At 45.3% G+C, this 103,520-nt stretch overlaps 1 protein-coding gene and 1 pseudogene across 2 annotated transcripts; both read right to left on the bottom strand.

Annotated features, from left to right (window-relative positions):
* Positions 1–969: 969 nt before the first annotated feature.
* GLRA1 (glycine receptor alpha 1) lies at positions 970–83,906 on the bottom strand. Of its 2 annotated transcripts, none has more exons than XM_047073533.1 (9): positions 83,851–83,906; positions 50,255–50,382; positions 44,112–44,179; positions 23,523–23,746; positions 20,715–20,797; positions 18,695–18,832; positions 16,112–16,326; positions 7,942–8,088; positions 970–1,284 (listed from the first exon to the last, which is right to left on the bottom strand). In XM_047073533.1, the coding sequence occupies exons 1-9, from the start codon at positions 83,904–83,906 to the stop codon at positions 970–972; spliced, it is 1,374 nt and encodes a 457-aa protein (XP_046929489.1). The 2 variants fall into 2 exon arrangements, with proteins under 2 accessions (XP_046929489.1, XP_046929499.1); XM_047073543.1 differs by having other exon boundaries at positions 970–1,260.
* An 8,228-nt stretch (positions 83,907–92,134) lies between these two features.
* LOC124507179 (bcl-2 homologous antagonist/killer-like) lies at positions 92,135–92,770 on the bottom strand (annotated as a pseudogene).
* Positions 92,771–103,520: the final 10,750 nt, after the last annotated feature.

The raw sequence follows: 103,520 nt of genomic DNA, 5'->3' as shown, positions 1-103,520 counted from the left end.
TCTGCATATTATTTCTTGAGATTATTACTTTTTTTTTTGTCACCATAAAAAAGATTGCATATTGGCAATATAATGAGAAACCATGGCAGCCATTTCTGGGTGGCAGTGGAGGGTAAGTGGGGTGGGCGTTGAAGCACAGAAGCGAGAGGGGCTCAGAGAGGGGCGGGTGTGGTCCTTAGCCTTGAGACGTGAGGATTGAGGTGCAGTTCTCTTATCAATCCTTGGGCCTCTGAAAATGCCCCATCTCCTTAGTCATTCCCTCTCTTCTCTCCACTTTGCCCCATTTCCACTGCCCATGCCCAGGCTGCACAACCCTCTTGAAGCAGAGGTGGATTGCCTTTTTGGCATGTGTCCACCCAGGCCAGTGTGAAAACAGGCATGGCATTTGGAAGGCCATGGTATAGGACACACACCAGAGCAAAAGCTTATTTGTGACTGTTTCCACTCTGGGAAAAATTGTCCATCACTTCTGTGACTTGAAAAACTTAAGCAGTTACTAGGCTGATAGGTTAAGAAACAAATCCTTTGTTCTTGTGATTTTGCATTAATATTAAGCATGAATATATATCATATATTACATGGCTTTCCTTCTGCTCTGGGGCAGACTGCACTCTCCTTCCAAATAGGAAAACTGCACAGCCCATGGACTCAAGTTTTTGAAAGCTGTTTTTCCTCACTCCCTAACCCCCACCCACCCCTCCCCTTCCTCCCGACCCCTCTGCTCCTGTGTTAGAAAAGCCCCTCCCTCCCCCCCCCCACCAGCCCACCCGAGGTTAAATAGATAGTGCCACATTCTAAGATTCATGCATCACTGCATTTTGCTATTGCACATTTTTCAGAGAAAGAGGGAGTTGTGTATGTGTGCCCCCTCCCTCTCTTCCCCTTCTCTTCCTTAGGCTCTCAGATTCCTGTGCTATTTCCATTCTGCCCTCTCCCAGCCTCCCCCACTCCCGCCCCATCCCAGACCCGTCACTGGTTGTGGACGTCCTCCCTGCGGACAATCTTGTAGATGATCCAGTAGAACATGTTGAAGATGAGGAAGGCCATGGGGAAGCCAATGCGGGATATTTTGTCAATCTTCTTAGCCCTCTGGATGAAGAGTTTTCGCATCTCCTCTGGGGACTTAGACGGTGCAGGAGGGGGGTTGGTGGTATTGTTGTTATTGGCGCCTTTGACTGAGATGCCATCCTTGGCCTGCAGACAGGCTGGGCCCATCCCATAAGCAGAGAAGTTGAAGCGGCCTTCTCCGGCCTCATCCTCCTGGAACAGATTCAGCATGGGGCTCTACTTAAAATAAGACAGGGGCTGGGCACCCTCCCTGCAAGGCACTCCCCTGGGGGCCTGGCCTCGCCCATCTGGTTCTCCCTGCCTCTTGGACTCTACCATTCCAGGTTTCTGAAGGCTTTCAGGCTGGCTGGGGAGTAATGCCTTATAGAGGGGCGCCGCTTGCTTGCTGAAACAGATACAAACCAGGGGATAGGAATGTGGCATAGAGTCTGGACACCTGTGTTCAAGTCTTGGCTCTGTCACTTGCTGGTTGTGTGACCTGAGGCAAGTCACTTCTTTATTTGAGTCTCGGGTTTTTTTATTTCATATTTTCCTATAAGTGGGGGAGAAGATTCACCCCGCTACATCAAAAGGTTCTTTTGACCATCAGAGATTACAGATGAGCAGATACTCTGAATGCTGTTTGGTTAGAAATCGAGGAGACAATTTGGAGAGATCCCCTGCTTTGCCTCTGTTGCCTCCTTGCCCTCTTTACCCACCCCATCCCCCAGGTGATGTTTCCTCGAGTGGGTTGTGGGGGAGGGGGCGAATGGCCCAGGAGACAGCAAGAGCCTTACTTCCTTTTCACAAGCCGGGGAAGCCGCAGCTCCTTTCTGCCTCCATGTTCCCATATCCCTGGCAGTTGTGACCTCAGACATACCTCCGGGTTCAGTTATTGTTCAAAGCCCTTCATCAATTGGCTCCAACTTACCTTACAGGTTTTGCCCCTCCCCTTACCTTCTGCTTTGCACACCTGCCAGTTGGGTTGCCCTTTGCCAGCCATCCCTTGTGCATTTCTCCCTCCCTGCCTTATGCTCACCACCAACATGCCTGCTGCCCTTATTCTTCTAATTTCTCCCTTTCCCAGCTCATGGGGATCTTTTCCTGATCTGACTCATGGAGACACTGTTGTCCGCTTGCATCATGTCTGGCTTCGTTATCTTCCCGTGTGAGCTCTGTGGTGGCACTGAGAGTCTCAGCGGAGCTGTTGATTCAGCGTGTGGCTCTGGGGAATTTTTACCAGCTCACGTTGCCCTCCTAGGTAGTGAGGGCTTCTAGAGAAGAAAGTCTGTCTTCTGTTTGTTCCTGTGCAGGACAGGGCTGGCAGACAGCAGGAAACACAGCATAAGAACCCCTGTCTGGCTCAGCTCTTGCCAAGCTCGCGTGGGCCACCAGACAAGCTTGTTGCGATGACTTCCAGCCCGGTCTTCCTACCGCCTCCAGTCTGGCCCTCCCAAGCCACCTGAGTTGTCATAACACAGATCTGATTGGTCATCTTTCGCTTGAGCTGTTTTTTAAAAATATTTATTTCTGATAGAGGGAGAGTGCGAGCCGGGGAGGGCAGAGAGAGAGGAAGACACAGAAGCTGAAGCAGGCTTCAGGCTCCGAGCTGTCCACACAGAGCCTGGTGTGGGGCTGGAACTCACAAACCATGAGATCTTGACCTGAGCCAAAGTCAGACGCTTACTCAACCGACTGAGCCACCCAGGCATCCCTCGCTTGAACTTTTTAATGGGCTGCCACTGGCTTCAGGATGATTAAAATCCTTGCATGGTAAACAAGGCTGTAGATGACCCGATCCCTGCCTGCCTCTCCAGCGTCATCTCATCTTGCACCATCCTCCATCTGGCATTCTGTACACCAGTGACCCTGAAATGTTTACATATATTCAAAAGGGTCATGTTCCTTCTTTTTAACTCTGGGGCTGTGCTCAAGTTGTTCTCTCTTCCTTGGAACATACTCTTACCCCCACCTCTGCTCCTGACTCCTCTTCCACTGAACTAATGTCTGGCTCAGAAGCCTTCCCTGAGGTCAAGGATAAACTAGGTGTCCCTGCTGTGTGCTCCATAGCTCCCTGTACATCCCTCTCTATTTAAAAAAATTTTTTTTTAATGTTTATTTACTTTTGATAGAGACGGAGTGTGAGGAGGGGAGGGGCAGAGGGAGGAAGACAGGATCTGAAGCAGGCTCCAGGCTCTGAGTTGTCAGCACAGAGCCTGACGCAGAGCTCGAACTCACAAACCGTGAGATCACGACCTGAGTTGAAGTTGCATGCTTAACCAGCTGAGCCACCCAGGCGCCCCATCCCTCTCTATTTTTTTAAAGCTCTTGATTAATGTCTGTCCTCCCGTTAGACTCTAAGCTCCATGAAGGCAGTCTTATTCATGTTCATTGTACCTGCAACACTGAACATATGAAGAGTTCCTGAACATAAGCTCAAAACTCAGCAAATATTTGTTGAATAAGTAAATGTTTACCAGTATAGCTTCACTACTCCTAGCTTCCCTTTTTTTAAAAAAATTTTTTTAACATTTATTTATTTTTGAGAGACAGAGAGAGCGCAAGCAGGGGAGGGGAAGAGAGAGAGGGAGACACAGAATCCGAAGCAGGCTCCAGGCTCTGAACTGTCAGCATAGAGCCTGATGTGGGGCTCAGAACCACAAACTGTGAGATCATGACCTGAGCCGAAGTCAGATGCTTAACCGCCTGAGCCACCCAGGTGCTCCCCCGCCCTTTTTTAAATGGGATTTTATTCCTAGCACTTAGGAGGATTTGAGACATGAAAAATGCTCAAGAAATCTTTGGCAAATGGATGAATCTGGTCCAACACCCTCACTGCGGAAATGGGGAAAGAACATGTATAGTGCCTAGCAAATAGATCTCAATAAATTTTTGTCTGTGAGTAGGGCGACTGACTATAGGGTGTTTGTGGCAGGGCCAAGGAAAGGAGTTGGGGGAGCTGGCCAAATTACTGGACCCAGTGCCTGGAAGGGATACCCAACTCTATTGCTTATCAGTGTAAATCTGCCCTTGCCGCAGGATAGGGTGCTTGAAAGTGTTTTCTCACTGGGCTCTAGTTATGCAGGGGAAGCACCAAATTAATTTTATATACAGCTTTGGGCAAATTATTCTCTGCCTTCCTCATCAATTAAACATAGGAGTGGAAGGGGTGGAGGTGTGGCCTGGAGGCCCCATCTAGTTAGATGATCATCAATTTCACATTGTAGCCCGGAGAAAGGAAATTCCCTGGGAATGACTGGAGAAAGGCTTGCTATTCCTGTTCTCCCCAGCAGATGGCAGGAAATGACAGCTTGGGGATGGAGCAGGGGAAATCCAGCAGGTGTGATCTAGAACCCAGGGAGGTTGGGAGTGTGTCTGCCCAGCCGGGCTCGCAGGTTTCCTAATAATCTGACTAATGAGGCCGGCCAGGGAATTTGAGGACCAGATGCTTTGTGCCCAACAAATGAGGTAACATGGGAGGATGGTGGGAGTTGAGGAGCCCGGCCAAGATCACAGGCTCTGAGAAACTCAGGCATGGAGCTAGTTCCTTTTCACTCACCATCTGGGGCTGAAAACCCCCTCTGCAAATATCCGGATGAAGGGAGGTTTCTGCAGCCCAGGCTCGTACATTGCCAACGTACAAGCCACATCCAGAGGGGATTACTCCAGAGGAAGCGCTGCTCTATGGTGAGCCCAGTTCTGCATCCTTGTAGTTTCTGACATTTGAGTCAATTTCAGAGCCCTTAGGAACAAGGTCACACTGATTCAACCACACACAGGGGCCACGCAGGAGAAATGTAAGGGAAGAAATGAACCAGAGCTGAAAAAAATCTCCGGTCAGAAGGGACCGTGGCAAAGTGGAGAATGTGTTCCCTACCTAACGGCAGTTCCTGTGCCCCAGTATGAGGTGGGATGGGACTGCAGTGGGATCAGAGGCTGTGACTTTTTGACTGAAGATAGAAGTGTGATTTTTAAATGCTGGCCCCTTATTCTAGACTTTTAAGACACTGCTAGTGAAATTAGGGACAGTTGCATGTTGAATTTGATCTCTGGCTACTGGTTTTTGACCTCTGCCTTTGGGTAAGTCTTAGTTCTTATTTGTCATCTAATAAATACAGGGCTATTTTATCCACTTCGGGATGGAAACCATTGATGAATACTGTGTGTGGTCAGTATTTTTGAGAAAAGCCATGGGACCTTCAGCACCTACCCTGCTTTTGCCACCAGTGCCTCTGTGATCCTAGTGATGATCACTTTGCCCCTCCTCACTGTTGTCATTCGCATGGGAAGAGTGGACAAGATGCCCTCTAAGGCTCTTCTAGCACTAACAAGCTGTGAGAGAATGAGGAAGGAACTGAGCAGGGTTATCTGATCAAATCTGATTGTGGCTTTATTTACACTTCCCCCGACCCAAGAGAAAGTTTTGTTTTCCTCTAGTGTGTACAACTGGTAAGGATTTGGTGAGAGCAGAGGCAGCCTTTGGAGGTCCTCCAGGCCTGTCATGCTACATATCTGCAGGGGGCTCCATTTACATTTTAGTCTATGCGCATAGTGCCACCTGGGGTTGTGCCATGCATAGTCTAGTGGCCTGGAGCTAGTCAAATATTTCAGACATAGTCTCCCCAAATAAGTGTCTCTTCAACAAATGTATTAACCCTCTTTTAGCAGAGGAAAATGTGAAAAGCAGTTAGCCAGTGGGAAAAAAAGGAAAAATAATAAATTGCAAAGATAGTTGTGTTTGGCCAGTTCTTGCTTAGATTAGTGTAATAGTCAGGGGCTCAGTATCCAATGAGCAGTAAGGACTAAGACTAGAGGTCTTTTTTTTTTTTTTTTAATTTTTTTTTTCAACGTTTATTTATTTTTGGGACAGAGAGAGACAGAGCATGAACGGGGGAGGGGCAGAGAGAGAGGGAGACACAGAATCGGAAACAGGCTCCAGGCTCTGAGCCATCAGCCCAGAGCCCGACGCGGGGCTCGAACTCACGGACCGCGAGATCGTGACCTGGCTGAAGTCGGACACTTAACCGACTGCGCCACCCAGGCGCCCCAAGACTAGAGGTCTTTAAAGAAATCCTATTGGGGTGCCTCAGTGGCTCAGTTGGTTAAGTGTCTGACTCTTGATTTTGGCCCAGGTCAGAATCTCACAGTCTGTGGGTTTGAGCCCTGCATTGGGCTCTGTGCTGATTGTATGGAGCCTGCTTGGGATTTTGTTCCCTCTCTCTCTCTGCCCCTTCCCTGCTCAGGCTCACTTTCTTTCTCAATATAAATAAACTTTAAAAAAAAAAAGAAAGAAAGAAATCCTGTCTGGCTTACTGCACGTAAGATAGTTTTCTCTTCTAATGTGGAGTTAAAAGGGTGGTTATACCTTAACTCCCACGGACATCTTCTGTCTTGAAACGTCTACCTCCTGCCTGTGGTAACCTGCTAGAAGTTAATTGAATCAGATTGCTGACGTTCAAGAAACGTACTGATGGAAACCTGTGCATGTGTAATCATTATTCCCTGGCATTTGTGTGGCAGGAACAAAAACTTAAAGCTGCTTTGCAATCTGATTTAATCCTGACCACAGTCCCCAATTGTGCCAATTTGGTCCATTTTACAGATGGAGAAAACGGGCCCAGAAAAAGGCTAGCTTGAAGTCACGTACCAAACAGTGATAAAGAAACAGAGTCCTCTGCCACAGCACATTGTAGCTGAATAGACAGCTATTCGAAGTGGGTCAGTCTGAAACTTGGAGGGCCTTGGTGTGCGGCAGGTTTGTGGTGTGGCCTGACAGCTCATAGTGTTCGCCCTAATCTGTTGCTGGAAACACTTCTTGGTAGGCTCTCTGACTGGAAAGGCTCTTCTTGGTTCTTTAGTTTATCCATTTGTCCATTTGTTCAGTCCATACTGAGGCAGGACTTCAGAGAAAAGTGCCCCGTGGCCTAGGGGCCCATGTAGGATATAATCTGTGCTGCCATACTCGACTGTTGCATGAGAACTTCAATACAGGACCTTGACTTTGACTCAGGTTTCAGGGAAGATGCCTCGGCTGAGAGCTGGAAAGCGAGCGCTTGGTTAACATTAAGCAAAGTGCGCTGGGAGGGCATTTCCGGAGAGAACAAGTCCCATGTAAATACTTGAGCAACTAGGGAAAAACTAGGGTGGTTGGTGCTCAGAGAAAAAAGGCAAAAGAAGTGTAAAGATGAGGCTGGAGAGAAAAGTAGGTTTTCTGATCTCCATGGGAAACTTCTTTTGGAAAAGTAGTTCTAGACCAAGGTATGCAGCCAGTTTGCTCCCAGAGACTGCACACTCCCCAATGGCCTTTGCTGGTTTTGGGACACAGTCTCTGAGCTGGCAGAGGCTGGTGACTTTGCAGAGATGGCCTGCCAAGTATTTCTTTATTCAAGCTGTCATAAAGTGAGAGAACCCACTTTGGGGGAGCATTTTGCTTGATGCCCCTTTCTTGGAAGTAGGAAGCAAAGGCCTGGCACCTGGACATTCTACTCAAAGATCTTAACCTTTTGTGGTGCAATTCCATCTGAAACCAAACCCCTGGAAATAATGCAGCCTTGAAGAAGGCACCAATAATCATCTTTTAGCCTGCCAAGCTTCAAGGTCACAGCTAGTTATTATCGTAACTCCATCAGTGTTCCATCAGTTCTGTCTTCAGGTGTAACCTGATAATTTCTATCCTGTTATTACGATTAGAAGAATAACTTGCCCACAGACTCAATCAAGGCATTGTTTATGGGAGGGGAAGTTAGGGCTTCCAGGAGCTTAATCCCTATTTTGTGTCTGCCTTACCCCCTGAGAAGGATGGTCCAGCGAAACAACTATCATGAGACAAGGCTGCCTGAAACTCTTGTGTTTATCACCAGCTGTCCCTCCTTAGGCAGTGATCCAAAGGCCTACCTTGTGATGTCTTCGCTTCCTCCTGAATCGGAGCAGCTCTTTGTGCTGCCGAGACACAAAGTTGACAGCGGCATACTCAAGCAGGGCTGAGAACACGAAGAGCAGGCACACCGCCATCCAAATGTCAATGGCTTTCACATAGGACACCTGGAGTGGGGGTGGGAATGAACACAGGAGGATGAGGGCAGAGGAGAATGAAATATCTCAGTATTTCTGCTTCTCAGTAACTCTGCCATTACCCACTGCTATCCCCTTCCTCAGCTGGGGTATTAGGAAGGTGCAGAGGAAAAGAGAAGAAAAATGCATCAGGAAGACGGCATGAAACATTGGAGAAAATAAAATATGGTACCTAGACGAGTACTAGAGAGAGGAGAGAGGAGGATGGTGTATTGAGCATCATCACTGAGCGAAACGGAATGTTGTGTTTAGCTAAGGGTGATAGGAACAGAACGGTGTACCTAACATTAAAAGTAAACAGAGGATGTTAGCAAAAGCGACAGGGTAAGATCTTCAAAAACACTCTCCTCTATAAAAGCAACAAGGACAACAGCAAAAATGGTCAGAATCAACTTTCTCAGAAGCCCTCTTAACCAAAGGCTAACAGCAGTCTTGAAAGCATTTACTTAAAAAGTCAGCTGAATGCCAGCAAGAGCATCAAACTTGGTGGCATTAAAAAAAAAAAAGAAAACAGCTTCATTGAGATATTACACACTTACAGTGTGTATTTCAATCGTTTTTAATACATTCCAGATATGTGCAACCATCATCACGGTCACTTTTGGAATATTTTCAGCACCTCTAAAAGAAACCTAATACCTTTTAGCCATCATTCTTTTCCCTATTCCTCCAAGTCCTCTCCCCCCAGTCCTAAGCAACCATTAATCTACTTTTTGTTTCTACAGATTTCCCCCTTCCGGACGTTTCATATAAATGGAATCATACACCATGTGGTCTTTTATGACTAGCTCCTTTTACTTAGCATAATGTTTTCAAGATTCATCCATGTTGTAGCATATTTCATTCTTTTTTATGGCCAAATAATATCTCCTTGTATGGATATACTACGTTTTGCTGATCCAGTCATCAGTTGATGGACATTAGGGTTGTGTCTACCTTTTGGCTATTATGAATAATGCTGCTATGAACATCTATGTACAAGTTTTTGTGTGGACATGTGTATTTATTTCTCTTGGGGCTTTGTGGTGTTTCAACTTGCCATGTTCACATCCTCCTATTCCCAGCTCTGTGCTAGACTTGAAAACCAACAGCCTGCAAGCACAGTGAAAACCAGTATCCAGGCAATCAGTGGCCAGTGCAGAACAGAGTTAGAGCTTCTTTAAAGCTTCATTCCCAGAGAACTGTCATTATTTGACCTGTCTTGTGGTTCACTGAAAGACCTCACTCACTATGCAGTCTTTTATTTGAGCTGACTTGGAACTGGCCCTGTGTGAACGGCCTTTTCCCTGGGGGCATTTGTTGAAAAGAGTCAGTGGCAATTGTTGAACATCACATCCTCCTGAGGTAGTAGGTAACAGTTCAGGCAAACAATAGGTTGATCAAAAAGCTTAAAAGGAAAATCTGGGAATGCGATGTCCACGGGAGCTTTAGAAAAAGCTCTGACATATACATGGGAATCTGTGTGCATGCACAGGCCTGTGTGGGTACTCAGGGAAGACCTGACTGGGAAGGCCCCTTAGCTCTCAACTCTGGCTAACCTTGACACACTGAGCCAGCTGCAAGTGAAGGGTAAGGCAAAACTGTAAACTGCCTGGCTGAGTGATGAAGGTGTGTTCGAATATATATGTACAGCCCCTAGGAAAAGGCCAGGAGATTTATAGGTTCCAGGCATTTAAGGAAATTTCTGTCCAATTTTAGGTAATGGCCAAGCTAACTGAGCAGAGACTTCAGTGGCCCCACACAACAAAGAATACAGATGTTACAGAATTGGTTCACAAAAGTTACTAAACAAACAGCAAAAACAACAAATCCTGAGGAGGGAGCGCAATCTGATTTCCAGAGATGCCACATCACATTATGTTAAGTGTGTAATTTTCAACCCTAAATTATAAGATACGCAAAGAAATAAAGGCTAGCCTTGCAGTGGACTAGATGTTTGTGTCCTGTCTCCCTGTCATAGGTTGAAATCCTAATTCTAATGTGATGGTATTTGGAGGTGGGGCCTTTGGGAAGTAATTAGATCATAAGAATGGAGCCCTCATAAAGGGATTAGTGACTTTTTCAAAAGAGGCCAGATAGCTAGCTCTCTTTCCACCATGTGAGGATATAATAATAAGCTGGCAGTTTGCAACTGGACGAAGGTCCTCACCAGAGCCCTGCCATGCTGGCACCTGACTTCCAGGCTCCAGAACTGAGAGAAACACATTTCTGTTATTTATAAGCCACCCAGTCTCTGGTACTTTGTTACAGCAGCCTGAATTGACTAAGACAGGTCCATCCATAGGAAAAAAAAAAAAAGGCGGTCAAAAGAAGCTGCCCCTGGGGAAGCCCAAATGTTGGACTTAATCAAAGCTTTAAATCAGTTATTTTCAGCATGTTCTAAGAGCTAAAGGAAACCTTTAGCTTAAACCTTTAGTATAAACGACTAAAGAAAAGCGTGAGAACAAAATCTCACCACATAGAACATGAGATAGAAATGATAAAAAGAACAAAATAGGAATTCTGGAGTTGAAAATTAAATAGCTGAACTGAGGAGTTCACTAGAGAGGATAAATAGCATATTTGAGCAGACAGAAGAAAGATTCCATGAGCTTGAGGTTGTCTTGTCTGAGGGACAGAATGAAGAAGAATGAAAAGAGACTCAGAGATCTGTGAGGAACCATTAAGTATACTAACATGTGTCTAATGAGTGTGCCTGAAGGAGAGGAGAGAAAGAAGCAGAAAGAATATTTGAAGTAATGGCCAAAAATTCCCCAAATTTGAAGAAAAACACTAATGTACACGTCTAAGAAGTTCATGAACTTCAAGCAAAATAAACTCAAAGGGATCCACGCCTGCACACTTCACAATCAAACTGTCAGAAGACAAAGAATCTTGAAAGCCACAAGAGAGACGCAACTCATCATGTACAAGAGATCCTCAATAAGAATAACAGCTGATTCCTCGTTAGATTGATTATATACTTTTAAGTTGGGGGAAGCAGCTCGAGATTATTAAAGCATGGGGACAAGACCTGTGGGCAGAAAGAGCTGCACTGTGATTCTGAGGAACGAGATGTCTCTTTAGAAACTAAGCAGTCTAGAAGGCAGTGGAATGACCTAAGTCAATGAGAAGACATCTGTTGTTTATAGACTGGAAGACTTGATATCGTTAAGATGGCAATACTCTCCAAATTCATGTCCAGACTCAGTGCATTTTCAGTCTCACTTCCTTTTTTATTGTTGTTGCAGAAATTGACAAAACTGAGCTTAAAATTCATATTCAGATTCCAATGGAAAGGCAAGGGACCCGGAATAGCCAAACCAATCTTTAAGAAGGACCAAGGTGGGGGACTCACACTTCCCAATTTTAAAACTAATCACAAAGCAACAGTAATCAACTGTGTGGTACTGGCATAAGGATACATACACAGATCAACGGAACAGAACTGAGAGTCCGGAAATAAACCAATAAATACGTTTATGGTCAATGGATTTTTTGACAAGGATGTAAATTCAACGGAGGGAAAAATATAGTCTTCCCAACAAATGGTGCTGTAAAAACTGGGTATCCACATGAAAAAGAGTGATATCCCTCCCCTACACCATATGAAAAAATCAAAACGGACTAAAACCTAAATTTAGGGTTAAACTATAAAACTCTTAGAAAAAACCATAGATAGAAATCTTTGTGACTTTGGATTAGGCATTAGTTTCTTAAATATGATAGCAAAGGCCAACCAACAAAAGAAAAAATAGATACATTTTACTTCATCAAAATTAAAACCTTTAGTGTATAATGGACCCTACCAATCAAGTGAAAAGATAACCCCCAAATTAGGAGAAGATATTTGCAAATCACATATACGATAAGGGATTAAAATCCACAATGCGCAAAGAACTGCTACAGCTCAACAACAAAAAGAAATACCTCTATTATAAACTGGGCACAAGATTTGAATAGACATTTTTCCTAAGATCTAGAATAGGCCAATAAGCACATTAAAAGATGCTCAACATTGTTATTAGGAAAACACAAACCAAAACTACAGTGAGATACAGCCTCACATCCACTAAGATGTCTGTAATCCAAAAGACAGATGATAATAAGCATTGGTGAGGAAGTGGAGAAATTGGAACCCTAGGGAGATTATCACATGGTGTAGCCACTTTGGAAAATAGTTTGGCAGTTCCTAAGAAAGTTAAGCATATAGTTGCCACATGACCCAACAATTCTACTCCTAGATATACACCCTGTGAGGGTTGAAAATATTTGTCCACACAAAACTTGTACGTGAGGTTCATAGTAGCATTATTTAAAATAGCCAAAAGGTGGAAATAACCCAAACATCCTTCAGCCGATGAATAGATAAGCAAAATATGATAGACCCATACAAGGGAAATATTATTCAGCCACCAAAGAGAAAGAAGTACTGGTAGAATGTACAACACAGGTGGATCTTGAAAACATTATGCTAAGTGAAAGTGCACGTTTTACCTTATTCCATTTATATGAAACGTCTAGAAGAAGCAAATTCACAGAAGTAAAAAGTGGAGTAGTGTTTGCCAGAGGCTGGTCAGAGGGCGGAATGAAGAATGACTGTTGATGAACATAGGGGTTTCTTTTTGGGGTGATGAAAACATCCTAGAATTAGTGGTGAGGATGTGCACCTTTGTGAACATATAGTCACTGAATTTTATGCTTTAAAAAAAGTGAATGGAGGAATAATGTGAAGTTGAGTATTACTATAATAGCAAATGGAGTCAAATACTGAGTCTGGTGTTTACAGTGAGTGGAACAGAATGTTGAGTCTAGCGTAAATTATAAGTGAAAGACAATGTGGCATCGACTATGAATAGACAGTGGAGCAGGATGTTGAGTCTAACATAAGGAAAAGAAAGCAGATATATCTGCTGTTACAGTTGCACAGAGCACAGTGTGTTGTCAAGTGGTAATAGGAAATGGAATTTGGTCTCAAGCATCTATGGTGAATCGAGCAGAATGCAAAGTTTGGTGTTAATAGCGCAAAGTGCAGATTAGGGAGCTTTGTGTAAGAGTGAAGAGAGGGGACAGTGGTGTCTACTGTGGATGGCAAATGAGGCAGAATGTCTTCTCTCACGTTGAGAGTTAGTAGAACAGTAGAACAGTTTGGTCATAGAACCAAACAACAGTAGGGAGAATGTTCTAGATTAAAAGAGAAACCACGAACAACATGAATCTTTATTGGATCCGTGATTGGATCCCTCGCCATATTTACTGATGATGCTTTTTGGCAACTGGGGAAATTTAGATAAAGTTTCTGTATTAGATGACACTACGGAATTATTTCTAATTCAATAATTATTGATATAAAATTGGTAAATATATATAATTTATATGAATATAATTATTATTGAATTAATGCTAATTTTTTCAGATGTGACAAGTATCACGATCCTTATTCCTTACTTAGAGATAGCTTATCATGATGTGTGTAATCATCAAATGACTCAGCAAAGATTTGTCTACTTACTTACCTACCCACCTACCTACCTACCCACCTACCTACCTACCTACCAACCTACCTACCTACCCACCCACCTACCTACCCACCCACCCACCTACCTACCTACCCACCTACCTACCTACCCACCTACCTACCCACCCACCCACCTACCTACCCACCCACCCACCTACCTACCCACCCACCTACCTACCTACCTACCTACCTACCCACCTACCTACCCACCTACCTACCCACCCACCTACCTACCCACCCACCCACCTACCTACCCACCCACCTACCTACCTACCCACCTACCTACCCACCCACCTACCTACCCACCCACCCACCTACCACCTACCTACCTACCCACCTACCTACCTACCCACCTACCTACCCACCCACCCACCTACCTACCCACCCACCTACCTACCTACCCACCCACCTACCTACCTACCCACCTACCTACCTACCTACCCACCTACCTGTGTATAGAGAGAGCTAAAGTAAATGTGGCAAGATGATAACAGTTGGAATCCAGGTGAAGGGTATTCAAGCGCTCATTGTATGGTCTTCCAACCTTTCTATATCAAAACAGAATGCTAAGTGAGGCCTTAATCGGAAATGGTGCAGTGTTGCATTTAGCATAAGGCTGAAGGGAGCCAAACATGGAGTCTGGCATTAACGGTGGAGCTGAATGTTTTGTCTGCTGTTGAGTGATAAAGGCAGAACGCGGCACAAACGATAGTAGTGAACGGAGTAGAATGCAGTGTCTAGGCATTAAAAGAGAGTAAAGCAGAATGAGGCATCAAGCATTCATAGCGAAGGCAACAGAATGTTGTACCTCACGAATGGGTGACTGGAGGAGTATGTGGTGTCTGGCGTTAATTGTAAATGAAGCAGAACATTATGTCTAGTGTTAAAAGTGAATTAAGCAGAATGTGAGGTCTGGTGTTAGCAGTGAAAGGAACAGAATGTTGCATTTATTGTAAGGGTGATTGGAGGAGAATTAGTGTGTGGTGTCGGTAATGAATGAAGTGGAATGCCGCGTCTGGTGTTAGAAGAATGGAGCAGAATGTTGTGTCTAGTACAGAGTGAATGGAGCAGAACGTGTATCCGGCTTTAATGGTGAATGGAGTGAAATGCTGTGTCTAGTGGTAATAGTGAACGGAGCAGACTGTGGCTCAAGCGTGAACAGTGAAAGTGACGGGATGTGTTGTTGCACATTAGAAATGTAAGAAATAGGGGCAGAAAAGTGTTAACGTATGAGTTTTAAGATGACGCTGCTATCCTTTGAAAGACGTGCTTGTAAGATTGGCCCTTGGTTGACATCTGGGAACTTGGATTTGGGGAATGTTCCCATGTCCCCTAACTGATCAGGGGGCCTTGCTGTGCAGAGAATGCCTGTACAGACGATATGGTTTATGCTGAACATTTACTTTCCTCCTGGGAGTCTGGAATTTTCGTATGTGCTAGGCAGAGCATGTGACGAGCACCCAAGAAAAAACACTGATACAGAATCTTAAAAGAATCTCAAAGCAATTTCTCTGCCTCTCTGGGCAGAAACATCTCACACGCGTGACTGCTTTTGTATTGTTGGGGTAAGAATGTACTCCGTGTGGTCCCTCTCATGGGAGGGAGAAAACAAGGAAGCTTGCACATGGATTCCTCCAGACTCTGCCTGTGTCTTTTCCCTTTATCACCTAGCTTATGTCCTTAATACGTCACTGTAAGAAATCTCAGTTGTGAGTACAGTGCTATGCTGAGTCCTGTGAGTCGTATCAAATCTCTGAATGTAGGGATGGTCTTGGAGACACCCAACACCAAGTATCTACTGTTACTGGTGAAAGAAGCGGGGTGTTGCATTTAGCACTAAAAGTGAATGGAGGAGGAAGTGGAGTTGAGCGTTAATAGTAAGTGAAGCAGGACGTGTGTGCAATGTTGGCAGGGAATGGAGCAAACTGTGTTGTCTGGTAACTGTATACAACATAATGCACATCTGGAGGAGAGGTCTGCTGGATCAGAATGCTGGATCCTAGTTGGGCTTCAACCCCTGATTCATGTCTGTGGAGATGGACCATGGAGTGACCTGTGGAGTGACCTACCATTACCTTTCCCTCATTTTAATACTAAAATCTCCACCCAAGGGGGAGCACAAGCCTCATTCACATAATATACCTATTGGCATGTTTCCTTAAGGCACATGCGCAACCTTACGCCCGCCTCTACATACAATGATGAGGCTCCCCTTTCTATATGCATCCTGACCCTAAATAAAAGGAACCCATTCACCCTCACTCAGGGACTCATGGCTTTGGAAGTTATTCCCCATGATCTCCGTATTTGCTGCAAATAAGTTTACTGTGTGCAACAACTCCAAAACACAAACAAAAACACCCCCAGAGTGCTGGATCCTGCCAAGTGTAGTAGATACATAGTGACTAATTCCTTGCGCTCTCTTTATCTCAGGCAAGGTGGGGAGATGAGAGTCCTTTGTCCAGGTGTTCTGTGCTCTTGGGCAGTAGGACTTACCTTGGGCAGGGATGCTCGGGAGCCAGAGCTCTGGGTGGTCATGGTGAGCACAGTGGTGATGCCCAGGCCCACACGGGCTGGCGCGGCATCCATGTTGATCCAGAAGGATATCCATGAAAGGATGACGATGAGCAGGCTGGGAATGTACATCTGGATCAGGTAGTAGCCCATCTGTCGCTCCAGGTGGAACCGGGCCTCAATGCAGGTGAATTTCCCTGCGAGAAATTATAGTGAGAAGGCAAAGTCGCCTGGTGGGTTGGAACAAGGCTTTGAGGTCAAAACAACCAAGGCTTTGAGATCAAAACAACCAAGGCTTTGAGGTCAAAACAACCAAGGCTTTGAGGTCAGCTGGGGCCTGGTTCAGGCTCACACTAGCTGTGTCCTCAGACAAGTGTCCTCAGACAAGACAAGTGAATCGCTCTGTGTCTCAGTTTCCTTATCTATGGTAAAGTAGGGATGGTGATGATGATGATGATGATGGTGGTGGTGGTCATGATGGTACCTACCTCATTTGGTTACTGTGACGATGCCTATAAAGAACTTAGTACGGTCCTCACATCATTAATGCTCAGGAATGTCAGTTGCCATCATCCTCATCAGCCTTATTGTGTTGCTAAGAGTGGGCCTAAGTAGACCATTCTTTTTTTTTTATTAATATTTATTTATTTATTTTGAAAGAGAGAGGGTGGGGGGAGGAGCAGAGGGAAAGGGAGAGGAAGAATCTCAAGCAGGCTCTATGCTAACAGTGTGGCTGACAACATGGGGCTCAATCTCACTCACCCGTGAGATCATAACCTGAACCCAAATCAAGAGTTGGACGCTCAACCGACTGAGCCACCCAGGTGGCCCCTCTTACTTCCTCTTATAAAACCTTTCTTTCCTTCCTTCTCTCCTCAGACCAGAAAGTCTCCTTTACCTACAGGGAAAAGTTCAAAGTTTTTAGTCCACTCTTCACAGACATGCTCTGGCCTGCTTTTCCATCCTTCCCTTCTTTCTTCACCCTAATCATGACCCCCTCTATTCTATCCCTTGCCTTGAGCATGTCCTGCACTTTGCCACTTCTGAGCTTTGGCTCCTGCTAATGCCTCTGTCTGGAATGCCCAGACTCCTTCCCACAACCAGACAAAGCAAGCACCTTGCTCCTCTGTGATGCTTTGAATGTGGTCTGCCCTAGGCTCAACACCCCCCCCCCAACCCCTAGATTCCTTCAGTTCAGTTCTGTTCACATGGTCATCAGGGCCTTTAGGGCACAATACAGTGAGTGTATAGGCACATCGTTCTCTCTCTGTTCTCTGCACTGGACTGTGGGTAGCTGGTCTCCTCCCTACCTGTGCATCCCTGGAACTGAGACAGAGCCAGTCCCATGGGGGTGTTCTCAGCTCCAGTCCACTGCAGCACAGTTACTAGGTGATTTCCTAGAGCTCCCTGGACTGTCTGCTCCATGGGGCAGGGCCTTATCAGCCTTTCTCGCTTGTAACCACAGGGCTTAGCACAAGCACAGAACTCTGCTCTCACTTCAATAGGAATAGTCAAGAACAAATGAGGTAGTGAATGAGAAAGTGCTGTGTAAACGGTGATGGGCTGTGGTATGTGAGAGTCAGTGTGGTTATGTGACTCATGGGAAGTCACTGTTCTCATGGCTGCTAATGGGAGTACCATTACCTCTCTAAGGCTCAGCGCGCCCAGGGATCAAGAGAGTATCTTTCGAGGTTCTGAGACACCTCGGAGGTTACACGGGAAGGGGCAGCTGTCCCAGACAGCCCAGAGCTCATGCCACCGGCCCTTGCTCTGGGCCTTCTCCTTGCACCAGAGCACATAGTGATTTCTCTCAACACCCCTGCTTCACCTCCTCTTCTCTCTGGCATCTGTCATCAGCCTATTTCATGCCTCTACTCTCCTCAGCTGGGCTCACACAGCAGCCTCCTACCCAGCCCTCCAGCTGGCATATTGACTGTCTTTCTTCCACTGTGCCTCCATGAAGCTCCTTCCCAGCCTGAGGCAGGGCAGGGAAGGCCAGTCCTGGTTTGACTCCAGTTCATTCCTGTGTCTGATCTTCCAACGAAGGCTGTGCTGTGCCTGGGAAACAGAGACCTGAGCAAAACAGTGGTGGTTTCTTCACCCTCTTGCAGCTCACAATCTAGGGGACGCTTTCCAACCGCACTTATTTATAACCCCAGTGCCACCTCTCAGCTCCCTCCTGCTGAAGTCTGTGTACTTGTGCTCTGTCAGAAATGACAGCTCCCCTGTGACAGACTCTGCTAGATGTCCTCCTAATATCAGCTCTGCCCTTCTGCCTTAGGAGTAGGATTCATTTTGACTGGGCATGCTGCTACCTGGGATGGAGACCATATCTCCCAGACTCCCTTGCAATGAAGTGTGACCTAAGCTTCAGTGACTTGCCCCAGGACATCCAGGAAGAAAGGGTCAGAGCCACTTTTCTGGTTTCAAAGCCTATTCTCTTAACCATGAGGTAATTAACACAAAGCTATGTCCATCAAGAACGCCTCTTGATTGAATGAATGTTTGAAATGACCTCTGGCCCTGATTGGGGGTGGGACCTGAGGAGGACATCCTTGCACCTACCTGTGTTGTAATGCTTCGTGCAATATCTCAAGTCCTTCTCTTCTTTCAGGATAAACTGTGGTAGAGTTAGTCCGTCTGCCACCTGCACAGCTCCCTGCTCCTGCCACTCGAAGATCAGGTCATTCATGGTATAGCCAACTGGGATGGGGGTTCAGAAGAAGGAGCAGTCACCACCCAGAAGCATTTATTTGAAGCATGTCAGAGTTGGTTTGGGTTAGAGACAAAGAGGCATTGGGCACTAGATGGAACTCATGAGACCATGTTGTCTTGCTGCCACTCTCTCCCAGCCCACTTGCAACAAAAGAGGTTAAAACTGGTTTAATTATTTCCAGCCCCTGCCCTTCTACCGTGCTTCTTACCCCTCCCACCATCTGACACTGGCTTGTCCTTTTGTCCCCAATACTTACCCCATGGTCATATTCAGCTCACATCTGCTACTTTGCCTGCACACCATCCTTGCAAGCTCCCTCTTTTCCTCTGGGGAATGATTCTATAGAATACTGTTGTAGGACTATCAGTTGGGGGCCAAGGTGTGAGTTAACGACTCAACTATATCAATCAGGTCCTCTATGGCAGGACTTTGATTCTATCTATCATCTATCTATCTATCTATCTATCTATCTATCTATCTATCTAACATTTATTGTCAAAATGGTTTCCACACAACACCCGGTGCTCATCCCAACAGGTGCCCTCCTCAATGCCCATCACCCACTTTCCCCTCTCCCCCACCCCCCACCAACCCTCAGCTTGTTCTCAGAATTTAAGAGTCTCTTATGGTTTTCCTCCTTCTCTCTCTGTAACTTTTTTCCCCCCTTCCCCTCCCCCCTGGTATTCTGTTAAGTTTCTCAGGATCCACGTATGAGTGGAGAGACGTATCTGTCTTTCTCTGCCTGACTTATTTCACTTAGCATAATACCCTCCAGTTCCATCCACGTTGCTACAAATGGCCAGATTTCATTCTTTCTCATTGCCACGTAGTACTCCATTGTATATATAAACCACATCTTCTTTATCCATTCGTCAGTTGATGGACATTTATGCTCTTTCCATAATTTGGCTATTGTTGAAAGTACTGCTATAAACATTGGGGTACAAGTGTCCCTATGCATCAGCACTCCTGTATCCCTTGGGTAAATTCCTAGCAGTACTATTGCTGGGTCATAGGGTAGATCTATTTTTAATTTTTTGAGGAACCTCCACACTGTTTTCCAGAGTGGCTGCACCAGTTTGCATTCCCAACAACAGTACAAGAGGGTTCCCGTTTCTCCACATCCTCTCCAACATTTATAGTCTCCTGAGTTGATTCTGGAGGCAAGTGACAAAAGGTTCAGAGTGGGCTGGTGCCAATTCCGCTCAGAGGTGGTGCTCCAAGGGGCTGCCCCATTGGTTCCCGCTGCCTAAATCCTCTGCCCTGGTTCCTGTGCTTTCAGCTTCTCTTTCAAGTCCATGAGGACCCCCTATGTCCTTCCATTTCTTTCCATCTTTTAAATTGGATTGGTTTCTGTCTGCAATCAAAGAAGGCAGCTACCTCCTCTGGTAGGTTCACTTGTGACCTCCTACATAAAACCTTCCCTAGCACCCCTTCTCTTTCCCAACCAGAAGGAAGCACTCTTCTGCCATGAGGCCACAGCATTTGTACTTCTCACAACATGCTTACCGCTTGCCGCCCTGTGTTAGAGTTACTTGTGCATCTAGTTGTCTATCTTCCTGTGAGTTCAAGGACTATGGCTTGTTCAAACTCTTCCTGCTGCACTCCTGGAGAGCATGTCCGCAAGGGACATGGAACAGAATCTTGGGAAAATACTGCTGGCTTCAAAGTTGGGCCTCAGCCAGACAATGGAAGGGGGGTTGTATTTCTAATGCATTTTCTAAAGCAAAGCCCCTCATCTGGTATTTTGGGCTAGTGCAGTAATCCCCTGGGGTCCAGCAGTTAGGAGTAGCTGTATGGGAAGTTCTGCTCGTCCCCTAGGTAAAGGGGAGTCTGTTTTTTTCTAAAACCCTCAGGCAAGGGACTCACAGCTTTCCAGTTGCATGATACACGTCTGGACGTCCATGGGGAAATTCTTTAAGTCCATGGGGCAGGCCAGTGTCAGGGTGATTCTGGGAAGAGAAAAGAATTGGATGATGGTAGACCCACAGACCAGGGAAGCTGTGCCTCTGTGCTAGTGATTACCAGAAAATCAGTTAACTTGGACAAGTCAAGGAGGGCAGGGAACTGGTGTGTATTGAAATAATACATGTCTATTTCTATATTCCAGCTATGGAGTGGAGGCTCAGAGAGATACAGTAGGTTGCCTAAAGTCACACAGTCAGTGGAATTCGTGGGTTTCTTTGGAGACTATCTGGCTTCTAGACATCTGCCTGTAGCAAGCTGCCTGAAGGCCTGGAGGCCAGGGGCTGTCTTCTGCAGAGTCTGGATTTTAAGTTGAGTAGCCCCAGGCCTCAGGTTTCCCAGGTGCACCTGTCAGGTGCTTCAAGTGGTTCTTTGCTGCCTCCCTTCATACACTGGACTTATCAAAAGCCATTTCAAAGAGGCCCTTCTGGGTGTCCAAACAGAGCTGGCTCACACCTGTGGGCTCACGCTGGAGTCAGTTGGGAAGTGGTGGGTGCCCCCAGGCTTGTGGGATAGCCGTTTATTTTGGGTTGTTAGACCCTTGAAGAGGCTCAGCCTTAGACCCAGAGGGAGTCCCCCTAACAGAGCTGAAGTCTGCAGCTCAGGTTAGGTTGCAAGGCTTCAGCTTAAAAGGCTGTGCCAACATCTGAGCACCTGCTGCAGAGAATGGAGAAGAAAGGCTCTCGGAGCCCCAAAGAGCCTTAGATCATCAGGCCAACTCCCTCATTTGACAGGTGAGAAAACTGAGGTACAGAGAAGAATTGGTAGGGACTCATGCAAGGTCACACAGCAAGTGATGGCTCAAAGGCAGGATTCAAAACTTTGTCTCCTGGCCACTGGATTCTGAGCTCATGTGTTTGCTTTCCAACACTGCCAGCCTGAAAGGCACCTCACTGGCGGTGGTCTAGTGACACTTAGCTGCTGGCATCTTAGCTGCAGACGGTGAGCGCATGGCCCTGTGTCCACTTCCTCCCTCCAGCTCACTTCCAACTGGTCTGGATTTGGGTCCCATTTAAGCACAAGGTAAGAAGCAAGAGGGGGGAAAGGAAGGTGAGAAGGAAGGGAAGAATGGGGTGGGAGAGGGAAGGGGAAGGTGAAGAGAAAGTGAACACAGTTGAATTTCTGCAGATAAAAGCTCCAAAGTGGGGCAGCTGTCACACTAGGTTAATTTCCTGAAGTTGAATGACCTTGGGAACATCACTTTTTGCTGATTTGTCCTTCTGTCATGCTGCATGGGGCTTAGCTTTGTAAAGATACAAAACTAGCCTGGCAGCAGCAAAATCCAAGCAGGGTAACCTCTCCTGCCCCAGCCAGTCAGGGCACTTGGTGGCTCTCATGAGCCCATCACCCTTCCATCTGGATGTGCACTGGCAGGACAGGCTCCGGGGTGAGGAAGGCCACATCGGCCTCTGGCTCTACCCAGCCATCCCCTCCTTAGTGCCTCCTTTCCCTGATGAGGTTCTTAAGTACCCCCCTCCTACCTGTCCTGCTCTCAGGAGACACCCCGAGTCCAGTCACATCTGAGGGTTAGGATGTGTATGCAGACTCCCCTATAGTCCTGGACATTTAAAGCTCATCTGCTAATGGAAACAGGAAGATTTCTTCCGCCAAAGAACTGGAGGGGGGGGGTCATTTAGGGCCAGGGTCCCTTTTAAGCTCTTTGAAATAAAAACATATTCATTCATTCATCAAATGAGTACCTATCGAATGCCCTACACTGTTCCAGGTCCTGAGCAGGCATCAGATCCATGCTAACAGATGAGAATCTAGGCTGACTGTGGGAAATTTGGCAAATGACTTAAACTTTAAGATCGTCACCTGTCTAATCTGCAAAGTGGGCATAATAAAAAAATACTTCATGGGATTGATAGGATTACAAATAATTTATGTAAAATACCCAGCTTAATAAATAAATTCTCAGTGGATGCCAGGTATGTAAGAATCTAAAGTGGACATTGGTCATTTTCTCCATGGCTCGAGGGAAGAAGTTGGGAATGAGGTGGGGAGAGTTGGCAGGAGACTCTGAAAGCTTGCCCCTAAACAGCATCTGCAGGATACCTCCTAGCTGGGAAGGGGGTCCTAGCTTCCTAGACCCAGTGCAAAGTATGGAAGATAGAAAGGGTTTGGGGCAGCCCTGGCTCGTATCTGTGAGTAGCACCATCTACCTTTCGTTGGCTGTTGAAGTGGCTATGACTTTTCAGGCTTTGTGCCTTTGCTCCTGCTATTTTTTTTTTTTTTTAATTCTGATAAGAACATTTAATGTGAGATCCAACCTCTTAACAAATGTTTATGTGTATAATACAGCATTGTTACCTGTAGGCATAATGTTGAATGGCATCTCTCTAGAACTTCTTCATTTTGAGTAACTGAACAGCCCTGCCACTGAGCACTGCCTTTGAATACTCTTTTCCATTTTTGTTTTATTGAAATTGTGGGTGAGCTTAGGGGGCCTAACCTTAACCCCCCTCCCGCTCTTTAGGATGCTTCCTCGGTTCCCCTGGTTATAATGAACCACTCACTCCTAGGATTTCTCAAGGTATTGGATTCTCAGTCGCTGAGTGTCATTTACAGAGCTGGCTCTGTGTATTGTGCAAAGGAGCTGGGTTGCCAGGGCCTGTTCACGCCTGGTTGGTTCACTTCTTAGTATCTGCTCCCAGAAGGACAAGGTGTGTTCTGAGGAGGAGGGTGGGGGCGAACCTGTGTGGAACTCACCTGATGCTATAGAGGACATTTCCGTTCCGGGAGATCCTCAGCAGTTTGTTGTCTGTGGTAATCTCGTGGAAGTGGGCCCCCTTCTCGTTGGCGAAGAACAGGTCGGGTTTCCATATGGAATCCAACATGGATGGGTCCAGGTCCAGAGAGTCATCCGGGTACTCATTGTAGGCCAGCCGGGGGTCGTTCCACTGCTGCCGCAGGAAGATGTTGACCCTATAGTCCTAGAGCCAGGAGAGGAGGAGGTAGAGTCAGGGTCAGGCCCTGGGATGTCAACTCTCAGAGGACCCCTGGTGCTTTTGTTCAGCATGCCCCAAAGTCCCTTCTGGAGAGTTATGAGTGTGGTTGTGCCTAATGTGGGGTGAGATGTAAAGTCTGTGCATCAGGAAAAAGTCAGGGGAGTCATTCCTAGAAATCCTCTTAAATTAAGTACATTTAGTTCTGAACTGAGTTATTTAAATGTTTTCTTTTGAAAAATTAAAAAAAAATAATAAAGTTCCAACTGGGGCACCTGGGTGGCTCAGTAGGTTATGCATCTGACTCTTGATCTCAGTTCAGGTTTTGATTTCAGGGTTGTGAGTTCAGACCCCACCCTGGGCTCCCCGCTGGGCGTGGAGCCTACTTAAAAAATAAAAACAAACAAACAAAAAATAAAGCACCGACTGATGTAATAAACACCTGTTTTCATCCTGTTGACATTTTGCCCTGTTTGCTTCATTTTTTTAGGTGAGATTAATAGTCCATCACTGATAAGGTTGAAGTCTCCCTTTTATTATCGATGCCATCAGGGCAGTAATTCCCATGCACACTGAGGTTTGAGAGTCACTGCTCTAGATGGATTGAAGGAGCAAAAGGAAAGGCTAAAAGCTGATGTCTGAGCATTCACACTATTCTGTCTAAAGAGAGCAATTGATTCCCAAGCAGCGAAGAAAGGATGGGTGAATTCAATGGTCGTAGGCTTCACATCTCTCTGTTTCAATACCAGCCTTCGGCAACCTTCTATCATATATGTTGCTTTATTTCTTTGGGGAGAATTTTCTAAAAAAAAAAAATTTTTTTTAAATGTAAGGTCTACACCCAATGTGGGGCTTGAACTCACGATCCTGAGATCAAGAGTTGCATGCTCTTCCAACTGACCCAGCCACCCCTGGGGAGAATGCATAGATGTTGTGGAGTTATACCTTACTGGGTTCTCAACTCAGTGCTTGGTTAAGGGCTTCTCTGATGTGACTGTAGTGGAGTTATGTGGCTGAAAAAGTCACGATCAAACCCAAGAGGGAAATGTTGGACTAAACCAAATGCAATGGATTTTTTATTGTAGGACTTCTCAGAGACCTTAATACGCTGACTATTTGTACGTATCTCCAAGAAGGGAATAGAATATGCATTATTTCCCTGATTTATTTTGGCTATAGAGCTCTTGTGTTTGTACATGATGCTTGTCTTCTATAGAACCTACGAGAAGTACGGTCCTAGTCGAAACTCTCTCCCCCACCCTCCACCTTTGTTTTTTTTTTTTTTTTTCCAGATGGACAAAATGAAGTCCAGAGTTAAGACCGACCTGGTATCACTCTGAAAAAGCAGGTCAGAGTTGATTCTGGAACACAAGAGTCCTCACTCCTAGCAGAGGATTTGGTCACTTGGTTCTAGAGGAGCCGAAAGAGTCCATTTAGTTTCCATTCACAGCCTGAGAAGCAGTTAGTGGGGTGGTGGGTCTCTGTGCCAGGAAAGTGGGTAATGAAGTTAAGAAATATTTTCACGAAGAAACGTTTTCAGTTTTGTTAGGGAGGCATTGTAAATCTGTGATCTATGAATATTATGTCACTGCAAGTAGAATTTGGGACATATTTGTGCTTTCCGGGAAGAAGAACATGGGTCTCTATGTTGGATTCTCAAAAGGGCCTATAGTTCCTTAAAAGATTAATGACCTCAGTTCAAGTCCAACTCTGAATGCTCTCCTTCACCAATAGTCTCCACACAGGAGCACCTGCTGCTTTCCCTGAAGGTGCTGGATAAATGAGATCATGCTACATTTTCTTTTCCTAATCACTCTGGGTCTGTCATCAGCAGGGATGGACTAAAACAATCCTCCTCCCCACCCTCACCCTCACCCCTGCCAGCATCCCCCACAGCACATGCCTCATTCTGTTCTCCTTCAGAAATATCCATAGCTTCATAAAATGTTCCAAGGTATTATATAGGATTGTTCTATAATTTCATTGAGGCCTCTCCCTCCAGCCCGATAGAAAATGACATTTGGTCTCATGATCTCATGTCTTATAAGTCCCGTGGTGGAGGGAGAACTCTAGGCCAGACCTGGATGTTGATACTTTGTTTTTCCTGCTGACAGTAATGGACGGCTCCCAATCTGGCCCCATCTGATTGGGGAATTAGAACTAGCCTCTCTTTCTCTCTTGGATTTTACGTGAAGTGCGCACGCGCATGTGTTTTCGTGCATGTGTTTGTGTGTGCAACGGGGCACTGGACAAGTCGTGTCAGAGTAAACGAGACTATGAGTGGTTGGGCAGGAAGAGCCTTCGGTCCCCAAACCCCAGCTGCACTTTTGATGTTCTTGCCAGTGATACGTCACGCCTGTTGACGTGACCGCAAGGAAGAAAACAAAGTGGCATTTCTTAAAATGGTCTGTTAGGCACCAGGTGCTGTTCTAGGTACTGTCACACACACTTAATCCTCACGAAACCCCTGCACACCAGACATTCAAGTTCCTTTAGTGAGGGGAAAGAAACTGAGGCTTGTAAAGGTTATGAAACCCAAGGCCCAGAGCTAGTAAGTGGCAGAGCTGGGCTCTGAATGCGTCAGCCCAGCCCTTTGTTATGTCCCACAGGTGTGACTAGCCAGTTCTGTGCCAGAGATACTGCTCTGTCATCCTCACTGCCTCGGTAAATTCTGCCTGCTCAGCTTAGGTGCTGTCTCCTGCAGGAGTCTCGATGCCTCCAGACTTCCACGATCTCTTCCTTTTCTGATCTCCTTGGCAAGACGGAATCACCAGGAACATTTAATTTAGCACTGGGTGCACCTTATCTTCTCAACTTGTTCGGCAGCAAGTTGAGAGGATGAGTCTGACCTTATATTTCTCCTGCACCATCCCACCTACCCACGCAGTCAGTGCACCTACGAGCTACCCAATACCCAGAAGGAGGAGGAAGCAAAGCCAGAAAAAGTTAGAGTAGGAAGAGCTTTCCTCATTTTATAGTGGAGAGACTGAGACCCGGAGAGGGAAGGCATTTTTCTAAGGTCACGTAGCGGTTCAGTAAAGGACCTATTGGCTTCTCTAGGCCTCAGTGTTAACACGAGTTAGGATAGGGGAGCCTGGGTGGCTCAGTCAGTTAAGCGTCTGACTCTTGGTTTTGGCTCAGGTCACGATCTCATGGTTTCATGGGTTCAGGTCCCGCGTCGGGCTCTGCGCTGACAGTGCCTGCATCACCTTCTTAGGATTCTCTCTCCCTCTCTCTCTGCCCCTCCCCCCACTTGCACTGTCAATGTCTCTCTAAAAAAAAAAAAAGTTGGGATAGATGGTCTCTAAGAACCCTTCCAAATCGAACAGCTAATTGTTACTAGTTTTATTTTATTTTTATTTTTCCATTTAACTGAGCCTCTATTAAGGACCAGGCACAGTTCTAGGCACTGGAGAATCTACCAAGAACAAGAAAGACAGACATATTCTTGCAGTCCCAGAGCCTAAGTGTAATGTTTACACCACACGGAGACAAGGGCTGCGATGGGGATGAAATACAGGGTGCCACGGAGATGTAGAAGACAGGCCCTCCAGCCAGATTTAGGGCTGGTGGTCAGGGAAGGCTCCAGAAGAAGCGATATTTAAGGTGAGGCCAAATAAGATTGAGCCAGAAAGGAAAAGCACTTTGGGCAGTAGGAGCCGCATACTGGGAGGTCTTGAGGCAAAGGAAGGATGTGGCACTTTAGGGGTGCCTGGGTGGCTCCGTCGGTTAAGCGTCCAACTTTGGCTCAGGTCATGATCTCGCAGTTCGTGAGTTTGAGCCCCGCATCGGGCTCTGTGCTAACAAATCAGAGCCTGGAGCCTGCTTTGGATTCTGTGTCTCCCTCTCTCTCTGCCCCTTCCTCACTCATGGTCTGTCTCTGTCTCAAAAATAAATAAACATTAAAAAAAAAAAAAAAGGAAGGGCATGGTCCTTTGGAAAAAACAGCAAGTAGATGTTTTAAGGGGAAGGTGCTTGCAGGGCCTTGCAAACTCTCCTGAGGGATTTGGACTTCATCCCGAGAGTCATGCGGAGCCTTTGAAAAATTTTAAGTAGGGGAGGGCATTATGACATTTGCATGTTATTACTGATATTTAAAAAGATATGTTAGGGGCGCCTGGGTGGCGCAGTCAGTTAAGCATCCGACTTCAGCCAGGTCACGATCTCGCAGTCTGTGAGTTCGAGCCCCACGTCGGGCTCTGGGCTGATGGCTCAGAGCCTGGAGCCTGTTTCCGATTCTGTGTCTCCCTCTCTCTCTGCCCCTCCCCTGTTCATGCTCTGTCTCTCTCTGTCCCCAAAATAAATAAACGTTGAAAAAAAAATTAAAAAAAAAGATATGTTAGTTTTTCTTATAAGAAAAGTAAATGCATGTTGATCGTAAAAAAGATAAAGGTACATCACTTAAAAGTAGGAAAAGAAAACAAGAGCGGTGGGGCCTCATTAGGAAATGACCAGTGCAAAGGGAAAGCGGGAGACCTGGAGAATGTATCTGGTGTCCACAAGCAGCATGACTCCTCCCAGCAGCCCCCTGCTCCTCCCTTCAGAGGCTGCTACCCAAACAAGCTGTTGCCATCGATTTTCTCCTCCTTAGTTGGTAAACAGCAGTGGGAAATGCAGTTCAGAAGAGATCAATGTAATTGGTGTAATAGGCTGAAAGCTAGATGCTGTTTTGCTTACTTAGCCCTGCAATCACACTGGTCAGCGTTCGACATGCTCGGGGTCTCCGTTCAGGGTCAGGGGCCAGAGGAGCAACACTTGAATTCTCCACCCTAGAGCCTCAGGTTCCACCTCCGGTAGTTGGCTTCCAGGTCTCGAGCTCTCAAGGCTGGCCCATCTAGGTCTGGGGTGGGAGGGATTTCCTGAGCTCTCGCTCCGTAGTCTCTAGGATCAATTCACCCATCCTGCCTCCGAGAGTCGCTGATGGTCTGTTTTCTGGTAATGGGGCAGCTACCTTGCTTATAAGACCAAGGTAGAGCATTCATTCCTTCATTCACTCATTCTACCACTCAACAAACATCTATTGAGGGCTTCCTGTGTGCCACTGCAGTGGGATCTGCCCCCCACTGCCATCCCCGCTGTGTCCAACTTCACGCTCCAATTTTTCCCACTAAACTCTCCTAAACTCAGCACTGTGGTCAATTAGGAAGCATGAAGTGTCTTAATAGGAAGGGGCCTGGATGAATGTGGTGGTGAGAAGGGAATGTGGTAGACAGGATGTGCTCCCGTTGCAATCAGAGCCAAGAGATAGTGTCCAAGGCATGGACAAAGGCCAGATTCTCATACCTTCCTAGGTCTCCGTATCCAGCTCTCAAAGAGGTGTCTTCTGTCTAAACTCAATTCTACTCTATAAATATTTGTTAGGCTTAGAGGAAGAACAGTGGGGATGGAGGCATAAGGTCTTGGTTTCTACCCTCAGAGAGTTCAAATTATCTGGCGGGTGATGCAAGATATGGACACAAAAACTACCACACAACACTGGCAGTGACAAAGGTCAAAGAGGTTCTAAAAAATTGCTATTAGATATTGCTCTCGAGTCTTTGAGATGACTTCCAGCCAGCTTGGGTGAATCAGGAAAAGCTTTCAGAGGGAAGGTGACTTTGGAAATAGCCCCTTTCAGTCTGTTCCAGCCCACCGATGTTAGCACCTCCAGGTCTGGTGTTGTTCTGAGATGGGAACAATATCTAGTTTCAGCTGGAAAGGAGGCCACTGATGTGTGAGGAAGAAGTCCAGGGGTGGGGAGTCAGGCTTAGAGCAGGACAGGGCTTGAGGACTAGGGTGTGGCCTCAGTGTATTTAGATTAGGATATATATATATATATATATATATATATATATATATATATAGTTGCAGGTCAAAGGAATCTCGTGTAGAAGGAATAGCAGAGGTGTGTAGGTAGGGGCATTCAAACCATTCAGCTTAGCTTAACCACTAGCCATATAAGTAATAAAAGGTCCCCCTTACTGAGGACCTACTATGTTCCAGGTGTTGTGCTAAGCATGCCATGCATTTCGGCTCTTTTTATCTTTTTTTTTTTTTTAATGTTTATTTAGGGTCACCTGGGAGGCTCAGTCGGTTAAGCATCCAACTTTGGCTCAGGTCATGATCTCATGGTTCATGAGTTTGAACCCTGCGTCGGAGTCTGTGGTGACAGCTCGGAGCCTGGGGCCTGCCTCAGATTCTGTGTCTTCCTCTCTCTCTGCCCCTCCCCTGCTCACACTCTTTCTCTCTTAAAAATAAACATGAAACATTTTTAAAAAAATATTTATGTATTTTTTGAGAGAGAGAGAGAACGTGTGATCAGGAGAGGGGCGGAGAGAGAATCTCAAACAGGATCTGTGCTGTTAGTGTAGAGCCCAATATGGGGCCCCATCCCATGAACTGTGAGATCATGACCTGAGCCAAAATCAAGAGTTGGATGCTTAGCCATCTAAGCCACCCAGATACCCCTCAGCTCGTTTTATCTTTAAAAGAACCCTATAGCACATATATAGCCAACCTAAGTTATAGGTGAAGGAGAGGCAGAGAGGTTAAGTAATTTGTTCAAATTTACACAGTAATCAGGAGGATTGGAATCTGAGTAGAGGGTGCTTAGCCTTGCTATATGAGCTGCCTCTTCCTCTCCCACCCCAGGAGGGAGCTGCCCTCCCCAGCCCTCTGAAAAGCACCGTGGAACCAGAGTCATAGACGAGGTCTCCAAATGTGAGATGAGTCAGCCCCAGCTCTTCACAGTAAGGACCTGGCTCATTGGCACATGTAGAGTTTACCAAATCCCGACTGAGTGCCAGGAACTGTGCTAAGAGCTTTAGTGAGCCCTCTCACCAAATTCTCACAGTGACACCATTTTATAGATAAACTGAGGCCGGGGGCTATCTCGTGCTTCATCTAAAGTTAGTGACAGGGCTGAAGCTTGAATCCATGACTGGCTGACTCCAAAGTCTGCTTTTAAGTAGTATGCTGCACTGGCTTCTTTTATTGATGATGCGTGATTTGGGGTTGCTGCTTTTTAGTTTTCAGGGCACCCTTATGTTAATTTTGTTCTGTGAAGTTTGGCATGAAGAGAAGATTCTTCTCCACCTTGGACAGATGTGGTATCTAAAGCCCTAAAATCTTGAGTTCTCACCACTAGTTACTGGTAGATCCAGGATTGATAATACTGATATGTAGGCTTGAGACTTGACCACGTGTAAGGAATGATGCCAAGAGCATGATGTGTGTTATTTTATCTTCATGGTAATCTTGCGATGTAGGTTCTATTATCGTTCCCATGTTATGGTTAGTTACATCAAGGCACACAGAGGTTAAAGTACTGTTCCTACATCACACAGCTAGCAAGTGCTAAAGTTGACATTTGGACCTAAGATGTTCATGCCAAGCAATTAACTCCTAGACTACACTGCCCAGGATCTCCTAGAATTGCCCCAAGTGACAGTTTCATGACACTTTAATGCCACCTGATACTATCTCTGGCTGTGGTTATGCAGCTGTGGGTTTGTAGATACCCATAATTATCAGGACGTATTAAAAGGGGCAAGAAACAAAAAGCTTCTGCCCCAGGTCCCGCAGTCCACCTGTGCTCCTACTTCATTGCTGATCTGACCCTTGAATTTGACCCATTGTCTGTGCCACACTCAAGTCCAGTGCTGGCAGAATCCCCAGATCCTGTCCCATTGTCTTCTTGGTTCCAGATGCCTGCTCTGTGCCTCGAACCTCTTCCAAGTCACCACCCTGCTTGGTGCATTCTGATTTGGATCTCACGCAATCAGAGATACATTTGTTGTAAAGAACTGTAGGTGGGTTGGACCAGTGGAACTGAGCATCTTTGTTTATCTTTAGGGGATCACTAAAACACAGCATGAGTTTAATAATTACATAAAAATGCTAATAGCAGCTGCTTTTATTGGGATTCTGGCATTTGCTAGAACATTATATGCATTGTATCTCTAAGCCTTTCATCAACCTAGCACACTGGGTATTACACTCATTTTACAGGGAAGGAGACTGAAATTCAGAAATTATTTGATAATAATTCTATTATTCAGTAGAGGTCAAGAGTCTTGCCCAAACTCCTATAGCTAGTAGGTGCTAGAGCATGGACACGAACCCAGGACTATCTGGCTCTCAATTTCACATTATTTTGACAATTACATATGGACTCTCTATTTCCTTTTTTTTTTTTTAAACCAAGTTCCTACGTGGGTAGGTGAAAGAAATATGGTAGATGTAGTATACTGGGACCCCACTAAGCCCATGTGACTGGTTGGCTCATACATGCCTTTATAGTCAATTATCAGGTGGAGAACTTTGGTTTGGGATATTAAACAGTGAGGTGGATTCATAACTGGTTGTCAAGGAGTGCAAATTGAAGGGCGGATGTTACCCTGGAAAAAGGCAAGAGGACAGTGTTGTCAGTACAGGGCACAGTAGTGAGACATGCCATTAGCCCATTTGGAAAAATGGAAAACCGGTTGCTCTGTGTGGGTTAAACTACAGCAGAGAAGAATATGCAGTAGAAGAGCTTGGCAAGGCCCAGAATCAATCACAAAGTCCCACATGTAATCCCAATGATTTAGAACAGGCCTGTGCTTGTAATTTAATAACTGGAACCCTAATTTACTGTATCGTGTCTCATTTAGAGAACTATTTTATAAACATATGGGAGACATTCACTCAGTAGTATGAGAAAAGGGTATTTGAGGAACAAGAATTTGGCAATTGGTAATCTAGCATCATTGGGATGGGGGAACATCAACATTTTCATTCCTGGAAAGAGGGTTTCTGAATGGTAAGGCAGGGATGGTTTCTTAGACCTCTCTCTGGCACGGACAAAATTTCCCTCAGGACTGTCGGTCTTCTTCCTTCTTTTTTGTCCAGTTCGACGTATGTCAAATGCAACTTTTGATTGGCTTCCCTGGTATTCAGAGAATAGCAAGGGAGTGCTTTCACGGAGGACAAGAGCATTCCTATTATTCAAATGGAGAGCCCCACTGTAAATTAAATAACTTGGCAGTCTTATTTACCCACTTTAGTCTTTTCTGGGTTTGACTGTCATGAGTCAGCCTTCCTGAATCTGATCTGATGGAGAGCCAACTCTGAGCTGTCATAAATTCACGATTGCGATGCCTGCCTCAGTGGGGTGCTGGGAGAGAAGCATTCAGGAGAGGATACCAAAGCTGCCTGAAGCCCCATTTCCTGCCTGTAACAGACTCTAATGGCATTTCTGAGTGTTCTATCCTTGGCCTTCTTTAAGCATTCAGTTTACCAAGGCTTTGTGGAGTGTTGAGCCGTATCTAATTGGATGACATTTAATAGACTTTCTCTTGGATCCCCCAAACCCAAGAGTATAAAAAACGACCGAGCATTAGCTGTGTAGAAAGACTGAAAGTGTAATGGAAAAAAGCAACAACAGAAAAGATTTCATCCCAAATAGCAACAAACCACACAAAATATCTAGGAATAAACCTAACAAGAAATGTGTGACTTGTAGACAATAAAAAAAAAAGTAAAAACCACCACCACCACCACCAACCACAACAACAACAATTCTAAAACTTTACTGAAAAGGCATAAAGGAATACCTAGATAAACGGAGGGATGTACCGTGTTTACATAATATTGTAAAGATGTCAATTCTTACCAAATTAATCTATAAACTCAATGCAATCTCAATAAAAACTTGAGGCCATTTTTATAGCCTCAACAAGTGGGTTCTAAAGTTTATATGGAAGAGAAAATGGACTGGAAACATTAGGAAAACCTATAGAAGAAGAACAACAGAGAACTTTTCTAGCAGAGGTAGAAATAAAATGTTAAGCCTTAGTAATTAAAATAGTGTGGTATTGGTGCAGAAACGGACAAAAGGAGCAATGGAATAATAAACTGAGACTAGAAACAGACCTAGGCATGATGATAGAAAAATTACTATCTAATCAGAGAAATATAGAGTTAAACCACCACCAAATACTATGCAGAAAACCAAACCCTAACTGTATTAAGGAGGTATATGTAAAAAAAGAAATCTAGACTATTATTGAAAATGCCCAGTATGCAAAAAAAAAAAATATGCAAAGATACTCAAATTCACTAGGAATCTGGAATGAAAATTAAAACTGACAATGAGGTACCATTTTAAAAATCCCGTCTGGTAAAATGAAAAGGCTTGATAATATCGTGGGTTGGCAAGGTTTAGGGAAATGAACACTGTTACGGGGACAGTAAATTGGGAGCTGTTTTGTAAGTGAGCTGGACAATAATGTCTGTTGAAATAACAAGAAAGGTGCATGTCCTTTGATAAAGGCATTCCACTTCTGGAATATATCCTGAGGAAACACACAGAGTTGTAGACACGACTATCCTTTGGGGTGTTGTTTGTATTAGTGAAAAGCTACATAAACGCAAAGGATCCATCAGGAAAAGAGTGGATCGATACCATGAAATGATGGCATGGGATTGTTTAGGCAGGCCATAAAGGTTGGACACAGATTAAAATTATTTGTCATATCTTTTTTAAAATATTTATTTTTGAGAAAGAGAGCGCAAGCAGGGGAGGAGCAGAGCAGGGTGGGGGCGGGGGGTGGGGGATGGACAGATGATCCCAAACAGGCTCCGTGCTCACAGCAGTGAGCCCAGTTTAGGGCTACAACTCACAAAGTGTGAGATCATGACCAGAGCCGAAACTGGACGCTAAACTGACTGAGCCACACAGGTGCCCTATTTGTTGTATCTTGAATATAGTAATAATAAGCCACTTCTTATATTCCACGTTGGTGGTGTGCAGAGAGTTAAGAATGAGTTAGACCCATATGTAGTGATGGGAGAGATTCCAAGGGTTGGTGGAAATGACAAGAGCACAGTCCTATTTAAATGAAGGTCGCGTTGATGTGCATATATGTATGTGTATAGTAGGACGTACACTAACTTGCTCGTCTGTAGTGGTTAACACAGGCTAGGACAGTGGGACTCAGGGGCATTCCTGTTTTCTTCCTCTGTCTTTTCTTTTTTATTGGACTTACTACAAAAGCTTGTTTTCATCTGTTACTCATGTACGTAAAAAGATGTTCCAGTGTTTTCTTGTCTGTAGCATAGTGTGAGTGAACACTGTGACATGATTGCTTAAACTGAAATGTCTCTTTTTTTTAGAGAGAGAGAGAGGATGTGAGTGGGGGAGGGACAGAGGGAGAGAAAGAGAGAGCGAGAGAGAGAGAATCTTAAGCAGGCTCCATGCTCAGTGTGGAGTCCAATGCAGGGCTTGACCCCCCAACCTGAGATCATGACCTGAGCCGAAATCAAGAGTCGGACGCTCAGCTGACTGAGTCACCCAGCACCCCCAAACTGAAACGTCTTTGAAGTGGCATGCATAGAAGTGATTTTAGGGTTCTGAGGAGGTTGCCTGAGGCCGCCTTGGGAAGGCACGGATTGAGGGAAAAACCAAAGGACTAAGATTCCTGGCCTCTGCTCCACTTCATCCAGAACAGGCCTTTTTGTAAAAAAAAAAAAATCAGTTTGTCAAAGTGCTACATAAGATTTAGCCTAAAATGAACTGTGGTGGTAGGGCTGCTATTAAAAACAATGCTTTGAAGCCTACTAACCCAGAACTGGGATAGTGATGGCTCCACTTTGGTCTGCTCTGAGCAGTCCTGGGGGGCCGGGGTTCATTTCTTGACCTTTCATTTCAAGATGGAAGGCAATGGCACTGGATGTACTCTGAGAGAGCACCATGGATGGTAAAGGGACTGGGCACCATGGGGAATTGTTGAAGAAGCCAGGTGTGGGCAAGGGGCAAGAGGACTGACCTCAGTTATTTGAAGGGCTGTCAGGTGAATAGATTGATTCTCTGTGGCCCTAGAATCATAATGAAAGCCATGGGTAAATGGAGATTTCAGAGTTGTCCAAAGGTGGGATTGGCTGTCTTGGGAGACAGGGAGCTCCCTGTCTCTAGAGGTATCCAAGCAGAAACTACTTGGCCACAGTGTTTGTGGCTGAGATTCTTACAACAGACGGCGGTTCAGCCAGAGAACCTCCAAGGTTAATTCTTCCCACCAATATTGATTGGGCTCCTATGGTTCAGGCAGTGTGTTGGGCACTGGAAATATGGAGATGATTGAGAGAGATAAGCCCCCCAACACAAGAGCAAACAAGACAATAAACAGTGAATTTTCACATCTGAGACATCGCCTCAAGGATACTGGAACCTAGTGATGTGATAGTGACTGGAGAGGGGAACATTTTTAGATAGGGAGTCAGGGAAGAGCTCTCTGAAGAGCTATCTGAGCCGAGGCCTGCAGGGTGAGATGGAGTCATTCACACAGAGATCTCTGGGGACAGAGGGAGCAGAACAGAGTAAGAGAAGCTGCTGTGGGGTTTGAAGCAGGAGGATGCTGTGATCTGATTTAGGGCTTAAAAAAATTCCTCTAGCCACTGTGGGAAGCAGTGTAGGAAGTGAGGAAGGGAGGCATGGGGGCCAGTTAGGAGGTAGTTTTAGCCAAGTAGGAAAGAGACGATGCCAAGTTTAACTGGAGTTGACAGCAGCAGAGTTGGAGAAAAGTATATGGATTTAGTTTTATCTTCTATGATTCAAAGCATGTACTTCATTCAATCAGTTGACCCCAGAAGTAGGTTGGCCTTGTGAAATACTGCTGCCCAAACAATGGAGTCACATTTAGGGTTGGGCTAAGGGGCATTTCATCTCCTTAAGTGGTAGCTGTTTTCGTGTGTCTTGAGGCCTCATTTGCAAATATCCGAAGGGATGGATGGCCAAGGTCTTGCTGTGATAAAAGTTCTGATAGAATCACACAAATCCTACTGATTAACCACACCACAGTGCAGGAGACCCATGGCCCATCATCTCCTTGGCTCCACCACCTTTCCTCCTGCCCAGTGCTGAGCAGGTGAACATGGCCAAGATCAGGACTCCAGAAGTCAGGCAGCCCGGGGATAGTAACTAGCAAGGGTATTTATTGGTTGGAAAAGCTTGGGTGAATTAAGCCCCTCTGAGCTTTAGTTTCCTCATCTATAAAATGGGATGGTTGGATTACACGAACTAATCCCCATAAGTTGCCAACCGCAGATGCCTGGTTTTCAGTAAAGCAGTCAATACGTGAGAGTCACTGCCACCTCACCTCTTCATTGGAAGAACTGCCTTCCTACTGTCTTTGTTCCACTTTGTCTTCTGATTTCTTCATGCCCCTGATATCACATTCCCGAATTTCACACACCCTCCCCTTCCCCATCCATCATCGCCAAAACCATCGGACGCTGTTGTCTTTTCTTACTTGACTTGCCCCCTCTTTTAGCACTGCTGGATACATGAGTTTTTTTAACCTCTCCCCCCACCTCCCAACTTTTGGGTCATTCCATGACATCATTCTCTGCTGGAAGGTGTTAACAGAGAGAGTACCACGATCAGATTTCCTCTTTAGAAAAACTGCTCAGAATCACACAGTGGCATTTTCACAGCACCCCGCACATAAGACGTGTGAGTAAGTGAGGGCTAATATTGCTATCGGTGGTCATTATTTGCTATGTCCCATAGCATCCTGTGCAAACCTCTGTGATCTCACTCATCACATTGTGTTGTTAACTTTGGTTTTGTTGTTCACTGTCTCCATAGAGAAAGCAGAGACCTATGGGGTCGGGGGGTGGAGATTATACTTTTCTTCAGGCAGGGCCACATGACTTCCTTTGGATAGTGAGATATGAGCGGAAGTGGTCTGTGTCACTTCTGGGAGGAAAGCATCGACTTGCCGGTGTTCAAGCCTTCGGTGCCTTTTTCCTTTGCGTGGCAAATGTGAAATCACACATTGATGTGGAAATGCAACGCTCGGCCACCACAGGGAGGGCAGTTGTCTTAGAGAGTCCCCCACATCTGCTTTATACTGATTTATACTTAAGTATGTGCTCATATATTCACAAATATCCATAGCAGACTTTAGATGAGTGATAAATCAATCTTTGTTGTTTGAAGACATTGAGATTTGGGGGATTGTTTGTTGTTGCAGGAAAGCCTAGCCTAATATGAGTAAAACAGAACTCTATTCCTAGAGCTTAATGCCATGTTCAGCATGTATAGGATGTGGTTAATAACAGAGGTGGAAAGAATAAATGAATAAAATAGGGAACAGAAGAAATAAACCTAAGAAGGTGTTTCCTTAGGCTTATGTATTGGAGTCCTTGGTTGATTGGTTCAATAGTTAACTCCTTTAGGGGTGCCTGGGTGGCTCAGTCGGTTAGACGTCTGACTCTTGGTTTCAGCTCAAGTCATGATCGCACGGTTTGTGGGATCGAGCCCCGCGACTGGCTCTGCACTGACAGCTTTGAGCCTGCTTGGGATTCCCTCCCTTCCTCTTTCTCTGCCCTTCACCTGCTTTCTCTCTCTCTCTCTCTCAAAATAAATAAGTAAATTTAAAAAAATAGTTAATAATCCTTTGTATTTCTGTAGCATTCATAGAAGGCTTTCATACCTATTACTCATGTGTTCCTACACACCGTTCTTAAAGCCAGATACCTAGAGGGGACTGAGTCTGAGTGGCATTAAATGGTGGCAGAGCTAGAACTCAACTCCTGGTCTCTTGATTTCTGGTTCAGGACTCTGTCCATTGCTCCTTAATATCTACAAAGGAGGCCAAACTTGTAGACTAGAGTTGGATAGACTTTCACCAGTCACTGGGGGTCATGGACACAGTGTGCCTGTCTCTATGCCAGGCCAGCCCAAGACTTGGCAAGAGAGCCTGGAGCACATGTCCTAATAATGGAAACACTGGGATTCGTGCCCAGACGGTGTCAATACACATACACACAGACACACATACTCATACACACACACACACACACACACACACACACACACACACACACGCATACACTCTTCTCTCTCTCACGTTTGTTTACATATATTCTACATGAATTCCAGCTATCCGTGTGTCCCCACATATACACACTCACACGTGTATCTGCGCATGTATGTGTGTGGACATACTCACATACCGATACACATTTAAATTTTCTTTCACTTATTCACATGTAATTGTACATACACATATTCATGTGTACATACATACACACATAAATGTGCTCACTCAGATGCTGATTTGTACTTAAATATGTGCTCATATATTCACAGATATCCATATATAATTGCATAACTGAAGATAATATACCTCATGTGCATTCCCTCTTAAGTACTTTTACATATATGTGTGCACACAGATATGTGCACATCCACACTTATTTACATGTACATTTATCACCACAGAAACAGACTTATGTTCGTATCTGTGCTTGGTCATACACATTTCTCTTTGATGTTCCCTGTTTCATTTTCTGTAAGCTAGCATACACATTTACACATGCCTCTTTGTACATCTTCACAAATGCACAATCCCACAATATACACATGTGTGTAAATACTACACGGACACATAGATGCTGCAGTATAGGGACTTACATGTGTCCAGACAAGCTGGATGGATCCCTCTGGGTTCTAGTTCCAGATCTTTCTCTCATGGCCTGTCAAAGGGGCTGTTTAGTTCAGGACCCCTCTCCCTCTTCTCTCTTTCCCATTCCTGTTCCAATCTCTACCTTTGTTTTCTGTGTAGACTCAATGAAACTGCCTGGAAAGGTCAGATGAAGGGCTGGCAGCTTCAGCCCTCCCCTCGTCGGGAATGGATAGAGACCCCTGTTGCTTTCCTGGCTGCCTCTCTCTGCTCTCAGGTCTGCTAGCTCCAGTGAATAAAGCCAGGCCCTGGGAGGCAGACAGTCGGGCCTGGGGACTCCAGCTGTTTATAGAGCTGCTATGCACTCCCGCTGCTCTTGGAGAACAAACACAGGCTGGAAAGTTTCTGGCATGGGGACTATGCTCATATTACCATGGTCCCAGGAAGCACAGTCAGCTCTGTGTGCTTTTGGTGAGGCAGAGTGCTGGGCTGGAAGTCTGGGGGCTTGGGCCTGTCTATTCAGTGAAGTTCCCTTTCATCTCTGATTTCCTTATGATGAAAGGAAACAAGCAAGGGCTGGGTAATTCCAAACATCCAGGGATTAAATATTTATATTTGGCTCAGGAGAAGACAGCCTTTGGGGTGAGACAGATCTCAGTTCAAATTCCACCTCTGCCACTGATCTGCTGTGTGACTTTATGCAAGTGACTTAATGTTTCTGAGCCTTTACTTATCTGTAAACTGGGGATTACGTTTCCTGCCTCACAGAGGCTTTTGTGAGGTCTGAATGAGATGATATTGGCAAAAGTGCTCTGCACACTGCCTGGCACATAGTAGCATTTAGACATGGTTGTTGCTCTTGTTATTGTGTTAATATGGGTCCAGTCTTGCTCTGCAAACACATTTTGAGTGACAAGGAGAGAGGCTTGAATGGGAAAGTGGTCCAAAGGGTTTGGTTGGTGGGAGCTACATTAGAAAGAAGCTGCGAGGGAGGGGAGGCCTTGGCTACTGCAAACAGCATTAGACCTGGGTTTATGTCCCACCTGCTCCATGCTGTGTGACCTTGCTCAAGTGATGTCCTCACTCTAGCCATCAGATCCCCTCTCTGTAAAATGAAGGCCTGTCTTAGACAATTTCTTAAGGTTTTTTTCTAGTTCTGAGGTATTATGTTTTGTTTTTCCTAATTCATCTGCAAAGTAAATTAAACACATACAGATAATTAAGGACCCAGTGGGGGGAAAAATCACAGTATTGTGGAATGTACAAGCTGAAAATGGTAACTCCTCTTTTGGATTAACTTTAATTACTAAGGAGTAAACTCTGTCCCTTGTGGAACACTCCCAAGGAGGCACATCATTGCCAGTTTCTCGTTCTTTGTCTAGAGATTATGTATCTCCACCCCAGGGGACCATGGCCCCCTGGGCCTCCCTTGTTGGTTATCTCGATTTTCATTATTGACTATTCCCTCCTGAGGCATACTGAGCCTGGCACCATAAGAGGCTGGATTTCTTTATTTTATTTTATTTTATTTTATTTTATTTTATTTTATTTTATTTTATTTTACTATTTTTTTAAATATGAAATTTCTTGTCAAATTGGTTTCCATGCAACCACCTAAGTGTTGTCAAACATAGAAATCCCACCTCTTTTAATTTGGCACTTTCAACAATAGCCGACTTAAAAGAGGTTGGATTTCGACGTTTGACGACACTTAGGTGGTTGCATAAGCGTGCTGTGTGGGTCTGTGGTCCCTCCATTTCCTATGTCTTGGCCCTTTGATGTTGTGGTGGTTCGATGCACAACAGACACCTTCTCTGGCTTTCGAGAACTGGATCTTAATCCCTGCCTGGGAGCTCACTGGTTCTGTGATGTGATGCCTCCAAATCTGTTTCCTTAGCTGCAAACTGGGGGACATAGTGTCCACCATGTCTACTGTATAGAGAGTGGTTGCAGGACCAAGGTTTTAGTGAAGGAATCTGACAAGAGAGAGTGAGTGTGAAATGTGTTGAAAATTACGAGGAGTGTTTAAGAGTAATGGCAGACATTCATTGTGTGTACTTTGTGTCAAGCACTGTGCTTAGCATTTTCTATGCTTTGTCTCTTAGTCCTCATAACACATCGCAAGGCGGATGGTACCCCACTCTACAGATGGGAAGGCTGACTCAGGCTACTCTGCCTGAGGTCACAGAGCTGAACCTCAGGTTTGGTCTGGTCATGGAGGGCTGTGTCCTAATTGTTACACTGTCTCTGTACAGAGCAAATTGCAGCAGGAGTGAAGTCTGGAAAGGTGGACAGGAGACATGGGGGAGGGGGAAACTGAGGCTCAAGATTGTATAGCTAATCAGTGATAGCTTTGGGGTCTCCATTATCATCACCATCACCATCAGCATTATCATGGGAAACATGAAAACCACTTACAAAAACGCTTTACTGTGCTTAACACTCTTTTGCACATAATTTCCACCCATGATGTCTCAAGGAAGTCAGTATGTTAGTCACCACTGGGATTTTACAGATGGGGAAACTGAAGCTTAAAGACATGAAACAAATCAGCTCCTCACATATAGTGAGTGAGCCTGGGTCTATGTGGCACCAGAGTCTGGCTTTTAACCACCACACAAAATAAAGGCAGACTGCTCTTCCATTAGGAATCTGTGTCAAGATCTGTGGCCATCATATAGAAACAAGTTGGGGTGGGGGTAGAGAGCAGATATGTATACCTGTCCTCAAATAACCAAGTTCTTTACATAGCTAGGTGGCCCCTGACTTGATCTGATAACTATTTACTATTCCAGAAGAAGAGCAGAAGTGTCAATACTCACCACACAAAGACTGAATAATGCAAGTGTCAATGAGCTTCTGATTTGGGAGGGACAAGAAGAAAAGCAGGGGGGCTCCTTAGCCGCTCTTAAGACACCCATTCAAAGTGTGGGAAAACCTGGCTTTTTGACCTGGATACCCAGTGAAGAGCAGCTGGATTTGTTCCTAGTCAACAGGTGGGATCATCTCCATTTGGAGGTAAGACGCCTATTAATTTTAAGGAGTTTGATCATTCATCCTTTGGATGTGGGCAGGGTCTCCGTGATCCTATGAAGACAGGCCTCTTTACAAAAGGACAGATTTTGGACCATTTGCCCCATGATCTATAGAGCTCAGTGATTTTTGCCAGTCTGGGACTGAAAGATTAGATCTAATCTCTCTAAATGTTTAGGACTGAATCACCGTGTCAATCAACCGACAATATATTTGAGTTGGTTTATTTATTTTGAAAAGTTATTGAGTACCCGTTATTAAATCACTGTGCCAGCTGCTGAGGTTACCACAGGAAACGAGACAAGCTTCCAGCCCAGAATAACTTGCGTTACAGGGAGAACAGGGACGAATAAGCAGACTCTTAATGGTGGTACGCGTGAATGGTAAGGGCTAGTATGGGGACTGTCAAACGTGTCACGAGAATGGGTGGGAAGAACTCACTGTAGCCTTGGGTCAAGCACACATGTGAACTTGCACATGTACACCCGGGTTAAGAATGTGAAGTCTGCCTCTGCAGGTGATTCAAGTATAGACTTAAAGGAGAATAGCAGTCAGCAAGGGAAGGGGGCTTAATGCTGAAGCCGGGGGGGGGGGGGGGGGAGCCACAGGGGAGGTGTGGAAGCAGGGCAGTGGTGTGGTCTAATCTGTGGTCTTAGAAGGGCCAGTGTGTGAGAAAGAAGGAAGGGCGTGGGGCAGGATGGGAGTTAAAACTCTTTTGCAGTAATGTGAGCAAGCCCCATGGAAGCCTGAATGAGACTAGGGGGATGGGGATGTCCAGAAATGGGTGGCTGAGAGGATTTCCTGGCAGTAACATCTGTCTCTAGGACTTGGTGATTGGCTGGCTGCTCTCAGTCTGCTCCTAAAGAGAGGACTCTTCAGGCTGCTTTAATTCTTTTCTCATGAGTTAGATCACTCCTTTCAAAACAAGTACAATTGATTTTTTTCCCCAAGGATTGAGAAAAAATTTTTTAAAGCATCACTGCATTTATTTATAATCACAAATGTAATGTTTGCTCCTTGCAGAAATTCGGAAAGTAGGGAAATACTGAAAGAAGAAAATTGAAAATTATCCATAAATCTGCAATCCAGGGATGATTGCTCTTAACATTTTTGTATTTTCCCCTCTAGTCTTTTTTTTCCAGTATAGCTGGTTTATTTCATTTTGTTTTATTTTATTTTTGTTTATTTATTTAGTTTGAGAGAGAGAGAGAGAGCGAGAGCGCACATGTGCTAGAGTGTGCACAAGGAGGAGGGGCAGAGAGAGAGGGGGAGAGAGAGAATCCCAAGCCGGGATTCCCTCCGCAGCTGTCAATGTGGAGCCTGATGTGGGGCTCGAACCTATGAACAGTGAGATTATGAACTTAGCAGAAATCAAGAGCTGGACACTTAACACCACTGAACCACCCAGGCACCCCCATTATAGTTGACTTATTCTAAACTTGTTACCATGTGGATTTTGAAAGACACACAAAAACAGAGAGAGGAGTAGAATCAACCCAGTATACCCACTGCAGCTTCTATAAGCTGTCTTCTGCTATTGTACAGTTGAGCTGTAAACTTATAAGCAGCTCTTTGTATTTTCTTTTCATCTAAAACTTCAGCCTGTTGCTATAATGTTCCTGTGATCCTGGGTGTTTGGCATGTTCTAGCCTTGCCGGCTCTTTGACCATTTTCAGATGCATGTCTTCACCCAAAACATTGAATAGGACAGTAAAAATGTCCAAGTCTGATATACACTAGAGATCTGAAAAAAAAAAACAAAAAAACAAAGAAACCCCAAACCCCACCAGATTCCCCGCCTCCTCGGGGAAGCGCAATGCAGAGGGTGCCATATTTCTGGAAGAGATACACACCCCAGCGGGAAATAGCAGCCTGTATTCTGACTCACTCACCATGGTTGTCTCAGCAATGGAGCCGAAGCTGTTGATGAAAATGTTGCAGCTCACATTCACCGGGGGACCTGCCAATCAAGAGAGATTGCTGCTTAGCTCCATGGTCAGGAAGAAACCCACAGGATAGGACCCATTGTTGGGACACTGACTCCAGGGATGGATCCCTCTTGGTGGTGGAGACCCTTGCTTGCCCTCCACCCCACCCCTGAGCAGCTGGGACTCCCAGCTACATTGCTATGCCAGATTCCCTGGTCCCCAAGTGAGCACCAGGTACAGAACACCAGAGGCTGAGCTCAGATGTACTTTCATTAACACAGGATGATTCATCATCCTGCCATATGGTTGAAATCCCTTCCCCAAACCCCATCGGCTGTCTTCTAATTTGTGGCTGAAATGCATTTACGGCTACAACATTTGGAGGCCATCTTGGGAATCGCCAGGAACAGCAAGTTCCTCGCCTTGAACTTATGAACCAAGAATGATTGCCTGAAAGGGCGTTGATGGGAATTACCAGCTGAGGAATCCGGAGGGAACCTCCAGGGAAGTCCATAAGCCTTTGTTAAATACTTGCTAGGCAAGCTTTTGAATTCTACTGAAAAGGATAGGACACAAATGGCGAGATATTTGCTCTTTGGGATCTCATTGTTAGGGGACCTCTGTCCAGTTGAAGCCCAATCTCTTCATTTTATAGTATTAGTTGTAGCAGTTACCATTTACTGAGCATTACAGGGTTCGCTGCTGTGTTAAGAGTGTTACTGATATTGTCTCATTACATCCTCTTGACAACTCCATAAGAAGACACGGTTATTACCTCCATTTTGCAGATGAGGAAACAGAGGCTTAGAGAGGTTATTTGTTCATGACCACACAGCTAGTAAATGGTGGAGCCAGGGTTTGAGTTCAGATTTATCTAATTCCAAAGCTGGTGGCTCGCTATACTTGGAGGAAAGAGGTTTGAGGAAAGGAAGGGGCATGCTTAAGGTTACAGAGTGGCAGAATCCAGGATTTTAAGCGCTGGGCTTCCACATGAGCTGACAAGGGGACCAGTATAAAATAACCAGAGAGGAATGTGAGACTACGGGTTAAGATTGCCATAAGCAATAGGGGTCTAGGTATGAGAGAGGTGCTGGGGAGCAAGTCATTAGGAAAGACTTCAGGAAGGTGATAAACCTTGAGCTGACCTTGAAAATGGTAATACTTGGATGAGAACTCATAATCCTTCACGTGAAGATTGCAATGTGCAATCTGTGAATTTTTTTCAGGTCTGCTTTCTTTTTGATCCCCATGAGGTTCTGTGGGAGCCGGAAAAAATTTATCGTCCCTGCTGTGGAGCAGAGAGTTTTAATAAACTTCCTTGGGTTTATTTAGCCAGCAAGTGGTGGAGCCAGGGGTCAAATCCAAGTTTTCTGATTGTGGAAAGAAGGAAGCAGACAATCCTTGTGTCCTCTGTTACCCCCTCCCTTCTGTCCCTCTTTAAAAAGTAGCCCAAACATTTTGCCTAAACTCAGCCAAAGTTTCCTTCTTTTCAGAAATCTCGGTGTGTAGGAAGGGACTCAGTCTTGTGGTGGGAATCCAGGTTTTCCCTCCAAGGGAGTGCCAGTCTGCCTGGGTTTTCGATAAAGCTCCAATACGCACTGGCTACTTTATTTAGGCATGCCTTTTCCTGTTTCTGGGTAACAATTTCCCCCTCAGTCTGGGACAGTAGCTCTTGACCTGGGTAGACACTCTGAGCTCCTTTGGTTTGGAATTCCTTTAAGGAAGCTCTCCATTTGAATTACAAGGTTACAGGATTTCAGGCCCGGAAGGTTTCTTAAAGGTCACCTAATCAATTCCTTCCCAGCCTGCTGTCTGCAGTAGAATCACCTGGGGAACTGGTTAAACTGCAGATTCCTCAGCCCGACCCCAGACCCAGTGAACCCAAATCCCTGGAGATTAGCCCAGACACTCTTGTTTAACAAGCTAACTTGGGTGATTCCCATGTACAGCCAAGGTTAGGAACCATTGCTATGGTGGCACCAGCTACCCATTCAAGGCTGAGCACTTAAACACTTCCAGTACTGGGGAACTCATTTTGTCTTGAGCAGCCCTTTCCATAGTTGGGTACTTCTGTCTGCTAAAAAATTTCCCTTATGCTGAGAGGAAGCCTGCCTCCTTGTCACTACCACTTCAACGAAGACCCATTAATTTTTTTTTTTTTTTTTTTTTTTTTTTGGTCCTCATTTAGACTCAGACCGGGCTTTTCTTTTCATTCAGTCTCATACCATTAAGATGCCCCCAAAAGTTACTGCCCATGCCTTGAAATGACACACCCAGAGCCCCCACCCAGGCCCTGCAAGTGTGTGGTGCTGTGACTCCCATACAAATTAGTTCCTGATTTATGTGTGTGAGAGGGTACCAGCCAAAGGGACCCCATGGGGGAGGTGCGGTTCACTGATTTAAATCTGAAATTAAATTATCCTTGAGAAAATTACAATCTGGCTGCCTTTGGCAGCAGGATAATGTATATATTTCATTAAATATTAAAGTTTAATTTTGCTTTTGTGTATGTGTTTGTATTAGGCTGTGCCCCTGATCCTGGGAGCCATTATCCTACACAGAGTCTTAGAGAAGATACAGAACATCAGAGCTGGAAGGGCCTAGGTCCTACTGGATCATTTTACAGATGCAGGAACAGAGAGGCCCAGACATGTCAAGTGATTTTCCCTGGGTCACGCTATCGGTCGGTAGTGGGAGGACTGGACTCCGATCTTAGTGCTCTGTACTTCCATATAACGCTTTGCATTGCCACGGTGTTCTGCAGACTCAGCCTGCTGTTCCCAGCCACCCCTGCCTTCAGGAGATTCAGGAGCGGGCAAAATTTCTGGTGCTTGAAGGAAACTGCTGAATGATTAATCACTCTGTGCAGTTTTCAAACAATGCAGGCCTCTTCCTCTTGTGTTAGGGTCACAGGGGCCTTATCTACATGGCCTTTTCAGGAGCTCTGCGGTTTGTATGGGGCTGTGGGGAATCTTCTTTGTGCCTGAGTGGGAGTGTGAAGGGACCATGGGGCTCGGGGGCAGGGGACACTTCATGCCAATGTTTCAGCTCTCACCACAAGGGAGAGCAGAGAAACCTTGCCTCCTAGTTCTTGGGAAGGGTAGGTGGGGAGAGGGGTGTTCTCTCTCCTCCCCCAACTTGGAGGAGACTGAAGGGGGGGAGAGACACTGCAGGTTTGGAAAAAGTCTAAGACATTTTCTAGTCCTGTAGATTTGGGGCCCAGATATTCAAAGTAAGGTTCTCAGACTGGGGAGGAGAAGGGCCCTGCTTGATTCAATAATTTTTTTTTTTTTTTTTTTTTTTTTTAAATTTTTTTTCAACGTTTTTTATTTATTTTGGGACAGAGAGAGACAGAGCATGAACAGGGGAGGGGCAGAGAGAGAGAGACACAGAATCGGAAACAGGCTCCAGGCTCCGAGCCATCAGCCCAGAGCCTGACGCGGGGCTCGAACTCACGGACTGCGAGATCATGACCTGGCTGAAGTCGGACGCTCAACCGACTGCGCCACCCAGGCGCCCCTATATAATTTTTTTTTTTAATATAATCTATTGTCAAATTGGTTTCCATACAACACCCAGTGCTCTTCCCAACAGTGCCCTCCTCAATGCCCATCACCCACTTTCCCCTCCCCCCCCATCACCCCTCAGTTTGTTCTCAGCTGATTCAATAGTTTTATAGTCTGGGTTAAATTTTACTCCTTAAAAATGTCCATCGATAGGGGCGCCTGGGTGGCTCAGTCGGTTAAGTGGCCGACTTCGGCTCAGGTCATGATCTCGTGGCCCGTGAGTTCGAGCCTGGTGTCGGGCTCTGTGCTGACAGCTCAGAGCCTGGAGCCTGTTTCAGGTTCTGTGTCTCCCTCTCTCTGACCCTCCCCCGTTCATGCTCTGTCTCTCTCTGTCTCAAAAATAAATAAATGTTAAAAAAAATTTAAAAAAAATTAAAAAAAATGTCCATTGATAGGCAAATAAGTAAATAAATGAGTGAATACACAAATAAATTGCTAGCATTAGACAAAGAATTGAGTAAACGTAGCTGAGTTGAAGTCTTGACAGCATCCCTTGGGATGCTCTAAGCCTTAGCAGATATTTTGTTTCATTCATTCATTTTTGAAAGGTTTATCGAGGGCCATCTACGTGCCACGTACAGTGCTATGCATAGAGGAAAGCTAACACCTGTACTCTGGATGCATACACGTCCAACACACGCTTTCCTCCTTAGGAGAGCTAGCCCAGGGCACTCAGGATGGAGTTCCAAGAGAGCCCACCAGGGGGCACGCTGGGCTGGAATTCCCGAACACCACCAGCGGCGACGGAGGCAACCTGGTGGTCAGGTCTGTAATGTATTCGGTTTGGCTAATGGTGTTCCTAAAAGATGTGATTTAGCTGCCAACTTGGACGATTTGACAGCAAACTCCAGCCTCAAGTCTTCTCTTGGAAGGCCCGCTGCCCAGGGCCTGCATTCCTACCTGGCAGCTACTGTTAGGACCTGAGAAATGGCTGCTCTTAGGTGAACTTGTGCTTACTGGTTTTCTTTCCTTCTCCCCATCCTGCTTTACTCATGTGCCATACCTGACCCCCCTGGGCGTTTGAAATTGTGACCCTGGTGAAGGGCTTGGGCCCAGACCCTGTGGCCATGACCTTGGTCCTGACTTACCTGTCCCTGAGGGAGGCAAGGTCATGCTAAATGATGCTGGAAGGTATGGCCTCAGAGAATGTGCCAGGGGAGCCTCACGGTAAACAGGAGTGGGAGGTGGGCCCCAAATAACCGACCCCACTTGCAGAGCACTGTGAGAAGGGTACTTGGAGAATGGCGAGTGAAGTGAGCAAATATTAGGAAGCTGTTATCAGCTGTCACATCCCTTGTTTGGTCTTGCACTTGAGCCAAAAGGAACAGTGCGGAAGGGCATTTGGAATCAAGAATTGATTAGGAGGCTGGCAGTTGGTCCTCGAAATAAGATTTCAGCAGGGGTACCGGGAGGAAGGCGGGTGTGCACAGGGAGCCCCTTAAGGACCACACCTGCGGAACTCTGTTCAGTAGTTTGAGATGGCCACAACTTCCCAGGGCATCCATGGACGAAGGGAGCTGGTTTCCTCTTGTAACAGACGTTAAGATCTCAGAGGACTCTGAGAGTTAAAAGAAGCTTTCCAGATCAGTTTGGTGAGGATTTGTAAATTGCACCCCCATCCCCCAGCGTATCTGGCTTGCAAACATGTTTTGTTTGAATTCACATGTTTTAGGAATCAGGACATTTTGCATAAATCTTGATTTCTGGCTCTTCTTAGACTACTGGATGATCTGGCGACATGGGGCCCTCCCTCATTCCTGCAGGTAATTATGGGCTGGGCCTGGGGCTGGGGAGAGGCCACCCGCTTCAGAGAGGCCTGCACCTCTATTTCTCCAGAATCGCTACAACTCCCTTTGGCCTTACTCTTGGCTCACCTCACTCATTTAAGTAACCTGCCCAGTCCCTGTGGGCATTTGAAATCATGACTCTGAGTTAGACTAGAACGTCTCAAAATTATATAGCAATCCCTGGGAACTTTCAGCAGATGCATTTTAGCTGGAAGTTTCTTCTCTGAAACAAATACAACCAGAGCTGCCTGCGGGGGGAAGCAAGGGTGGGCTTGCTCGCTATGCCCTCTGCTCCTTTTTGGGGCACATGGTGGGAAAAGCCTGAGGGCTCCGTGGAACGTAGTTAATAAAAACCACAGTTCCAGCCAACTCTATCACCGCAGAGATGAGGAAACTGAGGCCCAGGGACAGGAAGAGGCTTATCCAAGTTCAGAGTGTAAGTCTGTGCCTGAAACAAAACGTGAACCCATTTCTCCGCGTTTGTCCATTGTCCATCTTAACCAGAGGGAGCAAACAGGTTTTCACGCACATACTGACTCCTGGAAACCAGGGTACTGTCGAGCTGGATTCTCTGCAGCTTTGTTCGGTCCTGGTGGGGAGAAGACAGAACTGACTAACGATGTCTGCCTCTGGGAGAGGAAAGAGTCGTGGGATTCATACCATGTGTTTACCATCTGCTTATAATACCATGCTGCTTGCTTCTGTAATCTAGGAAAGCAGACCCCTGAGGATCTGGACGGAAAGTTTTCTCTACCTTTGAAGTTGGGCCTGATCCTGGCATCGTATCCAGAGGTTCTCCCCATGAGCTTATCCAGGAAATCCGAGGGTGACATAGGCTTGGGCGCGGAGCGGGCAGCGTCAGCCTCCTTCGAAGCAGCAAGGCTAAGAAGGGAGAGAGAAAAGCAGCGGGTTAATGATGGCCCTGTGATCCTATCCCTGCCTTGCCCAGACCCGAGAACCACCAGAGTGTTCTCAGCCTGGGAAATAGGCAGTGTGGGTCCTTAAAGAGGAAAGATCAGCTTCTGTGGTTTACTCGGCCAGATATCTACCAATGTGGGATCCTGGCAGACAGCTGGGTGTCTGATTGCTGCTGAGAAGCTGCCTTGTCTTCAGGCTGAGGTTTTGAGCAGTCATGGCTGCCGGGCCTCCCTGGGGAGGAGACTGAAGGGTTAACTTCCCACCAGGTCCAGCTCTGTATTTTAGGCCCCTGCATTCTTCTAGGTGTCCCTGGGGAATAGCACCACCAGACAGAATCTCAGAGACCTAATAGTCCAGCCTTTCAGAGTCAGAATCACTAATTAAAAAATAATGTTGCCCAAGTCAAATGCATTTGGGAACAGAAATATAATCAGGCATCTGTACCTGGAGTCTTCTCAAGCTTAGAAGCCTATCCGTATGGGACTACCATCTCATGAAACATACACCTTAGAAAATGCTCGGTTGGGAGAATTGAGGCACAGTTACTGGAAGAGACGGACGTAGGTCTCAGAGTAAGTCAGTCTGCCTTGGTGTCTCAAGACTGGGGGATTTAAAATCAGACTGTGGGATGCTGCACAGTGTTTCTGTCCCCACCCCACCCCCATTCCTATGCGACAAAGTGGTTTCAGGTTCTCATTCAAGCCATAGCATGAACTACTGACGTCTGACAACAGTGGCTGCTGTCCCCCTGCCACACGCTCAAAGGTGTACAGATTTCTAGAAAAGTCAAGATTGGAAGCTGAAGGGTTAAAGAACAATCACTTGGGTTGCTTTGGGCAACTGAGCTTTCCTAGTCTTGAAATTACACCAGGAGAGAGCTGGGAGCAAACGCAGCCCTATCGTGTAGTGCTGGGGAGCAGGTACGTTGAGGAGGTGAAGGCATAGATGAGCGTGCGCACGCACGTGTGTGTGTGTGTGTGTGTGTCGTGTAAGATGGGAGCTTCTGTCACCCAGCCAAGTACGACATTGCGTTCCCCAAGGATCTGCACTCAACCTCTCTCGTTCTTCGCCTTGGCTTGTTTCTGATATCACAGTTGTAACGGTTTAAGTGATCACCTCTAATGGATGATTCTCACATCTGTGTCTCCACCTGGCTGCTCCCGGAAGCCCCCTTTCCTCATTTGCAAACACCCGCAGGGCTCGTCTACCTAGCTGTCCTGCCTGTGCAGCAAATTCATCTCCCAACCTCAATGCCACGGCTTCCTCTCTGAACTTGCTCCTCCAGACCACTGCTCCCCGGACGGCACAGGTCCAGAAGCTTCAGGTCCCCATTCTCCAGGTCCAGAATCTTCAGAGCCATCATATCTCCTTGTGCCCTTTTCTCTCACATCCCCTCCCTTATCAGGTTCTGGACCATGTTACCTTGTAATATAGTTACTTGTGTTTGTCTTTGAAGACGGGGAATCATGGTGTTTTCATTTATCGTTTATTTGTTCTTTTAATCCCCTACTGTGTCTACCATGGTGTCTCAAGCGTAATTGGTACCTAGGAATTGTACAGTGAATGAATGAATGAATAATATGCTACTTTAATTAATCAAATATTCTGGCTAATAGGGTATTCATAAATATTCATATATGGATTAACAACTTTAAAATCATTAGACTATTATCTCCAGCGATGAAGAATACTGAAAACAATCTGGTATTCCTTTGCAGGTTCAGAGGGTATTTCTGGATTATTTAGACACTCCTATTTAGTAGATCCCCTCATCCATATACTGAAGAACTAGTTTTGATTGACAGGGTGAGGGACAAATGCATTTTACTGGTTTTGTGTGCATGGATGTTTGTGAGTTGGTGTGATGTGGGCAGGTTTCTGGATGTGATGTGTACAAGTGGGGAGATGTGCATGGACGTGTGCGGGGGTTCGGGTGTGATGGAGGTGTCTGTGTATGCACAGTGGATTGTGTTACATGGATATGTGTGTGCAACCAGATGAACACTGACGTTCATGTGACAGTGTGTTAAGCATGGAGTTCGTCTGTGTGGATGTGGGGTATGGGGTGTGAATGGGTCGAATGCTTTAGCGGATGTATAGATGTGGCATGTGTAGTGCATGTATGTGTTTCTGAAATGTGAGAGATAGTACAGAATAGTGCAAGAAAAGAGGAAAGAACGGACGACTGGAATTTATTCTGTCTCATTTATAAGCTGTGTGGCCTTGAGGAAGTTACTGAACCTCTCGGAACCTCAGTCAGTTGCCTCAGGTCACGTTAGTTTTACACAAGGAGTAACTGAGAAGGCACAGCTCAAAAACACCTAGGACAGTTCTTGGAACATAGTGGGCACTCAATATATTGGCTTGCTCTTGCCTTGCTCTATGTGTGTGTGTGTGTGTGTGTGTGTGTGTGTGTTTGAAGCAGTTCAGAGTCAGTCTGGGAGCTTCTTCTGGTCTCAGTGCCGCTTTCAGCCGCACCACAGGCCCCGCGTGGCTGGGAAGTCCTGCCAGATGCCTTCCGTGGCCCTCGGTCAGTACCACAGTCCCAGCCTTTTCTCCGTTCAACACCAGACTCCTGGATGCTCTGTGGCTGTGGTGTGAGCAAAGGGGACCACAGGCGCGCAACTGGTGATTTATGACTTTTCTGCTGCTATAATTCACTTCTAGAACCTCTCTAGGAGTGGTGGTTATGAAGCTTTCATAAGCTCCTGTTCTCTCTCCTGCCCCTCCTCTCAGATAATAAGATTTGGGAACACAGTACTCCCTCCCAGCAGCTACTAGAGCGCCAGCCCCCTCTTGGCCCTTAGGCCTCTTTCATAATCCTGAATCCTATTATGCCATAGAGTGAGAGAATGAATTCGCCCCAAATTATCCCCTACCATTTGCTGGTAGCAAAATGTGCCATTTAATACCCGAATCCTCCCCAAGCTGAAGAGTCTTCTGGTTCTCCTAGCTCCCACGTCTGCCGTACAGCATTTCAGTCTGGCTACCTGGCAGGTGACTCACTAAGAGCCCTGGCATGCGGACCTGAACTTGAGGGCGTGGAGACTCCGAGAGGTTAAGTAACTGGCCCCGGGTCACACAGCACTTTAATGAGAGAAGGGTTTAGAACTCAGATTTTTTTTAAGGGTCGCTTCATCTGAAGTCTACAGTGTATGGGAAAGGCTTATAAATTGGGAGGAGTGCCACGGGTGATGGCTGCCATTACTCCTATTTGTTTTTGAAGCTTGTTACATTCTGTGACATGCAGAAACTTCAAAACACGAGTCTGACTTCCAGCCATTCTGATACCCACAACCGAGGTTGCCACACTGAAAAACGGAGGAGAAACAGTCGTGGATTACCACCATACCATCTGTTTTGTCAAGTGAGTCGCAGCGGAATTCTTTGAAATTTTGAGATTTGTGAGTCCCAGCTTGACCATGTATCATGTACCAGTGGGTTCTTTTGGGTATCAAAAATATGGTTTTTTTTTTTTTTTTTTTTTGCCTTGTTTCTATACTACCTCTGCTAGTCAGTTACAATGTTTCCTTAAATTGCCTCGCTTCTTTCAAACTTACTCTTTTTAAAAACAGAACTTTATATAGTCACGGCTTACAGATGAAAAAGCAGTATTGTTTGCCATAATAGACGCAACCACCACGGTGAGAACAGTGAAGACAAAACCAAAAGAGAAGTCTAAAATTCTAGCTGCATGCTGTGGCTTACGAACATTCGGAGCCCGAGCTTGCCCCAAGCCTCAGGGAGGACCAGTGAATGTTGGGAAAAGGTTGGAGACGTGTTAACACCTGATTGAGACTTTCTTCTCGAGATAATGAGAAGAACTGAAAGAAAAATTTCTCAACAATAATTCACCCGTATTATGTGTGAACCACCCTCAAGCACCGCCCCCTTTACTTACCGCCCTAGACCCAAATATCCCTAATTCTTTTTCAAATTCAAAGTCTCCATTTGAATGTCAAAATAGCCATGGCCCTCCACTTGATAATCAATGGACATTTCGGTCTATATTTAGAAAGCACATTTTGCACAGAATTAGTTCAAGGGCCCCCTATAGTAAATCCACACATCAAGAAGCCCTTGGTGCACCTTTAGAACCACTACCCCTGGTGAACTTGAACCTTTGCTTATAGACTGAGCTACTGAACAGAGAAGCTGGGAATGAATCTGAGAAATGAAACATTTGATTGTTAGGATTTGCTGACCCTATAAGAGTATTTGGAAATGATGCAAATTGTTCCAGGGATTTACTGCAATGTAATGCAGTGAATCAGACTCAGTTTAGACAGATTTGATTAATAGTAATTTCAGAAAGACAGTGAGGTCTTCTGGGACCAAGTGTTCTGCCCCTCTCTGAGAAGGCTTTATGGCAAAAGCCACACCGACTGGAAAGAGCATTAAACTATCACCTTTTAGCCAGGGGATTCGTCATACTGGGAGACTGTGGTACTTAAAGGACCTCAGTTTTGACTCCTAATGAAATGGACCATGGAAAGATCCAGGAGTAGGCGTCCAAGCTGGGGGTCAGGGGGAATGGAGGCAGAGTGACCCGGTGAAGTGGGGGCTCTGTGACCTTCAGGGTGTCACTTCCCTTTGAGGCTTTCAGTTTCCCAAACTATAAAATAAGGGGGTTAGAATAATCTCTAAGAGTCCTTCTGGCCCTAGTGCATCATTTTATTAGTCTGTCATATTCCCTCCCCCCCCCCCTTTTATACACATCTGGTCTTGGGATCTGCATTTGTCTGGAATCTTTTGGGGGAGCGTGAGTGTGTTTGTGTCTTTGTTCTTCCCAATCCAGTCTCAAGATTTTTCTCCAGTGGAACGATTCATTTTTCAGGGATTTGTTGGAAGAAAGGCCAGATCAATGTTCAGGTTCTCCTCCTCCTGTTGCAACATCAATTGGACATAGGGAATCCATAGGGAGCTGTCAATCTGAATTTCAAATGAGCTGGGGTTGGCAGCCATACTGGGGAGAAACAACTTCAATTTCACCCTGTGAGGCACCACAGCACCAAGAACCATTCTGGGTTAGCAGAGGGAGCCCCCTCGACAGATTCCGTCTCCTTGGTTCAACACGCACAGAGGAGTCGGTCGGGAAGTCACGGGTGGGATAAGGGGAGGAAGGACAAGACGAGGGGCAGAGGACAGCCAAGGGAGAGGTGCTCAGGGCTGGAGGAGAAGTTGCAGGTGCAGCCTGGGAGGGGAGGGGAGTGAAATGGGGAGAGGAGAACGTGCAAGTAAAGGTGTCTGAAGTTCGGCCAGCGCTAGGAGCGAGGGGTTCAGTGAACACAGGGGACAGGCATGCAACCTCACTTAATGCAAGGCGAGGGCTTTCCGAGAGGCTTTGTGGGGAAAGCGGTTTTTACAGTAGAACTTGAAGGCTGGGTGTAGAGTTGGCCTAGAAGAAATATGAGAGGAAGAGTGTTTTGAGTAGAAGGAACAGCATGTATCCAGTCTAGAGGTGAGAGAGGACTTGGAGAACTGAAAGACATTTAGTGTGTGTGAGGGAGGAAATGAGGGGGAGGGAGAGAGAAAGGGAGGGAAGGAGGGAGAGGGAGGGAGAGAGAGAGAGAGAGAACAATGATAAGAGGTGAGGAGGTTGGGAATAGTAGGGATTGGACACCCTCATCTGTGTGCTTACAGGTGGGTTTAAAAGTTTAGGGAAGATTACCATCCCTTAATCCCTTTATAGTAGAAATAATCCATTCTGATTTCTCAGCTGGTTATACTGAACTGCAGCCTGGCCAAGCTTGGGAAACGGGCCCTCCAAAAACATCTCTGAATGAGGGGTGTCCGACTTGGCTTCCAGGCAACTTGTCCTCTGACTTGGGTCAGAGTTCTATCTCCTTTTCTTTGGCAGGGAGGTGATCCAATGAGCTGCTGTTTATTCTGTGCAGAAAGCACCCGGTCAACTAGTCAAAAGTTGTTGGAAAGTCTGCTCTGTATTTCCAAGGGCATTTACTTACTACAGGGTTTTGAAGGTCACTGTGGAACAGAGGAAAACAGTAAGGTGAGAGCTGGGGAGCATGGGTATAGTCGTAGTTCCGTCTCTAACCACGTGGTCTTGGGCTAATTCTTTGTCTTACATGGCCCTCAGTTTCTTCATCTGTGAAATGGCAGTTTCGCATTAGATGAGGCACAACGAACAGTTGTATGTTGAGTACCCACTCCATCCAACTGGTGGTGGCTGCTCAGAGAACAGCTCTGGGGCTTGACCCAGCAGGGAAGGTAGCAGGATGGGTCATCTGTCTGCCAAGGGACTAGACTGTGGAGTGCTAGGTTGTCTTAGTTTCGCAGGCCCGCTTGCTCTGAAATCCTCCGACCCTTCTGATTAATTGAGCACCCACCATATGCGTAAGGTACTATGGAGGGGTGCAGGTGAACATGTCACTGCCTACAGAAAAAGCACTCCACGTGGGCAGAGTTTGTGTCTGTCTCATTCAGTGCTTGGCATGTGGTAGCAATCAATAATCATTTGTTGATGACTGGCCTTTGCCCTTTTGTTGTTCATTGTTGAGCAGATGGAATAGATTAAGCACATAAACAATTATCGAAGGTGGCCACCCAGCGTAGGTGGCATAATCGGACTGCTGTGGTGGTTCGGAGAAGGAAGGCAGTATTTTGGGGGAGGTGGGGACATGAATCAGAGAATTTTTCTGGGTTTTATGAATTTTAGCCTCTGCACCTTTAGAAAGCTCCAACATTTGCCATTGCCCATGTTGCGCCTGTGGAGGGAAGCCTTCTTCCACCGGTGGGCCCTCCTCGGGATAGGAATGGGGAGAGGTGGTGCGGTTGGCTCTGTGTCCTAGGCTCCTGGGAAGAAATGGGGCTGGCACTTTCTGTCCTTATGGACTGGTCCAGTTTCGTGTCCCTGCCTCTGACATCCGGGAACTTGGGGGTCATTGCACAGCGTGGGTCCTGTCGGTCACCCTCAGCTTTCCTGGCTTGCATCCTTAGGCCAACATCTGGCTTCTCATGGCCAGCTGTGCAATTCCAATTTTATTTGATTGCAGTAAGGGGCTTAGGCTGGCCAGAGAGTGCCTGACATTTTATTACTCTCACTTCATGATCTGCTAAGCACCCCTGGGAACAGAATGTCAGAGTTGGCATGCTCTGAGCCCAGTTCTCCCCAGAGTCTGATGCACAAGACATCCTTCCCCCTTCCTGTCCTACCTCTCACAGCTATACCTGCTTCCTAGGGAAAAAAACCAAAAACGAAACCCCTTATCTGGGTGAGAAAGCACATGTATTTGAATATGATTCTCTTGTGCAGTAAGATAAAATCTTGGATCCTTGGAGCTGGAAGGAACATTGAGATTCCATCTGGCTCTTCCCCTGCCCCTAGGGAAGTCGGAATCTCTAGGGATCTTTCATACTCCTTATCGTTGCTTCTGGTCTGTTCCTCTGCATAACCTTCCGTCCACTAACTCTTCTGCTCTATTTTGTGTATCTCCATAATGCAGGCAGCAGCAGGGTCAGGGAAGGAGGCACCTAGCGAGACTGAAGGAGGCACTCACTGTCAGGGCTTTGCCAACCGTGCCCGTGTAGGGGCCCGAGACAGAGCACCTTTTTAACTTTTGTGTCTCAGGAGTCTCACTTGCCTCACCCTAGTCTTTCCTGGTCCCGCTACGGTACAGCATCAGAGAACATCAAACCCGGTCCATCTCGGGTAGGGTTTCCTGTAGGTAATTGAATACATTTACCTGGAGAGGGAGTCTAGACTTCTGACAGCCTCTCATTTGATTTCTAAAAAGCTTTGTTTTTATTTTTCTTGTCTGGTGGCAAGAAACGATACTGCATGTTTTATCTCATTTTATCCTGCCAACAGCCTGAGAGGTAAGATGTCTGTCCCATTTTACAGAAGAGACAATTAAGGCTAAACGGCGTGGTGATCCAGCTGCAGCGCACCTTGCTGCATTTGCCTAACTTACGTCAGTGTTTTCCTTCCTCTTGCCTCTCTTCTCCTGACTCCCTGTGTCTGTTTTAAGGCTGGAATCACAGCAGCCCTTGGTGCTTTCCGGGTCAAGCTCAACCTTCCGCTCTCTGGCCTTCCTCGTCCTCGGGATAGGGGCAATCAAGGTGTTATGTAGGCAAGACCTTGAAGGAATGTTTTTTTTCCCCCCGCGTTTCTATCCAGGCTCTTAATAAGTATGATTTCCATGAGCACAGAGCCTGGCATGTGGTCAGGGCCCAGTAGATATTTGTTAAATGGGGGGACCAGCAGCTGGCTTTCCAGGGGGAGCAGAATTTAGCTGTGCAGGTACTGGGCCTCCGTGATGTGACTTGAGTGGTGTAAAAAAGTCCCAAATTCTGGCCCCAAAACCTTTAGTCAGTCCCTAGGGAAAATACTGATGTCTTCTGGGAAAATCCAAGGCAGGAAAATAGGGGAAGAAGCCACTCTTTTTCTTTTGGGAGCATCCCTCCCACGGGGTTGACTCGGACCAAGGGCCTAGGTCAAACCTACATTCATGCATAAACCTCACATTTCTGCCCACTTAGGTCCCTGATCACAATTCTACAGCTACCATCTCACTTTGCCCTGACTGTTCCTATATGTGTCACTTGGGGAAATTTTCCTAGCCTCTGACCACCAGTGCCATTCTGCTGTCTGGTTCCACGGTGAAAGAATACTTGACTTAAGCCTGTGCGCATCAAGTAGCACCCCCAATCCCCCTGCCCCAACCTGTCCCCCCGAGATGAGTTGCAGTGTGAGGAATCCAGGGGGATTCCTCAGAGACGTGGATGCTGGAGAACAGGCCTATGGGGGTTGCTGTGCCAGAGTCAAAGCTCTTAGCAGGCCCTGCATAATCAGCATGCGTCCCACGAGCTGGACAGGAGAGCAAATAGCTCTCATTACCTTCGAGGCAGCTTTCTTTTTAATCAGATGAATCTCACGGGAAAAGTCTGTCTTTGCAGAGAATGGAGTTCAGGGCAAAGACATGTAAGAGCTCCCATTCACTCCGTGCTTATTATGTGCCGGGTACTTTACGTGTGTTGCTGTATTTAACTTCCCAACAGTCCTATGAAGATGACGTCATTACAGATGAGGAAGCTTGAATTTCAGAAACTTAGGCAAGGTTGGATGGGTTATGAGGGACAAGGCCACCAGTCAACTGGCCTGTAAGGCCCGTGGTATTAACTATTATACTCTGTTGACTCTTCTAAGTGATAGCGATTGCAAAGTCCCTCTGAGGACCTGCTCTGGTTCGTGATTTCGTGATGAAATGTTTGCATGACTCTCGGAACTACCAGTGGGAATTCCTGGAACTCTGAGAATTGGAAAAGTGTGGGTTGAGAACAGCGTGATGATCGCTGTCACACAAATAATGCTTTCTGTTTACGTGGCACTTCCAAATCCATCACTGAGTTGGCTCCCTGCACCATTCCTGCCACAGCATCTCTGAGCGCAGGTGACAACATTGAGGCTCCACTGAAAGAGGAAGAGACCTGCTCTGGGTCTCGGGTGGCAGAGCTGTAACATGACCGGCATCTCCAGATGTGCTTGGGGGCTTCTTGACTATGTGGCCATTCCCAAAAGACAGGAAGGGGACGGGCAAACCCTTCCTGACCATTAAATTCTCTCTCTCTCGGAATGTTTCTGGCATTAACATTTTCGTTTTATTTATGTTTTTCATTTCAGTTCACTCCTTTTTAAACTTCTTTTACTTAAAATTTTTTTAATGTTTATTTGTTTTTGAGAGAGAGAGAGAGAGAGAGAGAGAGAGAGAGAGAGAGAGAATATCTGAAGCAGGCTCCAGGCTCCGAGCTGTCAGCACAGAGCCTGATGTGGGGCTCGAACCCACCAGCTGGGAGATCATGACCTCAGTCAAAGTCAGCTGCTCAACTGACTGAGTCACCCAGACACCCCAAGGCAGATTGTATTTTAAAAATGAATGAACTGAGGTGCCTGGGTGGCTTAGTCGGCTGAGCGTTTGACTTCGGCTCAGGTCATGATCTCACAGTTTGTGAGTTGGAGCCCCACGTTGGGGTCTGTGCTGACAGCTGGGAGCCTGGAGCCTGCTTCGGTTTCTGTTGTCTCCCTCTCTCTCTGTCGGTCCCCCGCTCATGCTTTGTCTCTCTCTCAAAAATAAATACACATAAAAAAAATACAATCTGCCTTTACCAACTTCAGGTGTTGTGTGAATGGCCAAAGGTCCCAGTGCTTCTACAGAAGCTGTGAAAATAAGTTCTTTCCCTTCTCAGGTCAGTCAGCCTTCTTCATTCACCAGGCATTTTGAGGTAATCATCATCTCATTTGAGATAGTATTAATTTATTACTTCATTTATTTTATTTATCCCAAATGATTTATGCAGTGCCTACTGTAAGTCAGAGATTATACTGGGTGATGAAGCAAAATAGAAATAATCTAATAATAAGAGCTGGCCTGTGTTGAGCAGTTATAAAGTGCCAGGCATTACACCAAGAGCTTTGCTTTTGATATTTAGTCCTTAATATAATCCTGTGGGTAGGGGGTCATGACTCCCATTTTACTGGTGAGGAAACTGAGTTTCACAGAGGTTAAGTAACTTCTATAGGTACTTCTGACCTGACATATTTCTCTCTTAACTGTATAGATAGTGAATATGCCATAGCCCTTGCTTTGCATGAACTCCCAAACTAAAAGAGGAAAGCCTACGTGAAGACACGTGCTTGAATATCCGGGGCTATTAGAAACAGCTTATCACTTTTCCCTCCCAAGTCCGTATTAGTTCAAACCTACAGTGGAAAGTAGGTTTGATGAAGCCACAGGAAATGCATCCACAAAAGGGGAGCTATTTATCCCAGACTCAACAGAGGTTTTCATGAGTGGAGGGAGTTTGAAGGTGTGTGGCCCTCAAGCATCTGGGAGACTGATTTCAAAGAAGGATGTTGAGAAAATAAACAACCCTCACTGGGCTCTCAGGGAGAATGACCTCAAATTGTAGAAAGAGCAGCTTGGATTCAAATCTGAAGCTGCCTTTTAATGGACTGAGTGACTGGTTTGAATAAAGAGAGCACTTAAGTGTGAGTTGAGAGGGTTTAGTTGAAGTGGGTATTTGTATGTAAATACAGAGTTTTACAGGAAGCTCCAGGGTTCTGAGACTGCTCTAAATAGCCCTTGTTCATTCCCCACTCCCCCTCCCCCAATCCTCTAAGACAGACAGCTGCAGCTATGCTCAGTGGGGTGGATCATCTTTATCTCACTCAGCAGGTTCCAAAATCTTGGGGAAGAAGAAGGCAAAAGAGTCATAGAATTATGAGATCTGGTCATCTTGGGCATTAAAAAAAAGACATTTATTGAGCACCTGCTATAAGTTAATGACTGCATCTTGCGGCTCTGCAAAGTCAGTAGGGATGATCATCTCCAACTTAGAGAAGAGGAAACAGACTCAGAGGTTAGCTAAGAATAATAACAATCGCCACCAATGCTTGAACACTTTCTAGGTGCCACGCACAGAGCCAAGAACTTTTCCATACGTGCTTTCTAATTCATCCAGCAACTCTATGAAGTAGGTACTGGTTTCTCCTCCATTTCTCAAATGAGGAAACAGAGGCTTGGCGAGACTAAATAACCTAATCAAGGTGCCTTGATGGCAGAACTGATGCATGACTCTAACTGAGGTGGGATTTGGGCATAAGTTTTGGAGCAGCTGTTCACATGTGCTAAAACAGCTCACTTCACTGGAATATGCACTGTGTTAAGTTCCTGTTCCATTTAGTATAAGCTTCTGTAAGAAATATTCACTGAGGAGAAGTCAGGACAAGATGTGTCCGTGAAGCCTGTGGTGCCCGATGAGACATAAGGAAGGTAGATGGATGATGAGGGAAGGACAAGGTGTCCTTTCTGGTTTTAAGATGAAGGAGGTTTAATGGCAGAAGGAACGTGAGGGTCGCTGCTGAGTCTTTCTTTTCCTTCTGGGGTTTCTTTCCATTCTACCCTGCAGGATCTTGCAGCAGGGTCACCTCTTTGTAGCTCATTGGGGGACCCCACAGGGGGCCCAATTCCATTGCTTCCTGCTTCTTGCTGTGTGTCTCAGAGGCAAAGAGAAACAGCTCAGGGAAATGGGGTAAGCTGTGGATGTTGAGTCAGAAATCCTGGGTTTGACTTGTGCCTGTTCCTTTCTTGTGTGATCTTGGGCAAGCCCTTTATCATATTTAAGCATCATATTTAAGCATCAGTTTACTCATCCACAGAGTATAGTCACCTTCTGTGCTAAGTTGTATATTTACTATTTGAATGCACATTGAAGAAAGCACGAGGTACTCCACAAATAGAAACTCACTTCTGGACTGAAACAGGGGCAGGCTCCATGGACTGTGCCATCAATTTCAGGCTCTGCCATTTACTGGATGAGTGGCCTTGGACAAGTAACTTATCCTGTGTTTGTGTCTGCATCTGTAAAATGGGGGTAATAGTAGTTGTTGCTCATGGGGGATGTAAAGAATACATAATTCTTTAGCAATGCTTATTTTAGTGCCTGGCACACTGTGAATGTCCAATGCAATTTGTATTGATTCAGAGAGAATTGGTTGATCTAGCCTCTATCATGAGGGATAAACAGATGAACTTCTGGAGGCTTCTTTGTGCTTTGCACTTGAATGTTCAAGGACCACCCACGGTCACACCTAAAGGAACACTCCCCGGGGGATCCTTCTACTATGCTGTTAGTAATTTATCTGTCAAGTGGTAAATTAATAGCATTACTCTGGCATTTCAATCAATGGGATTAAGATGATCTGATGGTGGCGGAGTAGTAATTGGTGCTGCTTGGATGGAAAGTGCCCAGTGGCCAAAACTGTTCTTTACAAGCTGGCTGGCTGCCCTCAGGCCAGATTCTTTCAACCATTTAAAAAAACAACATTTTTCTCTGATGGTTAAAACAACAAATGCACATTGGGAAAATACAATGAAGTTCAAGGAAAAAACAAAACAAAACCAAACCCATCTGGAAATTCCATTATCTAGATACCTACTATTAACACATTAGTACATTTCTTCTGGGTTTTCTCTTTTCCTCTACAGATTATAATTGGTTTCGTTTCCTGCCTTTTTTTTTTTTTTTACTGAAGATTCTAAATGAAAATTTTCTCTTGTTATTAAACCTCTAGAAACATTATTATTAATGACTGCCTATGTGGGTGTGTTAGCATTCATGTAGCTGTCCTTCTGTTGATGGGCATTCATATTATTCTCACTTCTTAGCTGTTATAAATTATGCTGTGAAAGCCTCCCTTGGTCACAAACCTCTGTTCATGTCCCACAAGCAAAAGTGCTGAGTCAAAGAGTATGACCATTTCTAAGGCAGAGAGAGTACACCAGTGTAAAGGGACTTCCCTTCTCCTCCAACCCCAGGACCAGCAGGTTCCTCATTGAAAACTCTTCACAAGGTGGAGTCTGGTAAAGGGTCAAGGGCAGAAGGAATTGGTCGGGCAGTGAAGGTTAAAAGAGGAGAGATGACTGCTTCTACCTTTTTCTTTTTTCTCCATATACTCATACTGCCCAAGAAGCCATAGACATTGGAGCGTATTAGAGGGGAGAAGAGAGACCATTGTGATAGTATAGTTCAGAAGTCCCATGTTGCAGGTGTAGTATGTCTTTTTTTTTTAAAGTTATTTAAATTGCCCTGGCCTATGTCTTCTGCCTGTATCATATCCAATTTTTTTTTTTATCCCTGAAACTACTTATATATAATAAACATCCCCTAAATGCTTGGTATGAGAGGTAGTATAGCATGGTAGATTGCAATGCTATCTGCCACATAGCTGTGTGATCTTGGGCAAGTCACTTAACCTCTTCACAACGGTTTCTTTCTCCCTCTTTTTTTTTTATTTAAAAAAAATTTTTTTAACGTTTATTTATTTTTTTGAGACAGAGAGAGACAGAGCATGAACGGGGGAGGGTCAGAGAGAGGGAGACACAGAATCTGAAACAGGCTCCAGGCTCTGAGCTGTCAGCACAGAGCCCAACGCGGGGCTCGAACTCACGGACCGCGAGATCGTGACCTGAGCTGAAGTCGGATGCTTAACTGACTGAGCCACCCAGGCGCCCCTCTCCCTCTTTTTTTAGTCACTTTTTTTAAATGTTTATTTATTATTTTTGAGAGACACAGAGAGACAGAGTAAAACAGGGGAGGAGCAGAGAGAGAGGGAGACACAGAATCCAAAGCAGGCTCCAGGCTCTGAGCTGTCAGCACAGAGCCCGACACGGGGCTCGATCCCATGAACCGTGAGATCATGACCTGAGCTGAAGTCAGACGCTTAATCGATTGAGCCACACAGGTGCCCCCAAAACTATTTCTTTATCAGAAAAAGGAGGGTAATAATGTGTTCCTAGGATTGTTGGGGTTAAAAGAGAAAATGTGTGTCAAATGCTGATGTGGTGCCAGACACATAGAAACCACTTCGAGTGCTATTATTACAAATAAAAATTGAAGTTTTTGTTTGTGAGAGTCAAACATTCTTCACTAAACTTTTATGCCAGTCTAGGTTACACCTAATCATTCTGAAGAACTTCAGAAAAATATGAAGACTAAAAGAGGCAGGTATGGCAGGAAACATGGGATGTGGGTTGTGCTTCAAATCTTGGCTAATTTATTATATTCCATTGTAGGCCCTGCATTTTAAGAGGGACATTAACAGGTTGGAGCAGGTCCAGAAAGGAACAACACGGCTGGTAAACAAACTTGAAATTGACCTGTAAGGAATAATTAAAGACTCTGTGGGTGTTTGGCTCAGAGAAGATTTAGGCAGAGAGATCATTTTTTACAAATCTCTGTTGGGTTGTCATGGGGAAGAGGGACTCGGTAAAATAATGTTCTTGAATATTTACTGTTTGTCTGGCACTGAGGTAAGCCCTTTGCAAGCATTATTTATTTTTTCTTCTCCCAAACTCTAGGCGAGGTACCTATTTGTGTTCCTATGGCACAGATGAAGAGACCGGGGCCCAGAAGGCAGAAGTGACTTGGTTGAAAGTCACGTGGCTGGGAGGTGGTAGGTAGGAACAGAACCAGATTTTTCTGATTCCATAGCTGAGGCACCTTTTACAGCCCACTGACTTGTTCCAGGTGGCCAGAGAAGATGGATGGGCCTTTCAGAGAGGGAGGTGGCTGCCCGACACGTGTGAGGAAAGGCTGTTTTGATCAGCTGGTCAAACAATGCCCAATAATGGAAGATGCAACACAAGTAGGTGGTTTCTTGTTGCCGGAGGTGTTCCTGGATAGGCTGAACTTTGAGCAATGTGTGAGGATGAGCCAGCTGAGGAGGGGCCTAGAATTGTGACTTCACTACTTACTTTATGACCTTGAAAGTCGTGTAACATTCCGGAGCCTTAGTTTCTTCCCCTGTAAACTAGGAATATTCCATGCTAATGTTGGGAATGTTGGGAAGCATAAAAAATTCAGATAAGTTGCTTAGCCAAATACCTGGAATACACAAGTTGCTCATTGTATGTCAAGCCAACAATGATCTATGGTCTTTGTCTTTGCACCTGTGGTTCTCATTTATGTAGTGACACTGTCTATTCACTTCTTCACTGGGGTCAGTTCCAGATTTGGAGATGTCACCAGCAGAGTGGGTATTCTACCTTACTTCTACAGAAGCAGTTACTGCCAGCTCTGTCCTCTCAGGCAAATGACAGGTTGGACTTTGAAGCATGCTTCCTTTTTTTTGAATAAACAAAAGGAAGAATGTTTAGACTGAAATGCTAAGCAGCAGGCTAGATATTGTTGAGAGAGAGATTAGAGCCATTTCACCTACTGACCAATTATCAGACGGGTTTGGTGAGCCCACTGGGTGCCCAGAACTGTGCCCTGTGGATTAAGGGTACATTTAATCAACCAGAGGCACTGTCTTTGTCTTCAAGAGCCTCAAGGCCTGGGATGGTTCAGACAAGTATGAAAACTAGAGAATAGGACCAAGTGTCATTCTGTGCTAAATTCTTTGGCATGGGGCTATTAGGGAAGAGATGCTTAGAAGCAGGAGGTTAGACAAGATGACCTTGGAAGATCTCTTGCTGGCCTGGGATATCCTCTGGAGGTTCCCAGGATCACATCCTTGCAGGCACAAGGTGATAATGTTGCAGCTGTAGCTCCCTTGGGCACATCCTCTAGTCTTTTCCCCAGGACATGCCCTAGAGCCTGGGAATATGCTAATCATCATTGTCCATTGTCAGGCCCACACGGGGAGGGGCTGTCCTCCTTCCTAGACGTCCAGAACCAGGCAGGCCCCTCCCGCCTCCCAGGGCTGCTTCAGACCCCCCACCACCATCAGTCATGGCCCCCACCAGGGGGAGGCATGGAGCTGACTGCCTGAGGATAAAGATTTTATTGCTATAATTCTTGATACAAGAGTCTTTCTTCTCCTCTTTCAACAAGAAAGCAGACTCCATCTGCTTTGGGAAGTACCTTCTCTCCTTTCTCCTGTTTCCTTCCCCTTTCATCATTTCTCCTTAGCATTTGCTTTTTCCCACCTACCTTTCTCTCCCCTTCTGGCCTTCTGCCTTCTTCCTTTTCCTTCATGTGTTTCTGAACCTAGACTGTTGGCGCTGAGAGAGATCTTAAAAGTCAGCTAGTCCAGTCCTCTTGTCCATTTTACAAATGAGACTACTGTGGACCAGAAAGGGAGGGAGACTTACACAGGGAGTTCTTGGCCGAACCCGGAGGAGACCTGAGTTAGCGCTCTTCCCTCTTGATTACTTTGTTTGTCTCTCCTTTTCTTCACCCCCTCATTTTGACACCCCTCCCCTCCCCACGTTTTATGTCTTGAGCCATATTATTTCTTATTCTCTTTTGTCTCTTCATGAGACAAATGGTGATGGATGGAAAGGAAATCAGGACTTTCGGTGGCAGAACTGAGGGGAAATGTGTTGTCAAGTTCTCCCCACCCTCTTTCCTCATGGGAAGGGCTATGACTTGGGATGAGTCTCTCAGTTTTCTTCCTCTACTCTCTCCACCCTCCCCCTACACCTCTCTGGAGAGGTTTGTGCAATGTCTTCCCGCCTATGAAGACTTTGAAATGGATTGGGCTCAAGGTATCCTAGATTGGTAAAAATCACCGCTTTAGTGTACTCGTCCACAAAACGGGGATGGTAACAGTACCTACCTAATAGAGTTGCTTTAAAGATTAAATGGTTGATGCATCTGGAGCTTTTAGAAAAGTTCTTGGCATATAGTAGATTCTAAATTCATGTTATCAGATAATATTATAAACATTATTTAGAGGAATTTCTGTTCATAAGGCAAAGGGTGGGAGCACAGATGTTTTAACATGAGAAGGGAATAGAAAACTGTAGTTTAAATAGGTCCTTGTTGGGGCGCCTGGGTGGCGCAGTCGGTTAAGCGTCCGACTTCAGCCAGGTCACGATCTTGCGGTCCGTGAGTTCGAGCCCCGCGTCCGGCTCTGGGCTGATGGCTCGGAGCCTGGAGCCTGTTTCCGATTCTGTGTCTCCCTCTCTCTCTGCCCCTCCCCCGTTCATGCTCTGTCTCTCTCTGTCCCAAAAATAAATAAAAACGTTGGAAAAAAAAATTTTTAAAAAATAAATAGGTCCTTGTTGGTGACCCCGTCCCTGCAATGCATGAGCTGTCTGCTGAGTGTGCCTACTTACTACCCAAACGTGCCATCTTTCCTTCAACTATTTAAATTCAAATAGCAGCCCATGTCCATGACTCACACTGAGAAGCCGTTTGAGACTTAGGCTTTGTTCAGAACTGACTGGGTTTCACAAGTCCTTCTGGCATTTTCCATTCAATCCAAGGGCAGTGTTTAAGATGGAATGGTGGAGAACAGCATTCTTGAAACCCAAATGGCTTGCATAGCATATGACCAATTTTGCCCAATTCACATGCTGTTATTTTATTTTTATTTTTTAATGTTTATTTATTTTTGAAAGAGAGAGAGAGAGAGAGCCTGAGCAGGGGAGAGCAGAGAGAGAGAGAGAGAGGAAGATACAGAATCTGAAGCAGGTTCCAGGCTCTGAGCCATCAGCACAGAGCCCGATGTGGGGCTTGAACCTACAAACTGCAAGATCATGAGCTGAAGTCAGATGCTTAACCGACTGAGCCACCCAGGTGCTCCAACAAAATAACCCAGGTACCCCATCAAAATAAATAAATAAACTTTTTAAAAAGGTAAATTAAATAATAGCATGTGAAGGGGCACCTGAGTGGCTCAGTTGGTTAAGTGTCCAACTTCAGCTCAGGTCATGATCTCACAGTTCGTGGGTTCAAGCCCCATGTCGGGCTCTGTCCTGACACTTCAGAGCCTGGAGCCTGCTTTGGATTCTGTGTCTCCCTCTCTCTCTGCTCCTTACCCCCTCTCTTAAATAAACATTAAAAAAAATTTATTTATTTATTTTGAGAGAAAGAGAGAGAGTGTGAGTAGGGAGGGGCAGAGAGACATGGAGAGAGAGAGAGTCCCAAGCAGGCTCTGTGCTAACAGCCCAATGCGGGTCTGGAACTCACAAACAGTGAGATCATGACATGAGCCAAAATCAAGAGTCAGATGCTAAACCAACTGAGCCACCCAGGCGCCCCTAATTTACCTTTGAGTTTTTAGTAATATAAACTACTAATATTATAATGAAATTGGCAAATTCTAGTACTTAGTAAAATAAAATTCATGATTAGTGAAATAAAAGAAAATTATCCTGTACCACTGAAATTTGTCATGCACACTACCAGTGGAACAGTCTTTAGGTGTAAGGGAAAATTGTCATAGTGAAAAGAGACTTAGAGTCCTTGGTCCTTGTCTGGGCTGGGCATCAATTCACTGTTGACTTTAGACAGATCCTTTTCCCTGTGGCCTCTTTTCCTCCCTGGGAATTGAAGGGATTGGGTCAGATAATTCTTTCCATCTCTAACTTTTTTTTTTTTTAAGGCCATGAGGATTTTATGAAATTACAAAAAGAACTGGTTAGGGCTTCAATCACGCCGATGAAAATATATTCCATCTATCACTGGTTCTAAAAACCCAAGTCTATAATGTAACTCTGGCCTTCCATTTTCCAATGACATCTTACTTCTAGAACAGTGACTTCAGTAGGAAAACCTACTTCTGTTTGCTCAGAAAATTCTTCCAAACACACCAAACAGACTCAGCCTCTAGGTTCATTTTTATTCAGAGAAAACCAATCAACTGGGCACTGGTTCAGACCACTGCAAAAGTCTTTTTTCCCTACCTGGTACATGTGTCTTTTATTTAGGTTGGCTCTAAGTTTGATTGTGTTCCCATTCTCTCTGATATCTCTTTATAGAAAATCTATTTTTTCAGCCTTCAAAAGTAATACATTATTGTGAAACATTCAAGCATTACCAAAATATTTAATGTAGGAAAGAAAAGCCCCCCATAGTCTCATTCTCAAGAGATAATAACAACTATGAACAGTTTCGGGTCCATTTCTCTAGACTTCTTTTTCCCATATGAGAACAATAAAACATTAAAAAAATAAAAATGGGATCTTATCGTAAACACCATTTTGCTACTCTCTCTGCACTTCTCCCCCCGCCCCCCATTTCATCTTTTGTCCCGGATATTTTTGACTTCCCTGCATGGAATGAGGTCACCTGCCTTTGGCACTTACTGGCTGAGACTTTGGATGAATCACTGCTCCTCTCAGGGTTTCAGTTTCCTTATCAGTAAAAGGAAATGGACTTTTCCCATCTGCCCATCTCCCTAGGATGTAAATCTTAAGGGAGGTGATGTGTGCAAGTGTAGGCAGCCTGGGGTGGATTCCAATGGACTATTCTCTGTCCCATCATCTGACTAACTGGGTTTGTAGCACTGCCCATGATCTGAAAGTCTGTGGTTTCCCAAGCTGTTTGTTTGTTGACCCTTCTAGATGTTAGGCTGCATGAGAGTAAGGACTATGTCTGTTCTGTTCATCACTGTGTCTATCCCCAGGACTTAGAACAATCACTGACTTATAGCAGGAATTCAAGAAATATTTTTTGGATAATGAGAAAATTGTCTACTCTCAGCTGGGCTTCCAGTTGACAAAAGGCCCACTGGGAGAGAACAAAGAATTGCAGGACTGGACTGAGCCTGGTTAACAGTGGACAGCTGGCCCATCCAGTGCCCTTGATCTCCACATCCTCCAGCCTGCCTGTTCGGCAAGCCTTTCCTCTCTGCCTGCAACAGTCTCTCTTGGCACTCATTGCCACCTGGTGGATTAGTCATTCTTTGTGGCCCAGTTTAAGTGTCCTGGCTCCTTTGACTTTTTGCTGTCTTCCCACTTCCAGGCAGAGTTACACTCTTCTTTATGCTCCCACAATGCTTTGCACCTCTCCCCTTGTAATATAGTAATCATGGTTTCCTGCTTCGCACGATTTCTGTGTGTCACACGCCAACACTCTCCATGCCTTCTCCCATTTAATCCTTCAGGTGATTTTTCAGTGTGGGGGGGTGGATACTAATCATTGCCATTTTACAGATGATGAAAACTGAGGCTCAGGAGTCCTAAAAACAATCTTTCTCCAGGACATACAGGAATCAAGTAATATAACTAGGGTTCTAGAATATATCTGACTGATTCCCAAGAGTTTTTAACTGCTGGGTGTTCTATGAGCCAACTTAATTTAAGAATTATGCAGGGGCACCTGGGTGGCTCAGTCAGTTAAGCATCCGACTTCGGCTCAGGTCATGATCTCACAGTTCGTGAGTTCAAGCCCTGTGTCGGGCTCTGTGCTGACAGCTCAGAGCCTGGAGCCTGCTTCACATTCTGTGTCTCCCTCTCTCTCTGCCCCTTTCCTGCTCATGCTCTGTCTCTCTCTGTCTCAAAAATAAATAAACATTAAAAAAAATAAAAATAAAACTTAAAAAAAATTTAAGAATTATGCTGGAAAGACCCATAGTCTTTACCTAGCGCAGTCTTACTTGAGGCAGCATGGGGTTACCCCTTTTATTGAAACATGTCACCCTCCTTTTCAGGAAGTGTAGCTTTCTATATTCCAAGGCCTATTCAACGAATTCCTCCAAGCCCCTTTGCTCTGGATATGATGCAGTCCTTTCTTGGCTCCTGTCAAGAATTGTTCTTTTCTACTAAGTGTTTTAGGTCACATCAAGAAAACTATCTCTACTGAAGTTCATGCTTTTGGCACAACTAAAAACTGTTTTAGAAAGTTTGCCTTGTCCTGTGGAAGGAGCCTCTCTGCAGACCTCGGTCATGGTGGGAAGCAACTTTAGCTGTGATGCCTCAGGTGTTTTGCGGGGCCTGGAGTTAGAACCTGCTCAGCCAGACAGCGAGGATAAAACTGAGAAGCTCACCGCAATGGTTACTGAGCCAGGGCTGAGCTGTGTCCAGCTCCCTCTCACTGTGACTCATTTCTTAGAGGAAAAAGGGATCACGGTGAGACACAGCAGTGCTTCGGGGTTGGCTGGTTGGAAGCCTTCCGGTCCTGGGCTTCTGTAGAACCAACAGGAAGATGATGGGAGCAGGCACGTGGGGACAAAGTAATTCAACTTAACAAGCACCGAACGCCTAATATATATGAACCGCTGGGATGATGCTGTCTATGAGGAAGAGGGAGAACAAGGTGAAAATTCTGGGAAGCACCAGGGGATGGGTTCTTTTTCTTCTTGCTGCCCTTTCCACACGTACCACAAAATTCATTCAGTTCCTAGCCTTTGAAGGGCTCACAGTCCAGTAGGGAAGTCAGAAGGGCACCCAAATGTATGTAAGGGCACTTTGAGTAAACCGAGCGCCAAGGATAATGCCTACTTCTCCAAGAGGATTTAGGAAGGAGGGTCTACACCCATTTAGGGGGCTGGTGGCAGTCCAGGGGCTGCCTCACAGAGGCAGTGGGGCTAGAGGTGGATCTTGAGGCACGGACAAGATCTTAGGGAAGTGGAAAAGGGATTGTCCTTTGTTAAAGGCTTAAGTTCTGCACGGAAAAAGTGCTTGAAAGGTAACTTCATTTATCTGTTGGTGAAGTTGTTCTCTTCAGTTTTTTAATTTTAGTTTATTTATTTATTTTGAGAGATAGAGCAAGAGAGAGCGAGAGAACATGAGCAGGGGAAGGGCAGAGAGAGAGAGAGAGAGAGAGAGAGAGAGAGAGAGAGAGAGGGAATCCCAAGCAGGCTTCACACTGTCCGTGCAGACCCGGATGCAGGGTTCGAACACACCATGGGGCTCGAACCATGTGATCATGGACCTGACCTGAAACCAAGAGTCAGACACTCAACTGTGTCTTCAGTTTTTAAGATGAGGAACAGTTTTAGATGAGAAAGGTTGGGTAAATTGCCAAGATCATACAGCAAGGAAGTGCCAGATGCAGGATTCAAAATCAAATTAGCTTGAATCTGGGGCTGGCCGGTGTGCCTTTCAGGGCTGAAATGAGGGGCGGGGAGTTTCTCGATTTATGGAGGGATAGGGAAGAGTGTGAGAATAGTACAGGGATGAGAAGAGTGGGCATATTACAGAGACCGGTGAGAAGTTCTGTTTGGGCTGGAATTTGGTCTGTGGGAAGGCAAGAAGCTGGAAGTGGAGGTAGGGGCTGTGTTGTGACAAGCTGAGAGCCATATCCTGCCCAAACCTGGCATTCTCGGCAAAGGGCAGCGCAAATGCAAAAAGGAATGAGACGCATCTGTGTGCACACTGACAACATATTGCTGGGTGAAAAAAGGTAAGTTGCAGAACATGGTGTTTAGTATAATCCCATTTTTGTAGAACAGAAACGCTCACTAGTGGAACATGGCAGTTGAAGGCTCTCTGAAGCCAGACTGCTTGGATTTCAATCTTGCACTGCTGTTTCCAAGCTGGGTAACCCTAGGAAAATTATTTAACCTCTCTGTTTCCTCCTCTGTAACCTCATCTATAAAATGGGATGAATAATGCCTTACAGGATTGTTCTGAAGCTTCCATGGGTTAATACATATTCAGCTTTTAGAAAGATGTCAGGCACAAAGCGAGCACTCATGGTTTGGTCATTATGTTATTAAAATCATCTGGAAGGATGAATAGCAAACTGTTGAGTAATTTACCCTGGGGGGTAAGATTTCAGTGTATTTTGGTTTTAAACATATTTCCCCATGTGATTTAAATATTTTATGGCAAACATGGAATGCTTATAATGTAAACAAACCAGCAAGTTTATTTCAAGGTTGATATTTGGAGACTTTGTTTTTATTGTGTTTTTTTCTGCTATTAGCAGCAGGCCTGCTAGGGATACATTTGGAGAAGTCTCTGGTGTCACTCAGAGAGCTGTTGAAAACAGGTGTCTGAGGCAACAGTTTTGGGCTTCCCACAGGCCAGGTCTGGAGTGCAGCTCATGATAGGAGAGCTGGCCCCGTCCTTTCCTCCTGGCCCCGTTCTGCTCCCACCACCCACCACCCTCCTCTGGCCCTGGGTGCGGTTTCCCCTGCCTAGGGATATTCTTTTTTTTTTTTTTTAAGTTTATTTATTTTTGAGATAGAGACAGAGCACGAGTGGAGGAGGGGCAGAAAGAGGGAGACACAGAATCTGAAGCAGGATCCAGGCTCTAATCATCAGCACAGAGCCCAATGTGGGGCTCGAACTCACAAACTGTGAGATCATGACCTGAGCTGAAGTCGGAAGCTTAACCGACTGAGCAACCCAGCCCCTCCCCTCCCAGGGATATTCTGAGAAGCCCATCATTGGGTGTGCTTTGGAAAGGCAAATTTGGAGCCTGTGGTGAGGGCTAGAGCTCGGGCTGTATCTCCAACCTCCTTCAGGGAAGGTAAAAGGAAACCGGTGTTCTTGGTCTTGTGTGTTTGTGGGTTAGGATGTGAGGCTTTGCTCTGATGTGAGTACTAAGGGCCAGCAATTAACAATTAAAAAAAACAAAAGGGCCAGGATTGGTGCTGGCTTTCTCCTTTTCCTCCCCACCAGGTCAGAAATTCTCTCGCAGAACCCTCGATAGCTCTTTTATCTGAGCGCTTTTTGTCACGAGGCAGGTGCAGGTGCATAAAGAAGAAAAGGCTGCAGCAACCTGTCTGCCCTTAGAGCCCCAACCATGACCCTCTGGAACGCGGGTGGGAGTTAGTGCCATTCCCCTCCCGTGTGAAGGGTGGAGATTGAAAACTCAGCTACTTATGGATGTATGTTAACTTTATTATGATCTAGAAAGAGATGGGCCCTCGGAAAGAGATGAGCCCCTGATCATCTAGAGAGGGAAATTAATCTCTTTTCTACCTCTGTCTTTCTCATCCAGTTCAGTCCCCTCTCTCCCCCTCCCGGTTCATTCTGGGAGTAACAGTGTCAGTGCAGTGGTTAAAAGAGTGTTTTATGGAGTCAGCCTGGTTTTGAATCTTGATTTTGCCTCTTGCTAGTGGTCTTAACTTGGGCAAATTACATAACTTCTTTATGCCTCAGTTTTGTCACCTATAAATGGGAATATACTAGTACTTCTGTCTAAGGGTTTTTGTGGGCTTACGAGACGAGGCATGTGATGTTGCTAGCACAGTACCTGGCGTTTGATAAATGTTCAATAAATAGTAACAACTATTATTAGTGCATTGTTACGGCCCAGGCTGAGAGGGAGCAGCACAAGAGAGCGAGGAGGGAAGATTCAGGAAGAAAGGAATGGCAGACTGCAGTATCTATTAGCATAAAAGATGCACATGTTCTGTGCCCCAGCCGTTCCATTTCTTGTTCTTGTTATCTGCCTGGAAAAATGTCACATGTGTTCACAAAGATGTAGGTACACTGTGATTATTGCAGCACTGAAGGCAGTGGAAAACTTAGAAAAAAAAAAGTACAAATGCCCATCAGTGGGGGGGATGGCTGGAAAACAATGGAATACACACAACATGAAATGGTTGCAATAGTTAAAAGAATGAGGTGAGCTGTGTGCCTCAACAGGTAAAGCTTCCCAAGACCTGTGGAGATGCGAACGAAATGAATTGCAGACTTATGTAGGCAATATAATTCCCTGAAATGATAGTCTACACGTATATATTTCAATAGTGATACCCACATGTGTGTATGTATACGTCTACGCATGCACACCCATATATGAATAAAAATGATCAAGTACAATACCCCTTAAGGAAACATAAAGCTGGGAGGGACCTGGAGATCATATCAAAGGGGGAGTTTTAAGCTTAAGTCTAGTATTAGATTTTTTTGAAAAGAGAATATATGCCTATATTGTACAATTAAAAATGATCAGGAACAGAGAAAGGGAAATCCGTATCTGGCTCAGAATCAGAAGAATATGACTGTCGAACTAAAGGCCTGATGGGAAATTCCCAGCTCTCCTCTCAGGAGCTTCCTGCCACCCTCCCACTGCAGCCCACTGGCAGAGGGTGAGGGCTGTTAGCCTGATAAACGCCCCGGCTCCCCAGGGCTGTGGCTTAGGAATATATATATATATATATATATATATATATATATATATAGCATATATATATATTGCATATATATATATAGCATATATATATATTGCATATATATATATTGCATATGTATATATATATTGCATATATATATATATATATTGCATATATATATGGCGGTGTGGTGAGCTAGGAGAAAGGAGATCTATATTTGAACCCTGGATTTACCCTGAGAGTAACAGCAGGGTGTTCGGCAAGTCACTTCTCCAAACCTCAGTTTTCTTAACTCTAAAATGGGGATAGTAACCGCTGTCTCGTATCTGTTTTTTAAGGTGATTGGGAAACTCCCATGGGATCGTGAACGTGAAACGCTCCTTAAACTGCGAAGTGCTCTTGTAAGAGAGGGCTGCACCTCTGCCCGGCAGCCAGGGTTGCAGCGGACTTGCCTCATTCCTCTGGAGCCGGGCAGTGTGGCAGAACTGAGCACACCGCCATCAACACGCAGCTCGCAAAGGCCGAAGATCATAGCAGTCACTTTATTTGATGTATACGATCATAATGTGCTTTGCGGAAAGGTTAATAGGTCAAAGGGGGTAGAGAAGAAGGAAGGACGTGGTCCCGAGGTCAGACAGATGGTAGAATGGGGCAATGGTGTCTGAACATCTGGGAGTCCTAAACAATACTCTAGTTACGTTGGGTCATCGTTGGAGAAAGAAACCACAGATTTCCTCCCTCTCATCACCTTGATCTACTTCCTCTATCAGTCCCGAGAGACTCTCAGTGCTACGTCCTAGGCCGCCCACCCCCCACCCCCGGTGCCCGGATTTAAAGCCCATTCTTCAGGTGCCCCTTCTCTTTATTCAGCATCACATGGCTAGAGTGCCCGGCTGCGTAAATGGGCGCTTTTGGTGTGCTAGGACTTCAGGGCCCAGGCCACCCACCAGTTAGGGAATGGGGATAGCTGTCTGAGGTTTGTGTCTGTGAGGGAGGACAGCGTGTGAGAGTGCCAAAGGAAGGAAAGTGCAGTGGCAGCGTCGAGGGCACACAGCCCTTAGAGATGACATGCAGGGAAGTAAGTTTGGGGGACGAACATAATCCCACAGGACCTTGGGAGCTCTGCCATTCACTCTGTAGCCTTAAGGAAGTTATTTATCCTCTCTTCATCTGCAAAATAAAAGGGTTGATCTATGTCAGGGGTTCCTAGCCAGGATCATTTAGAACCTTGCTACTCAAACTGTTGGTCCATGGAAACATCAGCATCACCTGGGGGTTCTTAGAAATGCAGACTCTCACCACCCCTAGCCCAGACCTTCTGAGCCTGAATCAGCATCTAACTGAGATTCTCAGGTGATTCATACACACACTAAAGTTTGAGACTCTTGGTAACATTATAGGTTTCTGGGTCCCCCGCCTGAAGGATCCTGTTTCAGTAGTCTGGTACGATGGTAGGAAACTCTACGTTTGACAAGCCGCTCACTGCTAGATTGGAGAGCTGTTGAATTCTAGAATTGCCTTAAGTTTCCATGATTCTGTTGGTACTTAAGACTCGCTGAAGGGAAAGTGTGATTTTCTGGGGGTGAATGGGAGGGAAATTGAGGACGGACCTTGCCAGGAAGGGAGTAGAGGCTTATACTCTAGATGCCTGTGGGTCGCCCAGTACACGAAGCAAGAGAGAACGCTGCCCATTTCACGGCTGGGATTAATGACTGTCAGCAGCTCCCTGTTAAGACGGTAAACTCATTTAGCAACGGACACTGAAAAACAGCCGAATCCAAAGGCGGAGAGTGGTAATCTAATTGCACTGAATTAGCCTCGGGAGACTCGGACAATATCAACTTCAGAAAACCACAAAGTGATCCTTTATAAGGAGTTTCAAAGGCTTTGGGGCCTCAGCACCCCTCATAAGAAAGAGCTTGCATTACAAAGCATAGGCACTGTGCGTATAAGTCCGTCTCCTCAGCATCTCAGGGCATTGTTCCCTTCTAACGTGCTTTCTGAATGCATTTGCTAGCTGGCCCTATGGGGGGGCAGTTGTGTGTTGGGCTTACCAGAGGGTTGGTTCAGAAGGGACAGCGGGAGTTCGGGGCCGAGAGGCCTTCAGCCATACAGGCCATCGGTCCTGTGAACACGAGCCGTGCCTGTGGACTTGTCTGTAGACCAGTGCATTTTCTAGGGGTCTTTTTTGGCTCCGACATTTTCTTAGTCTGAGGTCCTTCTCATTTCTTAAAACCAGCCTCTTACATAACCAGGTGGTTTCTTTTAATCATCCTTTGTTGCATCGTGTGTGTGTATTCATTGCCCAATTTATTCGTCACCAGTCCATTTTAAAGAAGGAAAAGTTATGAGTGAATGTGTGTTTAGGGTGTACGCAGAGAGCTTACAAAGATCGGAGGGTAATTTGGGGATCAGGAAAAGAGGGAATATAAATATCGTAAAGATTTGCCCTGACCTGCATTCATTTACTTTTTTTGCAGTAAATTACAAATCTCAATCCTCAAAAGCAGCTTGGATTTCTTCTACATCTCTCATGGGAGGTGGGTTTCTCTGCCTTCATTCCTCCGGTGACAGGGACCCTTGCTACCACTGAGGCAGCCCATTGCACCACTTGACAAATCTGCCAGAAAGTTCCAAATTACATTGAGCTAGAATTTGTGTGTGTGTACAGTAAAATAATTACCCATTAATTTGCTCCAGTTCTTCTCTTGGAGCTATATAGAATAAATCAAATTTAATGTTTCCCAAATGGGGTCCCTGGATACCTATGGGGTTCATGAAATAGTAATGAGGATTCGGAATCCATTTTAAACATTTCAGAGACTCTAACAAATTGCATATTTACTTCTGACAAAGCTCTATGGACTAACTAAAAGGCATCACGTGTCTTTGCTTTTGTTTTTTTTCTTAGGTCAACTCAGTGTGGCGACACTGTCCATACCATGATGTTTAGTATTTCTGAACATTATCAAAGGCAGTTATGGATGCCTTCGATTAATAAAAATGGGGAAAATAAGTTAATGGTGTATAGGATTTGGTTAGCAAAATTTTAAAAGCGTAGACTTTATGGGCGAGGAAAAAAACCGAAAAAGAATCCCTGATAAAAGTATAGAAACTTTTGGTCTCTTTTCATGCTCCTCTTCAGATCTATGGGGACAGTAATCAAACACCATGTTTTCTCATCGTCCAAAGCACTTCCTGGGGGAGAGAGACATATCCATGCGATTTGTTAAGAATCGTATCTAGAATGTGATAACCCTCCAGAGTGAAGTTGCTTAATGAGGTCCTCAGTTCTTTCAGACTTTTGAGTCTGCATATAATGCAATGTCACTACTTCATATAACAATTGAAATATGAGGCAATATTTTTAACCAAAAACATTCTATCATGGAGATTGGAGGAGGACAATTCTTAACTGGCACAGTTAAAAATGATTTTAGAGAGATTGATGTGTTGATTCCCTTCATCTTACAGCTGGGGAAACTGAGGGCCAGAAAGGTCATGGAACCCTGTCAAGGTCAGGCCACTAGCTAAATTCTGGATCCCAGGTCTCCTGCCCTTTGGGCCAAGTCCGCTTTGCCTAAAGCAGCAGAAAACCTGCAGAATAGCGTCAAGATGGCCAGGCGGGAGACAGTGCCATCCGTCTTAAAAATCATTCTGGCTTCTGCCAGCTGATGAAGGAAATAAAGTTAATGACGCCCACATAAATGCGATGCTGTCGCAGGACGCGTACACAGGCTGTCGGGAGAGGAGCTCTGCGGGCCCTCTGAAGAAGGAAAGAGGTTTTTAATGTAGCTTTAAAGGGAGCAGTGTCTCCTCTTTCTGCAAGGACAGGGACTGTGGCATCTGTTACCTCCGTGTCCCCCATAGAGTGCAGAGTTTGGGACTGGACACATAAATACATGATAAATAAATGCCTAGTGAAGAAATGAAGGCAGCGTCAGTGTTGAAGCAAGTTCATTCTGAGCCTTTGTGGGTGTGGGCCTCTGTCTTTCACAAAGACCTTATCCCAGGCTGGAGGCAACATAGGGGTGTTGGAATCAGTCATTTGAGTTGATTTGTAAGCAAACTGAGTCCCCATGATGCAGAGTCTTATGAAAGCCATGCTGCAGGATGGGAGCAGAGCTCACTTTAGAACAGGGGGCTTTCAAATCCTAGCCTAACTGCTTTCTCCACTGCACCACATTTGCAACCTCTTTCGGAGTTAAGTTGGTCTCAGGGATAAATTCCCTAAATATCCCCTGATAGGTCATCACCAGTTTTGCAAATACACAGAAGTTATGCGCCAATTCATAACTCTATTTACCAGCCTAGGGGCCGTATCTAAGCTATCCTTTGGGAATAAAAGATGTGATGTTTTCTTTTCTCTTACTCAAGGTTCCTAAGCCCCCAGAAGAGGGTAGACTGACAGTTTGATTGGGCCTGGTGCAAGCTTGCCCAAGGAACTTCTTTCCTCGGTAAAAAAGTCCTTGGCCCATTTCAGAAGCTCTTAAATGCTTTCTGCAGTGCCCAAAATGCAGCGGGTAAGATTTGAGGGAAAATACAGCTATGCTACTGGGAGGAAGAGATCCAGAGGGGGCATCTCAAAAGAAAACTCATTTACCTTCCAACTGGGTGGGTTTCCAGGACCCAGATATGAAACAATCTATCTGCCATGTTTCTCTTGACCCTTGTGTGAATAGAAACATCTTTCCTTCAAGATTTTAGTGACCTTTCTTAACAAACGAGTGTCATATTCAGCACAAAGCCCTGTGCAAGGAAACATGGCAAAACCATCCATGGGTTAGACTTGGTTTATCTCCTCTCCCTTTATTCCCTTTGCAAGCATGAGCTAGGTCCCTTTTTGCTTCATTGGGGTGATTTGTGTGGTTCATGGGGGGCATGTTCTCAAGGAAACTAGACTTTTCTCCCCATTGTAATTAGGACATCGGAACAGCAGATTAAGAATTTGGTCATTCAATACCAGTGGTTCTCAAGTGCATACAATTTTTGCACTCCCTACCCCAGGATTTTTGGCAGGGTCTGGAGCCATTTTTGATAGTCATGACTGGGGGGAGGGGATGTCACCGAGGCCACGGTACTGCTGAACATCTTACAATGCACAGGACAGCCCTCCTAATAAAGATTATCCAGTTCAAAATGTCAGTAGTGCCGAGACTGAGAAACACAGTTACATGCTATGAATTACCCAGAAGATAAAAAATGTTGGGGGTCTTCCTGGGCCTTTCCAGCCATAAGCTAGAAGGTAAGCGTTCTGTGAATCAAAGCAAGTTCCCTTTGGCTTGCAAAGGAGGTTGAAAGGAATGTGCTTCTACCATTAAAAAACCCCCCAAAAACCATATCTTTTTCTATTATTTTTGGCCAGTCTGGCTATAAAGCCCCATCTCCAACTGCAAACAAAGAGACAAAATTTAGGTTATCGAATCCTAGGATGTCACTCATGGTTTTAGAACCATAGGCTTTTAAAATACCAAAGGAGGAACTTCAGCCAAATCACCTCATTTTACTTATGGGGTCACAGTTGATGAGCACTGCAATGCTGTTTGTGTCCCGGTACCCTATGTCTCTCTCCCCGTCAGCTCTTTTGAAGGCCTCAATGCGTTCTCTGTGTTGGCACCATATGAGGTTTCTGCCTCACTTCGACTGCTGTTTTGTTTTACTGTTTACTGTCATTATGGCCATTTCGCTGGTGATGTACTAATGCAGCAGCACTTCTGTTATTGATGGCCTTTCCTTTTCTAGCCCCCAGATTTCCCCCAACAAGGTGAGCAGCTGGCATCATTTAATCTAAGTAGTACCTGGGTGCCTGAGATGATTGGATTGGCTCATTCCAACACGGTGCCTGTCCCTTGGGGGAGAAAGGGTTATTCACATGGAACCTGCTAGGCTGCCAGTCTCCATTTACCCCCACATACAATTCTATTGAGTCCCCAGATTTTAATGCTTCTGTATTTTCACCTAAAATTTAAAAAATGAGAGAGTTAGAAATGAAAGTGCCAATGACACAAGGATAATACTTTCCCTCCTTTTGACCTTTTTTTTCCAATCTCTCTGAAAAATTGCTGAGGGTATTTCCTGAGTTCAATTCCTAGCTTCATTATTTTATGTTTCAGAACAGTTCTGAAACAACATTGACTCCTCAGATGATGTAGTCATTCCTATATTTTGAAAGTGCAGTGGTACCAATCCCTTCCCAGCTCTCCAGAGTCATGACTTTTCTTTCCTTATAAACACAGAATCCCATACACATTGTAGCTCAGATATGCCTTGACACATGTAGGGGAAGGAGATGTAGAGTGATGTTTCCTGATGGGCTACCACCAGTTTACTTAAAGAATTAGCACAGTGGATTCATCACCTTCTCGAAATGATTACAATGCAAACCTTTTAGACCGTGTCTCCCTTTTGTGAAAGACAATGTCGGGGAGAAGAAAATCAAACGTACTGTTCATCAATAAAAAAGGAGTCGGGTGTGTGTGTGTGGTGGCGGGGTGGGGGGAGGTGATGTGCTTGGTCCTATTAATTTGCTCTTTAATCTTTCTGGTTCAGTTCTGTCTCGGTAAGCCAAACAGAGAATCAATTTGCATACAAATGTTACCAAGTACCCCACCTCCGCGGCATTTTACAGTTCTATATGTATGTAGGGGAGAAAGGATTTGATATTAAGAGGATACTTCCTGCCCCTTCCTCCATAAAGTAGCTACATTTCACAGGGCCCTGGATTGTTGCACTTTTTCATTCTATCTGACTCCCTGACTATTTGCATTCTGAGCTGTGGGCAGGACTATGGCCTATCAAAATATTATTTGAACTAGAGATTAGAAGCTTTGGCGTTGGGTATCTCAGGGAAGGAGGGGGTCTTTTCTCCATCTCAAGAGAAAGACATGAAGAGAGGTTCACATATAGACCCTTATAATCCGGGGTTGGGGGAGGAGTCATTCATTTAATAAACCAACCGACAGGTTAGTCAAACCAACAATTCATATGCAGAATTCTCCACAATGTTAAAAGGAAAAGCAATAATTAGTTGCTGGTTTATGATGGGAGAGAATAATATTTGGTGGTTACTTATTTTTAAAAATAACCTAGAGTGGGCTTTTCAAATGGCTGTTAATACAGTGCCATGGTAAAACATGAGAGGCAGGTATCTAAAATGAGGAAGATTAATGATCCCTGCGGGTCATGGAGGAAGAATAATTTTTTTCAATTCATGTAAATGGAATTTATCATAACCATCTCTGACGATGGCTGATTCACCCACTTACAAAAGAACTATCTATTTCAATGCTTCCTGAAGAGGGTGATTTTTCACTTTTCACTTGTACTAACATAGAATGCTAAGCCTGTAGGCAGAAAATTTTAACCTGAAGAGATAACAGATGAGGGAACTCAGCTACAGATTCAGGGACGGACATAAATTAAACAAAACAAACAAGAATTGTCCATCAGTTCAGGATCTGCAGCTAACAAAGTAAGAGTTCGGAAAGGTGAGTGGGTGAGAGGAGGGAGTCAAAGTTTCTAAAGGGAAATCTTTCCCAGAATCTGTTCCTAAGTAGATCCACTCTGCACCCAAGTTCAGGGCTTTACAACCTGAGGTCATAACACTATTGTTTCCAAGCACTAAGCCTCAGCCTACTCCCCCCACCCCCGCCCCACGCAGAAAAAGAAAACAACAACAAAAAAGGAGAGAAAATGAAATGTTCTGTGTCCAGTGAGCTCGAGTGCAACCTTCCCCGTCACCGCTAGTTGTCACTTGGCTCCCAGACGGGAGAGCTGAGGTTTTCGGCACTGCGGTTAGAGAGAATGCAGTCCTAATTAAACTGAGTAACTCCAAAAGCTTCCCCTTAAAGTCCTCAGCCCAGTGAAAACCAATATGCAGAGGGGCTGGGGGCCAGTGATGGGGCGGGGGTATAGCAGATGGAAGGACAAACAAATCACAAAAAAACAGGCAAACAGCTGCTAGAGCAGCGACTGTCTCAGACCTCCACGCACAAGCCAGACACCCTGCGGGAGGGGTGGGGTGGGGGAGCGGGGGATGGAAGGACCCGATTGCAGCGGTATACAGCAGCCCCTTCCCCCCAAAATGAAGGGGTAACGGACAGAGTCAGCCTCAGTGCTCCTTTCCCCCATTTCCATTACAGCGATGTGGTCAGTAGAAAATTGCATACCTGAAGAATACAATGGTCTCCCAAAGGTAGAGTCGAAGAGTATTGAAGCTGTACATTTTTCAGGTCCTTGTGCTTTGTAGTCCACGAGTTATGAGGGTAAAAAATGTTTCAAATTGGCACTTACAAAACCAGCGAGCGCTATTGAAAAAATAATCCAGATGCTAAGGGGAGGTGGAGAACAGGGGCGCGGAGGGAGAGCCCCAGGGGAAATTGGAACGAGGGGGCTGTAGGTACCACGGACAGAGGCAGCCGTGAAGCGTTTCAGCACCACGGAGAGCGTCCAGCCCTGCTTTTCAGGAGCGCGAAGAGTATTGCTGTTTGTTAAACTCCAGCTTGTCTGTTGGCTCCCTGCGGCGCTGGGGAGGCACGTTTGGGGGTGGGTATATTTTCTTTTTTACCCCTGTTTTTCTGTTTAAACGGCCAGCTCCATGCAAGGGAAAAAAATCTTCTGTGGCGATCAGAGCGCTGGCCTCCGACCGTTAGATTGGGCGAGCATCTTGGGTAGAGAGAGCAGGGCTTTATGCCCCTGGGCTGGCCTGAGGGGGCTAGGGGCCAGGGGAAGCAATTGACGGTGCTGCCTTCAGTTAAATCCCGGAGAATGTGCCAGGCTGGCGCATCGCGACCGAGTCCCGGAATCTCGTTTCCCTGCCTGCGTGCGAGTCTGTTGTCGCCTTGCGATCCCTGTTCTCTGGTCCCCGCCGAATAAGTTATGATCGCTGCAGGAAAGGTGTCCCATTGCTCAGGGCTGCAGGCATGAGAGAGCTCAGGGCAAGTTTCAGGGGCTGTCAGGGTCCATGGCGACCCCGCGGGGCTGAGGAGCCCAGGGCTTCAGATGCATCTCGATTTTCTGAGCTCGCCCATCTTCCTTTGGCCAGGACTCCCTCAGATCTTCAGACTTTCTTACTGCATTAATTTAACAAACTGGCGGCATGGGAGCTGGGAGGGGGGCGGGCGAAGGCCGATGGGAGGGGGTGGAGAGGAAAAAAAGGGGGGAAAAACTCCTTAGTATCTTCAAACCCTCCCACTCGAGGTGCTCATTGGCCTACGGCTGCGAAAACCAGATCTTTTCTCAGTGTTTGGCCAATCGCGTTTTAGACTCTAGGTTGAGTTTAACGCTTAAAGTGCTGGACGAGATCCTCGACTCTTCTTTCCTTTGCAAGCGGGCGGTGGGGTGGGGGAGATTATGGAGTTAATCTCTTGAGGTCTCTTAAAATATTGCCTTGATACTTAAAGAATGTAGTTGTATGTGAGGAAAACAAACACCACGGGTCCTAGTTCGGACCTGCCTCTGGGCTCAGCATACCATCTTAAAAGGGAAGAATTGAACCGGATCCCTGAGTTTCTTTAGAGCTCTGAAGTTTTAATACTTGGTACAGAAGTAAAGGAGAGGTTTCAAAAAGACGTCTGGCCCATAAAAGACTGCTTCTCTTCCCCTGGGCCACTGCAATGGGAAAATACAGGAGAAATTCCTTGAGCACTTCCCAGGGTCCAGAGGGAGCAGTCCTGGCCTCACTGTTGGAGCCCTTAGGGGAGATAAGGAAGATATGCAGTCTTCCAACAGGACAGGAGACAGTTTTATTTACATTTCACAAGCTACGGCAACAGAGCCTAAGAGAGCTGTGTCTTGTTCCAAAACAATGATTGAGCCAAGCTATACACACAGGTATCTAGTACTTAACCACTCCTGCTTCCTTTTTTCTCTTCCTCCTGCTTCTCTCTTTCCCATCTTATTTGAGTCTCAGAAACCAGCTAGCTATAGATTTCACTCTAGAGCCCAGCTGGGGAGGTGGAGTTAATCAGATTTTCTCCAAGCTCCCAGAATTTAGTGGATTTATAGCCTTGCAGGATTTTCTGGCTGATTTGAACTGGCTGGGACTCTGGGGTCTCTCCCTCCTAGCCTACCAAGTGGGGACAACCCTTCCCTCTTTCTCAGCAGCGTTAGGAATGCCTTCTTTTGAGTTTTTGGAGGTTGATTTTCCCTAGAATAGTTCTTAACAGTTCAGGTCTCTCCAAGCCCAGGTTTTCTCCCTGAAGAAGCCTGGAAAGCTTTGTTCTCCAGCCTCCTACCAACAGGGATTTCCCCCACTCCCACCCCCCACACCACTGTTACACACCCCACATTACTCTCTTTTATTGGCTTCCACACACTGGAACAGTAATGGGCTGCTTAGAATTTCCATGAGTTTGAGTAGTGACTGAAAAGGAAATTTTGCTTTAAAGGTGGACTTTCATAGGAGTCTGATAAAAATTTATATTATCTATCTACCTACCTACCCATATCTATCACTAACCTTTACTAGCATACTTTTTATGTATCAGGTACTAGTGTGCACTTCCCATAATGTCATCTACTTCTCACAGTAATACCTTGACGTAAATATTATCCTTGTGAATGCATTTGTGTACATTTGTGAGTAGCTTGGGCAAGACAAACGTGTATATTTCTGTGTGTACAAATTGATTTGTGATCCGTAGCCACCCTAATTCTGAAGCAAATGTGTGGTGCATATGTGTATTTACACATTTGTGTTTGTAAATGGTCTCTGTCCACAAAGGCATATATGTATGCACCTATCTGTGACATTTTTGTACCCCTGAAGGTACCGAAACAAACTGTGATGTCACAACTTTGTGCTTGTTCCTTACCTGGCTAGGAAGCGATTGTGTGGGCAGGTGGGATGCAGCATGTAGAAGTTACTTTTTCTTTTCCTTGAAGGGATGTGGTGGTGTGTGTGTGTGTGTGTGTGTGTGTGTTGTTGTTGTTGTTGTTGTTGCTGCTGCTGCTGCTGTAGTGGGTGTGACTGGCTCCAAGGCTTTGGGCTGTTCTGGAGATGAGAGTAATTATTGCCTGGGGGCACCTGTTTTCTAGTAGGCCCTTACTTTTATTTAATCAGCATACATGAAGTAAGAGTGTGCTGGGCCTTGGGGATATGACAGTATGTAAGAGAAACAGTGCTTTGAACTTCTGAACATGAAATCACTTTGGAGGTTCAGTGGGGAAATCTCCTCATGGTTGCGAATCTACACTTTTTACCCCATATCTCGTGTATTTCTTATGCCCATAAGCGGTATACTCGGATCTTTCTCTCTTGTTGTAGGTCACTATCGAAACTACCTGCAGGCTTGGAGGTCAGAGATTTATGTTTTTATTTTATCTCTGCCTCAAAAAGGCTGGATGATGTTGGGTAAATGACCAAATCTCTTTGGGCCTAAGTCAAACAGGGAGAGTAACATCCCTTCATCTCATCACAAGAAGCTGCATGGAAGAAATGGCATTCAGGTCTAATCTTATTGTGACTACCATGCTATGAAACAGAAATCTCAATGGAATGGAATGAGTTTGCTTCAGCAGATGGTCCATTTCTTATGATAAGTATGCTGTGTAGCCTAATTCCAATACTTGAGTGGCCCGTTATAGGTAGCCAGATTTGAACCCTTCCAAGTATGAATACACTTTGACCTATACTGAGACTTATTACTAGAGTCAATTCATTCTTTCCTTAGTGACACAAAATATTTATTGAGCATTTACTATGTGTTAGTCACTGTGCTAGGGAATGCGGATATAGCAGGGAACAAAACAGGTAGAGATCCCCATTCTAATGGAGTGTATCTCCCGGTGGAGGGGGACAGAAGATAAAAAAAAGGCAATTTATGATGTACTAGGCAATCATAAGGATTAAAGAGAAGAAAGTGGTCTCAGGGCAGAGAGTGATATAGAGGCACTATTTTATATAGGGTGGTTAGACCAGGGCGTGCTTTCTGAAAAGAAGAAAAACATTTGAACAAATGACTGAAGAAAGTGAGGGAATGAGCCATGTGAACCTCGGGGAGGGGGGAGGGGAAGGAGAGCTTTCCAGGCAGTGCAGAAAGCAAATGTAAAGAGTCTGAGAGGGAAATATGCTTAGAGTGTGCGAGAAATAGCAAGGAGGCCATTGTGCCTGGGTGGAGTGAGTGAAGTTGAGAGGACCAGGTTAGAGAAGGCTTGGGGGCTGGGGCATACACTACCTCCAGGGCATAGTAAGGACTTTGGGTTCACTTTTTTTTTTAAATTTTTTTTTAACATTTATTTATTTTTGAGACACAGAGAGACAGAGCATGAACAGGGGAGGGGCAGAGAGAGGGAGACACAGAATCTGAAACAGGCTCCAGGCTCTGAGCTGTCAGCACAGAGCCCGATGCGGGGCTCGAACTCACAGCCCTCACAGACCGTGAGATCATGACCTGAGCTGAAGTCGGCCACTTAATCGACTGAGCCACCCAGGCACCCCTGGGTTCACTTTTGAGTGAGACCCATTGGAGGGTTTCGAGCAGAGGAGTAACAAGTTCTGACTTAACATTTTAACAAGATTAGTCTGGCTACTGTGCTTAGAATAAAATGTGTAGGGAGGGAGGGGGCAAAATGAAAACAAGGATACTAGTTAGAAGCTACTGAAAAAAGTCCATGTGAGAGAGTCTTAGAGACTGTTCTTGTTCAACACTTTTATTTACAGAAGAGGAAAATTATATCCAGAGAGGTTCAGTGACTCACCTCCTAGACCAGTAGCAGAGTTGGGACAAGAATACAGGTACCTAATTATAGCTGAAGGGTCTTTCCACCATTTTTTGCTCCCACGAAGATGAAGGGCATGGGAAGGGTAGGTAAAGGAAATCTACAAGGAAGGGACTTTACCTGGCTTCTTGATGATATGTTTAGCACCTGCACAGTGCCTGGCACATAGGAGGAGCTCAGTAGATATTTCTTGCCAGGATGAATAAGTGAATAAGTGAAAGAAGAACAAAAAGATTTAGGCAGAGGGCCTGAAGACAGAAAGAGGAAGGAATAGTGTTAATCAGGTGAGATTACGCAGGCCTGAACCAGCTAATGTAATTAACACAGTGCCAAGTCTCTGACCATAATGACATTCACAGAGGAGAGGGCTGGGTGTCTCAAGACTTCTTTGACAGGCCTCAATGATACTTTGTAAAGAGAGACAGATATTTGGAGCAACTAAGCAGCTTGCCTAATTGTGCTGAAGTATTATGATGAATATGGGTCTTCAAATAGTACTATGGAAAAGCCTTTCCTCCAAGGAGCTGGAGGCTACTGCCAGCCTTTCCCAACCCAACTTAGAGAATGAACTTGGTACCTTCTTCTTCTTCTTCCTCTTCCCCTTCTCCCCCTCCTCCTCCCCCTCCTCCTCCTCCTTCTTCTTCTTCTTCTGAATTGCAAAGCAACAGTATGTTTTCTGTGCTTTAAAGAAGGGACCTCAGAAGTACTTGGGAGATCTCAGTGGCCCTGGGAGAATTTTTTAGTCATAAGGAGTGGATGCATAAAATATTGAGAGACCTTTCCTTCCATTTTTCTGATTAGTCACACAGAAGCCAGGAAATTGGAATGACTGGCCTAAGGTATCACCACAAAGCAGGATCTAGAACTCAGGACTCCCATCTCTCACGTCCTGGCTCCTAACCCCTTCATTCGGAGACCTAAAATAAAGGAAGAGGAGGTAGGATCGGTGAAGAAGAAAGGCCTCATCTCAAGACTGATCAGCCCCTGGCTTTCTGCCCAGAAACTCCCCAATTTAGTTTTGCAGCCAAGTCTATATGTATATCCTGGGTTCCAGCAGCTTGACATCCACGTGAGACTTTTCATCATCTCCTTGTGCTGTTTTCCTATCTTTCCATCAAACGTTCTCAGTCTCTTTTTTCCTACTTTCTGCTCTGTCTGTCCTTAACTCCTATTTCATGTTTATCCAGTTAGTTCCTCTTGTTGGGTCTCTCACTGCCTCCACAAGGAGTTTTGGCATGAAAAAGGCTTGGCAGAGGGTATACCTTCACTCAGAGGTTCATTCGTTTAAAAAGTACACATATTTTGCACACGAATTGTGTGTGTGACACTGTGCTGAGGTTTTGCATCTCTACTAAAAGAGTTGTTCATTTGGTTTTTAACAAATATTGATTAACTACCTTCTCTGTGCTAGGAATTATGGCAAATGGGTCATGATCAGTGTTGGTTGAAGGCGATTCTTGTATTACATATTTAAAAACCATTTCAAATGGAAATACACATGTATTAGTGCATAAGTTTTGTTAAGTTACTCATAAAATGGATGCTATCGATATAATGATACAGAATGTTACCAGCATCCTCGAAGCCTACCTCACATTCCCTCCCAGTCATTGCATGCCAAAGGTAGCTGCTGTTCTAATTTCTATTACTTTTATTTTGCTTGCTTTTGGCTAAACGAGGTCATCTTCGTTCATGAGAGGGCATTAACCTATAACTTTCCTTTTTAAAAATGTCTTTTTCAGGTTTTGGTATAAAGATTGTGGTAGCTTCTTCACAAGTTGCAAATGTTTTCTCTTTTCTATTCCTTAGAAACATCTATATAAGATTTGGTGTTAGTTCTTTTTAAAATGTTTGGAAGTGTTCATTGATGAAGCCATATGGGCCTGGAGGTTTCCTTTTTTATATATATATGAAATTTATTGTCAAATTGGTTTCCATACAACACCCAGTGCTCATTCCAACAGGTGCCCTCCTCAATACCCATCACCCACCCTTCCCTCCCTCCTACTCCCCATCAACCCTCAGTTTATTCTCAGCTTTTAAGAGTCTCTTATGGTTTGGCTCTCCCCCTCGCTAACTTTTTTTTTTTCTGGAGGTTTCTTAGTGGAAAGTTTTTATTTACAGATTCAATTTATTTAATAGATATAGGGCTGTTAAGATTGATACTTCTTGTGGTGGTTTTAGTAAGTTGCATTTTTTTCCTAGGCACGTGTCCATTTAATATGATTTTTCACATTTATTTGCATAAAATTGCCATAATCCTCCTACATTGTTAGTCTCTAGAATCTGTAGTGATGTCTTCTTGTCTGTTTGTCATACAATAATTTGTACTTCTTTTTTCTTGATTGTTCTTTCTAGGGGATCAGCCATTTTTTTGGTCACTTCAAATAACCAGCTTTAAAATATTTTCTATGTTATGTATCTTTGTTTTCTATTCTTTCTTTTCCCTCCTTTTCTTTTTGCTCTCAACTCGCATTTTTTTGTTTAATTTTTTTTTCTGGCTTTTTTTTTTTTTCAGAGATTGCAGTTTATTTCAGACACACTCAGAAGGTGGGGGCTGGCCAGTGGGCTCTGTCTGCATCCCCTCCCTGCATGTGGCTTAATCTACCCCCAAACCTCTAGACTGTGCAAGATAGACAAGGCATTCCCACCCCACCCACAGGAGGGGCTTAGGCAGGTGAAGAGTGTGGAGAGTGGGGGGTCGTGGTAGAGTTCAAGTACTCACAGTTTCCCCATCCACACCCCCAGATTACACTGTACCCGGGCCGTGAGGGAAGATCCCAACCTTGGGGTTCCTAGTGGCGTTAACAGCTCTTTTCTCAGAAACCTCAAGATGAGTTCCTTACCCTCTTTCCCTGACAATAACAAACCAAATTCTGTACCTGGGCAAGGAGGGAACCTCAGCACTCCACTTACCCAAGACCCCTCTTTCCTTATTTGGAGTGATGGGGGCAGGGTGGGCTTCACTTGTAGTGAATAGGTTGGGTTTAAGTGGTAATAGATGAGGGGAAGGGAGAGAACTGAGGATCTTGGGAGGCAGGCTTGGGGGATGCTGATGAGGTTCTGACAGCCCTGGTCCGTGCCCCCAACTTCATCTCTACCCCATACTGAGGCCCAGAATCTCTGCGAGTCCACTGCAAATGTGATATGGGGTGGGGGTGGGGGGGGAGTGGGAGCAGGGGGAGAGCTTAGGAAGGGCCAGGACTGGGCTCCAGGCCTAGCAATCGAGCTCTGATCTTCTAGAACAGCTGAATCCTGGGGAACACAGGGTAGTTTACTAACCCCCACACCCCAGACTTCCTGGCTTGGGCAGAGCGGTGGGAATGGGTGGGGGGAGGGTCCTTCCAAGGGTATTACATAAAGATATAACCGTTAAAAATTTTGAGGGGAGAAGTGACTCTCAGCCTCTTGCTTCCCCAAGTTGTGAATCTCCCCAGTGCCCAATAGATAGGGCTGAGGGTGTCCCAGAGAGCTGAGGAAGAAGGCTATATCGCCTCTCTGACAGGATGGGGCCCAGAGAGGGGGCCCATTAGCACCATGCAATGTTGGGGCACCCCTGGCAGCCTGACTGACCCCCAGGCAAGGGCCCTCCCAAAGCTGGAGTGCCCACTTGCTAAAGCTTCTGTATTCTTGAGGGGGACCCCTGTAAGGGAGGGGGGAGGTGATGGGAGAAGGCTTGGCTGAAGCCCAGGCAAGGGTCTCAGCTAGGACCCCAAAGGGTCCCTCTGGGAGTCATGATTTGAAGAATCTTCATACCACGAAGTGGCCCAACAGAACCACAGACAGAACTATCAGCACGTTCAGGATGGGGCCATTTCCCAAGTTCAGGGCTGCCACCCAGCTGCCCCTCTGTGCAGTCCACCCGGCAATGCAGTGACGCAGCATGACGTCAACCACCAGTTTGGTCACCCGGCCCAGAAAGCCAGTCAGGCCGTGCCGGTAGATGTCGAGGGCCAGGCGGTAGCCAAAGCCCAGGAGAGCCACCACTCGGCCCCAGTTGATGCTGCTCTCAAATCAACTCGAGGCAATCTTGGTGAAAAGATCATAGGCGTTCTCTGCTGTGGGTTGCAGGCGCTGCAGCATGGCCTGGAACTCTGAATCGTAGTGCTGGTTGTTGTTGTCCCCAGTGATGGTGAGTTGCCGACCCACCTGCCCCATGGTGCTGCTAGGTTCTAGGGGCAAGGTGACCATTTCTGGGTCAGTAGGCACAGCTGCCCCCTCAGCCTCCTGCTCCTGCTGCTAATGGTGAAAAACATAGCTGCGGAAAACCTCCTCGGTGTCCCAGGCTACCTACTCCTCCGAAGTAGCAGATGGGGCAGTCTCTTCACACTCCTGCCTGGGAGGACCTGGGCATTGCTCGGATGCCATTTCTTGGGTCCCAGTGGAGGGCAGCGCTAGCCTGGCAGGACCCTCGCCCAGGCCTGGGATGGCTCACGGGGCCAAGGCCAGAGATCCTGAGGGGCCAGCGGCTGCTCCTGGGGGTCAGGTGCCCAGGCCCAGCTTTCTGGAATAGGTATCAGTGCAGTCCCGATGTCTGGACGCAGCTTCTGCTTGCCCCAGCTTGGCCCTCTTCTGGCTTCTTGAAATGGATGCTTCATTGACTTTTAACCCTCTTCTTTTCTTTTTTTTTTTTATTTAAAAATTTTCAATGTTTTATTTATTTTTGAGAGAGACAGAGACAGTGCGAGCGGGAGAGGGGCAGAGAGAGAGAGGGAGACACAGAATCCGAAATGGGCTCAAGGCTCTGAGCTGTCAGCACAGAGCCTGATGCGGGGCTGGAACTCACGCACCGTGAGATCATGACCTGAGCCGAAGTCAGACACTTAACTGACGGAGCCACCCAGGCGCCCCTCCTTCTTATTTTCTAATATATATTTAAGACTTTGTCTTTTCTCCTGAGCTTTAGTTGAGATGCATCCCACAAGTTATGGTTTCATTATTATTCAGTTCAAAATACTTTCTAGTATCTTCCCTGCTTTAGATTTTGATCCTTAGAGGTATTTGGAAGTGTACTGTTAATTATATCACTCTATTCTTTTCTGTCTAGTATAATATCTTTGAAAAGTCAGCTATAGGCCTTAGTTTTTGTCATTTAAAGGCAATGGATTTTTTTTCCTGTAGTTTTTAATATTTTACAGACTTTGGTTTTATCCATTTATATCATGTGCCTATGAATGTTTGCTTGATTTTTTTCCCCAAAGAGTCAAACACAATTTAAGGAATTATTATTTTTTTGCGTGTGTGTGTGTGTGTGTTCAATATATATATTATTGAAGTATAGTTGACACACAATGTTACATTGGTTTGAAGTGTAAAACACAGTGAGTCGACAAGTCCATATGTTATGCTGTGCTCACAAGTGTAGCGACCATCAGTCACCATATAACACTTAAAATGTCATTAACCACATTCTCTGTGTTGTGCCTTTCATCCCCATCCAACACTATTTTAGAACTAAGTAGGAAAGATTGAATGAAGTTGTAAGCTGAACTTTCCTGATAGACATTTTCTCATTGAGCTCTGTGTTATGGATTATACCAGTCCCATTAGCCACCTTCATACCATTCACAAAAGATGTACAAATTGTGTGATTTGCTTGAAGAGTCAAGTTTGAAAATAACAATCTTTCCATTCTTTTTGCTTTTAGAACAATTCTCAAAACACATTTATTCTGCTCCCAGCCCATAATTGCTCAATTAAGTGTTTCTTCTAAAAATAACTTGGAGTAAGAGAATCATTTACTTTATATGTATCGAAAAACAGAACTCATCCATTTTCTCCAGTGTTCCATGGAGGAAGAAACTGGTTCAACTAAAGAGGTATTAGTAGAAAATAGGTTTTCCATTTTGGTTCTCTGTTTTAATGACCAGAGAAAATTCTCTGTTGTTTTCACCTTGGTAAAACACAATAGTATCAATAAACTTTTCTTCCTCTGAATCTTGATCTGCCATCCAACATTGATATTTTACATGCAAGGAATGAATATTTCAAAGCTTGGAGTGCCCTTCCTTCAAACACTGTTGATGGGATTTTCCTTCCTGGAGTACACACTCAGAGGGAAGCAGACATATGGCCAGGTTCTCTTCCCGGTCCATCCTGTGCCACCCTCTGCCTGGTCCTGGCAATACCCGGACTGTGGACTGTGCCTCTTGCCCACTGCGGCCTCCACCCAAGCAGTCCACAGTGGCTGGTGAGACTCGGTTTTCTTTGTGAATATCCTGCTCAGACTCACAGAACTCTTCGTGTCCTCTGTCCCACTCTCCCTCGAATTTGTGTCTTGATGTATTTCATCAGTCGTCAGTATTTTCTCCATTATCGCTCCTTCATTTTCTCTTCTCCATCTAGAATCCCAATTATCCATATGCTAAGACCTTTTCATGATGTTTCTATGTCACTTATACCTATTTCTGCATTTTCTATTCTCCCCCCACCCCTTTCTCTGCATCTATCTGGATCTTTTCTACTCTTTTCAATAATCATCTCTTCTACTGAGTTTAATCTGGTTTTACACTTATATACTGAATTAATTTCAATTGTTTTAATTTCCAGGCTAGCATTTTCACTCCTTTTTTCTTTAAAAAATAGATTGCAGGTCCCCGGAGAAATTATCCATCTTTTCATTTATTTTCTGGAACATAATCATCATAACTATCTTAAAATTCCTGCCTGATAATTCTAGAATCTGAGCTATCTATGGGTATCTTTCTATTGCCTCATATTTAAAAATTGGATTTTGATCATTTCTGTTTACTGTCATGCCTGGTATTTTTTGCAGTAAATACTTTAAATTGTATATGAAAAATTACACTGGCTCTGAATCATGTTATCTTGTAGAAAGGATTAAATTTCCTTCTGGCTGGCAGAGTGTGGACAGATCACCTTGACTCAACCATGTATTGAGATGATTTCAAGCTCTGTTTCAGGCTTTGTAAGGAGTGTCTATTTCCTACCCCCCTCTTTTTTTTCAGTGTGACTTTTTTTGGGGCATAAAATTATATGTAACATTGTATAAATTTCAGTGTACGACATTGTAATTGACATCAGAATACACTATAAAGCAATCACCACCAAAGGGCTAGTTACTATCCGTCACCAAAGGAGGGGGGTCTATTTCTGATTTGCCTTGCCCCTTCGGCATGGCCCATCAGGTCTCAACTGAAAGGCCAGTACATTCTTTTTGGTGGGTCCTGAACTCCAGTTTTTGTTTTCACACGTCTCTGGGGCTGCCCAAATCCTTACTTAGTATTTTCACCTCTTAGCAGCTTTTTCAAAAACCATCTTTTAAAATTCTGTTTTGTGGTGAATCCCTCCCTGACCATCCTCCCTGAAGCACTACCCTCATCACTATCATTACTTTTGTTTTATTTTGGAATTTACAAAAAAGTTCCCAAATACCCTTTACCTAGTTTTCCCTAATGTTAACATTTTAGATAAAATGATATATTTTCCAAAAGTAAGGAAGCAACATTAGCATATTACTATTAGTTAAACTATAAATTTTATTTGAATTTCTCTCCCTTTTTCCTTTTTTGTCCCTTTACTGTTCTGGACTCCGATCCAGAACATCACATGACATTTAGTCGTCACGTCTCCTTAGTCTCGTCTGCACTGTGACAGATCCTCAGTCTTTCCTTGTTCTTCATGACCTTAACCATGAGCAGTCATGGAATGCTGGTCAGGTATTTTGGAGAATGCCAGTCACTTTTAGTGTGTCTAATTTTTTTTTTAATGATTAGATTGGGGTTATGAGTTTTTGAAAGAGTATCATGGAGGTGAGGTGCCCTCCTTGTCATGTGGTAACAGTGGGTACATGATATTCCCTGACTTACTACTGTTGATGTTGACCTTGATCATTTAGTTTAGGTGGTGTCCGACAGGTTTCTCCATGGCAGAGTTTCTATTTTTCCATTCCCACACTGTGTTCTTTCCATGTGTTTTTAAGTCCTGCTTTTACTTAAGGAGAGGGAAATTAGCTCCACCTCTTGGAGGAAGTTATCCCCTATGTTTGCTTGGTTTCTTACACTCTCACCACCTACACCTGCATTTGAGAATTTGGCAAATGCACTGATGAGAAATTGCCTGCGGGATGTTGGTCTCACTTTTCTGTGGTTCCTTTTTCTCTAGGGTTGTGGCTCTTCAATTTCTGGCTGCCTATAACTATTTTTGAGGGGCCTTGTACCCCATGGGAACTGCTAAGCCACTGTTTTTTGTTTTGCCTTTTGTTCTACAGTGAGATTCAGAAAATGCCCCGAGTGGAGAAGGCACTGATTCAGCCCTTCAAGTCATGGCCACCTTGGTTGCTCCAACTTAACATTCAGTTTTATTTTTGACCCAGTTTTCATAGTTTTTCTCAGTGGGATAGTTTTCAGGCACAAATTACTTCTTCATAGTAAAGAAAGGAGGGAGTAGGGAGAGAGTAGAGAACCACTGAAGGGTTCTCACCACTACTCTGCACTATGCTCATGTCTCCCTCAGCTAGCTCATTTATGGACCCTCTTTATCTCTGTCTTACCTTTCTTTACACAGTAAAGTCCATTCTTTACACAGTAGCCAGAGTAATCTTAATTTTTTTTAATTTTATTTTTTAAATATTTATTTATTTATTTAATTCATTTATTTAATATAATTTATTGTCAAATTGGCTTCCATACAACACCCAGTGCTCATCCCAACAAGTGTCCTCCTCAATGCCCATCACCCACTTTCCCCTCTCCCTCAGCCCCCATCAACCTTCAGTTTGTTCTCTGTCTTCAAGAGTCAGAGCAATCTTTAAAATATTAAACTTTCAGGGGCACCTGTGTGGCTCAGTTGGTTGGGCATCCGACTTCAGCTCAGGTCATGATCTCACAGGTTGTGAGTTCAAGCCCCACATTGAGTTCTTTGCTGTCAGCACAAAGCCCTGTTCAGATCCTCTCTTCCTCTTTCTCTGACCCTCTCCTGCTCATTCTCTCTCTTCCTTTCTCTATCAAAAATAAAAAAAACACTTAAAATGTTAAGACTTTGCACTGAATTCCCTTTGTACTTAGAATGCAATACAGTTCCTTGCCACAGACTTAGATGATCAGCCCTGACCTCCCCTCTGTGACCATACCTTGTGCCACACCCCCCCTTATCTCACCAAGCTACCAATTTTTTTCACTTGTTTTTGAGCCCAGATCTTTTTGTCATTCATATCTCAGTTCAAATGCTGCTTTTCAACAAAGCCTTGTGTGACGATTCTCCCTGAGGTACCTCTTTCCCATCCCTATCATCCATTTTGTTTTATTTTTCTTTGTAGCATTTATCTTTATCTAAAAGTTTTTGTTCATGTATACATTTACTTTTTCATTTTAAAATTTCATTTAAAGCAGCACAATAGTAAAAACTTTCTTCTTCAGTGTACTGCCAGTACCTATAGTAGTTCTTGGCACATAGTAAAATTTAATGAATGAATCAAGTCCTACAAGATTTATTTACTATGTGACATGCATTGTGCTTCATGCTCCTGAGAACTCTCTTATTAAATTATCACAATAACTCTATGAAGTAGAGTCTATTATTGTCCCCATTTTACAGAGAAATGATGTTTAAGGCACAGAGAGATCAAGCGTCTTGCTCAGGATAGCAGCTAATGTCATTTTTCAGACTTGTGATCTATAGTGTGCACTTTAGGTTATTTGTTATAATCAGTTAGGTTTTCTATCAATTTTACCTGTGACAACTTTCCCTCAACTAAAGAATGGTTTCCTTGATGAAAAAATACAGCATTTTTGTGGATTTCCTTTTTGGATTTCCACCAGAAGAGTTTTACGAATAGATGTCTTTTGCTTTTGCCCAACCAGCATCCATTTGTCATTGTTCTGATAACAGCACCTAGATTTTCCTTGAAGAATACCAATACCCCTTACCTCACCACTGTCAGTCCAGGTAGTTTGGGTGGGGTTAACCAAAGATCCAGGGGTGAGAGGGCCTGGCAGGACTGTATTCTCAATATACTCCAGCCCCTGAGTGTGGACTTGCTCAGGAATAAACGTATGACCCAAATTTATCCAATCACAGCTATTTAGTCTTAATGCTTTGAGGATGTAAACAGGTGAGCCCACACTCTCTTCCCCTTGCCAAAACAAAACAAAAAGCATGAAGCCAATACTGAGGAAATCAGAATCAAGAGTAGGAGAGAGCCAGTTTCCCAGTGATATTGCTTGATCGCCTGATCCAGCCAGCCTCAAATCATGATCTCCTCTGGCTTTTTTAGTTAAATGGACCAATTAATTGATTTTGTGCTTGAAGCCAGTTATAGTTGGATTTCTTTTTCCTTTGCACCTGAAAGAGCCCTGATTTATATAGTGCTCAATATATGCCTCTTGATGTTTGATTGACCATGTGCCTTTGCAACTTGTACCCAACCCAAGTGTGTATCTGTGTAGCCTGATTAGAGGCAAAGGGCCTCTCATGGATCCTTGCAGAAAATCTCACCATGCACCTCTCTCTCTGCTTTGGCCCCTTGACTCTTCGTGAGGGCGGGCTCTCCTTTCTCAGGTGGTGGTAATAACAAGCCAGGCAGAGTGGTGCCGAGGCTTGGATATCAATTAGTGAAGCTCTAACTGCAGGAAAACCTCTCAGACATGTCCTAAGTGTCTTAATCTCTCAGTGGGCCTTCTCCTCTCAAGGCTTAGGTGGCTGATAATATGTTTGAGCTGTTGATCCCTTCTTTGATCATGCCTTATAGGATTATTCTGTAATGAGATGGTACCGAGGAGCTGAGGCTGTTATTTGGTTACCTTGCCTCACACTTGGGCCACATTTCTTCTCTCTGAATTTCAGTTTTCTTTCTTCTCCTTCTGCTTGTGCTGGATTCGAAGCCCCTCCTTTGGGCTTTCACCAAAGCATGTGTCTTCCGATTCTTCCAGCTCTCACCAAATTGTGAAAGTGTCAGAGTAATCTTCAAATGAGAAAATTGGGTTTACTAATTCCTTGCCTACTCAGAGCACTTTCCTCTCATTAGTGTCTTCTTTCAAAACCCTTGCACCTGATACTCATAGCCGCTTGGGGATAGTCAGGGCAGGTGGCTGTTATTTCCATTTTACAGATTCTGGCTGGAATGAGGGGCAGAGAGACAGGCGCAGCGTAGCAGATCCGTTCCCGGCCCGATGTTTTCTCTCTCACACCAGCCCAGGACCCTCAGGCCGCCCGGTTCTTTGCAACAGCAGATGGTCAGTAACATTTCTCATTCTTCAAGACCAGGCTCCAACAGTATCTCCTTTTGCCATCTTCACATCCTCAATGGGAAGAGATCTCCCTTCTGGATCCGTGCAGCACTACTTCAGGTATTCTTACAGTTTCATAATTTTCTATCTGGTAATGTAATCATTTGTGTGTATTTTTATCTTCTCTCTTAGAACTTAAGCTCCGTCGTTCCCTCGGCACATAAATAGCAGAGTGTTTGATCTGTGGTCGGTATTCAAACAGTGTTTACTGAGTGTGAACAAGTAAATAAACGCCTTAATTTTTTTTTCCCCTGCGTGGTAGGGAGAGAGGAGGGTGGAATATCTGAAGGAACCAGAATTGTTTTCATGAACATTTATTTATTATTGAGAGACAGAGAGAGAACAGAGAGAGAGAGCACATTTATTTATTATTGAGACACAGAGCATGGGCAGGGGAGGGGTAGAGAGAGGGGGAGACACAGAATCTGAAGCAGGCTCCAGGCTCTGAGCCGTCAGCACAGAGCCCGACGTGGGACTCGAACTCACAGACCGTGAGATCATGACCTGAGCTGAAGTCAGTCACTCAACCAACTGAGCCACCCAGGCACCCCCAGAATTGTTTTCAACCCCAGAGGGCTGTTAGGGGGATAAAGGGTGGAATTTGTTCTGCAACATCTCAAAGGGCAGAAATAAGACCAGTTGGGTAGACATTTCAGTGAGACGCATTTCAGCTCAATGTAGGGTTTCCTGTAGCCAACTCTCTTCAAAGGTGAAAGGGCTACCATGTAAGTTAAAATATGTCATTGAGGGTATGAAAGCAAGTATTGGGTGATCACTTGGCAAGGATAGTGCAGAGCAGATCCAAGCATCTTAGGAGGGATTGGGCTTCAAGGCCCCCTCCCTATTCATTCAGTAGTATTCAAGAGATCTTCAGCATGGTTGGCTGTGGGATGCTCTTGGGAGCAAAGCTTACACTCAGGAGGTGGATCTTCAGTCATTTTATACACACAGGCAGTAGTGACAGTGACTAAGAGTGTAGGCTCCAGGGTTCAAATTCTGGCTCCCCTACTTACTAATGTGTGACATTGGCGAAACTACTTAACATCTCTGAACCTCAGTTTCCTTACCTGTAAAATGGCGGTAACGGCACAGACCTACCTCAGTGGGATGCTGTGTAGGAACGCACAAAGTACATTTAACCTGGCACAGGCAAAGTGCCCATCTCTCCTGGTTGTGACTGTTACCACCACCTCCCTCTCCCATGGTGATCCCCAGGCTGGGTCTGTGACTTGCACTTGCCAAGGGCTGTCTCAGTCCTTCCCTCCTGGTGCTATCTCAGGTCTCAGGCAGAAGAGGGCTGAGCAGGTCCTCTAGGGACCCCAGAGTTTGTGCCCCTTGAGCAGTCAGTTGACAGTTGATTGTGAGACTGGAGAGCTGAGCCTGTGAGGCCTCCGGCCGCTTGCCAAAGCCAACAATCCGAGTTAAAAACACAGTATCATCTCTCCAACCTCTTCTGGGACCCTGGCTGCCGGCACTCATTAAAGGCAGTTTTCTCCTGAATTTCAGAAGCAAGGGGTCCTTTTTTGTTTTAAAAGCTTAGAGTCTAACACTGGGTTCCCAAAAGATTGATGGCAGTTTCTTCAGTTTTCCCCCAAATCCCTGACCTGAATTTCCAGTGCCTGGGTTATTAGTGCATCAACAAAATATGTGCCCTGGGAATGGAAAATCTGTTCTTGTCCTTTGGTCCTTTAGAGAATGGCAAGAGGACATCTCAAGTCCTCAGCCCACCCCTTGGTTGAGAGCAAAATTGTTCCCAGAGTAATTCTCTGTCCTGCGAGTTCTGAGACTTAATAAAAGTGGAACAAACTGGATTCAAAGACTTACATACATTCTTCTTTTTTTTTTTTTTTAATTTTTTTTTTCAACGTTTATTTATTTTTGGGACAGAGAGAGACAGAGCATGAACGGGCGAGGGGCAGAGAGAGAGGGAGACACAGAATCGGAAACAGGCTGCAGGCTCCGAGCCATCAGCCCAGAGCCCGACGCGGGGCTCGAACTCACGGACCGCGAGATCGTGACCTGGCTGAAGTCGGACGCTCAACCGACTGCGCCACCCAGGCGCCCCAATACATTCTTTTGTATAAGCTCCTTGATAAGAAATTATTACATGCACAGGTACTTGAGTATGTTTCACCTACTGAATATCATCTCCATTTTAAGGAAGAGAAATGAGGTAGTGTTTTCACTTCTGCTTTAAAATAAACACAGCCATGTTCCCGTTCCCCCCCCCCCCCCACTTAGCTAATAAGGGACAGAATTGAGACACTAAGGCAGATCTATTTGACCCCAAAGTTGGGGCCATTCATGGTGACCCATGCTGCCTTTGGTTAGGAGGACCCCAGGCAAGGGCTAATTGTTTATATAATAAATTAAACAAAATAACAAAAGAGTTGTAGAACTGTCAGACAAGATAACAAACATGTACAACGAGCTGATGTGTACTTCTTCACATTAAGCAGTGAGACTAACCCCAAGAGTTTGATGTTTCTATTCTTTTTTAATTCTTTTTTAAAAATTTAAGCAATTTTTTTTAATGTTTGTTTCTGAGAGAGAGAGAGAGAGAGAGAGAGACAGAGCGCGAGTGGGGAAGGGGCAGAGAGAGAAAGAGGGAGACACAGAACCTGAAGTAGGCTCCAGGCTCTGAGATGTCAGCACAGAGCCCGATGCGGGGCTTGAAACCATGAACTGGGAGATTATGACCTGAGCCAAAGCCGGACACTCAACCAGCTGAACCACCCAGGTGCCCCTGATGTTCCTATTCTTGATTTATAGATAGGAAAAACAGGTGCCAAGAAGTTATGGGGTCTGCCCAAGGAAGCAAAGCTAGGATGCAAACCCTTCTTCTTCTCCTTCTCCTTTTACATTTATTTATTTTTGAGAGACAGAGCACGAACAGGGGAGGGGCAGAGAGAGAGAGAGAGACAGAATCCGAAACAAGCTCCAGACTCTGAGCTGTCAGCACAGAGCCCACTGTGGCACTCAAACCCACAACCTGTGAGATCATGACCTGAGCCAAAGTCGGACGCTCAATCCACTCAGCCACCCAGGCGCCTGTGAACCCTTCTTCTTGAGCAGTTGGGGGATGTATCTTCCATCATGTCACGGTTGGCGCCCTATAAGAAATATATTTATTTTTTTTTATTTTTTTAATTAATTAATTAATTAATTAATTTTTTCAACGTTTATTTATTTTTGGGACAGAGAGAGACAGAGCATGAACGGGGGAGGGGCAGAGAGAAAGGGAGACACAGAATCGGAAACAGGCTCCAGGCTCTGAGCCATCAGCCCAGAGCCCGACGCGGGGCTCGAACTCACGGACCGCGAGATGGTGACCTGGCTGAAGTCGGACGCTTAACCGACTGCGCCACCCAGGCGCCCCAAGAAATACATTTAAAACATCATGCTCCAAATATGCCTTCTTTCATTTTTTTCAAAGCACATTAAGGAATCTTTTGGAGTCCCTCAGTGATTCAGCAAGCTTGGCAGGGCAGGCTTTAGGTACCCTGTTTCAGTAATGATGGGCCTGAGGTCAGGAGGTTTGCCTGATGTCAAACAAGGACACCAGGGAGCAAGATGGGTTTGAACCAGCCGTTCACACTTACAGGAAGCTCTGCTTTGGTTCCCCTTCATTTCATGTTTTTTTTCTGCCTGTCTTCCCAATTCCCTGAGTTGTGAACTTTCTCTTGACCACTCAGGGGCTCCAGTCTGGTGTTGCTTTGAGTCTCCTCTTCCCAGTCATGCATTCAGTCCACTCGTTGTACATCAGGTAGTTGCCAAGGGTAGAGCTTACCTGAAAACCGGTCATCCTGCTTCACCACTCACTTCCCCAACCCCATTTACTGGTACCTATCCTACCCCCCAGGGACCTCAGA

Source organism: Lynx rufus, unplaced genomic scaffold, assembly GCF_022079265.1.
Source record: "Lynx rufus isolate CCGP_SWC_20201006 ecotype Redwood Valley unplaced genomic scaffold, mLynRuf1.p SCAF_1, whole genome shotgun sequence".
NCBI lineage: Eukaryota > Metazoa > Chordata > Mammalia > Carnivora > Felidae > Lynx > Lynx rufus.
Note: the sequence above shows the minus strand (reverse complement) of the source record. Positions and strands in the feature narration are given on the sequence as shown.

Coding starts and splice junctions, on each gene's coding strand:
- GLRA1 (XM_047073533.1), bottom strand. CDS start 83,906: ATGTACAGCTTCAATACTCTTCGACTCTACCTTTGGGAGACCATTGTA. Junction 23,747..44,111: donor CCATTGCTGAGACAACCATG/GTGAGTGAGTCA, acceptor TCCTGGCTCTAG/GACTATAGGGTCAACATCTT. Junction 18,833..20,714: donor TATCATGCAACTGGAAAGCT/GTGAGTCCCTTG, acceptor CCCCCATCCCAG/TTGGCTATACCATGAATGAC.